General features: G+C 53.7%; 5 protein-coding genes and 1 pseudogene across 10 annotated transcripts; 4 read left to right on the top strand and 2 right to left on the bottom strand.

Moving 5' to 3' along the window:
* The first annotated feature begins 12,209 nt into the window (after positions 1–12,209).
* Positions 12,210–47,056, top strand: N4BP1 (NEDD4 binding protein 1). 2 transcript variants are annotated; one of them, XM_036231240.1, is made up of 7 exons: positions 12,210–12,616; positions 29,307–31,000; positions 37,558–37,688; positions 39,420–39,516; positions 41,709–41,816; positions 44,683–44,790; positions 46,332–47,056. In XM_036231240.1, exons 1-7 carry the CDS (start codon positions 12,419–12,421, stop codon positions 46,687–46,689), a joined length of 2,694 nt encoding a protein of 897 aa, XP_036087133.1. In that variant the 5' UTR covers positions 12,210–12,418; the 3' UTR covers positions 46,690–47,056. The 2 variants fall into 2 exon arrangements, with proteins under 2 accessions (XP_036087133.1, XP_036087134.1); XM_036231241.1 differs by lacking the exon at positions 41,709–41,816 and having other exon boundaries at positions 12,345–12,616.
* Positions 35,572–35,690, bottom strand: LOC118611874 (annotated as a pseudogene).
* Positions 47,057–51,091: 4,035 nt separating the features above from the next.
* Positions 51,092–52,080, top strand: LOC118600328 (wiskott-Aldrich syndrome protein family member 2-like). The gene is given in 2 exon segments (XM_036231239.1): positions 51,092–51,796; positions 51,798–52,080. Coding segments are annotated over 2 exon segments (897 nt in total). The 5' UTR covers positions 51,092–51,107; the 3' UTR covers positions 52,006–52,080.
* Positions 52,081–53,663: 1,583 nt separating this feature from the next.
* Positions 53,664–69,358, top strand: LOC107512257. The gene is made up of 4 exons (XM_036232098.1): positions 53,664–54,175; positions 62,637–62,840; positions 63,254–63,426; positions 69,087–69,358. The coding sequence occupies exons 1-4, from the start codon at positions 54,168–54,170 to the stop codon at positions 69,356–69,358; spliced, it is 657 nt and encodes a 218-aa protein (XP_036087991.1). The 5' UTR covers positions 53,664–54,167.
* A 7,642-nt stretch (positions 69,359–77,000) lies between these two features.
* On the top strand, positions 77,001–95,761 carry SIAH1 (siah E3 ubiquitin protein ligase 1). Of its 5 annotated transcripts, none has more exons than XM_016147627.2 (2): positions 77,001–77,156; positions 93,688–95,761. In XM_016147627.2, the coding sequence occupies exon 2, from the start codon at positions 93,690–93,692 to the stop codon at positions 94,536–94,538; it is 849 nt and encodes a 282-aa protein (XP_016003113.1). In that variant the 5' UTR covers positions 77,001–77,156; positions 93,688–93,689; the 3' UTR covers positions 94,539–95,761. The 5 variants fall into 5 exon arrangements, with proteins under 5 accessions (XP_016003113.1, XP_016003111.1, XP_036087131.1 ...); XM_016147625.2 differs by lacking the exon at positions 77,001–77,156 and adding an exon at positions 77,694–77,954; XM_036231238.1 differs by lacking the exon at positions 77,001–77,156 and adding an exon at positions 82,178–86,268.
* Positions 95,762–99,682: 3,921 nt separating this feature from the next.
* On the bottom strand, positions 99,683–137,381 carry LONP2 (lon peptidase 2, peroxisomal). Its single transcript, XM_036231237.1, has 15 exons — positions 137,149–137,381; positions 129,526–129,760; positions 126,366–126,497; positions 125,084–125,206; positions 123,778–123,941; positions 122,426–122,520; positions 119,038–119,296; positions 114,442–114,583; positions 112,257–112,407; positions 110,359–110,485; positions 106,877–107,013; positions 103,660–103,802; positions 101,989–102,196; positions 101,451–101,641; positions 99,683–100,081 (listed from the first exon to the last, which is right to left on the bottom strand). Exons 1-15 carry the CDS (start codon positions 137,379–137,381, stop codon positions 99,860–99,862), a joined length of 2,562 nt encoding a protein of 853 aa, XP_036087130.1. The 3' UTR covers positions 99,683–99,859.
* Between the last annotated feature and the right edge of the window lie 2,136 nt (positions 137,382–139,517).

Raw genomic sequence — 139,517 nt, 5'->3', positions numbered from 1 at the left:
GTGCCGGGACCCCAGACGACCTGGGGCAGGCACATTAAGTATCTGCCCCAAGGTTCTAACAGCTAACTGGTAGGAGAGCCAGGCCTCAGTTGTTACCCTTTTGCTCCACTGAGTGTTACTGTTTCATGTTAAAGTGCAGGAGATCCGGCCCTCCTCCCTAAGTGCCCAGAACCAGGGGAAAGGCCACTGAGGCCGCAGCAGAGCTGCGAAGGGGGTGCGTTTGCAGCCAGACCGACCCCCTGGATCCCCCGGTCAGCTCTGCTTCCGGGCGCCCTGTGACTTTGCTGGGCGCTTGACCTCTCCGTGCCTTACTTTCTTCATCTCACAACTGGGAATAAATAACAGTAGCACCCGCTTCAGGGATTGTCACCAGGATTAAGTGAGGTAGTTAATTGACTAAGGGGCTTAGCAGGCGCCCGGCATGTGGTAGGCACTGGGCACGTGGTAGGCGCTCAGGCATCGCCCAAGCCCAGGTTGTACTTCCAAGGCCGTGAGAAGGGCAGGGACCAATGAGTTTCCACTTTGGCCTTTAAGGAACTTAAAGTGTAATGAAGGAGAGAAGGAGAAAGGGAGGGCCATCGGAGCGAGCGCTCATGGGGGTTGGTCACCCCCATGCAGGACAGCAAGAGGCAGCCCCCCCGGCACCCCCACGGGTAAACCTATGTTAATTCATCTGTATGCACCCCCAAAAAAGTTTATTATCTCAAATGACTCCACCCGCCACCCCACCCAACAAGCCCAGAGAGGGCATGAGATGAGTCTGTAAATACGCTAGACCCTCTGTTTCAGGAGCCTCTCAAAGTGTGAGCTGGCCACAACGCGGGGGACTGCCACTAAGCCATGAAATGCACACTCTCAACTGCAAAACCGAAAAGAATGTGTTCAGGGGGAAAAAGAAGGGATTGCAAGCTGGTATGTGCAGAAAGGGCCGGCCTCGTGCACACACGGAACCACGTCAAGGCGGAGGAAGCGCCTCCTCCCGGTGGGGGGAGGAAGTCAGGGGAGGGCTGTGCGCCCGGCTCTGTTGCAAACAGTCATTTCCGTAGGGCTCTGGAGACCGGCACAGAGTGTGCCCCCTGCCCCCACCCCACTTACGGCCAGGATAAGGTCTCTGTCGTAAACTGTGCCAACGCCTGCTGCTATGTCATATGGCACTGTGACCCATTTCGAGGCTGAAGGGGAAAACATGGGATTTACTGAGACCGCCCAGACCAGGAGCCTGCCCACTGTCAAGGGTGAATCTAACACATGTAACTTTGCTGTTGTGGTTTAAACTCTGGGTACATGGAGCCTGCTCCTAAAAAATGCATCACCGGAAACAATGTTACCTGCCTCCCATCTGCAGGGGAGCGCGGAAATACCAGCTTCAAACGGGAATGAGGTGCCCTGTTACTTACAACAGCCAACAGGGAAACAACGGAAGTGCGGATGGATGGACTGATAGATAAAGAAGACGTGGCGTATATTTACAATAGAACACTACTTAGCCATAAAATAGAATGAAATCCTGCCATTTGTGACAACATGGATGGACTTTTGCTAAGTGAAATAAGTCAGAGAAAGACAAACACCATATGCTCTCACTTACGCGTGGAATCTAAAAACAAAACAAACCCATCAAAACCAGGCTCACAGATACAGGGAACAGATTGGTAGTTGCCAGAGGTGAGGGTAGAGGGCGGGCAAAATGGGAAAAGGTGATTGAAAGAGACAAACTTACGGATCTAAGTAGTCCTAGGGATGTAACGTACAGCGTGGTGACTACAGTTAACGATGCTGCACTGAAGATTTGAAAGTTGCTAAAAAGAGATTGTAAAACCCTCATCATAAGAAAAAAAGTGGGAAAAATTTTCTGTGAATATGAATGGTGACGGATGTTACTAGATTCATCGTGGTGGTCATGTCGCAAGGTACACAAATATTTCAATCACTGTGTTGTATACCTGAAACTAATACAATGTTCATGTCAATTTTACCTCAATAAAAAAATCTAATTTAATTTAAATAAAGTAAATTTTTAAAAGGATTGAGGGGCTCTCAAAATGATTTAGAAAGATCTCCAAGACGTAGCATCGCATCACAATAATAAGATGCAGACTGATATGGACACTTTGCTAGTCTTTGTGCAAAAAGGGCCATTGCAGGGGTAGTATGTATTTGTATTTACTTACGTGTATTTTAAAAAAGCGAAAGATCCTTGGTAGTTACAGCACAGGGAATATAGTCAGCAATATTGTACTAACTATATGGTGCCAAGTAGGTACTAGATTAATTGGGGGGATCACTTTATAAATTGTATAACTGTCTTATTTACTACGCTGTACACCTGAAACTAATATAGAATAATTGGATGTCAACTCTAATTGAAAAATAAATTTTTTCAATTAAAATAAAAAGTGAGAAACTCATAAAACTAATAGAGATGGTTTCCTATGGTGAGGGGGTCACTCGGCAGATGGGGGACAAAGGCAAGAGAGAACCCTTCCACTGAATGCCTTTTTCTCTTAAGGTTGTGATTTAAAAAAAAAAACAAAACCCGCATAGCATAAAATTCACCATCTCTACCGTTTTCAAGTGTACAGTTCAGTATGTGTATTCCCAGTGTCACGTGATGATACCAAATACACTCTAAGACTTCAAAAAGCTTAACCACTAACTGTACTGCCTATTTAAAAAAAATAACTTTAATATCATTATGCTAAAATCGTAGGAATAAAGAGAATAAAGAGAACCATTGTATTGGAAAGAGGAAAAAAATGCGCTTTGGAACGAGCCGAATTCAAATCCTGCGCCCCCGTTCACTAGCCGTGGGCAAGTCAGGTAACTTCCCTCAGCCCTCGCTTCCTCCTTGGTTGAAAGGCACAGGAAGGTGGTGCCAGTGGCGCCCTCAGAGTGCCTCGCCCGAAGCTCAAGTTCACAGGGCGTGTCATTTTTTTTAAACTGCACCAGACGCTGGGCAAAGGAGCGCCTGAAGCCAGTGCAGTGGTTTGTAGCCTTCAGGGGACCAGAATCACTTAGGGGATGCGGGGTGCTCCAAACGCGCTGTCCGGGACCCTACGGGGGCGGGGCCTGAGCACCTCACACCCCCACCCCTCACCCCGCCCCCTTCAATTCCGAGAACAGCGCAGGCAGAGCGGTCCCCTGCGCCCGGACCGCGCCGCCCGCGCCAGCTGCAAAACCTAGAAGGACTCTGAGCTATTCGCTCGCCGTTCCACCAGGTGGTGCAGTTGGGGCGCAGGTGGCCCAACCCCAGGCAAACTGGGGTGCAGAAGGCGTCCCGGACGCGGTGGAGGTCCAGCCTCGTCACTGGGGCCGCCAAGAAGGGGCGCTTTGGGGAGCGGTTTTCCGTCCCATGGGAGGGGTGGCCTTCGCCCTCCGCCGCTTAGCGCGGCAAAAAGAGAGCGCGGTGTCCCAATTCGGTGGTCACCGTCCCTTACGGAGCTTCCGGTGCCGCTCCGCCGCTGCCTCCCCGCGCCCGGCGAAGCGGTGGGGAGCGGGCCAGCCCCCCGTCTCTGTCTGGGGGTGCCGGCTGCGGGCCTTTGCCGGAGACGAGCTCTTTCCGTTCCCTCCGCGGTCCCCTCTTCCGTGGGAGGCGTTTCTGCCCGTCGCGCAGGTCGTTTCACTTTGCACGCCCATTCGTCCTCGCCACCTGCGCCCCAAAGCTCTGCGCCCCGGAGTTCCCCAGGGATTTCACTCTCCTCCCCCGCACCCCACGCAAGGGGCCGAGAACCCAGGCCGGAGGCCGCAGTGGCGCCGTCGGGACAGCAGGTGGCGCCGCGGGCTGCGGCGGCCGAGGCGCGGGGCCCGGAGTGACCGGCTTTCCTCGAGAGCGCGGGGGTGCCCCGGGCGCGGGGGGCCGCGGCTAGCATTCGGGCAGGGAGCGAGCGAGCGCGAGGAGCCCGACATCGTTTCCGCTGAGCTCTGTCTCCCAGTCTCAGCTCCAAAGCGAAGAAATGGGCCCCAGGTGGAGCCACGTGCCCCCGGCCGGCAGAGCACGACTCAGGGGCCACCTCCAGCAGTTCGGGGAGGTGACGATCTGAAACCTCGGGCTGAGCCCCGGCGTCTGTCGCCTGCACTGGGAGCCGAGCTGTCCAAGACAGTGTTTCTTTTCTTTGGCTAAAGCCTTCTTGCCCCACCCATCTGCCCCTAAAAACAGGGTTTGCACAAGCCCCGGAGAACCCCCTCCTGGTTTAGGGGCGATGCCGCCTGATGCAAGCACCGCTTAGCACACCACGTAGATCTTCACATTTACTCGCCCGAAGGCTGGGTTTTCACACTTTTTCAAAGTATAGTTATAAAGGAAACATTCCATCATTACAATAACTGGAAGCCCGGTACGATTTTATTTTTTGGTCAAAAACAGGGCTGTAAGACTATAGAACAATGGTGATTTCTCGAAAGTCTGGCTGTTTCCCATTGAGAATCCTCTGCGGCACCATCCGCGGCGTCGTCCACACTTCAGGAAAGGCGGGGACTCCGGCAGGTACGGAGCCGAGGCTGGTCGGGGTGACGCGAGGGAAGGGAGCAGCGAGCCGGGGAGAGAGGCGGCCTCGCTCTTTCCTCTCGCATTAGAACAGGGGGGCTCTGCCCAGTATTCTGGCCCTGCTGCGGGGCCCTCTCGCTTCCGGAACCTCGAGTTATGTTTTACCGTGGAAGCCGGCGGGGAAGGGCCTGGAGGCCGGGCTTCTAGGAGCCTGCCACGCCCCGTGTCTTCTGGAAAGCATGACAGCATCTGGGGGTGAGGAGGTCTGGGGGCTCCCCAGCCAGCTGCCCCCCCCCGCCCCCGCAGCAGAGCGCTGGGCCCTCCCACACCCTTGCTGGGGGGTCTTCTTGCCTTGCCCGGCTTACTGCCAGCGCAGGAGGCGGCCCCTACGGGCAGGGGGCAGGACCACCGTGTGAGCTGGGGATGGCCGAAGGAGGCCCCTTCTTTAGAGGAGGCCCCATGAGCCTGTCGTTAGTGGTTTGTCCACCCTGGCTTAGGACTAGGGGAAAGATAATCGCGAGGCCCTGGGCGAGCCACTTCCCCTTTTGTAGTCTTTATTTCCGTATGTGTAAAACAGGGAGGATTGGACGGCCTCGCCTCGCGGCAGGCCAGCGCAGCGCCTCTCTAGTCTGCACCTCGGGGCTGGGGGTTGGGGTGGGGGGAGGACGCCCCCTGGCCGACTGTTTCCTAGAATAAGCGTGACTTTCACAACAGGTCCCCGCTGGGCTCCTCCGCTTCTCGAGGACAGGACGACCTCGAGACTGTGGGCAAGGAGGAGACAGACCTTCCTCGGAGCCCGGGCCCACAGCCCTGGGACGTGGGAAGGTCGCGTGTGCCCTCTTGTCCTACAGACCCAGGTACTGGTCCCGGGAAGTCACTTGTTACCAGAGCCCCAGTGTTTTCTCCTCGCGTCCACCCGCCTGGCACACTGGCCCGAAGAAACACACAGGCACGAGTCGGCAGTGTGGGGAAAAAAATAGTTTAATATCGATCTGCCCAATGCAGAGACAAAGAGCTGATGATCTAAAAACCCCGACCCCCGACGGCGTGTAGGTTACAGGTTCTACGCGGCAAAGCCACAGACAGCGTGGGACGGGGTCGTGCTGGGAGCCGCGTGGCAGGAGGTGAGGCTAATAAATCACGTCTTCAGGGTTGGAGGACAGTCCTGAGGTCTTTCCCAGCGTAACCTCTGTCTGGTCTCAGGGGAAACTCGCCAGGGGATCAGCGCCACCTTAGGGCTCAGGAGCTGAAACATCACTTAGGTCAGGATGTCTGTCATCTGCAGCCAGCCTGTGCTCTGCTGCCTGGGGGTGTCGATCATCCTGGGGGAGGGAGGAAGTATGTATGTGTGTGTGTGTGTGTGTGTGTGTGTGTGTGTGTGTATGGGGGTGGGTAGAGAGAAAGAGAGAGAGAGGAAGGAGGAAGGGAGAGGGAAGTAGAGAAATGCAATTTCTAGAGCTAGGATTTAAAACTAAATTTAATCAAAGTCCTAGGGCCCTCGGTTCCACGCTGAACCGGCCCAGTCTGCGTTTGGGCGTGGGCGCGGTCCCGGGGCACCAGGGTACGCCTCCACCCTCGGGGCCTGCGGAGTCGAGCTCCTCGTTGCAGACCGGCTGTGCCAGCTCTGGCTCTGTCCCTTCCTAGTGACGGGGACTCCAGACAAGTCACCTAACCTCCATCGGTCTCAGCTTCCTCGTGTGTGAAATGGGTGTGATTCCTGCCGCACGAACTTGTGTGCGAGGCTGAGTAAGACTGTGTCGATTCAGCCAACCAGAGACTTCCAGAACACGCGCTGTCGTGAGGGCTGGTGCACAGCCCAGCTCCGCGGACAGGGTCGAGCACGCGAGGGGCACTCAGCACAGCAACACGGAGCACACACGCGTGTGTCTCTGCGGCCTGTCTTCCTCCCCCCGGTAGTTCCAACCAGTCCCCCTTCTTACGTGTGCTCTCTGCGTCTCCTGACTGCTCCTCAGCACTTGTGGCGGTGACCGCGGCCCATCTTTCATTATGGACACGTTATCTTCCGTTCTCTTCCGTCTTCCAGGAAGATGAGCAGAGACCACCTGAGTCATGGCCGCTCCTCCTGCCCGCTCTCCCTGTCCTGCCCCTGCCTGCAGAACGCCCTGACTGTCACAGGCACTCTCGTGAAGTTCGTTGTCTGGAATTGTACTGGTTCAGACCAGAGGTCCCGCAGAGCGGACGACTTTTGTTTGGCCATTTGTTCTGAAAGCATCTAACCGGCCAGGTGTTACCTGATTGCAGTACACACAGCTGAGCACCTGGAATCTCACGCCCAGCCTGGTGGCCTCACCCACGTACGGGCACCCGACAGCCCCTCCGCCAAGGCTCGCACGCTTCCCACAAACAGGAAGCCTGACAACAAGGGACAAAGACGCTGAAGCCCGTGCAGCTCTGTGATTTGGAAAACCTGTTTATCAAGGCGCATGGGTGATGTTCTAATGACTTCCCATCCCATGCGAAATAAAGCCCGGCATCCTTGTCAGGTCCATGAGGCCCCGAGGCCCCGGCCCTGACTGCTCCTCAGCACCTCGTCCCTTCTCGCCCTCTCCTCGCTCACCCAGCTCCAGGCACGCGGGTCTCTTCGCTTTTCTGCAAACACAGTAAGCTTCTCTCTGCCTGGACGCTCTCCTCCAGACAGCCCCGCGGCGCCTGACTCCCCGTCTCCCCTCGGCTGCCTGCTCAGACGTCAGCTCCTCAGAGGACTTCCTGTCCAGCAGGTCTTAAGTAGTGTAAACACATCCGCATTTCAGAATGCTCGTCACTGCTAAATCGCTCTTTTTCTCCATTCTTCATGTTTCCTTGTGCAGGGAGACCAGCCAGACCACCCTCCTGGCCTGCCGCACCCTTCTCTACGGGAGGGTCGAGTTGTCTGCTTGATGAGTCTGGGAGAAGACACTGAGCATGCTCAGCTCGGCCCCCTTCTCTTGGGGAGCCGGCCCACCAGCCTACCTACCTGTCCTCTCTGTCACACAGAAAGGAGCCTCCCAGCCTGCCCGAGACAGGAAGAAAGCCCGAGGGCGTGCAGCTGTTGGCCCTGTGGGGCTCATGAGCAAAGCATTGACTAGCCGCGTCCTCCATGCTCCGTTAGTATTAGTTATAAATTTAAATTCTGCCTGGCTCCTGTATTGGTCTGTCAATTGGTTATAAATTTAGATGTGTTTCTTTTATCTATTGCTGCATAGCAAATCGCCAAAAACTCAGAGCTTCAATTAATGATTCACTATTTCTCATGAGTCTGTGGGTTGACCAGATGGTTCTTTCACTTCACAGGCTGTTGGCCAGAATGTTGGACCAGCTGGAAAGCCCAACATGGTTTCGTTCACATGGCTGGAATCTAGTGCTGGCCGCTAACCAGGACCCTCTGGGGCTGTCAGCTGGGGGAGCAGGGACCTTGGCTCCCTTTGCTGGTGTCCGAGCTTCCTCTTGGCATGGTAACTAAGTTCCAAGTAGGCCTGATCCACAAGCAAGCTTTTCAAGAGGAAGGAATTAGGAGCTAACAGTCTTCTGAAGCATTGGTCTTGAAAGTTCTGGGTCTTAGAGCACAAACTCAAGGTACACTTGCTGCTGAAAGGCCCAAGAAGGCTTTCCCACTGCACGTAAGATGAGACACCTCCTCTGTAACTGGCTCGTCCTACCTGTGGGTGCACCCCTGCCTCAGCACGCACCAGCCACAGGAAGGTGCATGCTGGCCTGCTGTTCACTCCTGGACACTTCGAGCTCAATCCAGCCTCGGGGCACTGCCCCCATGCAGGTGATGGGGGCGGATGACATCTGGAGATGGACGTGAATCAATCGGGTCACACAAGCACGGGTAAAACTGGGCCGAACGCTGTGAGCAAAAACGCCACAGTGCCCACCAGGGGATCTGACTGAGGAATTCATGAGCGAGTTGCTCTTGAACTAGGATCGATGGCCGAACGAGAGCTAACGAAGTGAAGAGAGAGCAGGAGGCGGGAACGGCACGTGCAAACAGCGAGGCCAGGGCAGGTGGCGGGGGGAGTGGGGGCTGAGTAAGCGGGACACAGACCCTGCAAGGGCTGCGACCCAAGGTAAGGAGTGCGGATTTTATTCTGAGCACGAGGAGCAGCTCTCGGAGGGTCTTAAGCAAGAGACTGATTGATGAGATTTGCAGTTTGAGATGACTCTGGCTGTAGCATAAATTATTTCCCCCCAACCTCATAGCAGTTGTGGGTCCTGAAAGTTAGAGAGAGGCCAGGAAGAGTGTAGGGGAGACCCCGCGGTTAAAGGGAGAGATGGTGGTGGCATGGACTAGCGACAAGGGAGGTGAGAGAAACTGAATAGTTTGCAAGTCTATTAAAACTTGTGAGTGGCCGAAACACAGTCGTCTTCCTGTTTCTAACTCTAAAGCCCTAGATGTCATTTACCCCCAAAACAAAGAACTCAGGAAGACACACCACCCTGCAGACTGCTGGCGGGGGGCGTGTCGAGTGTGTTTATCAGGCCGGTTGGGTGTACTAAGCAACGTTACACGTGCGAGTCTGTCTGTTTTTGACAGCACCCCAAGGCAGACGGTGCGAGCACTGGGGGCTTGGTCCTGAGGACATGTGATCTCCTCTTGCTTACTTCTGCACGGGGGCAGGAAAGGGGGCGGGTCGGCTACCAGGCTTGCTGTCCTTAGGGCTTAGCGTGTAAGGGCACCCGGCACATTCCGATTCGAATGCGCATTCCTACCGCTTCACTTACTAGCTCTGCGGAACATTCCAGAACTTCTCTCTGCTTCTAGTTCCTCATCTTTATATGAAGAATAATAATAGCAACCACCGTTGGGGTTTTAGGAGGCCGAATACAAACACCGTGTGTCCCTCCTGCTTTCAGAACTGAGATCAAAAAAGTCACGCTTCCGACTGGACCGGAGGACGGCGCTGAGGTGGAGACGCTTCTTCACGCGGCCACTGACACAGCCGGCAACCACAGACCCGGCGCGACACGCCCTCCCTGGGGGGCGGGGTGGCACGACTCAGCACTGAGCCTGCTGGAAAGCCACCAGTCAGCAGGGCCACAGACAGCGGCTCCCTCCTGCCCCTGGGGAGGGAGTCGGAGGCCGCGGGGAGCTGGCCGTGCTCCTGTGTGCTCGGCCCTCCCTGCTGGAGCACTGAGAATCCAGCCCCGTCATGAAAGTACCAGGAGGGGAAACGAGTCATCCCCCCAACAGCTTCTCAGGGGGCGGGTCGCGGAGATTAGAGAAGACTAGTGAAGTCTTCCGGGACGGACTCCGCAGAGGTCTCGTCCCAGCCTCAGCATCCGGGCGGGTCGAGGCCGGCCCACTGGGCCGGGCCGCCAGTGGAGGGAAGCTGTGGTTCAGAGACTGCATGAGGCAAGGGGGTTTCTTAACCGGGGATTTCTGTCTCCCTCTCTCCCCGTGTTCCCTATCCTCAGGAAATCCTGAGAGTTTCCTAAAGGGAAACGCTGACCGGATAGGAACTGGCATGTCTTCTAAGCAGAGGAAAAAACCCCAGGCCACGCCTCTGGTGACACAGCGCCCAGCGACTTGTGAGTCTGGCACAGAGACCCAGCTGGCTTTCTGGGCGTGAGTGGCGCCCCGGCGCTGCGGCTGCTGCTGCTCTGGGATGGGTGTTCTAGGTGAGAGGGGAAGGAGCCCCTCCCCACTCCTTATACCGAACCCAGGGAGTGGCCGGGAGGACGGGAAGGCCCTGGGGAAAGCCCTGTCCAATCACCGAACATCTACAGTCCCATTTAAGGTGGGCGCCCGCTGCCCCCTCTACCCCCCGAGAAGACCGGAAATAACTTGTGTTGACTCCAGCTCTGGGTGTGATCCACCAGCAAAGTCACACTCACCACCTGACCCGCCTCAGCCAATCTCCGGTCATCTACCTCATGGAGGGCGGTGGCTGGTTGTGGACACTCACGGGAAAAGCCCAGCGGAGCAGGAACTTGGTCTTCGAGCCTAGTGCTTCTCTTCCTCATGCTTAGTCATCTCAGGGTGTGGCATCAGGGGAACACACCTGCCCGTTTCTGTGGAAAATCCCCGCAGCCGGGATCCCGGGGAGGTTTTACCTTGGGTAACCCCTCTTCCCAAGGCCATCGCCCCTTGGCATTTCCAGCTGTGACATCTTTAGATCCTCCCACTTTCACCCCAAGGCGGAACCTACGTAGATGGAGGGGGGTCCTGAGCCCACAAGTTCAGTGTGGTTGCATAGGCCACACACAGCTTTTCCATGAAAATGGAGCCTTAAGTATATTGTTAACGTAGCAATAATGACAGCTAATATCTAGAGACCGCCCACTGAGTCCAGGTACTGTTGACTGAGCGTAAACGGATCAAGAGGCTTCAGCTAGGAGTAAGTGAAGATTTATTCAAGGGTCTTGGGGTTTGCACACTGTAAACACAACTAGGCAATACCCCAAGTGTTCCCAAGAAGAAAAAACCGAGGATTCTTACAGTAAAAAGTACATTCTTGAGAAGAATTGGTCCTGTGTTTTAGCCTCTGGGTTGGTCTGAGATAGTCATCCCATGGAGGTGACCGCTGTGGTCTGGATAATGTACGTCAGGTGATCTGCACACATGATCGTTCTTTAACCCGTTTCTTCAGAGGGTAATCAGAGGGTTATCTGGAGGTTTCCAGGCATTGATGCAGGGCTGGAAAGTTCAAAGTTTAGGTTCCCAGGCAGTTAGACCAAGAATAGAACTGTTTCCTCAGGCCTCAACCTCCTCGCTTTCAGAAACTTATTCGACTGTATTGACTCCGTTTCTTCACTCTATTTCTCAGTACGATATTAATTTTCACAAGAAGTCCTCGTGAACCACATTTTACAAGTGAGTAATGAAGGCACAGAGAAGTAATATTCCCATGGTCCTTAACTATGTACTATACCCGCAAGATTTAGGCCAGAGCAAGTAAGCTAACTTTATCTTCCACAATGTTTTCAGGGACTCAAAGAATGTTAAGATCTGGAAAAAGATTTAGGGATAAGTGAGTGCAATCCTTGGTTTTACAGCAGGGAAAAGTGACCTGGAGAGGGGTCAGGGTGTATTTGCTCAAGTCCCACAGTGAAATCGTGGATGAGCCCCTAATCGTTTTTGTTTTTGTTTTTTTGTAACTCCTGTAACATACGCCGCTCCTTCCCTCCCAGAGGAAATCACTTTCCCACATTTTTAATCATTTCTTTGCTTTTCAATTCTCGATCCCTATTATTCCCATTTTCCCCTTCCTGGTACCATTTTTAGCGAAAAAATAAGGTAAAGAAAAGAGGAGGGGAAATGAAATGGAAGAGAGGGAGTGGGCACGGGGAAACAGAGAGAAAGGAGGGCGGGACGGACGGACAAAGGGCGGGAACCATCTGCCGAGCGATTACGGAGATGCTGGCTACGCCATCGCCAGGACCCCAGCTCGGGCTTCAAGATGTCTGAAGGCGAGCAAAGCCCCTAGTGTGACACGGGGTCGGCCCCGCCTCCTGACTCTCAGCCTCAGCTTCCCCATCGGTACAACCAGAAAGTCAACATGCAACAGGTCACTCGGAAGCCGTGCGCCCGGCGCGGGGACGGCCGCCCACGCCCGTCCCCGGAGCCAGCGCTTTGCCTCAACAAACATGGCACCCGCGAGCGACGTCATCTCCCGTCGCCCGCACCGCTCCCGCCCCTCCGGGGGGCGGCGCGCCTCGATGACGTCGGCGGGGCGGCGCGCATGCGCGGCGGCGGGGCCCGGCCCGCGGCGACGGCTGCGAAGGGGCGGAGGCGGTCTCTGCCCGCAGTTGCCCAGCCGCGGCGGCCGTGGCGGGATGGTGTAGCGGGGCCTGCGGGCGGCGGCGGGGCGCGGGCGGGGGCGAGGCGGCCCGGGGCCGACGCCGCCTGACGGACTCGGGCGCCGCGGCAGCACGCTGAGGGGGCGTCGCCGCCGCCGGCCCCCGGCGCCGCCGCGGGAGGCCGCGCCCGCCATGGCGGCCCGGGCGGTGCTGGACGAGTTCACGGCGCCCGCCGAGAAGGCGGCGCTGCTGGAGCGGAGCCGCGGCCGCATCGAGGGCCTGTTCGGCGTGAGCCTGGCGGTGCTGGGCGCGCTCGGGGCCGAGGAGCCGCTGCCCGCGCGCATCTGGCTGCAGCTCCGCGGGGCGCAGGAGGCGGTGCACAGCGCCAAGGTGAGTCCGGCCGCGCCCGCCGCCGGGGTCCCCGCGCGCCCCGCCCCCCCGCCCCGGGCCCCGTGCGGGGGCGCGGCGGAGCGCGGCGCGGCCCCGCCGCCGGCGGACCTGCGTTCTCGGCTCTCGAGCCATGTGACCTTGGGCTAGCGGTTCCATCCCGGGAGCCTCAGTTTCCCCGTTGGCGAAGGGGCGCTGACGGAGGCGCCCAGCCCGGAGGGCTGTCGCGAGCACCCGGGGCGGCGACGCGTGTAACTGCGCCGAGCCCCGCGGGCGGCCGGAGCGAGCGCGCCGCGAACGCGGGCTGTTGTGGTCTCGCGGGGCCGATGGCCGGGCCCGCAGCCTCCCGTCCACCCCCGCAGCCACTCGCTCGTCCCCGGCCCCCGCTACGGGGCTTCTGACCCTTTGCGGGGTGTCAGCCTCCTCTGCGAACCTGACAAAACCGTGGAAGCGAAATACTCGAAGAATACCAGGAAGAGATAAGGATGTTTAACAATAGTGTTAAAAATAGCATCGTTCCTTGTGCAGTATTCTGTACAGCGAACATTTCTTTAATGGTTATGGCACGTCAGACGTTATGCCGAATACTTCGGAAGGATTATCTAATGCAGCCCTTAAAAACCCAGTGGGGTAGACTTTATTATCCTCCCCGCTTTAAATTAACAGCTGGAGAAACTGAAACTCTTTGAGGACGTGACTCACCTCTGTAGGGCAGCCTTTTAGACTTATACCTACTGGAGGCCTTTAGGTACTCTCCTCCCTCCCCAAGCCAAAAGTAGCAACAAAATACCCGCCCCTCCCAACCTCCCCAAATCAAACTTCTCCAGGTTTTCCCATCCAGTACGTGCGGGGGCCAGGATCCAGACCTAGAGAGTTTCCAGAACCGTTCTTGCTACCTATCTCCCAGATGATGAGCCCCCTTCCCCCATCCCCGGGAAGACAGGAGGAATCCTTTTTTGACATCCTACTTCAGACATTTCACGTGCCCGTGAAGAACCTAATGAGCTGTAGCGTCTGACTTTCTTACATTAAAAAGTCTGGCTGCTCGCTTTTAACATCTGTAGAGGAAATAGGACACTTAAAACTGTATGATTATTCTCCACAGCTTAACTTAAAACACCGTAGGTGTTGAATCAAGTTTGCTTTGTTGTTAACTTTTTAAGAACTATTTGTCTGACTTCAGACAACCGATCTAACTTCCCAGGCCCCTCCTTCACTCCTCCCCAGCTACACAATTTCTTCCCACTCCCCTGGGCTAAAACGTTTGACTCGACTAAGCCCCATTATTCCTTCCGAAAGTCTCTTCATTTGCATTCACACCTCCCTTCCTTTACCTTTGCTGCAAATTAGACCTCCTTTCTTGGCGGCTGCCCCTCCCATGCATCTTTGCCTTCCAAGCATTCCTCCCGCCTCCCTCCCTCACTCCCTCCCTCCCGGGCCCACTTGCTTCAGGCTAATCCCCTCACAGAAAGTTATTCTGCTCTGGGAGCTGCTAGGGCCTCCTGTTACTTGTCTCATTCACTCTAAACTCGTCTGATTTACAGAACTTTACTGGCCCGGCCCCCCTTACTCTCCCTGAGCTCTGCTCTAGCTGCTCCCCTAGAGTCTGACCAGCCTCGGTTTTCCTGTGCGCTCTGCCACTCCCAGTTCAGCTTTGTTCAAGACCCACCCCAAGTGTGGAAAGTGCTGCTTTTGCCCGGCAGAGAAACCCTACCTGCCTCGACAGACCCTCTCCACTCCCTTGCTCCTGCCTGTCCCCGCCACACAGTGTAGCATAAGCTAATTGGAAAAGGTGTGTCTTACAGTATCTTGGAAGTATGTGTTACCTGCCCGTTTATCTTTGTGATTTGTGTTACTCATAAGCGAACCCTCCCACTTGTAAGAAATCCCTTCTCTCCCAGACTCAGGGGTAAGAGTTGAATGCTATACTCAAGGGCTTTTTGTTCCTTCGACTTGGAGTTGTACATTCTTTTGATGGAGAAAACATCACTAATGTGATTTTAAAAAGTAAGAACAGGAAAGCAAACTTCAGTAGCTACAGTATTCTAGGTTAAGTTGTGGAGGGGGAGATTTGGAAGAAGGAAGATTGAAGAACTTTTTAAACTAGCTGGTTGAGTCTGAATAAAACAACTGCGCTGGGTCCCATCAGTTGGTTTACTTTGTTTTCCTGCTTTCAAAATGTTAATTCACTATCTTTCAGCTAACGCTAGAGTAGAGGAGAATGAGGGGTTTAGTTAGGGCTCCGTTGGCTACAGAGCAGCAAGATGGGGCTCCTTGCAGAAAGCATAATGTCCTGAGAGATTATCAAAAGGCACGAGCTCTTCGAGAGTTACCACTTTCGTCAAAGGGGACGTTTGTTGGAAGAAGGAGGCGTCGAAGAGCCGGGACGATGCCTAGGCAGAGGTGGTTGTGAGCAGAAGGTACAGGCAGTGTCTCAGTTGAAGCCTTGAGGGGTCCGAATGCGGGGCAGAGGCCATGCGCCTCACCCAGTAGGGAGTGAGGATTTGGGGAGGGGGAGAATTTGTTTGAAACTCTGTATATGGAGGCAGGAAGACCCCCCTGTGGAAAGGACATTGTTCCAAGTGAGAGCTAGACATGGGCGGGTGACGAGGTTTTCACTGCAACCTGGATATAGAAATGGGGGGCGAGGTTTTTAAGCCTGGTGGCAGAAGGGATGGTGGGGACGTGGTTCACCTGCTGGTTGGTGGGGCCGGGTAGCAGACGTGTAAAGAAAGGTAACGTGTCGAGAAGTGGGCTGTTACCTCTTGGCCCCGAGGACCCCGCAGCCTCGTGCGGAAGGCACCACACCGAGAAACCAGCAGCGCAGTACGCAGTACGCCGCGTGCAACAGGTGGTGCGTGTGCAAGGCGTTGCCGTAGTAACAGGGAAGGGAGGCTTGTGTGCCCTGCTGGCTGCCAAAGGATGCGCAAGGGCTGAGAGGGAGGAGCAAGTGCAGGTGACAGCAGCGGGGCCCTTTGTGACGGGGTTCCTGGGGGGGAGGAGAGGGAGGGCATGGCAGAGGGGTAGGAGGCCGGCCACGAGGCGCCTGGCACCCGCGGACCAGGGATTCTACCGAGCAGGCAGGCGGTGGGGAGTCACGCAAGGGCTGTGAGGCGGGGCGGAGCGGGCCCCCACCCTCAGTTTACATCTCAAGGCAGGGTTGCCCCGTGGTCCCTGGGGGTTTAATGAGATAAGTCAGGGTCCAGAGCAACGGCGACATTGGTGACATTGGTGACATTAGCACGAGGGCGAGGGCTGGAGAGAGCCATCTGGGAGAGAGAGGAACCCGGAGGAGGGCCGAGTGCGGGGCGGGGGGGGGGGGGCGCTGCAGGTGCCGGTGAGATGCCGCCTCTTCACAGTGAGCCCCGAGATGCAGGCAGTGCCTGCAGGGGGAGGCGGACAGGAGCTCAGCGGTGGGGACCGGGAAGGGTTAGCACCCTTTCTTCAGACCAAGGGGCCACAGATTCAGGGGCCGCCTGGGGCCGGGCGGGCGGACTGCGGAGGGAAGCGGCTTGGGGTAGGAAGGAACTGGGGGGGACCTAGGCGCTCGTGCCCGTGGAGAGGGCTGATGCCCGTGCTCGGCGTTAGCCGGTCACAGTGTGGGCTCGGGATGTCCCACCTCCGCAGGGACCAGGAGACGCCTGGAGTCTGCACTTCATAACGTGAAATCGGGCTGTTCACAGGTGACTAATTTGTTGTAAAATCCGTGCGGCTGTCGATTACGTCAGGAAAAGTTGTGCGTTCGTGTATTTTTAAAGCACGTGTGTTCTATGAAAAAGAAGACACGAAAGCATGCATGCATGTGAAATGCGGCGGGGACAGGCCAGCTGCGGGGCGGCCTGTGCAGGGCCCCTGCCCGAGGCGGCGGCAGGCGGGGCGAGCGAGGACGTGCCTTTTCCACTTGGAGAAGAGGGCAGTGGGGGGCCACGGCGTGCCGCGCTGTCCCCGTGAAGGCGGGAGCCAGCCCACGCGTGGGCCGAGAGGGAGGCGCGCCTGCGGACGGGCGCACGTCAGATGCAGAGGGGCTGCGGGACGCACAGCAGCGTGGCCTCCACGGGACTGCGGCCGCGGGGAGGCCAGGGAGGGTTAGGTGGTGTGAATTCATAGGACGACTTGCTCCAGAAACTCAGCAGGCACCGGGTCTCCTGCTCTGGGCTTGGGGAAGCCATTGCCCAACGACGGGGGGGACCTGAGGCTGGATTGAGCACGGCAAAAAGGGGCCCTGGGAGGTCGCCGCAGGAGCAGCTTTACCTGGGCTGGGACGGTCCGGAAACACACAAGTCTTAGCTTCTGCTTTCAGGCTCGGCCTGGAGAGGAGGCTGGCGAAGGGACGCAAGGGGCATGATGGACTGAGTAGGGGGACAGGACCTCAGACTGTGCCCCTCCTGGGCGCAGGGAAGCGTGCCGGCAGGGGCACGTGCAGTGAGTGCCGCAGGGTGCTGGGGGTGTAGCTGGCGAGGCGTTTCAGAGGTCAGGATCTCGGATGTGGAAGGATTTTGAGGGTGATTCTGAGAGCCGAGGGGGAGGGCCCGCCGTGGTCCTGCCGGAAGTGGAAGCGTTCCTTTTCCCTTCAAGAAGTCAGGCGATGGGAGGGTGCGACATCTGGAGAGAATGCCACGCTGGGGTCACCGAGGTCCTTCGCAGGGAACTGGGTGCTGAAGTTAGTCGCTGAGCCAGGAGCCTGTCCTGGAGCTGAGCAAACGAGAAGGAACTGGGCGAGGGTGGCTGCGTGCCCAGTGTCTCCGTGAGCCGCACGGTGCCGAGTTTGCTAACCACAGCTGCCCATCGGCTGCTGGCGTCTGAGGCACTGAGCAGCCGCCGTGAGGCAGAGGCACCAGTCTGGAGGACTGGTCGGTCTCCGTCACCGAAATTTTAGCCTACCTGCGAAACCGCCGCGGTCGGTGATCATCCTTTACCAAACTCTGAGTCTTTCTGCCATGTTAGTAGAGCAAGAGAGAAAGATAAAGAATGCGAATCCAGTTAAAGGAGGCCTAACACTGCCCTGACTTCAGAAGGCTAAAATGGACCCTGGTCGTTTCATTTCCTTTTCTGCAAGAAGAGCTCAGTACCTGGTTTCGTGAATGAATTCCCGAGCAGTAGATGTGTTCGTGGAGGAAGTAATTCGCAGACGCAGTCCTGCGTGGTGACATGCAGGTTTTGTTTTGATCTTACCAGAAAGGAGGTCGGTGGCCTTTTTGCATTTCCTAGAATGATATTTTTTAACTCACTCCAGTTGTGAAAATCAACTTCTTAAGAAACAGTGGTTTGTTCAGTCTTTTTTTTATGGTTAACGTTTTGGGGTTGTACCAGGATGTTGAAATATGGGGTTCTCACTGATTGTGCTGGGAGGGAGGCTCTGCTGACCACTCCCTCCTCCCACTGTGACCAGCGAGGGGTGCGGGGCTTTAATCAAATCAGGGGCAGCGTGTTCTGTGGTGGCTTTTTACTAAATTAATGTAATTGTATAGTGAGCAATCTTGTATTTCCAAACAAAATTATAAGGAGAGTGTCCTTATAGTAATTAATTAAAGAACTATTTTTAAAAAAATAAGTTATGACACATGGAGACAACAGGAAAATCTTTTTGATTAAAGAAACCGAATCACTCCTTTTAATTGTTGTCTTAAGTTCCTTTCGACGCGGAGAAGGTTTTGTTCGGTCTCGGTGCGGACAGGTTGGTCCCCTTCAGCCGGTGAGCGGGAGCTGCGTGGATGCGCGTTGAGTGTTCCGCTGAGAGTCCGCTGTGGTCATGGCGTCCCTTGATCGAAGCTCCCTGCCCACCAGGCATGCGGGACCTTTATCCATTCTTGAACCTACACGTTCAGTTCACAGTATGTTCAGTGTTAATCCTGATGTTTTAAAATTAAGATAATGGAGTTATTTGTTACAACTGTCAGTCTGAGGCAGGTGATGGATCCCTAGCCGTCGGGCGATGGACTCGGCCACAGTAACGGAAACCCCTGCGAAGTAGTTTAGTTTCCTTTCACTTAACGAGAAGTCTAGACAGCAGGCCTGGGCTGAGGAGCGGGCGCCGTGGGGCGGAGGTCTGGGCCGTCCCCTCACGGGCACAGAGCGGCTCCTGCGGTTCCAGCCACCCGTGTCTGTTTCAGAAAGGAAGGAAGCAGCAGCGACACCTTTCTAGAAAACCCCGGCAGAGTTGTCCTTGCTCCCACTGGCCAGTACCAGTGCGAGAGGGCGCTGGGCGCTGGCCAGCTGTGGCGCGGCGCCGTGCCGCCCTGGACAGAAGCAGCAGGGAGGGGGCGTGGGGCGCGGGGGCGGGGGCAGGGCTGCCGGACCATGCTGTCCGCTTTCTAAGTCAGGTCTTGGATTCCCACCATTTTTTTGTAAATAAGAAACTTTAAAATGGGCATATCTTACTTTCACTGTTTTTTAAATTAAATTGTAATTCCCAAAGATATAAAGTGAGGACAACTAAGGTCTTAAAGTTAACTAAGGGTATTGGAAATTATACTTAAACTGGCAGCTAAGCAGTGTGATAACTCTGGTATTACTCTGGTATCAGAATGTTCATCAAGTGTTATAATTCAGTATATATTTGACTACATAAATTTGTGTTTTTAATAATTGTAGATACGATGTATGAGTAATAGTACTTTATCTGACCAGTAAATTGACAACATTTAGGAAGTTCATATTCATTCCTTCATGAATATACCCATTTTTTTAAAAAAAATAACATGTATGCATTATGCTCCTCCCATGAGGGAAAGAATATCTATTTTTAAATGAGCATTAAAATGACCAAATCTGATTGATTATTCTAAGGACTTTTTTTTTTTTTTTTTTTTGACTGCATGAATTTGGGTTCTGAAATAAAAAATGCTTTTGAATCAGTGTCTGTGACTGGGTTTTTTTTTGGGGGGGGGGTCCTTAAAAAGTTAATACATTATAAGTATCAAATGTTTATTTTCTGGGAATTCTAGGAATATAGATTCATGTAAAAGTATGTTATTCCCTATAAACCAATTAAAACAGGTTTTTAAAGAAGCATCGTAATCTAAATTACTAAGGTCTCTTGAGGTGGGAATATATTTCATCCTCACAGCACGAGAGATGAATTTTTTTCTCACTTATACACACAGATGTACAGAGAGCTTTCAGCTTTGGTTCCCCGCAATGGTATCCTCAGGTCAGAAGGAATCCAAGAACACAAAACTGCTCCAGATATCACAGAGTCCTCAGACATGTTCTTGCACAAACAGAAAAAAGCGAAAACCAGATTCTCTTGTAGTCCCTCATTTAACAGAAAATAAATCCCTGTTCTCTGCAGACTAGGTTCGTGCATGCTACAGTTGAGACCGACCTGGTTGTCCATAGCCCGCGGTCCCTGAGCCAGTGTGGGAAGGGTCACGTGGCCAAGAAACGTAAAGCAAAAATGCAAAATGAGAAGGAAGAAGAACAGGGCTGTGGTACTAGTGCATTCTTTTCCTGCTCGGGACTCACTCCGGGCACCGAAATGAAACGTGCCTGGGCTCACGTGGCCAGGGAGGTGGCTTTCTTGGGCCATTAGTTTAGTAGCTCCAAGCAGTCGAGTTGACATGAACATTTCCATGGGTCCCCTAAAAATGCCAAAGTGTAAAATTTTAAAAAGTTATAAATGTTGACTTTCAGTCAGGTAACTTATGAATGAGGGAGCCAACAGCATGTACGAGGTTCAGGGAACATTTGAGGATAAGTTTTTTATCAGCACCTTGAAAAAAAATGGTGGAATAAAATCGCTTGATTAGATATAAAGTGGATGTCTTGCAGAGCAGTGAAATCATAACCTTCGGGATATCGTTTATGCTGGACTGAGATAATTGGCATCTTTGCTGGACAAAAGTCTACATTTAATGTACAGCATCACAACCCAGGCCCTAAACAGACGTGAATGGCGAGTCGGACCAAGGTTGCTGCCCAGAGAACTCGTCCCTGGGCGGCCGAAGAGCACGCTGCCTTCTCATCTCGAGGCCAGCCCTTTGCCGTACTTACAAGTACTTGGTAGATTTTCCTAACTGTATGCAGACTATTAAAGCGGAGCACACATCCTTTTGGGGTCATTTTGGCTGCTTTCCCTCGTAGAGTGCTACCCACATCGATGATACTTTGGCTGTCAGCTGGTGTTCTCCGACTTCTAATTCTGGTTCTGCTGTGTATGTGTTAGTCATCTGTTAATTGGTTCAGGGTTTCCCAGCAGTGGCTCAATCCACATTTTGGTTAGCTAACACTTCGACAAAGCAGGGGCGCCACTGGCACAGACCGCGGTCTCTACCCCTGAGGTGCCAGCAGCACCCCCTCAAGTGCGACAGCCAGGAATGTCCCTTGACATCGCCAGTCCCCCCAGGAAGAGCAGAATCACCCCTGGTTGAGAACCAGTGTTAAGTGACCGGGGCTGGTCTCCACACTGTCTAGTAAAAGTTTTGGTAAATGCTGCAATTAAAAAAAAAAAAAAAAGATACTGTTGTGTGTAGAAAACACACTGTCTACCCTCCACCCCCCCTCTCCCCCCACACACACAGGCGACCTCCCTCCCAGTTTTTGGAATGTGTTTTTGGATAAGAGTGGAAGGGAGGAAAGGTTAAATTAGGCTGCAGAAATAAACGCGCTGAAGCCCAAACCACAGAGGCCTTTGAATGGTTCCCAGGACCCGGAGCGTTGGTGCCGTGCAGCCGCAGCTCTGCAGCTTTCCGAGTGAGGGAGGCGGCGGCTCTCCGAGCTGGTACAGTTGCAGGGGGGTGGGCACAGCTGCCTTCCAGGCAGAACTTCGCTACTCTTGCAAGGGAGTGGGAACGCGTTACTGTCAGGCACAACTTTGATACTGTCGTCCGGGGGTGGAGTGTGGCAAGCCTGGCAGCAGAGGAGCGGAGAGCTGGTTGCAGGGTCCGTGAAGGATCGCACATGCAGAAGGGAAGGGCGCTCCGAGTCCGGGGGACCGTGTTTCATTGGAAGGGAACCTGGACCAAAGATGGAGCTGGGGAGCGCCGTGAGCCCTGGGGCAGACCTTTTGCAGTTGGAGGCGCGTGTCAGAATGCCCGGGGAGTGTCTGCAGCCTTACAGGGTTGGAGGCCGGAAGGGAGATTTGGAGTCATCCCCAGAGAAGTAGCGGTCGGGGTCAGGACTGGAGAGTCCGTGGAGCGAGAGGACCCGAGCACGACTGCGGGCAGCTCTGCCTTCACGGTGCCGTGGGGGAAGGCCGCCAAGGGACCGGGGGTAGTCAGGGAAATAGGAAGTAAACGACAGCTAGTGGCAGCCCAGGAGGGCGGAGGGGAAAGGATGTGTCGAGAAGTTGGTCAACAGCGTCGGCTCCGGAGAGCCGAAGTCGGGGCGGGCAGCGCGGGGCCTGCCAGTTCGCACTCGTCATCATTCCCGGTGCTCGAGGAAGAGCTCGGGTTTGGATCTCCGGGGCTCGACAGTGCAACGGGAGCCGAGGCTACTTTTCAATGAGCGTGAAGGTGGCAAGACAGATGGGAATGGGCCGTGCGAAGGCGGTGGGGCTGCGGGAGGCGCCTCCGGGCTCGGGGACCCCACGCATGCGCGTGGGCGGAGCAGCGGGCGGTGGGGGGGGGGCGGGTAAGAGGGAGCGACCCCTCGAGGCTGGGAAGGGGCCATGTGACTTAGGAAAGGAAGCAAGGAGAAGGAATTCCTGAAAGGTGGCCTTTTTAGATGAAAACAGGCGGTCGAAGGGCGTCGTGGGTTGGCCTCGGGGCTCTGACGAAACCCCGTCTTTTACCGAGGGTGGGAAGAGGGACAGAAGAACTCGGGGCTCTGAGGCAGCGGCTGGCGAAGAGTGAGGAATAAACAGGGGTGCCGGCCGCTGCGGCAGGTGTGGGCTGAGTTCAGGCGCGGTGGGGAGGACGGTGGGGGCGGACGCGGCGCGGGCCCCTGGTCCTGCTCCTGCACTTCCTTTCCTGTGGCACAGTCAGGGCACACTCCTGGGAAGGACCTGGTCGACATTGTAGAAATGAGGCTGAAGAGGAAGAAAAGGAAGATTGAGGAAAAGAAAGCAAATGCTAGAAGTTTATTGGAAAAATGGCTCATATGGTTATTGTTAAATTTATAGCAGTGTTGTTAATGTAGATGGCCAGGTAGGAACCTAGAATGGACCTATCACAGATTCACAGATTAAGGATGTTTAAAAGTTTGATTTCTCTAAGGCTTACATGGTGCTTCTAATTTCTACCTGCCCTGTAGGACTCATGTGTCACTGTCTACAAGCCGTATTAAAACCTCTTTTTCTTTCGGAGATCATGTATGCCACCATTTACGCAGGAAGCTCCTTAATATACGCATCTTTAGCGTGCTGGATGCGCAGCCAGAGCCGCGAGCTGCCGGTCTGGACGTTTCAGAACTCTCTCTGTAGCATGTTCATCCCTTGCCAGCAGTGCTCCTCGGTGGTGCGTGGTCCCCTGAGTGTCTTGTCATACTGTGCCAGGGCGTGGCCGATGCTCCCGACAGCTGCCGGGGGTGTTAGATGGACTCTCGACCCTCGTGACAGCCGACTGGGAGCTGCTGCGGCTTCTAACCTTCACGTCCTCTTCGAATTCGGTTTTGCACCTGCGCCCTCGGTTGTCGTCTGCCGTCGGGTGCCTTGCAGGTAGCGCCCTGTGCGTTTCCTTCTTCGCGTTTCAGCCAGCCGCCTCAAGCCGCACACCGAGGCGGAGGCAGGCTGACAGGCCCCGAACGTGCGCCCGCAGCGGGAGGTGGTAGCTGGCGGGCCCGGGCGCTGAGGGGCCTGCGCCCCGGTCGCACCCGCACTGCCCAGTAGCCGCGCCAAGCCTTCTGGTTTAAGCTGTGTTCTCTCTGGATTTGCGAAAAGTGAGAGTGGAGAAGAGCTGGGGTTTTCAGGGTGGACTCACGGGAATTCATTCTGCCATATGCAAGGGAAGCTATTAGATACACGCTCCCCCTTTCTTCCCTTGGAAGCCTGAGTCAAGTAAAACAATGCGATTATTGTAGGACAGGGAGACAGGTTTTGACTGACGTTCAGTGTTCAGATAGCAGATACAGCAAAATACAAATGATGCCTCTTTAGATCCGCAGAGCCTTTCCCACCAGCACAACTGGTGGCCAGACGTCTCCTAGAAGGTGATAATACTGTAAACCTCTGAACTTGAGTATAAAAATCAATCATGGCTACCTAGTAATTCTCCAGAGAAAATCATTAATGGAAAAAAAAAAAAAAAGGCACTAAGACCGATATGGCTTTTTTCCTTTTCCTTTTTCTTTTCTTTTTCTAAAGCAAGAAACAGTTTATACAATTACAGCTTATTTAAATACTACTCCCTGCAAAGCCGTACACTATATCACATTATGTTTTCTTTCTGGTATGGCTTTTAATTTTTCCTGAAATTTTTATGTGCCCTGCTTCCAGCGACTTGTGAAATTCACTCTAAACCTGTCCCTAATATCTTACAAATGTTCCGTATGTTATCTGTTCACTGAGCCTCTTGTACGGGGAGAATGCCTCTGACAGGAGTCCCCAGCCTCTGGGCCATGGACACCGCCCGTGGCCTGTTATTTCATCTTCCATATTTTTGATGGCCTTCATCTTAAAATAGTTTCTCAGAAAAGAGTCCAAGGGACTAATTTTCTGAGCCGTTAGCATATATGGAAGTGCCTTCGTTCTGCCTGACAGTTGATGTGTAATATGGATGGGGTAGAATTATGGATGGAAAATCACTTTTCTTTGGATTTTTAATACATTGCTACCCTTTTCCCGTATCACCCGGAAGTGCTGTTGAGAATTTCTGGGGCACGTGGGACAGATACAGATAGCATTGCAGAGGCTTTCACGACGGAACTTATGTCGGAGTCACAGCTTATAGAAGACAGCTTCTAGCCTGAATCCAGGTCAGTGACCTGCTGGAACAAAAGTGTCAATATTCCTTAAAGGACTCAAGTAAGACCCTAGAGTCTCTTAATATTCAAATAGGTATAATACAGAATTATCTGGCATATGAAGAACCAGGAAAATGCCAACTCTCGTGACAAAAGACAGCAAACACCAGTAACAAGATGACACAGATGTCGAATTACCTAACAAAAACGCTAGAGCCTCCATCGTAGAAATTCTCCAACAGGCAGTCAAAAGCGCTCTAAGAACTAGTAGAAAAATAGATTTAGCAAAGAAATAGAAGATGTAAAGAAGAATCAGATGGAAAAGTTTGAACTGAAAAACACAACCTAAATAAGAACTCACTGAGTGGGCTCGATTTTAAAATGGAGGTGACACAGGAAAGAGTGAATTTGAAGATAGAACAAGAGAAGTTATCTAATGTGAGCAGAGGAGTGGAGGAAAGTGCGGTGGAAAATATTGGAAGAAATAATGGCTGAAGACTTCCCGCATTTGGCAGAAGGTGTAAACAACGATTCAGGAAGCTCCGTGGACACGCAGAGTAAACCCGCAGAGCTCTGCGCCCAGGCGCGTCCACGCCGCGGTGCTGGGCACTGAAGACAGCAACTCCACGCCGGCGTCCGGAGGGAACGCGCCGGTGGAGGAGCAGCAGCCGGGATGCGAAGAGACTTCCCGTGGGAAACCACGGAAGCCGAAGGAGGGGCACTGTATGTAAGTGGGGGAAGAAGCTGTTAACGGAGAGTGCTCTGTGCGGCGAAGTTATCTTTGGAGAACGAAAGTGAAATAAAGCAAGGCAGAGCGTTCCGGCTGAAGGACCGCAGCGAAATCGCTGCCCGTGGCCTGCTCAGCATCGCCGAAGGACGTTCCTCTTACGCAAATGATGAATGCCGGGGTAAAGGTGGTCCTTAACTTCCTCCTCTCGAGCTCTGTAGGATGAATTAATGGGTGAAAGCAAAATTTATAAGATCCGATGGGACATCAGGTGGGTGTTCCGGAAGTGCAAGGTCGCTGTAGCACGGGGGGGGGGGGGGGGGAGGAGAGACCAAGAGTCAAGGAGCCTTGCTAGTGGCCTCGTTCTTAAAATCGTCCCCATGGGGTTTTAGGTTATGGAGGTGACTGCACGATGGTGCCCAGGGGTCAGTGCCGTGGGAAGAAGATTTCGATTGCTTACATCTCCCCAGAGAAGGGCGTGCGCCTCGCCAGGCAGGGCTGCAGGTAAAGCGTCAGGTGCTGGCCAGGAGGCAGAAGTGGGCGCAAGGGGGAAGGCGGGGCCCGGCTGGGGAGGCGGCTTCGGGTGGCTGGTTTGGATGATCCTGTGGGCTCTGGGGCATCGGGCTGTCCTTAGTCGTCTGTTACCTGGCCCTGGCTCGGTAACGGGCAGGGGCAATACTGGCTTTGTGAGCGATGAGGAGGTGGCGGGGCCACAGCACGGAGTCCAGCAGCCTGCCGTGAAAGGCATGCTCCAAGCAAGCTGTGCCCCAGCCCCAGGAGTGGTGGCCCGGGGAGGGCGCGTCTCTCCCCAGGCCTCACAGGCCTCCCGGGATGTCGGAATACAGGATATTGAGAATAAAAGACGTGACTAGTACAGGCGGTGGGGTGTATACATTCTCTTAAAATGGTAGACTGTTGATAAGTGGACTGTGAAAGGTAGGCAGATTGTCGTTGATAGCATGACCATTTTTTAAAGTATGTAAATAGTTAAAATGCAATAAAAACAATACTAGAAAATTCTAATGCACAAGAAGGCCGGATGGGGAAAAAAGGAGTCAAAAATAGGGAGCAAGCAGAAAACAAACAAAATCGTAGACTTAAATCCAAACTTACTAGTAATGTTATTCAAAGTAAATAGTCCACACGTACCAATGACGTGACATCTTATCAATCAAGATGATTGATAGGAGGATTAATTCACCGAGAAGACATGACGCCAGGTGTGCGTATTCCTGACAGCGGAGCGGCAAAACAGATGCAGCAGAAACGGGTAGAACCGAAAGAAGCTGGCAGGTCCGCAGTTATGGTCTGAGACTTCAACACCTTTCTCTCCAGAATTAGTAGAACCATTAGACAGAATATTAGCAAGGAAATAGAACTCAACACCGTCAACCAGCCAGATTCTAATAGATATTTATAGACCATTCTACCCACTGAGAGCAGAATATACATTCTTTTCAAGTGCACAGAGAACATAAGACATACCATCTCCCGGGCTAGAAAACAAAGGATTTAGAAGAATCAAAATCCTAGAAGTGCGTTCTCTGACCAAAAGGAATCAAATTGGAAATCAATAACAGATAAGTAACACAATCTCCAAATACTTGGAAACTGGACAACACACTTTTGAATATTGAAAATTTCAAGAGAAGTTAATTTTAAGAATACATCGAACTGAACGAAAATGAAAATACAACATCAGCGTTTGTGGAACGTGGCCACAGCGGCGCTGACAGGGAGCCTTACAGCACACTGCAGTCAAAAGGAAGTCTCGTCGCCGACCTGCGGTTCCACCTCCGGGAAGTAGAAAGATGCACAACCAAGGCCAGAGCAAGCGAAGGGAAGTCAAGAGCAGAAATCAGTGGAGCCGAAAACACAGAAACAGTGGGGAAAGTCAGTTGAAAAAATGTCGATAAAATTGACAAACCCGGTAGCCACACCGAGGAAAGAAGACAGAAATTACTAATATTCCCCAGGAGATGGGTGGTTAAAAACTGTGTGCGGTTCGTGCAGACCGTGGACTGGTGCTCAGCGGTGCCAAGGAGTGAACCGTCGGCGCGTGCAGCAGCGTGGACGGATTTTGAGAGCAGCGTGTTGCGTTTGCAAAGCCAGTCTCGGAAGCCACATACCGTATAATCGATGTAACGTCCTTGAAGTCACAGGATTGTAGCGATGAAAACAGGTTAGTGGGTGGGGTGGGGGGAGGGGGTGGTAGGTGGAAGTAGGGGAACTATGACTACGAAGAGGTAGCGCAGAGGAAATCTTTGTGGTGACGGAATAATGCTGCGTCTTGATTGAAGTGGTATTTTGATGAATCCGCGCATGTGCTCACGGGGCGAACGAGCCGCATCCACCGTGGCCAGTGGCGCCTCCGGCCTCGCCGCGGTGCTGTAGTCACGGGAGACGTCGTGGCCGGCGGGAACGCCGAAGGGCACCCAGACCCGTGCGTGCTGTCTTCGCAGCTTCCCGTGCACCTGTGATTGCTTCAGAATAAAATGTTAAAAACTTCCACCACAGCTGTATGCAGCAGAAGTTCAAACGGCCGGTTTCGGAAGGTCCGTCTGGAGGTTTTCAGGGATGCTGACGGCAGTATTTAACACTCCGCTTGTATATCCAGCGTAAAGGGGTGATGGGGTACTGTGCTTTGTGCTTAATGCAGCTACCGTGTTACAAAACGGCAAACTGCTCGATGAAAAAGCAGGGCTCCTGTTCAGCGCCCGTCGCTGCGTTCTTTACCTCAAGTCCGCAGACAGTCCGGGTTTATCATGCAGAGGGGCATAAGGAGGCAAAGAAGGCCTGTGTGTAGGTCGAGCTTTCCCTCCGTGACGTCGTCCTCGGGTTGTTGGTGTCCTGTCTGCCCGGAGGGATGTCGTGGTTCTAAACGTGCGAACAAGGACGGCGTGCACGTGTGTATAACTTACTAGCTGAGGATGTTCGGCCGGTAGAATAGCGAGTGTGCGCAGCGCGTGCAGGTTTGCAGAGCCTCGTCGTGTGTGAGTGGTGCCGCACAGTCCCGCTTTTAGATAGCGTCGTTTTGGTAGCATCGATCTAACCCACAGATCGGGTATCAGGCCTGTCTCTTACAAATGTCTGTCCAGAACCTTTTCGCCGATTTAAGTAACAGCGTTCTTTATTAAGTGTTTGCTGTGTGCAAGACACCGTCGTCAGAACTTTACACCATCATCTCGTTGAATTCCCTCAGATACTGAAGATGACACTGTCCTCATGTCTTTCTTGCAGTTGAAGAAACGAGCTAGAGGGGACAGGTAACTCGAGCAGGTCACCAGCTGTATGTCTGGAATTCGAGCCTGGGAACTGACTCCATGTCACGTGAACAGACTATGTCCCACTGCTGATTGTGTGTGTGCACACGTGTTTGTTTGGTTCACACTTCTGTCTCCCATAGCAACCTAATTGCTAAAGAACCCAGTTCCCTTTCTGAATTCATTCAGTGGAAACCCCAGCGCGGTATTCGAGAAAGGCAGTACTTACTGTCCAGAATTCTTGGTTCTTTACATGTAGGTCCACATTGAACCAGTCTGGTCTTTCTTAGAAAACAGATGTCAAATTATATAGGGTACCCATTGTTCCAGCCAGCTGGAAAATACTTTTCGTTAAATTAACCTCAGTGGTTTTTTTGTTTTTGTTTTTTGTTTTTGTCTTCAAGAAATCAATTGTTGTATCTGGAAACAAGGGGCAGTAGTAGTGAAGCAAAGGTCAGGGTTCTGGAGTACATTGTTAGACGTGATTGTCTCATCTCTTAATTATGTCACAGTAGTAATAAGTGACTGGCAGCAAGCAGAGATGTTCGCTTTTTAAAGATGTAAATAAATCCAGTCTCGTGATTCTCTCCCGCAAAGCCGGGCAAACCCCTGCGATCACGTTGTAAGGTGCACTACCGAAAGCCGTAAATGCCTGCCTTGTAGACTTAGATGCTACGTTTTCAGTTCCTCTAAAAACAGTTAAGCAACTTTATATCTGTTACTTTAAATCCTGGCCTTTTTTCCAAAGCTATTAGCATGCTTTTGATTTTCACCCATCCCGACACGTGTAATTAATGTGTAACACGATACGTGTGTTGTAAAGAGCTTTCGTAGACTGATCTAGTTTCCTGTCTCCTCCCTACAGGAATATATTAAAGGAATCTGTGAACCTGAACTAGAGGAAAGGGAATGCTACCCCAAGGCCATGCACTGCATCTTCGTAGGGGCGCAGAGCCTGTTTCTGAAGAGCTTGATTCAGGACACGTCTGCGGACCTCTGCGTGCTGGACACCGGGCTGCTGGGCATCCGGGGGAGTGCGGAGGCCGTGGTCATGGCCAGGAGTCACATTCAGCAGTTTGTGAAGCTCTTCGAGAATAACGAGAACCTGCCCAACAGTCAGAAAGAATCAGAGGTGAAAAGGGAATTTAAACAGTTTGTGGAAGCCCGTGCAGACAATTATACAATGGACTTGTTGATTTTGCCCACTTCCTTGAAAAAAGAACTTTTGACACTCACCCAAGGTGAGGAGAATCCGTTTGATACAGGAGATGATGTGATTGAAGTCGGAGATTCTAAACAAACAGAGTTTACACAGGGTGCTGCCACAGGGCAGAGGATTTCCAGAGATGAGATCGTTTTGCAGGAAGATGGAAGAAATAAAGCTGGGACCCCTGTTTCTGAGCTTACGAAACAGATGGACACAGTCTTTTCAAGTTCACAGGATGTACTCTTTGTTCCAATAAACGGCCTCACCCCAGATGAAGAGGCGCTTTGCAAAGGCAGAGTTTGTCATAAACGGAGATTTTCCGATTCCGAGGAGAGGCATACCAAGAAACAGTTTTCCTTGGAAAATGTTCAGGAGGGGGAGCTTTTCCACGATGGAAAGACGTCGGCGGGGGGTGCAGTCATCGACCTGTCGGGTTCTGCTCCTGATCCTGAAAATTTAAGTCCAGATGTAAAAGACACTACCGAGGAAATGGAATACAACATCCTCGTAAACTTTTTTAAAACCATGGGCTATTCGCAGGAAATTGTCGAGAAGGTCATAAGGGAGTATGGGCCGTCTACCGAACCATTACTGCTTTTAGAGGAAATCGAGAAAGAAAACAAAAGGTTCCAAGAAGACAGAGAATTTTCACCTGGTAATGTGTATCCGGAGACCAGCAAAACCAAAAATAAGGGCGTGTGCAGCAGCATAAACGAGCTTACAGTGGATTCCACTCCAAAGAAAACACGAACTCACACACAGCAAAATATGGTAGCAAAGTGTCCTCAGCTACCATTCAAAGGAGAATCCAAACCATGTACCTCAAATTGCAAGATGAATTCTTTCAGAACAGGGCCAGCGGAACAGAAGCAAGACATCCGGGCCTCAGAGCAGACCCACGGCGGTAAAACAGACGTGGAAACCGACGGCCTCGCACCCTCCGTTGGCCCGTCAAGTCCCAAAGAAGTCGTCGGTTTTGTTTCAAGAGGAGCTTCAGGTCACCAGCCCAGAATTCCAGTTTTTCCCGAAAATGGTTTGCAGCAGCAAGGAGAACCCTTGCTTCCAAATAACATGAAGTCCGTCTGCGAAAACCGTCCGGGCAGCGGGGGCTCTGCCCAGGCGAAGCCGAACTGCCCGCCCCTTGCCCAGACGCCGGTGCCGCCGCCGCACCTCTTCCCCTCGGTTGCTGAGGCAAGGGGGGCGGGACCTTCTGATCCCATCGATTCCTCGGTGACGGGGGTTCAGCGGTTTCGCGATACTCTGAAAGTGCCCTACAAGCTGGAGCTGAAAAACGAGCCCGGGAGAACGGACCTGAAGCACATCGTCATAGACGGGAGCAACGTCGCAATCACGTAAGTCCCCTCTGCAGACGCTGCCGCAGTTCCGAGGGGGCCCTGAGCGGTGGCCCCGGCCGCCGAGCCTTCACGGGCCTTCACGGGGACCAGCCCCTGCGTCGAGTTGATCTCTGGCCTCGCCTGAGGGGGAGGGGGCACGGCTGGCTGGAAAAGCTTTGTTATTCTGTCTTCTAGATTGTAAGCTTTGCCTCACCTCTCCGAACCTGTGCTGCCAAGAGCAAGAGATGGTAGAAAGTTCATCTTTTCACACCACTTCGTGCAGTGCTAAGCGATGTGCAGACTTTAAATCATTAGGTTCTCAATTCAAGGTTCCGAGAACAAAGATAGAACTTAAGGTGAAGAAGGGATTTTTCTGTCGATGCTACAAAGTGCCAGGTGTCTGGCCAAGAGTGCGCAGTGATGACGGGCGTGGTGACGGGCGTAGTGTGCTTCTGTGTACTTTTGTTGACGGGACGACAGTTTCGTTCCTAAGGGACTTCGTCAGTTTAAGCTGCTTTTTCTTTCTTTCTCTTTTTCTTTTTCTTTTCTTTTTTTCAAGTTTAAGCTTCTTTATGAGCTTCGGCTCGTACCAAAAGTTTGCATTCATGTTTTTAGTAAAAGCAGTGCAGTGATCATTTCTGTTTGACTTGTCTTAGAACCCGTGTTAGGATTCTGGTCGTCTATCTCAGTACGACACTGCGTTTCTTCTCTGAGGGCGGCCCAGTGCGGAGGCGGGGCCAGCTCTTTGGCCCGGGGCAGGCTCCTGCCTGCTCAGGTCTCTCGCTGCAGTCCGCAGTCCCTTGCTTTTCGCCCTGTCCTAAAGCCCGTCTTTGTCATACCAGTTCAACCACTGCCAGGTCAAGTCTCCCTCCGGTTTTCAAAATCAGTCACTCCACTGACTTTGAGGAAGACCTGTGATTCAAGAAATGGGGCGCCCAAATGCGGAATGCAGGAGAGCAGTCGGAATGTTTTTCTGAATTGGTAAATGTTGATGTGACCTCTTTCCTAGGAGTTCTAAAAGATCAGTCGATGCCTTCATTTTATACTCGCCGAGATTGAAAAATAAGGATTATTACTGAAATGCGTGTTTACATAGTTATTTTAAATACACAAGGAGAGAAGAGAACATAATCCCGTAGGCCGTGCGCTCGGGATCACTGTGCTGTGCCCGTCAGCCAGCTTCGGCCTCCAGCAACTCAGGGCTGTCTGTAGCCCACCTGCTCACTGCCTGTCGCCTGTGTGATTTTAAAGGAAATCTCAGATCATGGCATTTCATCTAAATATTTTAGTATCTTTTTTAAAGTAAAGAACTCTTGATTTTTGTTTTCTGAGTGAATCACTGGTGCTGTGCTTTGCTGTCAAAAAGGAAGGAAAGAAAATGCCAGCATCACGTTAAAGTTTGCAGAGGGACAGTGAAAGTATGTACTATCCTTGTCCTCATTCCGGGTAATACTGTTCATTGTCGTTTCACCTTGTTTTCTGACAGTTCGCCGGGGGACCCCGCAGAGGGCAGCCAGCACTGGCGTAAGCAGTGTGAGCGCAGGGGCGGCCGCCCGCAGTCCGGCCCGGTGGCCCTCAGGCCACACGGCCATGTCATTTAGGTCTCGGGTGCGAGTAGTAGTAATCCTGTTGCATTTTTCTGTTTGTGGAAAGAGTTCCCGCATTGGTGTTCAAAGGATAGATACAAATTAACAGAGAGTGAGCGGCTGAGTGGCGGTAAGGATGCTTTTTTAAGAAGCCTCCGCCTTCCGGAGTAGTAGCCAGTGTGCTGCTCAGAGGGCTCACTGGTGGCATTAGAGTGGTCTGTCTGTCCGGGACAGGATGCTTTGCGTAACTGGTCCCTCCCAGTGTGGACACGGTCATTGTGACAGCCCCAGACACTCCCACATGTTTCCTCACACCCGTGGGTGCAGTACCATCTTTTGAAAACCTCTGAATCAGGGCACTAAGGGAAACCACAAGCTGACTTACATTAATTCTTTAAAAAACTGTTCATTTGGAGAGGGTTTCAGTTTTCTTTGAATTCACAGATGTCTCCATTAAAAACAACACTTTTGCAAGACAGACTTATACTTAATTTGATGTAGAGTGATTTGGAAATATCAGTAATTAAAATTAACGTTCATCCCGGGGAGAAACTGCTCAGTGGGTACCGGGTTTTCTTCCAGAGCGATGGAAGTGTTGTAGAACAAGCTAGAAGAGGCGGCTGTCCGGCATGGCTCACGTGCTGGACGCCACGGTGTCATTCATTCCAAAGGGATAGTTTTATGTCATGTGAATTTCATCTCAAAAACTTTTTTTTTTTTAAGTCAAAAAGAAAATAACTCTTATTCTAAATTAGTATAGAATGTAAATTGCAGACTGTAAATTCTGTGAAGAGTGTGATTCGCGTCTATTCTGTTCTGAGTAACCCTGCAGTCCCCGTGCCTGGCACATAGTAGGCACTCAGTGGCACTTTGTTAAGTGGATGAATTAAAATAAAGCTTAGGATGTCACATAGTAGGGCTTTTGTTTCATGACTTCTCACAGCTTGTTGATAGCTTGCAATTCCAGTTTCTGTTCCAGTGATCAATTTGGGTTAAATTTTAACTGAAGCCGTGTAGTTTAATTCAATAAATACTTGGAAACTTGGAATCTTAAAGCTGAAACACCTGTTATGTGTCAGATGCTGTACTTCATCTTTTAAAAATACACTTCACATTAGTTTTGCAAGGTAAATTTTTTTTTTTTTTTTGCAATTTACATAATTTGAAATGGCTTAAAAATCTTGGCAAGGATTACACAGAAGCGAGACCTGGGCCTGGACTGTCTCTTTCCAGAGCCACCGCGAGCCTTGCCTCTTCCCGCAGAAGGCGGGCGGGGGACGGTCTGGCCTCGCCGCCTCAGCTCCGCCATGCAGAGCACCCTCATTCCACCTGGCTAGTTGGGGAAGATGTGAAAAGGGAAATGTGAGTCCTTCAGCCAGAAGACCTGTTGGTGTGAACCCCACCCTAACGCAGCTCAGGCCCACCCTGCCCCGGGTTTCCGAGAAGCTTGTCGATTTGCCCGTCCGATGGAGTCCGCCGTTCACACACACCGTGAGAAATTCCAGAATGCCCTGCCGAGCGCTGCCGATCACACACACCTCTGGTTTTTCCCCTTTGTCACCGTGAATGAGTCAGATGATGAGTGAATGGAAATTGCGGTGTGTGGCTAGACAGACATCGCAGTGCGGCCAGATACCACTGGGCTCCGTCAGCCTGAAACTCGGCGTGCGAGCACCTGACTTACCTGGTAGACGATTTTCCATGTAGTTGAGGTTTGCCCCTTCGCTGGCCAGAACTGCACATTTCAACCATTTTTCATGCTGGTTTTTCTATGTCAGGGTTCTCTGGCTATTTTTATTAAGTGGGAGCTCTAGAAAGAAACCCCTCTTTCCCAGGTAACTCAGGAAGGTTTTCCCCTCTTGCCCACACTGCCCTGCCTGGTTCTCTGGCCACTGTCGGTTTTTATCTGCTGTCTCTGCTTGGAACACGCTTCCTTCTGGTTGACTGCTTACTATAACGTGGGGGACAACCAGCTGACATGTACCTCGTTTCCACCCATGTGAAAGCAGGAGCTTTGGTCTCCCTTGGGAGCCTGCACACCCAGCCTTTGGGGCCTCATGGCCGTGCATTCTGTGCGTGGAGATGCGCGCTCCTGGGCATCGGCCTTCACAGAAGGCAGAGGAGTGTCCCTGTGCGTACCCTTTGTCTCTTCATCAGAATCCACGGGTTCTGGGTTTACCTGTCAACAGGCTACGCTGGTTGGTTGGCAGAGAGAGGTTGGGGGACAGGTGACCAGTGCGTTTCTGTCCGGTCAGGACGCATGAGTGAAGTAGGAAGGTCAGGGGCCCTCTGGTCTTTTGAGGACAGTAATTTAGCTCCACTTGATTTTTTTGGTTTTTCCCCTGCAGTTTTATTTCCTAGGTAAATCCATGTGTTCTCCCTCAGGTCTTGAAACTGCTTTTTTTAATTCCCAAAACAGCTCTAGAGAGATTTTTGGGCATCAAAACTGATTTGATCTTATCACGGAGGATGGCATTCTGGACATCGGCTTGGAGCTGGGTAGTGCCTCTCGGAGCTCACTTCTTAGCCTCTGAGCTTGAGAGGGGTCTGGGGCAGCGGAGTTGCATCGACTTGCCTGACCCTCCTCTTGCCTCAGTCGCCCAGTGAAGTGAAAGCGGGCACCCCACCCCCAGTGGCCCCAGGGTCACGTAGGGGAAAGGGGTAGAGTTAGTCCTCGTTCACGTGTGGTGGGCAAGCTGAAGAGGTCTTCACAAACTGGAGTGCGTGTCTCTCAACGGCTGTTCTTTCCAGGACTTAGGTGTATCCTTTGCTTTTTCTAAGAACGTAAGTTGTGTTTTCTTTGGGCTGTGGTCAGCATGAGCTCTAGGACTGTCCTGGCTGTTGAGCAATTTGAATGGTTTATTCTTTTTTTTTTTTTAAGATGTGTTGTCTTTTTATTAATTTATTTATCTATCTATATTTATTTATTTATTTGGCAAGGCAACCTTTGGGTGACCTCACAGATTGCAAGGGCCTTGTCAGTTTACACTCCTTTATTTTTTACGCCTACGGCACTCGGTCTTCCTAGGCGGTCTCCCATCCAAGAACTGACCAGGCCCGACCCTGCTTAGCTTCTGAGATCAGACAGGATCGGGCTTGTTCAGGGTGTCAGGGCCATAGACTAGAATGATTTATTCTTTTTAAAGATTAAAAAAGGACCCCCCTCTTTACAAAAACTACCCCCAGCCTTTTTTCCACTAACAAATGTCATATTGCTACATTCTTGCCATATTTCGGATGCTTTTAAATAAATAAACCAGGGCTAAATTATTTTGTCAAGAATGGGCTTGTTTACTTTCCTCCGTGCTCTGGAGTGTGCCTCTTACCTGTGCTTTCCTGGGGACAGAGAGGGCGTTGGCCTCTAACGGGAGTGTCCGAGTCGCTCCTGTTGGCTGCGTCTCCAGCCCCTTCCTGCTTCGTGAGAACATAGGTTTCCTGGGGACAGTGCCGGTGTGGGGTCCTCGGAAGGGCACTGGCCCGGGAGGGAGGCAGCCGAGGCTTGTGCCAGCTCTTCCACCCTCCGGCAGTGCGACCTGGCCGCGTCCTGAGTCCTGCGGTGCGGGAGGGGAAGAGGGGCTGGGCTCGCTTGTCCCACAGGATTGAGGAAGGAGCAGGGAAGGTACGAGATTGCGCACGGAGAAAGCAGTGAGGAAAGCTCAGTGTGCTGAAGAGTAAGACCGAGAAGGCAAGACCACCTGGCCACAACCCAGCGTGACGACCCATGGCGGCGGCCAGACCCCTTCTGACTCACTGGGGGCAGAGGGGCCCTTGGAGCCAGACGTTGGCTGGTTTGGGGGGACAGTGCCGTTGCGGGCCGCGAGCAGGTCAGGGGTCCTGCGGCCACATTTCAGGCTCCGTGTGACTGGGGTTCACGGCTGGGCTGGGATGAGGAGGGGCTGCAGCTGACTTGGGGCGCGTCGTGCCTGAGGTGGCAGGACTGTCGAGAGAAGCAAGGACGCGCCCACCACGCGGCCTTGTCACGGAGAGAAGGCGGGGCCGCGGGCGCAGAGTGTGCGGTGGGCGGCCCGGAGGCCGTCCTGGAAGCGGCAGGGGCGGGCGGCGCTCGCCTCACCAGCCGCAGCCTCGCAGCGTGGGGTTTTGGCTTTTTTCCCTTCCTAATTCTCATGGGGAGGCGAACACATTACCGCTTGCAAAGCTTCAAACTTAAAAAACGCTTTTTGAACCCCCACTTTTACTTAACTACTAGAGAATAAAATTTTAATATTTTTTCTCACTTCTTTTGAAATTTGTAAACGAGATTTTTGGGTGGGGGGCAGTTTTTAATCTTCTTTACCAGGGGTTGTAAACCGTGGGCCAACACAGCCAGGCGCTCACTGGCGGCAGAGGCGGGCCTGGGCCGCCTTCCGGGCCCTTCCGCCTGTGCGTTCTCCCCCACCCCTCCTGGTTCCCCCAGCAGATCCCCTGCCACGCCCCCGGGCCTTGCCCCCTGACTCATTTCCTGGAGGCCGCCCGGAGTCTGCTCCGCAGTTCCCCAGACAGCGGGCGCGCTGGGGGCCGGAGGCGCCCCCCCTCTGGAGGCCGCGCTGGTGGGCGCCCCGTCCCCGAGCAGCCGTGATCACAGCTCCTCCTGCTTCCGCTGCAGATCAGCTCCTTCCTCAATTCGTGGAAGAGTCTCCGAGGCCAGAGAGCAGGCAGCAGGATTCTTTAGAAGGAGCTTATTCCTCTGAAAAGGACAGAAATAGAAAGTGCGGTAAACAAGTCCCACCGTGAAGCTCGAGCTGCCGCCTCCCACGACAGCACACGCGATCCAATCGTGAAGAAAACACTGTAAAGCTGTTAGAATCACGTCCCCTCCAGCAGGTTCTGTCTCGGCCTTGGAGCTTTTAATGCCCCAAACAGTGAAAGAGTATGAGAAAGGGTTTTGTGGTGATCGTTTCTGTTGTGAACGGACTTCGCCTTTTCACGGTGAAGCCGAACAGACTTAGGACACACGTTACACTGACGTGCGCTTTGCCGCTCTTCTTGCAGCCATGGCCTGAAGAAATTCTTCTCTTGTCGTGGAATCGCAATCGCAGTCGAGTATTTCTGGAAGCTCGGCAACCGAAACATCACCGTGTTCGTCCCGCAGTGGAGAACGAGGCGCGACCCTAACGTCACAGGTGAGGCAGACCTTTCTCCGGGTTTCCGATCAGGTGTCTGATGCGTCAGCTGAGGGTTGCGACACGCACCCCGCCGCGTGACGCAGGCAGAGGCTTTGAAAACGCAGCCACAAACGCTGCACCCCGTGCGAACAGGCGGAGCAGAGCCACGGCGTGACGCCCGGGCGGGCTGCGCACACAGCTCAGCCAGTGTCCTGGCCCTTCTCAAAAGTAGACTAAATATGCCTTTTTTTTTTTTTTTTTTTTTTTTTTAAGCTTTTTGACCATTTGTCTTTCCATCAGCCTGGGTTTCTGCCTCTTTAAATATTATTTCTGAAAGTGGTCACTCGGTAAATTGGGAACCCTCAAACAGAATGTCTTTTTAATGGACTGTTTAATAGCTTAACATAAACGTATCTCTGTTAATCATACAGTGCTGCGTGGCTGACCTGTGGGCCGCACGCAGAAGGCATGAGTCTGTTGTGAATCATGAAATATTCCAGAGAAACTTAGGGTTTGTGTCCCAGGTCACAGCAAGATAGTGGGCAAAGGGGCTGTTTCAGACCGCTTAACACAGCGCCCGAGGTCCCTAGAAACAGCAGATTGGGAGGGGGCGCGGGGGACAGGGTTTACGCCACACGTCCCACAGGAAGTAGAAGCCCGTCACTGCTGAAGTGGGGATGGTAAAAGCACGGTTCCCAACTCCCCCCGTTTTGGAGAGCGTATTTGTCCTAACAGAAAGAAGGTACTGGAGGAATGAGGCAGAGACACTCCTCATTTTGTAGTTAATTTGGCAGTAGGGTCCCTGGAAGTCCCTTAAGCCAGCGGTGCCTGACCTTTTTGGCACCAGGGACGGGTGCTCCTCTGAGACTTTAACGCCCGATGATCTGAGGCGGAGCCGAGGCGGCGATGCTGGCGCTGGGGGCGGCTGCAGGTGCAGATGGAGCTTTGCCCGCTCACCTCCTGCTGTGCGGCCGGGCTCCCAGCCAGCCGTGGACTGGTAGTTAGGGCCCCCGCTTTAACCCTTCTGTAAGCATGCACTTCTAGGACAGTAAAAACGCTGTGTCGGGGCGTTTCAGCTGCGCTCGGTCGGTAGCTGTTGTGACTGTCGTGGCGAATGCGGGTGGGGGTCTCGGGCTCGGAGCCTGAGCTCGGGCTTCCGTTTTGCCCATCACCGGGTTTCTGGAATGTGGCCCCCGCCCTTCGTCCGCCTCCTGTCATGACACACCCCATGAAAGTCAGTAAATATTTGTGCAGAAAACGGGGGCGGGGGGGTGCCGGGCAGGGTGCCAGCTGGTGGGAGTCGAACAGGCTCCGGACTGGGGACGGGGCAGGCCTTTCTTGGGATCAGGGCGGAGCAGCTCGTGCCACCCTGGGGCCCCTCCCACCCGGCCCTCTTGGGAGCCTTGGCCGTGCAGTGTGTCCTCTGCTGCAGGTGACGTGCTCATGCAAAGGTTCTGCATAGTTGGAATCTTGAAACGTAGATTTTTTCGTTTAAGAAGCAAATGTGTTGAACTTTTCTATGTTCAAAAAATTGCCAGTCAGTTTTTTCATTTCATTTGCTTTAGTATGTACCTTGCTTCGCCCCCCCCCCCCGCCCCAAGAGTTAGTCAAATTGAGTCTTCCCGAGTCAGTAGGAACAAAGGTTTTCCCACAACTCTCCCAGCGAGGTACTTGGGGTTCTTTCATGTACTTAAACGGCTGGGCAGAGAGCGTTTTTCTCAAGGTGTGTCGAACTTATTCCCTGAACAGAGCAGCACTTCCTGACCCAGCTGCAGGAGCTCGGAATATTGTCTTTAACTCCTGCTCGGATGGTCTTCGGAGAGAGAATTGCGTCTCATGACGACAGGTATGGAAGGTCGCTTTTCTTTCTCAGGTGGGTGTGGGGTGGAGCGAAGCCAGCCACCTGCCCTGGTAGACGGCCCTTCACGCATCTGCGCCCACATTCTGAAAGGACTACTCGATTCAGGGGGCGACAGTTTTGACATTTAGGGTCATTAAGGTTATACACGTAAATGGTCTTTGCTGTATGGCTTTACCTGTTGAGTTAGAAGTTTTTAAAAAATAAATCGTGCCTGGGAATCCGTAAGTGAAAACAGGTACCGAATTGTAGTCCTTTTCCGGTACATGCCAAAAGCCACGTTGTCTTAGTGTGACAGTCTCGCGTGGTCTTCAGACATCGTCTCCCCCTGGTTATTTTTGGCAGTGACGTGGTCTGTCGCTGCGGTGCCGGAGCCCTCGGCGTTCTTCCCCGATGACAGACGGCCCCCTCCACCCATGCTGCGACAGGAATGCCCTGCCGTTCTCTGGCCGGCACGTTGCTCAGCAGTCAGGTGCTGTGCGTCTGAGACGGCAGACCTCACTCTGCCCCTTCTGCATTCTTTCTAAAAGCTTCACTAAGCGCAAACCAGGTCCCGGGACTTGTGACTCAGACGCACTTCCTGCCCTGAGGACGCTGCGGTGTGGAGGACAAGGCACACGAATAGGTCACAGCGAGGGGGAGAGGGCTCGCCGTGGGTGGCTGCGCAGGTGGGGCCACGCGTTAGAACCGGCCCCCGGTCCCCCGCCCTCCGTGCCGTGCGCACAGGGGCCCGCGAGGTGGCTGCCGGCCAGGCCTTCCCCGCGCCGCGCTCACCCTCCCGGAGCTGCATTCGGCCTGAAGCGCTTGCAGCCCCCAGCGGTTCGGCCTCAGTGCTCCACGCTGAAGACACTGTTCAGCTTGTAACCCAAGCTAGGGAATGACAGCCAGATGCCGGGGAGAGGGAAAGCGGGTCCGGGCAGGGGCGAGGGGCCCGGGATGCCCGCGGACATTCATTCCGCAAAGCACCCGAAGCGCCTTTCCGTTGAGAGCCCCTCGCCCCTCACCAGAACACGGGAGAGGAAGCCGAGGGCGGCCGGCTCGTTGGGGCAGGGCCGCGGCGAGCAGCTGCTGGAGGCTGGGTTGGAGGGACCCTCCAATCCCGGGAAGAAAGCAGGAAACCCTCCAGGTCCCCAACACGCAGCCTCCTCGTGTGCCAGGTCTCGCGTGTGTGTGCACGTGCTCAGCCTCGGCGTGAGCGCCGCGCGCCTGGCTCCCGGGGCTGTGGGCGCAAGGCGGCCACGGCCTCATTGACAGCGCGTGCGCTCAGAGGCCTTGCTGCCTGTCTTCCTTGATTCCTCTGGGCAAACATCACCATTTACAGTTCATGCCACTTAGAAAATTTGTAAAATACTCACTAATAAATCGAAAATGCAAAACCGTATTTACTTCCCAAGGTTTTTCAAGATCTCAAACTTAAAAAACGAGGGCTTGTTTTCTTGTGTTTTTAATCCTCCTTTAAATACTCATAGTACTAAGAAAAGCAATTTGTTTGCCCCTTTAATTCCAGTGAGTCTCCTAATTTATTGTTTCATTGTCTCTGTCTGCATCGCCTGAGACAAAACGCAGTCATCCTAACTAAGGGGTACAAAGCGCGTGGGGGACCTCCAGCGCGGTTATCACCGTGTCTTGCCACGGCTTGCGTTTGAGTGAATCTGTGAGGCGGGCTGGACAGTGACGGTTCTAGACATCGTAAGTCAGTGGGAGATGTAAGCCTGCAAATTTTTCTTTAATTGCAATAAATAAATTTTTCAAAAGAAAAGGAAAGAAAAAAATTGCAAGACTGACTGCACCAAGCAGCTGATCTTGGAACCAGAGTCCTGTAGCTTAAGAACCGAAAACGGACAAGTGGTTTCACGGGCCTGCCCACTCTTAGTCTATAATTCATTCTCTGCTCTGGTCCTCGGGCATTGTCTTATTACCACTGGTGTCTGTAAAAATCTGTAACTGCGGTTGAGATCATTAAAGAAACAGAATTATATTGTATGAGAACCAGATCCTTGTTTATAATCACACTGATGATTTCAGAGGCACTCATCATTTCGGATTGGTCTTCAGTTGACAATGGCCTAACGTTCCTGTTCCCCAGCCTTGGTTAAATGCTTGGGAGGAGACCCCATCGTTCTCTTGTGTGAGCCAGGGACGTCTGCTTGCCCATTTTAACCTTTCTTATGTTGCCATAGGTTTCTGCTACACTTAGCGGACAAAACTGGTGGCATAATTGTTACAAATGATAACTTCAGAGAATTTGTGACTGAGTCAGTCTCTTGGAGAGAAATTATTACAAAAAGGTAACATTTTTTTCTTTGTCCTTGGTGAAAAATGTTTTCCGTTGTTTACTGTTTGGTTGTGTTTGCATTTTGTTTGTTTGGTGTTCACCTCGGCCCTGCAGAAGGCAACCCAGGGAAGCAGAGGATCGTCAGGCGCAGACCGCGGGAGGGCCCGGCACATGCCGGCCGCTGCCGTGCCCCGGGCACCCTCCGAGCGCTCAGCGAGCCATCAGGAGGCGAGGCGCGTCTCTGTGGGCAGTTAACTTTATGTCAGCTGTGCGAGGTAGCAGACGTGACCTCCCACCTCGGCCTTGCCCCTGCCCTGCTGCCGAGGGACGCTGTGGCAGGTCACCGGGCCTCCCTGCTTTACGCAGCTCTGCAGTATGAAGACTGTCGGTAAATTGGGTTCCCAGACCCAAGTCCCCATGCCAGCAAACAGTCCTCAGACACCAGCAGGGGTCCCGGACTTCAGCTCAGCTCTGACAACATCTGCCCAGAGGTAGCGTCCGGTTGCACAGGGTGAGGGCTCAGTCCTACAGGGCTGCAGGCTCCCTGCCCCATCCCCCCCCCCCACTCACACACGCCAGTCACAGTCGCCGGCTCTTCCCTGTACTTCTGACTAACCAGGTCCCAACGGCCCCCTCCAGCTCAGAATGCCAGTCGCCACTCCAGGGTCTCACCCGTACCTCTGACCAACTGGCCGATGGTCAGAACTTCCCACGGCCCCTCCGTGGGTTGGGTTAATTTGCTAGGATTGCTCACAAAACTCAGAGAAACGCGATGCTTATTAGGTTACTGGTTCATTGTACAAGGGCTTAACTCAGCGCAGCCATATGGAAGCGATGCCAAGGGCAAGGTGTGTGGAAAGGGCAGGAGCGTCCGTGCCCGCTCCAGGTGCCCCACGCTCCCCAAACCTCCAAGTGTCCACCACCCAGAAGCTCTGCAAACCCTACCCTCGTGGGGTTTACGGAGGCCCCATCACACAGGCTCGATAGGTCGTAGGTGATCATTTTAATCTCCAGCCTCTCTCGCCTTCCCTGAAGTGGGGGGCAGGTAGCACTGAGAGCCCCAGGCCCCGGAATCACAGGCTCGGTTCTCCTGGCAGCCGGCCCCCAATCTTTAGGTGCTTCCAGAGTCACCTCACTAACAGAAGACTCGTTTTTAATCACTCTCAACACTGAGGAAATCCAAGGGTTTGGGGAGCTCTGAGCCAAGAATTGTAGACGAAGACAATTTACATGAGAAATATATATTTGGGTCATCTGCAATATGCATATATTTCACATTATAAATCACAGTATTGCAGTTTGATTTAATGACAGCTGTGACTCAACAAGAGAACAGGACCAGGACCAAAGTCAGTATACCAACAGGAGTTTCACTTGGTAGGGGCAGAGCATTTTACTTGTGATGCTTATTTTGAGCATTTTACCGTCGTAGTTTAATCACTGGAAGCGTGTTTGAATGTCATCCAGAGCGCGAGGGCGTAGCGGTCACCGCCGTAAGGTCTTCGCTCGTGGCGGCGCGCTGCCCGCCGCCGGCCGCCTGAAGAGCAGCGAGCACCGAACTCGCGTTGGCAAGCGTCACATGGCCAGTTACGTTAACCAGAAGCAGTGGCCAGGGGCGGGCCAGCGCCGAGCGTGGCGTGAGCCTGAGCGGGCACGCGCCCCTCGACCTTCACCGCTGTCGGGGTTTCACAGCTGCCCCTCGCCCGAGCTGTATGTTGTGTTAAGGTCAGAGGAGTTTGCAAAAAGTGGTTTTGCTGTTAACGCCCAGGTAAGAGTTAATTGCTGTATGCATTTCGAACCCTACTTTGTTTGAAAGCCGCTGTCGATAGCGGAACTGAGAACTGGTCTTTGACCTTCTGGGCACAGTTTACAAGCCATTAATCTTCTCAGACCCGTTTCCATTGGATCTTTGCCCTGGGCTCCCAGTCAGAGCTTACTGCGTGCCTGTCTGTGTGCGCATGCAGGTCGAATGCAGTCAAGGCCGTGTTTGCACACCAGAAACCGAGGTCTGGACGGTAGACCCAGGCGCTTGGACCCCCCTACACACACACATACACACACACAACATTTTCCCCAGAATTGATGAATTATATTTGACCTCAGATTTTATTCATATATATATTTTTTTTAAGTTGTCTTTAATGAGTTTGCCAGTGGACGTGTTAAACAAGGCCCCTCCACAGCCCAAAGCTTCTCTCAGAGAAAGGGTTTACTGAGCCGCGTGTGAGCGGGAGAGGGTCGAGGGCCTGGGAGACGGTGGCCTCGCGTCCTGGGCTCGCTGCTGCTTTCCACCTGTGAGGGGGGAAAGGTGTGTCTGTTCTGAGAGAATTTACACTGGCGGTGGATGAGGGGGGCGGGAAAGGGCGAGGCGGGGGCAGTTCCCAGGCAGCTGCTCGGCCCGCGAGGAAGGACGTCCTGCCCCCTGCGCCGGTAGGTGTGGGCGGTCAGGAGCGGGCCCGCTGCGGACCGGCTAACACTGCCATCTCCCTCCAGCCGCTGTCATTTAATTTAGAACATCTCAGAATTGTCCTCTCACACACATTTCTTCAGAAATTAAACCTTTGTCGGGCACCTGTTGTGTCCTTTCTTGGTTTCAAAGTTAGATGGAGGTCAGGGTGAGAGAAGCTGCCCCCCCAGGCCTGACGGAAGCCTGAGAGTCCTCCTGGAGAGCGGGACAGCCAGCTGGTAACAGTGTCTTCCAAAAGGGATGTTAAAATGGTTTAACTTGGGTATGTTTTTTCCTTTAGGCAAGTAAGCAGTGCTATGATTTTATAGGCGACTGTCGCCTTGCAGTTGGATGGCCGCCCTGAGAGGCTTCGTCCTCAGCTGCTGAGCGGCCTCGAGCACTTTCTCCAGCTTGTCGTCATCCTCTGTTGTAGGTTGCTCCAGTACACCTTCGTGGGGGACATATTCATGGTCCCTGATGATCCCCTGGGAAGAAGTGGACCTCGATTAGAAGAATTTCTCCGGAAGGAAGTCTTTCTTAGGTATTTCCTTTCCAGATTGTCTTGTATTGCAAGTTTGTTTCAGTTACGTTTTTTCTGCTTTAATGCAAGCGCTTTCTCTGAAGACTAAAAACAGCTTTTTATTTTAAAAAACAAAAAAACAAACCCTTAGATCTAGTGTTAGTGTCACATACGTGGAAGCTAAGCAAGCACCCCAGAAGACCAAATCTTTATTTGCGGTTTGTTTGGTTTTAATCCTAGGAGGGGATGGGGAGCCAGACTTTTCCGTGGGTTTAAAAAGACAAAGCAGACTTTGCCGGCAGCCACGTCAGCAGATGCCGCTGAGGTCCATCGCGTGTGCATGAGTGTGTTTTATAGTCAGTCCCAAAGTCATTCGCTTCGACTACGTCATCCTTACCCTCCATTTATTCACTGTTCGGAAGTCACTGCGTGGGGCGCTCGTGCCCGGCGCGCTCTGCCCCGCAGGGTGGGGGGCCCGTTTCTGTTGGTCTGAACCTGCCTTGGCGCTGCGGGCTCCTCGCGGTCTGCGTTTCGTCCCACTCGTTAAAGACACGTTGCTCGCGTGCTCCGTTTCCGGAATGCGCAGGTAGTGGACTTCGGTAGCTCACGTGCTCAGTGTCCCCACGCGCGTGACCCGGCGGAGGCCCGTGCTCCTTTTAAAAACTGAAATGGGCCGCACTCCTGTGTCTCCCAGCAGACTGCAGTGCGGGGTGCCGTGGGGTCTGAACTGGGGGAAGGCGCACAGCTCCCCAGCTTTTTGGCAGGGAGATAGGCAGACCGCGTCCATTTCCGAGGAGACCCTTTGGGCTTCAGGTTTGGCTTCTGGTTTGGGGCTGGTTTCACGCAGAGGGTCTTCCGCAGAGCAGACCAGCCAAGTTCAGCTCCCTGGTCTTACGACTCAGTTCCCGAACGTCCTTCGTCTCCTCTGACCCCCGAGAATGGCAGCCACTTTACCACCCGCCGGATGCCAGTGCCTCTCATTCCTCTTCCAAACGCCTGAGCTTGAAGTCCACTGCCAGGCTTTACGCCCAGGCCCGTGCAGGCCCCCGGGGGCGGGGGTGGGGGAGAGGTCTCTGGCCCCCGCCTCAGCCTGAGCAGCGCGCCCGGCCCTCCCTGCTCACCCTCCCTGCTCGCCTGCCGGCCCCTTACAGAGGCGTTAACTGGTTCAGAGGTTGGAAGGACTCCTGACAGAGGGGCTGCTTTCGGGGGTGAAGTTTCTGTAGTCGGGGGAGCGTGGGGCCAGCCCCTTTGCTCTGCTGCCAGCCAGAGTGAGTGGGAGGCTTTGTGACCGTGTGCGCAGCTGGGGGCCCCTCGCAGGATCAGGCTCCCGAGGAGCAGGCCCCGTCCCCCATGCGCCTGGAGAGCCCCCGCCCCACGGTGCTTCGGGGACACTGGCCTAGAGCCAGGCGACCTGGCAGAGTGCGACGGCTCGTGGAGAGCTGGCGTTCCTGTCACGCCAGTCTGGAGATGGTGTCAGCGACGTCCCCGAGCCCCGCAGCAGGTACCCCCGAAGGGTTTCTTGTCCTTGCGTCCGGCTCACCAGGACTCGCTTCTGTCCGCAGAGACATGCAGCCCCTGCTCAACGCCCTGCCCAGCGTGGGCGTGTTCGACCCCGGCTTCAGAGGCCCCGGCCCCCAGGCCTCCGGCGGCAGCCACCAGCCGCCGGCCCGGGTGCAGGGCCCGCCGCCCAGCCACTGGCTCGCGCCGCCGCCCCGCTTCCCGCTGCTGCCGGGCCTGGCCGGCCTGCCGCAGGCCCTGCCCGCCCCGGCCCAGCGCTCCTGCGCCGAGACCAGCGAGCTGCGGGAGGCACTGCTCAAGATCTTCCCCGACTCCGAGCAGAGACTGAAAATCGACCAGATCCTGGTGGCGCACCCCTACATGAAGGACCTGAACGCGCTCTCCGCCATGGTGCTGGACTGAAGGCCGGGGCGCGCCCGGCCCCGCGGCTGCCGAAATGTGAAGAGACCGGTCTCCCAGCCGAGACACTGTCGTCGTGTATAGAAAAAACAAACAGGTGTTTTGTGTATAAAGATCTGGGTTTTCAAAGCCAGCTTTTTTCTATATAAATTATGCTGCTATTACAGATTTAACATTTTCTGTAAAAGGAAAGTACATTTTCTGCCTGTTCAGAATTGTTTAATAGCAGTTACTCTTGAGTGTATTAACATTTTTATGTTTTTTAAACTATTTTCCTTAAAGCTGAAAATATTGAAAATGGATATGATTAGCCTTTCTAAATAAAAAAAGAGTTGCTTTCTGAGGGAAAGCAAGACCTCATAAAGTATATTTTCTTGAGATGACTGTGTCACGTCCACTAACACGAAGTGTGTGCGTCCCCGGCCGCCGCCGGCCTCGCCCCTGGACTTAGCGCTGGCTTTGCTCCCAGGGGTCTTCGGAGCCGTTCGTGAGAGTGGACGAGCAGCGCCACCAGATGGCGCCTCGTGCCCGGCCACTTTTAAGACCAGGGCAGACTTAGGCTCCCAGGAGGCAGGGTGAGGGCGCCTGGGCCCTGGGGGCCGAGGCTCCGCGCACGCCCACGCCCACGACTCCTTGTCCCGAGCTCCGGCACGATCGCCTCGGCCTCGCCGTTTCCGACCTGACTGCAGCAGTCACGGCTCGGCCTCTGACGACATCGCGGGCTGAGGGGGTCCACGGCCAGCCCCGTCGTGGCGATTTCGTGCCCACGGCCGTGGGGGGCAGCCCGTGCGAGCGTGGTGCAGCTTCGCCAAAAAATGGTTTTCTGTTTTCGGAACGGCCAGCCAGCGCAGCGCAGCGGCGGCGGCCGCGAGCCCCGGGCCCGGCGTCTGTGTGCCCCGTGCGCGTCCCCGGAGCCCTCCCGGGCCGCCCGCCCGCGAGCCTCTCAGAACCCGTGTCTCGGTGTCGTGTTTTCGGTGTTGCCCGAAGTCTGTGTCCGTGACGTGCTCTTCCTGGGCAGTTAGTTCTCCACATCTTCGCTGTTCCCTGGATCTTCAAAGGGCTCTGCATTTTATATCTCCTTCCTCTGCTCACGGTCCGTTTCCTGTCCGCCCCCTGGATCTTGTCTCTCCCAGGCCCCAGGAGCCACCGCTCTTCCTAGCGAAGGGACTTTGTCGGCCCCGAGCAGAGCCGGGCGTCTCCCCGGACGCTCCCTCTAGGCAGCCTGGGCCCCTGCACCCCTGGGGGACGAGCCCAGAGGCCTCCCGGTGGCTAGACTTCTCCTTGTGTCACGTTCCCTCTTGGGCGCCTTCCAGATGCACCTGCACGCGGAACCAGTGCTCAGCTGTCGCCTTGGGCCGCGTCGCCCGAGTCACCGACCTGCGGTCCTGGAGGCGGAGGTCTCGAGGTGGGCCGGGAGCGACAGCAGTCACAGCCCTGCGCCTCCGCCTCAGCGCGGGCGGCCGCGTGAGCTCAGCAGACGTGCGGGGGCTCCGGCCCCGCGGCCGCGCCGACCAGCGCTTCTCTTCCCTTTCACAGACGGCCCCGGGCGCTGTGCCTCGATCGCCCAGGTCTTTCCGGAGGGGGCTGAGCCTCCCCCGACGCGGGGTGGAGCCGCTAGGCCAAGGGTACCGGAGCTCTCTAGGCTCTGCAAGTGACGTGACCTCTGACCTTCGGGTTATGGAAGCCTCTGTGCGCAGTGGTGTTTGTGCGGGCTCCACCTGTCCCTCCCGCTTGCTCGGGTGTGAGGAGGAAGAGTGCAGAAGGCCGAGGGGGAGGAGTACGGAAGGGCCTCATCGTCTTCACAACTCATAACGTGGAACAGGATTCTCGCTCGGGTCTTTCTGAAATCCATCGCGTTTCGTTGAGTTTACTGTTAGAGGTCTCTATTTTCATGCCACTGAATTCAGAGTCAGCCTCCTGTTAACCCTAGGCTCTGCCCACGCCACATCAGTATTTCTTGGGAGTCCGCCTCCCTGCAGCCGCGCCGCCCCGTCCTGTGGGCCTCGGCTTTCCACGTGGGGCGCAGCACCCCCGCGGTCCGTGGCCCCTGCGAAGTCGGCGAGGCCCGCCTCCTTCAGCACACGGCCCGCTCTCCGGCCAGCGGGGTTAGAGGGTGTGTTCCCGGGCTCCGATCCGCTCGTTCGGCCTTTGTGTCCAGTAGCCTGTGTTTGACCCCTGGTAGGATGTCCGCTGGAAGGACAGGAGGGCCCTCGGCCATCGTGGACGACAGGTCCGCATCTGGCAGGCTTGGCTGTAGCTCGGCTGTGTCACCGGGGACTCGGGCCTGGTGCAGCCGTTGATACCGGCGAGGGGAGGGATGGAGTCCTGCCTGCTCAGGCTGCGACCCACGCGTGGAAACCACCTCTCCACGGTGCTCTGCGCGCTCCCCGAGCCCTGCAAGGCCCTCTGCCCCTCGCCTCCGAGACGCGGCCCGCCTGCGGGGTCGCCCGCCCTCTGCCTGAGTCTCTGGGCTCCTCGCCTCCAACGGTACTGTGTTCGCTCGCTCGCTCCGAGTCCATTTCTGCATCATCTACCTCCTCATCCTCGGCGTATTTCAGATCCTTGAGGTTAAAATGACCCGCCTTCCTCTAAGTGTCGTGCCTGTTCACCCCTCACCTTCTCGTTCTTCACTTCCCGAGTCTGCAGGCTTGGCCTCCGCCCCTCGTGTGGAGGCGGTGCAGGATCGGCACCGCCTCGGCGCCCGCACCCCCGGGCCGCCACGTCGCTGGCCTCCTTTCCGTCCGGTCCGAGACTCCGCTCACTCCCCAGTGGCCTTCGTTCCTTTTTCTTCTTTTGCCTCACCGCCTCCCTCCACCTGGTGCCGCAGGGTGGGCAGGGGAGGCGGGAGCCTGGCAGTCTGCAGCTTCGGGAAGCTCCTGGCGGGCCCCAGGCAGGTGGTCGCTGGGCCGCATAGGAGAAGCGCCTCTGCCCCCGGCCCTGGCCCTCCGCGTGCGCGTCCGGCTCTGCCCGCAGCCCCGGGACACGCTCAGGCTCGCCCCAGACCCGCAGCCCGCATCTGCCCCTCGCTCGTTCCACGGCCGCCGCCGCAAGGCGCCCTCATCCGCCCCTGCCCCGTTCTTGCCGTCGGCCCCCCAGTCATGCTCCTTCACCTTCCCAAAGCACATTTCCGGGCGCCGTCTTGCTGTTCAGTGGTCCCCAGTGGCGCTCGACCAGAGCATCGATTTCCCCGAGCTTAGGCCTCGCGGCCCTGCCAGGTCGCCCGCTGTACAGCCTACCCACAGGGCGCTGCAGCCGCCCGGGGGCTCCCGCCTCTGTGCGCATCTGCTACGCGCAGTGCCCCCCCCCCCAAACGGCTCCCCGCTCCGAGGCCGAGCGCTGGTGCCCTGGCCCAGTGCTTGGGCCCGGAAGCAGCCCCGTGGCGTTCTGTGAGCCCCGCGGCGCTGTGTCTTGCTTCTGGCACCTGCCGCTCGGGCCGGTGTCACCGCGGCTGACTGTGCTGTGTCTCGCCTTCCTCTCTAGACTGTGAGCTCCTTGCGGGCAGGGACCATCTGTGTTCACTCTTTGTATTTGCCGTGGCACCTAGCACAGTGCCTTGCACTTAGGTGCTCAATAAACGTCTGCTCAACCGAACCGGAGGACAGCGTGTTCTTGAGCGCCGCACGTGGCAGGCCCGCGAGCCCGTGACCGGCCAGACCGCGGCAGCCGCTCCTGGGGACCCGCTGCTCTGTGGGGCGGGGGGAGGTGGGTAGCCCACGCGGGGTGTCTGCCCGGCTCACTTCCTTGGCCACCTGACAGGTGGAGCTGAGCAGCAGGATGTGACTTCCCCACCCACAAGTCGGCCAGGGGCAGACACCTGTCCCAAGGGAGGCCAACCGAGGCCGCTCCTTGGGCTCGTCCCCTCCAGTGTTGGGGGCCGGAGAATGTCACAGCCGGGCCCATTAGGTCACTTGCTGCCACGGGGCAGGCCAGTCTGTGGTAGGAGAGAAGCAGGCGCCTGTCCGCGAGATTCCTGGTGGCCAGTGGTGCCGGTTCCTGTCGCCATGGAAACCCGGGCACACTCATGCTGGTCCTGGGACCCTCGGATGTACCCCACCGTTCTCGCAAACTCCCCTTTTTGCTTTAGCTGGTTCAGGACGGGCTTACGGCCTTTGAAGTCAAGAGTGAGATCCAGTCACTGTCCCTCTGTGCACCACCAGAGTCAGAGATCTCGACCTCCAGATTCCGCACGCCCCCCCACTGTCCCTGCCGACTCGCCAGGACCCTCCTGGCCGGGAGGTCGTTCCGGGGACACGGGCGGTGCCCAGGAGAGCCTCGGGGTCATGGCTGGAGGGGACCAGTGGGGGACGCCGAGTCCGAGCGCTTACTGGCCCTCGCCACGCTCCTGGGAGGGCCGCGTCCAGGGCCGCGAGGAGTGCTCACGGCCAGCGTGGCCAGGACTCGGGGTTTGCGTTCCGAAGGCCATGCCACCGCTCCAAGAGTCAGGCACACTCCCCCAGAGGTCGCTTGACCCAGCGAGCAGACCAGGCAAAGGGGGTGGGGTGGAGGAAGCCGCCTTCACCCCCCACCCTCAACCTGGCACCACCACCCCCGCCACCACGCGCGAGTCCAGGGCTCACGTCCCGGTGGGAGGGCGCCGAGCGCGCCCTTGGAAGGAAGGAGCAGGTGGACGGGCCGGCGCTGCACAGCGCATGCGCGCGCAGGCCCCGCCTTTCACTTTAGGGGGGACACAGGTCGGTAAAATGACCTTTGATGGTTTTTCGAAACTGAGTCTTTTTCACAGCTCAGGTCTGGTTCCCTGCCACCCATGGTTCCAGGGCCGGTGGCAGCCACTGGGGAAACTGAGGCAGGAGAAGCCAGGATTTGCCCAGAAACAAGGCAGAAGCGCCCACAGCCCGTGCTGGAGCCGAAAGCCTCAGGCTCCTGGAGTCAGCGCCCCGCCCCCCACTAAGCTCCTCCCACAGGATGCCCAGCCCAGGCCTCAGGGGCTTTCCTGCCCACCCCCGCCAGTCCCCAGGGAGCCCTGCTGGGCCCCACAGCCTGAAACCCAGTCCGGGGTTGGGCCTGGGCAGGCCGTGTTCCCGCCCCCACTCTCAGAGAGAGGAGGCCTTCCCCTCCACCCCCTCCCCCCGCAAAAGAGCGCGCTGGTCCGCCTGCCCGTCTGGCTCCGGGATCAGGCTAAGGTTTCAGCCACCAAAAAAGGCCGCGGGAAGGAGAGGGCCGGGCAGCTGGCCCGTGTTCCAGGAACTGCAGGAAACAGCTCTCAGCCAGCAGGTCCCCCTGCCCTCCACACCCCTCCTGGGGGGTGAGGGGCACCCCTGCTCATCTGCACAGCTGAAGACCGTGAGGCCCTGCTGGTAAGCGGCAGGCCCGGGACCCCAAACCCCCACGTGTGTCTGCTTTCCAGCACCCCTGAGATCCCTCCATCTCCCCGTTCCCCGCCTCTCCTTGCAGGTGACAGTGCCGGGGGCCAGGGAAGTCAGAGCGGCCCTTTCTCACCCAGCCCTGGCCGAGAGGGCCCACCTGGCAGGCTCCACAAGGTTCCTCGACCCCTCTCGGTCTGTGTCCTCGTCCTTGAACGGAAGTGGGGACCCCGGCCCTCGCGCTGGTGGTGGCCAGTCCTGGCTGCACGTCAGCGTCGCCTGGCCCGTAGCTTTTAAAATGCTTGTTTCCCGGCCACACCCCAGGATCTCTAACCCCCCGGGGAGCCCAGCGTGCCCTCAGATTGAGACCAGCACCCTACTAGAGAGGGCTTGCAACCTGGAAAGTGGGCCTGTTCCCTCAAACAGTGTGGCCCTTTCCTGACTCCACCGTAAGGAATGCAATGCCCCTCCGGTCTCAGAGGCCTGGCGGTCCCTCACAGGGCACACAGGGCTCCTCCCCACAGGCTCTGAGCTGCCCGTCTGGAGGGACCCCCACCCCCCAGCTCCTGTTCCTCCTGCAGGCGGGCCTTGTCACTGCCCACCGCCGCCAGCCCAGTTGTGGGGCGTCACTTCCTGGCTGTTGCTGAATCTCATTGCACCTGGGGGCAGTTTCTGAGTGAGGACAGACGGAGGGGAGCCATTCCACGCCCCGCAGGCCCCAGCCGCTGTCCACGTGGCACGGATGGGGCACGGAGCCCAGAGGGTCCCCACGACCGTCGGCCACTAGGCGAGCACGTTGTGAATGCAGATCCTGTTCCAGTGCAGGCTCTTTCCACCACGACGCCGCCCCCCCAGACGCGGGGTCACTCCCCCGAGTCTGCGCCCCGTCGTCTAACCTCCGGGCTTTCCCCCAGGCCTGGCCCTTGGGACTAACGACCAGCCCGGGCGTCATACACAGGCGGAGGTGAGGACAGTGGACAGTGACTGCTGGAGCCACCTGGTTCCTCCCTCCCAGAACCCTGGCCCTGAGGGCGCCGGGGTGGCTGACGGGGAGAGACCCTCGTCCAGCACTGGGCCATGGCACCTGATCCACCCCGGGCCAGCGCGGGGACAGAGCTGGAGCCGGTGCAGCCTGAGGGGCACTGTGCAAGCCGCCCGGCCAGGCGGCCTCCCATAGGGAAGGCGTGTGTGGGCGTGGCCTTCCCCGGGCTCTGGGCTGGAGTCCTGTCCCTCAGCTCCCCGCAGGGCTGCCCAGGCACCTGGGCCTCCCAGCCAGACCTCAGCAGGAGAATAAGGACCAGAGAGGGCCGCCTTGATTGCCCCTCGCTGGACACCAGTCAGCCTCAGAAATGAAACACGCCTCCCGTCATTCATTCATTCAAAAGTACCGAGCCCCTGACATGTGCGGAGGGGCGGCGTCATCACCTTCATGGGGCTTATGTTCTGGTGAGGAAGGAAGGCAGACGTTAACGCCTTGAGATAATTCCTCTCGGCCACGAGAGCGCAGAAGGCAGTGGACATGGCCGACTCGGCTCGTCCTCAACCCTCTCCCCGGCGCCGGTCCCCTTTCCCAGGGGAGCCTCAGCCCCTCCACCCCCCGTCTTGTTGCTCACCCCCGGCCTGCCCCACCTCCAGCCCCGCGCTGGAGAAGTCTCTGAAAGCACGGCCCCCACTCCTGCCCCCCTCACTGTCCTGCGTCCCCCACCTCCGAGACCAGCAGCGTCCTCCCCACTGTCCCCCAGCTTGCTCCGCAGTGACCGCTGGGATCGCATTGACCCACGGCCCCTCCAAACCCGCCTTGGGCTGCAGCCTCGGGGCTGGGGTCCCCACAGTAGGAGCGACCAGCTGCCCCAGGACTGTGTTGGTCAGTGTCAGACTCCTGGGCCACAGCTGGATCCGATTTAGCTGGGAAGGTTGACAGCAAGGCCAGGCCACCAGCCGGCACGGCGCAGTAGGGCCTGAGCCTGCCATTTCCTTTTCCGTGGAGCTGCAGTTGCTGAGGACACCCCCAGGCCCACCCAGCCCACTGGGCCTTCCGAGCAGCCTGAGGAAGGAGGGGGAGGGACCAGCACTCGCTGGCAACCCGAGCTTTGTTCCCTGCAGACTGGTCTCCCTGCCTGCCGCTCGGGTTTTCCAGAACACGGGAGTGATGCCACCTGGATGTGGGGGTAAGTAACGTCTCCCCCCAGCTGGGCAAAGGGACACACATGTACTCATGCCCTCCTCCAAACACGTGCACGCACGCACATGCACACACACGTGCGAGTGTGCACAACACGCCACAGGGCTCTGCTGTCGGACTTCCGTCATGCCCTGGCTTGGGAATCCCAGGCTCTCAGAGCACGCAGCATATCCAGTCCAACCCTCATTGTCCAGAGCAGGGCAGGGACTTGGCAAAGGTCAGCCAGCAAAGCAGGCCCCAGATCCCAGCACACTCCACTGCGAATAAATAATATCTATTCATGATAACGTAACAGCATGTTTACTGGGTGCCTAATTTAAACCAGATCCCCTGATGGGTATTTGAAATACAATCATTCTTTTAAGTTAATTTGCAAAATAACTGGAGGGTTGGTGACGTCAAGCATTTTGCCAAAAGCCACATACTTAGTGGTGAAGCTGGGAGTGAAATCAGCCTGCCATCCAATGGCAGGATTTCCTCCCGCGCAGGCCTGCCGGAGGCCAGGAGTGGGGTCCATGCATGAACTCTCCCTGGGGCGGTTTGATCATTCTGGAGCTTTTCAAATGTGCTTAGTTTTTGCCCGTGTTATATACAGACATCCCAGCTGAGCTTAGAGCGCTGGATGCACAAAATGCTCAGTAAACCAGCAAAAAAGAGCAAGGTCCCAAGTGGTAGTAGAGACAAATCTGTCCAGGGCTCAGGAACGCCTTTAATGTTTTTCACGTCTGACCTGTCTTTCCTTCTTTTTGTTGTTGTTGTTGTTGTTTTTCTTCCAAAGCAGCCATCTACAGAGAAAGCCACTGTTCCTGTCTCTCTGACCTCCCTACCCCTCACTTTGAGAACTAAAACCCTGGCTTCCAATCTGTGTAATCCAGGCAGGGTGGGCATGTGACCTGGGGATGGCCAATCAGAATCCTCCCCCGTTGGCCACAGAGATTGGTGCAGAGCTGGACACGTGACTCAAAGCCAGCCAATGGGATTCAGTTCGGAGACTTTTGTTGGAGCCACCGGCCAATGGGATTCAGTTCAGAGACTTGTTGGAGCCAGTGGGAAAAGGCGCCCTTTTCACGATTGCCAGGGAGCTAGCAGGTGAGCCTGGCGCTCTCGGGGGCCATCCAGCCACCTGGCTCCCCGGTCGGGGTGCCCCCTCCCTCATTTGGGGGATGGCGTGTTAAGCGGGAGCGAAATTCCTCCTGACCCTGAACCGCGGCCTCTGAAGCTCCGCCATCATCGCTCCTTTGGCTCACGTGAGCCCGGCAGGCTCAAAGCGGCAAGCATAGCAGTGGGTTAAACACCACAGTGAATCGGAATCCTCCCGGCCCGCTGCTGTGGGGCTTGATGAAAACAACACCAGGGCAGGAACTAAGAATCCAGTAAGGTCAGCGAGATGAGGTCACAGGAAGCAGGGGTCAGCCTTCCGGCTCTGGCTGGGACATCAGGCGCCAACGGCCTTGGGCAGGACCCAAGTCCCGTCCATCCCCTGTAACGGCCTAAGCGCTGACCACACTCCCTCGGCAGGTGGGGGCGGCGAAGGCACAGGCGGGGCAGGAAGCTCTGAAAAGGTAGAGAGAAAATGTGAGCTCCTGGCCTGCGAGGCAGGTTGGAGGAGGACGACCTCGCTGGGCCCGCGGAACCTCGTGTGTGAGGATGGTCTTCTGAGGGGCCCTTGGCTGCGTTGGGACCCTCCAGTGTGCTCCTTCCTCACTCCGAGCAAGAAGTAGTTTGTGCAAAATAGCAGGGCTTTAGGAAGAACATTTTCTGGGTCGGGCGACCATCGTAAGTAGCCAAGAGAGGATGAACACGCTTCCGAATCCATTTGTTTCGAGTCTGCTGACGGGCCTGGCGGAAGTCACAGGGACACACAGGTTCCCGCCTCCCCCATGTCCACGCTCAGCCGTCAAACCCTCGTCCAGGTGCCGAGGTCATGGCACACCTAACGCAGTGTGTCTAAAGCTTTCTAAGTCGGAGTTGCATCCTGCGAGGAGCTGGGACTGAGGAGTCGTTAAGGATCAGTTGGTTACATGTTGGGGAACGTGACCTTTCTTTCGGGAACACGAACCTCTGTGTGGGTATCCGCAGGGTCCCGCGTTTAATGGCCACATGTGTTGGTCCCACTGGTCTGGAACTGAGATCTGGACAGACAGATGTGGGGGTTACTGCTGTTCGACAGGCCCCTTGCTTGTCGAAAAGCCCAGAAAGGGGTTTGGAATTGACTTCTGAGTTGGAACACTCCTCACTTTTTCTCCGTTTTGGTCCTGAGGAATTTAAAAGGTGTGATTTTTAAATAAGAATGTCCTTTTTTGTTGTTTTCAAAGAAGCTTTCTTGTTTCAGCGCTGGTTTTCAGCGTTGGACGCCATGTTGGCAGAGACCAGAGGGAAAGGAAGGGGATTCAAGTTGGCGGCCCGCTCAGAAATGAGTGCGGGCAGGTCCTTCCTTACCAGAGTTGCTCGCTTATCCAAGGCTGCAGAGCAAGACACATTCTTATGTCACTTTTTCTTTCTTTAAATTTTCTTTAAAAATGTTTTTACCAAAGTAATAGAAACGCATACTTTTTTTAATCAAGGGATAGAGACAGGCAAATAATGAAAAGCCCCCGCCCAAGTCCTTCTCTTGCTCTTTAGAGGGAATCACTTTCAACTTTGCCTTTTGGTGAATTAGCAGATTTGTAGCCAGTTCGTCAGAAGTACTGGTGACGACCTGGGACTTGCAGCTGGCATCTGAAGTTGGGCCATGGGCCGGAGCCCTTAACCTGTGGGATCCGATGCTGCCTCCAGGTAGGTGGTGTCAGCTTTGAATCGAACTGTAGGACACTCGGCGGGGGAGGTGGCGTCGGACAAGACGCATCTGGTGTCAGAAGTGGGAATGAAAACGGCTCGTCCACCACCAAGGCCCGGAGCGAGGACGGGAGAGGAGGAGCAAGGCGAGACTCGAGCAGGACCCGTGTCGTGGGCGGGGCGGAGTAACCGTTCAACAGGCAGTCTTTGGATTTCAGGTCATTTAAGGGACGGATGTTGACGACTACTAATTTTACTCTCTGCAAACGTATAAGAGGAAAGGCAAACCCATGCCTTCAGGAGGGGACAGAAGAAATTGGGCAAACGCGAAGGCTGGATCCAATCACCGAGCAGCCGGGCCTAGGACTGGGTCCGAAGCAGTGGTCATCTCGCCCATCTGGGGAGCGGGAGGAGGAAATGAGGTCGTGGATAGAGAACCCCTACTTCCGTGCCTGGGACACCGTGGATGCATCCGTCATCCTCACAGGCAGAGGGGAGAAACCCAGGCGTCTTGTCCCCCAACATTCCATTTTCCTTTCCCTTTGAGAACTTGTTTATTTAAGTGAAACTGTGGACCCTGAATCCGACAGACGGGGGAGGAGAAGCCTCTGGATCATGAGCCGCTGCTGGGGACATAGAAAATTGTAAAATTTCAGCCCACTCCTTGGAACCGCAAACACGTTTCATTTATTCCTGGTCACTGATGTCCTTGCTGAGGCCGGAACATCTCCCGCTTGTAAACGACACATCATTAGTCTCCATAATAGACACGGAACGAGCTCCCAGTGCACTAAGCAGCTGATCACATTGCAGAGGGTGTTCGGTGCTTTTCCACGGCGAACGCGGTCATTCGGTTGGTCCCCTGACGCCCGGCGCTAATGCGCACATGGACTGTCGTCCGCCCCAGCGCCTGCCAGTCTCGGGTGCGTCAGTATCCTCGTCACCACGGGCTGACCTTCTCCAGGTACCGGGCTCGGCGCCAGGCCCTTGGGGACTCAGACCTGATTCTAGGCTGCGAGAGATTACGAGGAGACTGAAGAGCGTTGGCTGACTTGTTTATTTGATTAAAAACAGAAAAAAAAATAAGTAAACCAGCTTCACTGTTATGAAATGAAGAGCAAAAGAGAGCCGCCCGGCTGGACCTGCTCCTGCCTCTGTCCTTGCACTTAACCGGTTTTATGATGTTCAGTCAGTGCGGACAATCGCACTGTCACTCAGCAACCAAAATTACAGACGATTAGGAAGCAGGAAAGGCAGAAAGAACAAAGGCGCAGGGTGACCCCCCTCCGAGCCCCCGCGTGGCCCCTGCCGGCAGCCACGGGGCCCTGGACGGAGCTTCGGGGGGAGGCGCCCCCCAAGGGGTCCACGTCGGTGATCTCCTCACCCCTCACGACTAGCCCGCAGGCAGGTGCAGCGGCCACACAGAGAGGCGAGTATCGTGGATGGGAAGAGGCAGGTCCGCAGTTTGAACTCCGGGCCCCGGCTCCTGGGCATCGCGCATGCTGACCCGCGGGGCCAGCGACTTGGGCCCAAAACATGCAGACAGCGCGGTTTATGGGAAAAGGTGCGATTCAGGGCTCAATAGTCCAGACAGTGAACTCGATTTTTTCCTTCCATGAGCGAAATGGAAGATGTTGGAGCGAAGACTAAGTCCCGTGTTTTTTCCTGTTATTTTTATAAAACGGATAAAGCATCATTGCTTTTCCTGATTATAAAATAAAACAAAATACATGTTGGATAGAAAATATAAAAAATGTAGAAAGTGAGAACCTCCCCACCACACAGCCATAGGTAACACCATTTGCTACAGGTGCCAGAGAAAATCGATCTCCATAATTTTCTCTAAACACACATATTTCTTAAAGATAAATGCAGCAGATTTGTTTCCAGCCTCAACAAACTAGTTTGTATTAAAACCGCCCCCCCAGGAGGTAGAGTGTAATTCTCCGCGCGTGGGCTGTCTTTAGCGACTCCCAGAGGATACAGCACAGAAAGAGAAAAATGGTCACTTCAGAGTGGAGGAATCTGACTGAGATTTATGATCTACTTTAAGGGATCAAGGTCTTCGTCACTAGTAATAAGTCTTACCTTTGGTCAGACGGCTACTGCGAAATCCCACAGACTGTGTGGCTGCAACAACAGACATTCATTTCTCACGAGGCAGACAGGACTGTATCCCCATTTGCAGATGGATAAGTAACTTGTCCCGGATCCCCAGAGCCGGTAGTGGACGGGCGGGCCTTGTCCGGAGGAGGCCTGGTCCCTCCGCGTCTGCTGACTGGGCTGCCCGGTCTCTCCCCGGGGGCTGCTGAGCCCCAGGCCCTTGGAAACACTGTCTCCAAAGGTGTGTGAACGCTCTCTCTCTCTCTCTCTCTCCCTTCGTGGCCCCCTCTGCAGAGTAAAGTTTTTTGGGGAAGAAACTGGGGCATTGAAGAAGGTGGGCATCGGGGCCGCCAGCCAGCACCCACTCAGCCTTGGGCACCCACGCATGGCCAGGGGGAAGGAAAGGGCGCCTTGGCTGACCCTCCCTGGGGGCCTGGCCCGGAGCAGGCGAGCCTGGCCAGGGACACTTGAGGCTCTGCTGTCATGGCCACCTGGGGTACCCGGAGCAGCTTCCTGCGCAGCCAGGCGGGGCCCCTGTGAGCGGCAGCTCCTGTGAGTGGCAGCTCCCTGCCGCCGCCCCCCCCCCCCCGTGCTGCTGGGCTCTGGGCCCTGCTTCCAGCGCCAGCCTCGGCCTGCAGGTGACAATGGGACACGAGTCCTGCTGCCTGACCGCATCCCTCGAGATGCCGAAGGGTCTTTGCAGCGTCCGAGCAGAGCTTCCGTCTCCCTCGTCCTCCTCCAGGAAGGCCTCCCGGACTCCCGCCCGCAGGCGGCTCCCCCGGAATGGGCTGGCTGTCCCCTCATGCGTCCCAGGGTCGCTCACACCTCAGGTCTGTGTTCAGGACCCGTCCTGTCTTCCTCCTTAACCCCCAAGTATGTCTTCTGAGCAGAGACGAGGGCGGCTTCACCCCAGAATCCCCCCCAGACCTCAGCCAAGAGCTGAGCTCACAGCAAACGTGGCGATGAATGAATGAGCACACATGTGACTTCGTGACAGCATTTAAAATGACGCAGCCGCCCCGTGACTCCTCCTAAGGGGACTGGCCGCTGCACAGCTCGACGCTCCGGGTCGTGGCGGAACCGTCTGGAAACCTGCATTTCAGGCCGAGCTCTGCCCTGACCTTCTGCCCTGGCCAGCTTGGCTCCAAGCTCTGGATGGGTCAGTAACAACCTTTCTGGCCCTGAGTTTCCTCCACCATAAAAAATAGGCCCGATGGAACCGTCGCACCCCTCACAGGGGATGGAAAAGGAAGGAGGCGCTGGCCCCCAAAATGCCCAGGCTGCTCCCGCCCACGCCGCCTGTCACCGGCAAGTCGGAAAGTGGCTCAGGGTGCCAAACGCCCACAAAAGGGGCTTTGGAATTCCGCGGCCTCACCCTGTGCTAGAAGCCTGTCTTCCCTCCGGGAGGTCTGAGGCAGCGGCAGGACCAGAGACGGCCCGGCTTGGGCGACAGGGCCTGCCGGGGGACATTTAAACCTGGGCAGTGGCCTGCCGGCCACATCCAAAGCTCTGAGGTCATTTCCCCTGATACTGGAGACGCGGCACCTGCTAGGATCCTTGGCGGATTCGAATGCTGGGCGTGCCCAGATCCGACGCCTCATGCCCTGGCGCCTGGCAGAGCGGTCTGGGAGGAGCAGACCGCCCGCCGCTGCCCAGTGCTGTGGCCCCCTGCGGGACAGGGTCCACCCAGGCCAGGAGAGCGGGGAGGGCCCTGAGCCGCTGAGCCCCTGCCCGCACCCTCTGAGGCTGACCTTGGGCTCAGGGCACTCAATTGGCAAGCGAAGGGGACCCCTCTGAAGCCCTACAAGGCCCTGAAACAGGATCCGGCCTCATTCTCGCAGCCCGTGCGGTGTTGACGCCACCGACAGTTGCTAAGCGATACGGGCATCGCAGGTACTGGCAGGGGGGGTTCCCCAGAGCCCTGGGCCGAGCCCGGCCACATTCTCGGCCCTCGGCAGGAGCCGGGGCTTTGCTGAGAAGGTGCTCGCTTGGAGGCAGCGTCTGAAGGCCGTCCTCAGGGTCCTGGCTGCCAGGCGGGCCGTGAGCTCACGGGCCACCAGGCTCTCGTTCTGGGACAGGAGGTCTCCAAGGTTGGTCCTCCCCCCTGTGGCCTGAGGACAAGGGAGAAACACAAAGCCGACGGACGTCCATAAAGGTAGAGGTTGTCAAGACTCGCATCTTCGAAGCCCCGCCCTTAATTCTGGGGTCGCGACCTCTCATTCCTTTTGGTATTAACACCTCCTGGCTTCTACGTAATAATAATGACGGTAGCGGGGCTGGGGAGTTTTCATGAACACCCTTTCACACGCCGACATCGACATTGGGGACATCAGTGACGGCTCCCTTGGTGGCTTCTCTGTCTCTTCCCCACCACTCCCTCTCTGCTCTCATCTCTCTCTCTCTCTCTCTCTCTCTCTCGTCCTAAAACCCAAAAGTCTTGGGATGAAAGGCAGGGGCCTGAAACCCGACGCGCTCCCTACGATGGTGCAGAGCCACAGCCATCTGTTCTTGGCACAGCGAGGTCACAAAGAAAGGGCGTGGCGAGCTGCCCTGGGGGAGCCCCGCAGAGGGGGTGGTGCTGGGGGTGAGGGCTGAGGGCAGAGACGTGGGGGGGGGGGGGCACGCGGGGAGCCACTTGTTTGAGATGTCCCGTCCGAGAGTCTCGTCCGAGAGGGCCCGGGTCAGGCCAGGCGGAGGCCAGGTTGCGGCAGGCCCCGGGGGGCCAGCGAGGGGCCGCGGACGCCGGCCTGTGAACCGGTGTCCTCAGCGCCAAACGTGTATTGTCCAGGACTCGAAATTCCAGACCGAACACGAGGTGAGCGGGAGGCTGCCGGCGGCGGGCAGGGCTCCGGCCTCCGTGTTCTGGGCGGGGGGCGGGCTCCGTCACCCTGTGGGCCGTTCCCCGGAGACCGCCGTGAGGCAGCAAAGGCAGTGCGTTTGCCGAGCCGGCCGGGGCCCCGTCGGTGGGGACCGTGGCCGCCTGGCGCGCGCTCAGGCTCCCGGCCCGCACGCTCGGGTCTGGGGCATTCCCTGCTGGAGGAAAGCGTGAATGATGCTTGTTTCCTATAACTCAGTCTGAGTTTTTTTCTGATCCCCTGATTTGCTCGGTGGCAGAAATGTCGTCTCAGACAGCTCGGGGGTGGTGCTGGCTGCATTCCTCAGGGCGCTTACGAAGGGCTCGTCACCAAGAGCCTACGGTGCCTTCTGTCCTCAAGCTTGCCCTCGGGGACACCCCCTCAATGCTCTAGGTGTAGGGTCCCCTCCGCGGTGGGGCTGGGACATGATTCCGCCACCCCCGGCCCTCGGGAGCTGCCCGCGGCCCCAGCCCTCCCTCCGTCTTGCTGCCCCCCAGAGTCCTTCCTGGAAAGTGGCGCTGGGGACTCTGGTCTTTGGCTCCCACCCGGCTGAGAGTTTTGCCACCAGCCCGAGGCTCATCAGGACACGGCCCTGTCGGCCCACCGGCGTCTGCTCCGGGGCCGCCCCTCGGCCCCTTGGGGAGAGGTGTAGGTCTTACGGAGCCCCGCCTCCATCTTGGAAGCATCAGATTTATCCTTTCTACTTGTCCAAAGGCATTGGCTTTGGAAACTCGAAAGCCAGGAAGAGAACTCCGTGGGGAGCGGGCTCGGGACGTCTGTGGACCCTGCAGGTGTCTCGGCCTTCGCCATTCCCCAGCACTGCTCCGTCCGGGCTCTGAGTCACCGCTGTGGTCAGAGCCGCCCAGGTCCTCGAGATGGTCGCACAGGAGACCAGTGGGGGCTTCAACTCAAGCGCAGGTGAGAAGCCAGGCGGCGAGGGGGTGGGGGGTGGAAATGTCACCAGCGGGGTGCAAAGTCGGGCCAGGCAGTCACCGCCATGACCCCGTGGCCCCCGGAGAGAAACAGGACACCCGGGGACAGGGGTTGCTCAGGGGACCCCGGGACGGATGGGAGGCAGGGCCCCTCTTTCCCACGGCCCTTTGAAATGTTGGAATTTTATTTATTGTTTTACTGTGGGCATGTACGGCCTCTTTTAAAATAATCGAAATGTTGATTTTTAAACCTGGAAGCGGTCAGCATATTCGCAGACTTCCTACATCACTCGGGGCTTCTGCCCTCTGAGCCTCAGAGGGGGTGGCCCTGGCCGGGAGCCTGAGCGAGCTCCAGCCAGGCCCTGCCCCTGACGCTGGGACCCCCGTTCCTCCTGGCAGTGTGGGGCCACCCCCACTCCGCCCACAGCGACTCAGGAGTGTGCCCTGGCGCCCGGCTGTGTGCCACCAGCCGCAGGTGTTGTTAGAGGACCTTCTCTCTACACGCAGCCGCAGGGGGGCCCAGACCGCCTGCACCTCTCCCCGGTCACCTGACGCCACTTCTGCCCCTCTCGGTCCCTCCGGACTGAGCGGCCAGCAGGCTCTCGCTCAGACACGAGTCGGATCCGGTCACGCCCTTGCTCCAACGCTCTCATGGCTCCCAGCTCACGTAAGATAGAACGGAAACTCTGCCGTGAGGCTCGCACGGCCGTCCGGCTTCGTCCCCAGGCTCAGCTCCCGCTCCCCACGTGGACGGTCACCGGCGGTCTCGCGGCACCGTCACACGCGCCCCTGGGGTCCGGACGGCGTCACGGACTCAGCTCCTTCCCTCTCCCGCCTGCTCCCCAAACTACATCCACACTATCTACACTTACTAGCGGGGAAATCGAAGTTTCAGTTCCTCGCCAAACCCTCCCCTACCCACTGACCCATTGATCAGGTCCACGTGAGCCCGACGAACCATCTGGTTGATTTAAAAAAAAAAAAAAAGAAAAAATTATATCAACAAGTTACATTCAGAATTCGCCAAAGTGGGGGCCGTGGTTTGGCAGGTCGTAAGTAGACCCAAGGAGCAGCGCCACGCAGGGCGGGGGGCTTGGCCGGCACCGACACACCCCCTGGGAAGGCGGCCTCTGCCTCCCCGACATCCAGCACCCCGCACCGCGACCACACAGCCCGCACCGTGACGGTCTGCGTGGAGTGGTGCGACAGCTCCTCCCCACCCCACCCCCCGAGTCGTGTGCTTGTCTCGCACGGAGCCCTCGGGGTCAGAGTGCGTGGGGCGAGCAAACGGCCATGGCGGCCACTACCGCGTCCGCCGTCCGCCCTCCCCGGCCAGCTCACCCCTTAGCCACGGAAACTGCCGAGCTGTTTATTCCCTGCCCCGACTCTTGCATAAGTTGTTTTCAACGAACACACGTGTCATTCCATTCCCACGAACCTGCCCGTGACAACTGCCGGCCGAGGCTGGGGTGGCGGATGGGCTTTGGGGCGCTCGGAGTGGGCCCTCTTCTGAGCGAGGCCACGTCGCTCCGGTCGCTAAGAGAAACACCTCGTCTTCAGTGGAAAACTTGGGCGAGGCGAGGGCGATGCGACCGCCTCCCTGCTGAGCTCAGGTGTTTCCACCGCCCGCAGAGGCTGTCGCGCATCTGGCCGCGGCGGTCACGTGTGCAGACACGTGTCTGTGGTCGGTGCTGAGGAGGTGCAGAGCGGAGTCGCAGGAGTCTCGTGGGAGTGCCAGGAAGGGGCAGGGCGAGCTGAGGAGCCTCCTGGCCTGCCCCGCGCGCTCAGAGGGTGGCGCCCCGTCCCCGAGCTTCGCGGGGCCCGGCGGAACCCCCTCACTGGTCATCCAGCCCCCGAGGCACGGGGACGGAGACGGCACGGGGCCGAGGGGAGCAGGACGCGCTCAGCTGCTCCTAGGCTGCTTGTGAGCATCTCTCAGGTGTGTGTGCCGTGACCCCTGGCCTACTTCCGACCTGTTGCTGCACGTTGGGCGACTCCCGTGGGTGGCAGCCGGGGTGGCTCCCAAAGCGCCCGACCGGCCCTCTCTGCGCGGGTAGGGGCTCCTTTGCGTCCGCTTCGGGGAGAATGGTGTGTGAAGTCAATTTAGAATATTTTGGGCCATCCGGAATGTCCCTCCTGACAAGGCCCGTCTGACACAGGTTTGTCTATTTCTTTGAATGAAAAAAAAAAAAGAAAGCTCTTGTTTTTTTCCTTCCGAGATTATAAGAATTATTGCCCAATCTTAAAGGGTCTCAAACCCAGGTTTTAAAAATTATCTGTCGCGTGAGCGTTCGCAGAGATTAGTTAGATACGACGGCCCCAGAACTTTCTCCAGCTCTGACGCGTTAAGATTCCGTGAACCTCAGAGATCCGTGTCAGTGAACACGTCTGGCGAAGCAGAATGAAGCCGGCGCGGGAAGTGTGGCGCAGGAAGCCACGGAGGGGCCTTGGTCGAGCGGACGGCCTGCCGTGGGGAGGGGGAGCGGGCTCCGGACGTCTGTGGACCCTGCGGGTGTCTCGGCCACTCCCTGAGCGGAGGGCCGGGCCGCGTTCCCAGGTGCAGCCGCGGACGCGGACCTGGCCTCCACGACGCCCGCCCTGCCCCTCTCTCCTGTTTTTGCCCTCCCCCCCTTCATCGCGACTTCCCCCGCCAACAGGTCCCCGTCCTTCCGTTTGTCACCCCTGTCGTGGCCTTTCTTCAGGTAGCGACTCGACTGCCCACGCGCACCAATAATCACGATTTCTTAGATGTTCAAACTCCATCTGACTCCAGCCCCCGGGCCCTGTGCCCAGAGCGAGAACGCGGAGCCCACGCTCCGTGCCCCTCCCAGCACCTGCGTCCAGGGCCAGGGGCGGGGGGACGCTGCCCTCCCCTTCGGGATGCGCCCCCTGTGCCAAATCCTTGCCCCTTCTGCAGCCTCACTGCTGGCTTTATTCAAGGTATTTGCGCACGAGGCGCCTCCCTCGGAAGATGGTAATGCCTCAAGGCTAGGGAATAAATTCACACATTTCTCTGGTCCCCACTGAACTTAGTACCGGTGGGAAAACTGTGCTTTTTTAAACGCGCGCATGGCTCTTTAAGAACTTCTCTGCTCCTTTTCAGTCCAATGATCGATCTTCCCCACCTCGCTTCCCCAACGAAACAAACAGATCTCTTCATAAAACAGGCGAGAAGGGGCTAATAACCAAATGGCGATCAGACCCTGAAATTTATCTTTCTTTCTTTCTTTTTGTTTTTTATACGGGAACTTGTTTTTGCCATTAGAATGAATTGTATTTATTTTTAGTGTTTAACATCTTTTTATTACAAAGTCATATAGTGAATGGTAAAAAAAAAAAAAATTACAGCAGTGCGCAAGTACGCGCCCAAGTGTAGAAGTCCCGCCCAGCCCCAGGTTGCTCCGCCAGGGTTATGAGCGGGAAGCCGCGAGGCGCTGCCCAGTGCCGTGGTCAGGGGACGGCGATGTCAGCCGACATGAATGCACAGAAAGATGAGCAGGGCACCCGATTAGCCTCACTCGTTCTCGTCTTTGTTTGGAGGATGATGCAGACGCAGCAACGTCTCAGTTCTGCAAAGCTTATAAACGAGGCGGTGGCGACGGGGTCCCTTGCCGTGTGTGACAGCTCCTACACAAGCTCCCCGCGGACTCCGTGCCCCAGAAACAGCACAGCTGTAGGGTCACCGTGACTCTGTGCTGGCACCGGAGGCTGGGAGCACGAGCAAAGGGGAGCCAGGCTGTGTCACCCGAAGCAAACGCAGCCGTGGGCGTCGAGAACTGTCAAGGTCCGGAACTTTCCTTCCCTGCACGCTCACTAGTCATCCAGGGAGGCAGAAGACATGGGTCTCCTGGGCCAGAGGCCGAGGACTGTATTACTCACAGCAATAGCGGTAGCAGAGGACCAGCCCCGGTTCCCACAGGGCCAGGTGACGCGCCCTCACAGGGGACCCCGTATGTATGTGGGAATCCATGTTTTACAACGAGCGTGAGTAAGCAGGCCTCCCCGTTGCTCCAGAGCTGGCCACGGTCCCCACCTCCGGAGGCTGCCAGCAGACCTGTGCCTCGCTCTGGAAGAAGGTGCTGTCTCGGCCTTCCAGGGCTGAGGTTGGATTTATTCAGTTGCGTGAAGATCAAGGGCAAGAGAGGTCGGCGAGGGCCGGGTCCCGCGGGTGGGAGGCCGGTTCAGTTCCAGGGCGGCGAGAAGCCACGGGCAGGGTCCAGCTGTGCGGCTTCTGCCGCGTTTCTTAACCTCTCTCTAGGTCTGTTCCGTCCTCCAGAAAGTGGGGTAACAATGGTGCCTATTTCCTAGGGGTTGAGTGGGGGTCTCAGGAGCACGCGACACGCTCAGCCGAGCGTGTGGCCCACGTGGGGGTCCGCCTGGCGAGAGGTCCGGCCTGAGAGCAGAGGCTACGCGGTCGACGTGTACGGGCCCACGCGACGCGAGGCCCCCCGCGAGGGCACGATGGCCCCTGCCGCCCCGGCGGGTTCGCCAGGGCCCGTGACTTGTGCTGAAAAGCGGTAAGGAAATAAAAGGGGACAGGGAGGCGGAGTGAGTGAAGAGGCGGGCTTTGGACCCAGCCGGACCCCGGCGCGAAGGCGGGCCACGCGCCCGCCTGTGGCCACGGCGTCTGGGCAGCTCACGTTCCCGCACCCCCACTTCCTCACTCATAAAATGGGGGAACAGCTGGCCGAGGCGGGAAGCCAGTGGGCACAAGGCGCGGACGCTCGGTGCAGACGCAGGCCGCGTGGACGGCGTGTGGTTCGTTCCCGTGGAATTAGTGTGTCTGGGCCTAAACCGTCACCCCACAGACGCAGACGCCCGGGGGGAAGGGGCAGACGGGCCCCAGCTCTCAGTGGGCCGGGCTGGGGGGTCTTGCCGGCTCCCTGGCCACTGCTCTGCCCCGTCCCCGTGGGGCCCCCTGACCCAGCTTCTCAGAGAGCGAGGAAGGGACATCCGAGGTCCCCCCCACTCACCCCGCTAGAGAGCCAGCGGGAGAAACGTGAGTCCTCTGGGAGTTTGGTCCGCGCCCCAGCAGGGCCTGGGGCAATGAGTTTAACGGACTCCTTCGTGAGGCCCAGAGCCAAGGAGCCGGAGGGGGCCGGGCCCGACTGTCTGCTTCTCCGGTTCCCTACCTGGGTTTCTCCAATGCGCATCCTTGGGTTGGCTCTGAGGCCTCCTGTAGGGAAGTCTGTGCCCGCCCACCACCGTTGCCATAGCAGCAACGTCTTGAAGGGTGCCCGATGCATAATGTACACCCTTGTTCCTTAGTACCCAGGGAAAGACTGTGGCCGCTCAGGTCTTATACTCTTTCCAAGAAAAAAAAAAAAAAACCCAACACCAGTTCACGTCGTTTAAAGAATCGCAGTAAGCGTCTGTGAGCCGCCGAAGGAGTTGCCCTGCCAGACCGGGGCCGACGCCTTAGGCCCAGGACTCGGTCATGGCTTCAGGCCTCTCGACACCTATCCAGCGGGTGAAGAACATCTAGAAAACCCGACGACCACCTCCCCTGCACTACACCCCCCACCAGTGCCAAATGTCCAGGTTCTGCGACCAGAACCGATTCTTTACTGTACGAATATCACATCTTCTCCGGCCAGAAATTTAGCAAGTTGCTGGAGACTGAACACCCCAAAACCATTGTCACATTAGTACCTGCCCCTTCCCTTTCTCTGGAAGGAAGATGATGAGGTGCGGGGGGCTTCGGGGGACTGGGGGTAACCAACGGACAGTGAGGACGCCTTGGGCTGCATCCAGGCTGCCTTGAAGCGGGGTCTGCATGTGGGGACGGGGCAGCTCAGGGCCTCCAAAGCCATATTCCGATGCCGACGGTCTGCGACCCGTCCGTGATTTCGCAGTGGGTCAGGCCTGCGGTTCGGTGCGTGTTACATCCTCCCGCGGCCCGATGGGGTGTGTCCTTCCCGGGACCTTTGCCCTCTGCCTGGAACGCATTTCCTCTGATCAGCTCTGTTCCGTAGAACTTTCTGGGATGATGGAAATGCCTGTTAACCGGTGCTGTCCCAGACAGCAGCCACCAGCGAGAGGTGGGCACGTCGCCCTTGAAATATGTCTCGCGTGACCGAGGAATACATTTTTTTTTTTTAATTCGAATGAATTTTCACTTAAACAGCCGCACGTGGCCTCCGTATTGAATGGCACGGCCCGAGACTGCCTCGTGGCTGCCGGCCCCTTTGCAGCGCGGGGGTCTCAGCTCTCAAAACCCTCCTCGGAGAAGCTGCCTCTCAGGACCGCTGCCTGCGGCAGGCAGAACGGCCACCTGGAGATGCCCACAATCTCCACCCCCAGACCCTGTGGCTGCGTCGCATTGCACGGCAAACGGGAACGCAGGCTGAGGGCGTCGGGCTGCTCACAGCTGGCCTTGACGGGGAAGGTCGCCCTGCGCCTTCTGCGCGGGCCCAGTTCAGTCCCGGGGTCCGTAAGAGAAAGCGCGTGCAGCGGCAGCCAGGGCTGGAGTCAGATGGCGCGGATGAAATGGGGGAGGTTTGAAAGGCGGGAAGAAATCAACCCACGTGGCTCGCTTCGAAGACGGAGGAAGGGCCCGCAAGCCACACACCGTGGGTGGCCTCTGGGAGGTAGGGACAGCCCGGCCCTTGGCCGACAGCCGTCATGCAGGTGGCGGCCTCTGTCCTATGACTGCAGTGGGGGCCTGGGTTCTGCCAACATCCTCCGGGAGGAGCCAGCGGAGGCCAGAGCCCAGCACTGTGGAGCCCCTCGAGGGGCAGGAGAGCAGGGCGGGGGAGGGGTGGGACAGAATTCAAACCTGGCAAAGCAGGTCTCTTTGAGGGCAGATGAGTCCACGTGGCGGAATAGAATGTATTTTCATTAGTCGTCTGTTAGCTCGGTTTATACGGTTTACACATTTAGGCCTGTGCCTGGGGCCCCCACGAGGGGGCCAGGCCCATGGCTACTCCCTCCCCCATCCGATCCGTCTCATCGGCTGGGTTTTTTTTCTCCAGACACCTGAGGCTGCCCGGAGCTCTCCGTGAGCTTGCTTACAGCGTCGTGCGTTTCCTCGTTAAAGTGGGAGCCCCGGAGAACGGGTCTGTGCCGCTCAGCGCTGCTTTGCCAGCCACTGGACGGTGCTGAGTTGAAGTTTCCTGGGCGAGCGGATGGGCATCGAGGAGGAAGGGCCTTCAGTTTCCTGGACGAGCAGATGGGCATCGAGGAGGAAGGGCCTTGCAGGGGCCGGACGTGGCTCACCGTACACGGGCGATTGGGAAGGTGAGTCTGCATAAGCGCTGCCACGAACCCCACTCTGGAGAGCTGGGGTACGACCCCCTGAGGTCTCTGGCTTTCTGATTTGTAGGATATTCTCGGAAAGGGGGGACCCTGGTGGTCCGTGGCTGGGAGGTTCCTATTGCCGGCTCTTTTTAGTTATCTATGGATGTAGATTAAATTATCCCAACAGGTTTGCAAACAGTTTCTGTGGGTTGGGCATTTGGGGGTAGCCGAGCTGGGGCGGGGGTGGCTTCTGCTCCCAGGTGTCTCGGGAGGCTGCTGTGGGCCAGGGTGGCGGCATCTGAAAGCGGGACTGCGGCCGGAGGGACTGACCCAGGACGCCTCATTCCCCGGGCCGCTTTTCAGAGGCTTCGGCTCCCCACTGGCTGTTGATGACAGGCCTCGGGGTCTGACATTACTCTGGCCGCCTTGTCGCTGATCTAAGAGAGTGGCAGAGATGAACCAGTGGAAATTGTAGTAAATGGAGCTGTCGGCGGGGTGGGGGTGCGCAGAAGGCGGTGGGGGTGGGGAGCTGTGGCGGGCAAAGGTCACGTGCATGGGGCTCAGCAGCCTGGAATCTGGGTTTGGTCTGCGAGGTCGAGGTCGCACGGCCGGACTGTCTTGGGGAAAACTTTGGCAGGAAGTGAGTCTGAACAGAGAGAGAAAAGTAGGGCCTCCTCGAGCTTCCCAGGCACCTGAGAGGCCACACGAAGAGCCCGGTGACATTCAGCTGCCAGCTCTCCCTGGGCCCCAGGAGAGCCGAGTTCTGAGAAGGGCCCCGCGATACGCATCGTGCCCTAGTTCCACCGAGGGGCCCGGGCTCCGACCCACCTGGCAGTGGCCTCAATCATGAGCCGCATCTCGCGGGTTTGGGACAGACGCGCCTTGTCATTTCTCCAACGCAATCACTGCCATTTCTCTTCCAGGCTCACAGCAGCTCCCCCCACCTCCCACCGCCCTCTAGCCCCGATGAGATGGCAACTCAAACCGCTCTGGTTACCGGGTTTCGTTAGGTAAGGAGGAGCCATTAAGCAATGGTGGCCCAAATAGCCCTAACTGGTATAGACACTTTTTCCAAGCCAGCGGAAGTCTTGCCAAGTCAAAGGTGCCAGGATGAGATGCTCTGAGTATCAGTTTCCTTCGCTCTGGCGTGGAGAGGATTAATTAAATGCTCGTGGAGTGCTTTGAAATTTTAAGCTGTTAGGAATTATTGTTCCGTGTAACAGGGGGGAAAAAAATAGAATTCTTGGCTCATTAAAGCTGTCATGTTGTAAGCCTGGGTGCTTTTTATTTCAAGATATTTCTGAGAGCTCCTCTTTTTTTATTGAAAGAAAGAAAGAATGAGAAAGAAAAGAAATGTGCGTGTGAATACACGCAGCACTCGCCAGAAAGTCGGCTGGGCTCGGAAGTGCCTCTGTCGATTAAGCAGCTAAGCAGCGGACGGCGAGAAGCTGCTCAGGCGTGAATTCCTGAGAGAGTCGCTGAGAATCCATCGTTCAAACGTGCAGGGACACTTCCGCTGGAATCTTAGTGGACGGGCGTTTGCTGTCTTTTAGCAGGATCGAGGGGCTGAACGGCTGAGAGGCTGAACACGGGTCAGCTCGGACCTCGCGGGGCTTCGCTGGCCCCTTCCGCCTCCACAGAGCTAAATGGGCAGATGTCTTTCTGCCTCCACTGAGTGGCAGAGTTGCCGAGGGACCTGTTTGCTTCGTTTCCGGATGTTCCGTGATACTCGAAAGGGCACTGTCCCCGGTGGACTCTCGCTTCTCCTTGCATCCGCGTGGACTGAGGATTACGCTTTCTTCTGTCTGTACCAGTCACCTGTGGCTGCTGTGACAAATTCCCACACATTTCATGGCTTAAAACCACACAGATGTCTACTGGGCATTTACCCCAAAGGCTTGAAATCTCGTATCCGAAAACGTATTTGCACACCGATGTTCAGAACAGCACTCTTCACAGTGGCCAGGACATGGCAGCAACCGAAGCGTCCTACGATAGATGACTGGCTAAAGAAGCTGTGGTACATGTATACAACGGAATATTACTCAGCCGTAAGAAGAGATAAAATACTGCCTGCCATTTGGGACAACATGGATGGACCGCGAGAGATAATCATGCTGAGTGAAATAAGCCAGACAGAAAAAGTTGAACACCACACGATATAACTCATATGTGGGATATAAATCTAAAAGCAACAAATAAATATGACACATGGAGAGACTCTTGGACATGGACAGTAGACTAGGGGTTATCGGAAGGTGGCGGGAAGGTCGACGGGGTAAAAGGGGTCGAATACGTAGTGACAGAAAGAAATCTAACTATGGGAGGTGAACACACAATGTAAGTGTATGTGTATGTGTGTGTGTGTGTGTGTGTGTGTGTGCGCGCCTGACTGTTAAAATGTACAGCTGAAACTTATCAGATTTTGTTAATCAATGTCACCATAAAAATTTTTTTATATAATAAATGAATGAATAAGTCAATAAATAGAGATCAGGTTAATATAAATTTATACAGGAGCCCAAAACACAGGCGCCATGGCCAGCCCTCGCTTCATTCATCGGCAGGGAAGAGGAGAATAAAGTCACTCGCCGTCGCCAGAGCGTTTATTGCAGGTCGGCTACAGGACTGGGGCTTTCGTGTTCTTTGGAGTCGATGAAATTGCCATTTGACGTAATTCGAAGGGACCGGGAAGGCTCCTTACCCTGAAATATGTCCCCCGTGTGGCCTAAAAATATTTGGCACTCATCCTGAAATCCTATCAATTAGAGCACTATTTGGGTTGGCTTTACCATTTAAGAAATGCTTTTCCATAGATTAACTGTCACTGACGCAGAGTGGCCCGCCGACTCAGAAGGTTTAAAATTTATGGTAGTGATGTGTGCGTCCCACCCTACCTCTCAGCCATCCATTCAGGAGGAATTAACTCAATGGGATTGAACTCCTCCTAAACCTAGTGAAGATTAGCGGAGGCATAATTAATGAGATTAGTTTTGTATGAAAGGCAGTGGGAGAAAGAAGGAGAAGTAATTTTGACTCTTCTGGAGAGCAGCCAGCAAACCCGGGAAAAGCAAGCGAGACAATTCCAGAGGCGGAAGTTGCTTCTGAGTGGCTGCCTTCAAAGCTCCAGCACTTCGAGACCGGTGGCATGTGGCATCTTCGGGGAACACTCTGTCCTGAGCACACCTGCAGCTTCAGAGCACCCGCCGGTTGACAAGGTGACTCCCCGACTGTTACCAGTGGACCAGACGAGATACTCTCCCTTTCGGATGGACAAAATGCTGTTGGGTAGGAGAAGGGATGGGAAAATGAGGGGCCCGCATTTGATTTTGGCAAAGTAGGGCGTTTGGAATTTTAATGGCCACATTGGCAAATTCTCTTTACTTGATATCTATTGTACTGTTCGCAGAGAGGACAAGAGGTTCTGGGAGCAGGTGACATTGGCATCTTACCCCAGAGCAGTTGTCTTCCTTAGGGCCAGAAAGTGACATCTGCATCCTTTACTACATGGTACAAGGCCACCTGGCTAGTCCTGGCATATTGCTGTGAAAATGGAAAATTGACCTCCAAATTGAGCAAAACTGAACTCCATTGGCCTTCCCGTAGGCGGAGGAGTTATATTGTCCCCCCAAAAAAAAAGTGAGAGGAAAATCTCAGTTTAAATAGTGCAATTAAGAATACCATATAATCATATTTTGTATAACTAAACTTTATCAGACGCTGGGCATCTGATATACAAACATCTGACATACAAACATACCCAGTATGGGATGGTGCGAATGGAACAAGGTATACTGTGATTTACGGGCGATTCAAAGGATTTTCAAGGTAACCTTGAAATAATCATTTTTCATAATTACTCTTGTTTGTTCTTTGTGGGAGGAGTTTACAGTCTGCTCCTGGTAAGATGTGATGCCATTATATGTTATCCGTCTAGACTTGTATGTACCATGACTTTGCTTCGTGCCTACCTTTTTCATCTGGTTGATCGAGATCTGTTTTATATCTTAAAACTATGTTCTCTATTTTATCTTGTAGAGCCCAGTTTTGCCTTAATTGGATTGAAATGGACAAACCTCAAATTGGCCACTCTACAAAGAACTCCTTTTTTTTTTCCTCGTCTACTTATTAGACCCCTATTCTCCGTGACTCCAGAGGCGGACTACACGGAAGGTACACACACCCTCACCCCCGAGCCCCCCGGCCTTGCCCCACCGCCGGCCCCTCCCTATCTACAGCTGTTTTCTCTCAAACGCCCGGTACTTCACACCTGACATCTCCAAGGCAAGAGTTTACCTTTCCTCCAGGCGGTCCCTGCCCATCACCGTTTGCCAAGCTGGAAACCTCAGGAACGACGAAGCTGGGCTCGGGTCTGAATCCTGGCCCCGCCACTGAGCAGCTGTGTCCCCTTAGCCGAGCTGTTTGACCTCTTTGTGCCTCAGTTGCCTCATATCCCAAATGGGGATAATAAGGGTTTTACTCTGTGGGTTTTTTGCAAGGGCCGATGAGGTGATGACGCCTGTGTCTGGCTCGGCGTAGACGCTTAAAAATGACAGTTATTGCTGTTCCCTGCGCCACTGTCGTCGGCCGCGGCCCTCACTCTCCTTCGCACCCTACGCTCCCTACGCCCATCCGATTCCCCGCAGGCCCTGCCGTCTCTCGGGGTCTCTCCAAGGCCCGCCTCTCCTCGTCTGCTGCCGCCTCTAGGTCCAGAGCTTCGTGTGCTGCTCAGGCAGAAGTGCTCTCCCCGGTCGGTCTTCACTCGCTCCGGCCGACCTCCGCAGCCAAGCCACCCCCACTCAGGTCGTCTCCCGTGATTGTCCCTTCCCGTGGCTCGCATCGGCTTGGAAAGCCTTCCGTCTCCCTCTGGAAATCTCCTGCCCTTTAGCCAAGGCTCAGCTCTGAGATTCATTCCTCAGTGAGTCTCTTCTTGGTCTTGCCAGCCTGAGAAGTGTCTCCCGTTACATACCTAGGGGACGCTGGCCCACAAAGCCTGTCTCAGATCCCCACCGACGTCATCAGCACGGCTGTCTACACCACACCCGTGTCCTGGGCCCTTCCACTCCCTTGTCCGACCCCTCCCCCCGAGGGGAATAACCCCGAGTGGATTTTTTTTTTTTCAGTTCCTGAAATTGGCCGGTCTGCTTACTATGCAAGGCTTTTCTCTGAAATGGTTTTGCCCTTGTTCAAGTTTTGACTCTATACTGCCCCTCGACCCGGTTAATTCCTTCTAATCCTTCGGTTCTTTACTCAGCCCCCGGTCCTATTACATACCCAGCCTGTTATATACATGCCTTGGCGTCAGACACCTTTTTTTTTTTTGGTAACATTTTTCACAGTTGTGATACATTTGTGAGACTGCCTAATGTTTGTGTCCCTCCACGAGACTGTGTATCTTGTGTGTGCAGGGCTAGTGGCCCTGCGCCCTCAGAACCTACCTAGCATGGTGCCTGGTATGAATGAATGCATGCCATTCTCACGAGGTGAGCTCCGTGACTAAGCTCAGTGTGTGACAGAACGTGTTAGAATCCCTCTGTCAACACCGATCGTTGAATGAATGAATGATAACACCGTCAATTACTGCAGGGAGGTAAATAACTCAAGTTCTTCAACTGACTTTTGGCTTTTGGGGACCAGCATATTAGTGGTATATAGCTTGTGGCTAACGACACTTTTTTTTCTTTTCTTCTCAACCTTAAGAAACACTGGATGCGTTAGGGGTCCCAGGGGAAGACGGCAGCCACTATGAGCCAACCGAAGCGGCAGTATTGACACACAGGGACAGTCTGTAACTAGGGGAAACTGGAAATTAGTGGCTTGCATTAGGACCTAAATAACTTTGATTTTGTGCCCTCAGCTTTCGAGCAGAAAACTATTGCGTGTGCCGAGGCGGGTGCTTGCATCAAAACTTCCCATTAAATCAGATTTCCTATTGGTAGGGAGGTTGGAGATGCTGGGGAGGAAATTCCCTGCATGGTTTCTAACATACAAAGTACCTTTTCTTGTCTTCACATGGAGCTCTAACCAGGGATTGCAAATGTCGCAGACTGGCGTTTGCTCAGGTATATTGGATATACACTGTATCCATCAAAGAACTATGAAATTAAAAAAAAAAATTTTAATTTAAAAAAAAGGAAGCGCGGAGTCCCATGTAGCTCGCAGAAGCGTGAGGACACGGGAAGAGGCGTGTTTTCCAGCTAAAAAAAGCCTTTGCAGCTCGTCCTGCTTTTGCAGAAGCGCAGCTCAAATCTAAGGGAGGGGCTTGGACCTCTCCTCCAGGGTGGGGTTCCCGGTCGGCGGCCAAAAAGGCAGCGGGTTTCTCTTCTTCGGGAAAGAGTGGAGCTGGGAAAGGCCCGAGGAGGCGCTTTTCGAAACCAGCGACCAGAACAGGCGGGGCCGTTAGCAGGGAGGCAGCGGCGAGCGCGGGGTCGCCCTCCCGGCGGGACGACCCCTCGGCCCCGGAACAAAGCCCCGCGGGCGGCGCGCGACCAGGGGAGTCCCCGACGACACAGGCAAGCGACGCCTCTCCCCCGGGCGGGGACGGTTGAGGGCAAGCGCGTGACGTGCGTTTGTCGGGCGCGAGGTGTCAGTCGCAGCAACCGCATCCGAGCAGTCGGAGCGCTGAGCGCCAGGCGCCGCGACGCGCACGCGGGCCGCCGCCGGCCGCGCCAGTGCGCCTGCGCGCGAGGCCCCGCCCCCGGCCGCCGCGTGCGCGGCCCCGCCCCGCGCGAAGCCCCGCCCCCCGGCCGCCGCGCGCGGGGCCGCGCCTCCTCATGGCGGCCGTCGCAGTGTGTGGTATTTAGCGGGCGCGCGCGGCGGGCTCGAGGACGCGCGGAGCGGCGGCGGCGGCGGCGGCGGCCAGGGGGGGAGCCGGGCGGCCGTTGCGGGGCGCGCGCTCGAGCGGCGGCGGCGGCGGCGGCGGCGGCGGCGGCGGCCCAGGGTGTCCCGTCGGTGCCGGCGCGGGGAAGAGGCGGTGGCGCTGCCCGCGGTGGCGGGGGCCGGCGGCGGCGACGGAGCGCGTGTGAGCCGGGACCGGGGTCCGAGGCGCGCTCTCCGCCCACAGGTAAGTGGGGCCCGGCCGGGAGGGAGGAGCCGGCGCGAGGGGCGCCCGGGAGGAGGACGCGCAGGCCTGCCATGGCGGCGGCGGGCAGGCCGGGCGCGGGCGGCCCCCGGCCCGGCGCCTTTGTCTGGGCCCGAGCGGGGCCGCCGGGCCGAGCGCCGCCCCCCGCCCCTCCCCGCCGGGCCCGGCCCTGCCCGCCGCCGCCGCCGGCCCGCCGGCCCCCGCCCCCGGGCCCGGGCGCAGCCGGAGCGCGGCCGCGCGGCGGGGAGGGCGTCTGGCCGCCCGGCCCGGCCCCCGCGCGCCCGGGGGGCGGGCCCGGCCGGGGGAGGCGCCCCGCGCCCCCGGCGCCCCGGCGCCGGCCTTTGTTGTGGAGGGTCCCGGGCTGTGCGGCCAACATGGCGGAGGTCAGCTGAGTGCGGGCAGCGGCCGGCCCTCCGCCCCGGCCCCTCCCCGCGCCGCCCCGGGCCCGGGGACCGGCCCCGGCCGCCCGCCGCCCTGGGCCGCCCCGCCGGCCCCGGCCCCGGCCCCGGGCCGCGTCCCCCGGGGCGCCGCGCGCTCCCCCGCTCCGGCCGCAGCCCGCATTGTGCGGTGGGGAGAGAGCAGCCTCCTCCCTTGTTTGTGTCGTTAGAGAGGAGATCGCGCCAGCCGCTTGCCGGGGAGGCTCCAGCTTCCGATCGCAAGCCCCAGTTTTCCTAGGCTCCATTAGTCGGGTCCTTTGGGCTCTCCAGATCTGTAACTTAGGGATGTGGATAACCTGGGCCGCAGAGTTGCGTAGATTTTTCGTTTCCCGTTCCTGGAAAGGTGAGGATTTGTTTGCTCTGACACCCAGAGACATGCAGTTTGTGCGTTCGGAAAATCCGATTGTATGGCCGATCTGTCAGAGTCGTCGCGGCCATGAGCATGGCCGTAGGACAGCCACCGGGCCGGGCCGCCGATTCCTGGCAGTTGCACATTTACCACTGCTTGATAAGCGGCTGTCAAGGGTAAATCGTTAACTCTTCTCAGCAGTTGGATGTTGGGAGCGCAGACTCTGTAGCCGGCTCTGGTGCCAACCCTGCCCCACCGGCTTGTGACCTTGGGCGAAATCCTTAAGCTTCTCTGCTTCATTTTCCGTATCTGCAAAATGGGTGTCGTGATGGTACCGACTTCATAGGATTGTTAGAGTCGATGAGCTAATAGGAGAAGGGTTTAGAGCTGTGACAGGCCCCTGGTAACCGCTCAGTCAGTGTTTGCTGCTAGGGCTGTTGTTATTTGGTTACCAAACTTAGGAGGTTATCTTGGCACGAAGGATACGTTGGAAGCGCATGGGCTAGGATTAGTGAAATCACATTACAAAATCGTTAGTGCTTGGGTTTTTCTTTTAGTGCATTTTGTTGTTACAAATGAAAATAAGAGGTTTAGATGATAAATTAGACAGGTGAGGATGGCATTTTGAGATGATGGCATTTGGAAGTTTTTCTAGTAAGGGATTTGGGTAGGTCTTATGTGGTCTGGAATTTAAAAAATCAAGTTGGTTAAAATGAGGTTTCCTTTCAGCACTTTGATGTTTATGGATCAGTTTGTTTCCGAGGACCTGAGTTGACTGACTTGGAAAGTGGGACAGTGAGTCCCTTTGAGTGTTAGGTGTCTCTGTTGTCACCATCTTTCAGACGTTACTGAAGAGCAGAGTGTAGTGATAATTGTAATGGTCTGGTAATTTTATCAGGGAGATACTGGCTCAAATTGTGGAGGAAGAGGGCGTAGGTTAGGTTAGCTGTCTGGAGAACTTCGCCATACGTAGATTTTGAGACTTAAAGTGGATTATACAAATTGTATAGTTTTTCATTCTGGAAATTGAAGATATAGACTTCATGATCAGGAATGGTTAGGTACCACCCTGAAGTCTGCTTTGCCAAATATTTCCTTTAGATATATTAGAGAATTGGTCTAAATGACCCCTCTTGGCACCTTTCCAGCATGATTTAGCAACGTTTAATATTTTAAACTGAAGTACAATGCATTAATAGAAATGGGACTTTTCAGAATAAGTATTCCACAAACAACAAATTCAGAAACAAATTTATTTCGATTTAGCTTTATATCTTTTCCTTCTAAGCTTTGGGAAATTCTTGTAAAACAGCTATAGAGCAGTACTTTTTAATATCTGTAATTAAGGAGACTGTTGTAATCAGGCTAAAATTAATTGGAGTTACAAAGGAGTGTCTAGCTAGGGCAGCGTAATTTGAAGGCTAGGACTTTGTTTTCAGAGTTTTGAGAGCAGGTCTTACATAATGAGGGTAACATGGTTTACTAACTTTGCAAAGTGACCACTTATATTTTAAAACACTTGATTTACTCAGTTTCTAAAGATTGGAAGTTTTTTCCTTTAAAGAGATCTGCTGTAGACTTTCGATTATAATGTATTTTCTGTACACCCCTGTAAAATGTTTAAATTCTGGATATTTTTGGTATAGACCTCACTACAAACACAACTGATATATGAAAACCTCAGGTTCCTTACCCTTCTTCCCCCTCCAGAAAACACAACTGGAGGTAGATTTTCCTGTTTATAATAAGTTTCCTTAATGGTTTCTTTTAAATAGAAACCATTTTTCTAATGCACTTTGAACTGGTTTTCAGTGGATATAGTTACTGGCGCATGTGCTGCGTACGGGCAGGGATCCTGGTTTTAATTCCTCTGCCATCAGCGCCCGATGCTCAATGCACACTCGTCTCCTGACCAGCTACTGTCTGTATGCTGACAGTACTCAGATCTCTTTGCTGAAGTTGAGACTTATGTAAGCCTCTTGCCTGCAGGTCATTTTTTCGAGCAGTTTTAGAGTCACAGCAAAATTGAAAGGAAGGCGCCGAGAGATCCTGTACTCGTGCATAGCCTTCCATTATCGGCAACCCCAGAGCCCGGCAGCGGTAGAACTGATGTACCCCCATGGACACGTGATCACCGAAGCCCGTGGTTTACATCAGGGCTGCTCTTGGTGTTGCATGTGATGAGTTTGGACAAACGTATGACGATATGTATCCGCTTTGATGTATCAGGGCGCTTCAGGCTCAGGGGTCCCGCCGAAACCGTCATCGTTTCTAACAGGGCGTCCGGGGCTTTCACCCTCCTCCTCCAGTTAGTCGTCAGGCCCCAGTGTCTGCTTCGCCCAAGTCTGGCGTCGCGTCTCCTTCGTTTTCACATTTCTAGTCGGTCTTTCCCTTCTGCCTCCTGAGTGGTCTGCCTGCTTTCGGTCTCTGTCCTCCCTTCAGTTCTTCCTGTTGCCATTTAGGGGAGCTCTCTAATGCGGGTGACGTGCAGGGCCCTCAGGGTGAAGTTCCTCGATGCGGGTAGCAAGCACACGGCCGCGCTCGAGCTGGCTCTGTAGTTACTTCCCTGCCGCTCTGCACCGCGTGCAGGTGCCTGTGCGCACCACGCTTTCCCCCGCTGAACTCCGATCCCAGCCTGACGTCACTTAGCCGAGATGCTCCTTCTGTACCCCTCCCCCCCCACCCCGGACCTTGAGCGTCCGCCTCTTGGGTTCCCGCAGCACTCTCCGCGTGGCCCCCCTGTACTGTGCATCCCCCGGGATTGCGACGTCTCTGCACCGCCGCCCCGCCCCGCCCCGCCCCCCGCCGTGGACTGCAGCCCCTGTGGCAGCTTTGCTTGGATCGCCTTTGTCTAGAGTTTAGCATTGTTCTGGTACAGTTCGGTGTTCAGGATATATGTTTATCGAATGACGGACATTGACACCCTCACACCCTCCTTAACGTGCTTCTCCGGCCTCGTCCTCCATTTCTAGTCAAACCGAATTCCTTGTGCTTCTTGAACTCTATCTGTACTTTAACGTCCTTTAACGTCTCTGTGCCTTTGCTCGTGACCTTTGCATCTCAGTGCCTTATCTGTGCTACTTCGGGCAGATGACTTACCTTCTCCAAGCCCCCCCGTTCCATTAGCATGTGCCCCATTGCTAGAGTGGCAGTATAGTTAGGAGGTCCAGGGGACAGGCTCGGAAGCGTTAAACCTGGATGTGTCTCTTGGCTCGCTCGCCTATTCGCTGTGTTTGTGACTCGAAGCTCCACGAGAGCTGGGCCGCTGCCTGCTTTTGCATCCGAATGCACGTCGCCTAACTCAGAGTGCTTAAATAACGAAATACGGCATTTCTCTAAATATTGCCACTTATATTCTAGTGAGGGAAATGAAAATAATTAAGAATTGTGATATGTTCTGTAGAGGAGTCAAAGCTGCGCAGTAAAGAATAGAGGGGGTAGCCGGGAGACCTGCCGTCGGCGTGGTGACAAGCTGTGATGAGAGGATCGGGAGCCTGGAACCGGGGGCGGGAGAGCAGCCCCCACTGTGGGAGCAGGTCGGGGCCCCGGGCATGAGCCTGGCCTGTGCTAGGAATTCAGGCGAGAGGGTCGCAGCAGCAGAGGGCTGAGGGGAGGGGGCAGGCAGGGGTCTGCCCTGCAGAGTCAAAGTCAGTTGTATTTTAAGGGCACTGAGAAGCCATCAGAAAGTTTTAATTAAAGGAGTAACGTAGTCCACTTTTAACTTTTAAGATTGCTTTAGCTGTTTGGAGAATTGATTGGTTTGAATTGATCTCTTTGACCAGGCAGGAAGTGGTCGGTGGTGACCTGCTTTAAGGCGGTGGCGGTGAGGATGAGGAGTGGTGGGTTGGAGGTGTGTCTGGAGACGGCGTCAGCAGGACTTGCTGGCGGGTTAGATTCAGGAGGCGAGGGGGGGAAGGAGTGCCGTGGTTTCGGGCCAGAGCAGCCGTGGCTGGCGTGGGACAGAGGCCAGATGGGACGTGGGACAGAGGGCGTGGGACAGAGGGGTCGTGGCAAAATTCAGAGTCCCGGTGTGTTGCATGCGAGGTGTCTTAAGGGACGTCCGAGCTGAGCCAGTGAGGCGGAAGGGGCGGCGGGGATCTGGTGTCACCGAAGCCGCGTGACGGGGAGCGACGCAGCGGGAAGGAGGGGGGAGTGGTGCAGGGGCGACGGGATCTCGGGGCGTGAGGGGGCGTGAGGGGACCCTGAGGACAGCGCCCGAGCGCAGGCCGCCGCCTCCATTCTGACAGGAGGGAAGGGGGTGGCCAGGCAGCGCTCGGTGGCTTCCGTTGTGTTTCAGAGGAAGCCGGGGCAAAGCCGCCAGTGGACAGGATTTATAGGCGGCGAACATGCTGCGGGGCAGGCTACAGATGCGGCGGGGAGGCACGCGGAACGCAGCCGAGGGAGCAGAGCCGGGGGTGCTAGCCGGCGATGCTCCATCCTGTTGCTCCCTGGAGAGTCTGGGAGGCTCTAGAACAATGGGATTATTATTTTTGCTAAGTATACTATTTTTGTCGACATATAGCATAAGTATGTGCAGAAAGGTGCTCGGATTATACGTGTACAGCTTACTGAATTTTCACAAAGAGAACAAACACATTATTCATAACAGCTCCAAGAACAAGAAACGAGACCCTCACCAGAACGAACCAGAACCCCCTTCTTTCTCCTTATAATTACCTCCCACCCACCACCTCTTGACTTCGACGCAGCAGATTGATTTGGCCTTGTTTTTGAGCGTACGGGAACGGAACAATATAGTAGGTCTCTCACTTCTCTTTGTGCCCCAGTACGTTTACTTTTTTTTGAACCTTCAGGAGCCCTAGGCTGAATGATAAAGGTAATCCATTTGGGGTCAGCTTAGTCTCTAGGCTTGAGCCACAGTGGCCAGAATGATATTGGCAAAGACCTTTCATTAGCTTTAAGGTCGCCCAGCCGAGTTGAACTTATTCCGTGGCTTCGTTTGTTTTTATTTGCTTTGTTTCAAACAACAAGGAAGGGGCTTTAGGGGCACAAGGAAAGAACTGGAAAGAGGAGGTTGGATGAGAAAGCTTTGGAGAACTAATCTATATAAAGCAGATATTGTCAATGAGAAATATTGTCTTAAAAAATAAGAATTTAATGCCAGCGTTGAATTTTATAGGAAGCACATTATGTACTATACTTGCTGTGGTTATTGTCATGTTGAAAAGCTTAGTAGCTAGTGGTGGTGAAATCGAGCGTACGTGTACTAGAGCTTTGCGAAGACTGTCTTGGTTTAGCCAATTGTTAAAAACTTCTTGCTTTTTACCCCTCCTTGGGTTTTACCTTTTACTCCTTTGCGTTCTGCTAAAGTTTAAGCTTTTGTTGTTGTGAAGGACCCTGGTTTAGTTTCATTAGGAACAATGTTGGATGGATGTCTTGTCAATACAGAGAGTTGTGAGTTAATTTCTACGGACTATATGTTCTTTTGATTTTGTTTGGAGAGGTGATCAGATAAATTTTATTCTATCTTATAATTAATATTTAAAGTGCTAAATTTGAGGGTTTTTAAATAAGTATAAATTAAAATGTGTGTATGTGTATATGAAATATGTGGGATTTTAAAATGTGAACAGGGTGTTTTAAAAATACTTTTTCCCTGTAAGTGTCCATTTATTTGAAGCATTTAAAGAAAAAAAGAATCAAAACAGCATACAAAAATAACTCGTGATTTCTCAGTGTTTCAATTTGTGTATTAAGTCACCAGCCGTTCAATAGAAGGAAAGTGTAGGGACACAAAATACGCACTGACATTTTAAAATTTATTTTTTTATTACCAAAGTAGTATATATGTCGTATGGGACACTTGAGAAATGCACACAGAAATGTGCCGTCGCCTCCCCACGCTCCCTCGTAATCTGATGGTCGGGCAGTAACTGCCGCAGACAGAGATGAGGGTCTAGTTCCTCGTCTCCATGTGTGTCACATGTTTTGAATCAGCGTAGATCTTACTGAGATGCTTGTTGGTAGCTCCCTTCAAATGACGACCACATCAGAACGGTGCCTGTGTGGGCCGCGCACCTGACGAGGTTCGTGGCGCCTGCCGGGCACCGGGACTCCGTGGCCGGCCGGCCTGCTTTCCCGTGATTCAGACCCGGCCGTTACTGTTCTTTAGACTTTAGACAGGAAAATAAAACATTTTAATTTTTGTCGAAAAATTCGGACCCCTCCCCCCGCTATAAGAATAGACTCCGAGGGAAGTTAGAGCGTGAGTTAACCCATGTGGTGTATCCTTCTTTGAAATAACTAAAATGGTTTGGTTAGAGTTTCAGATGTGATGTTCATGAAGACACAAATTATAGCTGTTTCAGTGGAATATGGTTTAATTTGTGAGAGTTTTACATCTTGAGAGAATGTGAAACAGGGTCATAAACAGCCGTGTTCACACTTGGACACACGTAACTGAGTGACTGGCGTTGGGCAGCTTCTGCTGGACGCTGGCGCGAGACTCGGTCACCCTGCGGAGTGATCGTGTTGTGATCTTGACGGACACGTCTTCAGTAACTGCAAGTGCGGTTTCTTCATCTGTTACTGACTGACGTGTGCTGTGAAATAAAATGGTTGAGAAAGCCTGTTTGACTCTCCTTTACTCTTATTTCTTTGTTCTTATCTCTTCGTGATCCTGCGACTTAATGTCTAATGGTTTAATGGCAAGCTGTCAGAGTCTACCACTTTGATACCAAAACAAAACAAAAAAACCCCCCAACTTCAAGCAACTGCTTGCTATGACTAAAGGTTTAATTTAAATAATTTAGGGAAATTTTAAGTATATTGGTCAATATTAACATTGAAAAGGTATGTTGGATGCCAAGTTAAACATTCTGTACCACACTGAGAAGGAGATGGTGCTTTACTGTCTTTTAGAGTTACTTGTGAGACATGGAGATTTAGAGACAAAGCAGACAGTCTTACTTTGCTCTTATTACTTCTTAAATGTTCCGATCTTTAATTTTCTCATCTGCAAAATGAAGATACAACTGACTTTATGAGACTTAAGTGTGTGTGTGAAAGGTGCTGGCATGTCGCCTTACAGGTTGGTAGGTGCCCAGTGTGGCTTTTCGCACAGCACACTGATTTTTTTTTTTATCAGATTTCAGACGCAATTCCAAATTGAGGTTATGAAAATAACACGGAAGGTTAAAACCTCAGTTTTCAGTACAATCCTGTGTAATCTGGGTCTTTTTCTCATTCAGCGGTTCCTTGCAGGGGTCCTAGTATGGCCCTGGAAACATAGCTAAGTGAGTTTGTTGTTTGTAACACGCGGAATGGTCCCACGTATTTATTTGACCTCACTTACTGTCCGAAACACCTGTTGTCAGTTTTCTTGTTTCACAGATGAGAAAGTTGAGCCTTGGGATATTGTAATTTTATACCGTATCAAAAATAATTAGTGTCAAAGTAGATTTGAACTTCTCATTCCAACCAAATTCACTGTTCTTTTTACTACATATAGGTGCTTGTCTCGAGGTTGTCAGTAACGTATTACTAAAAAATGAAATTACTGTCTGGGAATTGATGAGTTTATGAAATTCTGATGGCACAACCTTTTGAAAACTAGAGAACTGGTATAGAAATACAGATTTTTTAAGATTATGCTAATGTCTATAAAATGATGTATTTTACCACAGTGTTACTATTTTTTAAATGAGCTTTACTTTTTAGAGAAGTTATAGATCCACAGCAGAATTGACCAAAGGTACAGAGATTTCCCATATTCACTCTGCCCCACCCCCATTCATAGTCTCCCCATTATCAGCCTGCCCTCCCACCAGAGGGTACATTTATCATAATTGATGCACCTACCTTGATACATCACTATCAGCCAGAGTCCATGGCTTACACTGATAGTTCACTCTTGGTGTCGTATATTATGAATTTTGACCAATGTATGAAGATATGTATCCGCTGTTATAATATACAGAACAGTTTCACCACTCTAAGAATCCTTTGTGATCTACTTATCCTTCCTTCCCCCACTAACCTCCGGCAAACACTGATCCCACAGTTCCGCCTTTTCCAGAATGTCATATAATTGGAATCACACAGTGTGTATCCTTTTCAGATTGGCTTCTTTGAATTACTGATGTGGGTATAAGGTTCCTCCTTGTCTTTTCATGGCTTGATAGATTGATTCTTAACTCTGCTTAATAATCCATTGGATGGACCAGTTTATCCACTGACCTGCTAAAGGACATCTGGGTTGCTACCAGGTTTAAGCAGTCATGAATAAAGCTGCTGTAAACATCTGCGTGCAGGTGTTTGTGTGGACGTACGTTTTCCGCTCACTTGGGTAAGAACGGAGGAGCGTGTTGAGTTCTGTAAGAAACCGCCAGACTGCCTTCCACGGTGGCCGCGCCGGTTCGCATCCCGCCAGCAGGCACTGGGAGTTCCTGTGGCTCCACGTGCCCGCCAGCGACTGCCGGTGTCGGTGTTCCGGATGCTGGCCATTCGCGCGGGTGCGTTGTGGTACCCCGTTGCGGTTTCAGCTCACGTTTCCCGCTGCCATGTGACGTGGAGCAAGTGTGCATGTGCTCATTGGCACCTGTGTTTCTTCTCTGGCGAGGTGTCCGTTCAGGTCGTTGGTCCCATTTTTAAATCAGCTTTTCTTATTGTTGAGTTTTAAGAGTTCGTCGCACGTTTTGGATCATAGTCCTTTATCAGATATGTCTTTGGTAGATGTTTTTTCCCAAGCTGCAAGTTGTCTTCTCGCTCTCTTGACAATGTCTATTGCAGAACAGAAATTTTAAATTTTAATCAAGTCCAGCTTACCAGTTGTTATTTCCTGGTTCATGTCTTTGGTGTTGTTTCTAGAAGTCATTGCCAAACCCAAAGACATCTCGATTTTCTCCTGTGTTACCTTCTAGGAGTTTTATATTTTACCTTTCGGTCTACGATCCATTTTGAATTAATTTTTGTGAAAGCGTTGCGATCTGGGTCTTGATTCATTTAGCTTTTCTATTTGTCAAACCATGGCCTGACCTTACCTTACCTCTTAGCAGGTTCCACACGGTCAGCTGTCCCATTTTTTTACTACTTCCTTACCGTATGATTTTTAAATTATTTCATAATTATTTGCAGCTTATTAGGATTTATATTTACGTTCCCATATGTAATTGTAAAGCTGCCAGTGTAGTCTTAGTTCTGTATTTAAATGGAGTCACTCGTGACTAGCCTTAATCCTTTTACAACAGGATCATTTCCGAATATTTATTTTCATTCATTACTTGATTTGATCATCAAGTAATTTTCTTAAGGGTTCATAGATACTATATTCTTTGAGTTCTTGCATATTTAAACATGTTTGCCTCTTGCCTTTTAAAAAAATGTTTTTCTGATTGCAGAAATAATACAAGTTGCTTCTAAGACTATCATAAAGCATAGTTGATTCTAATATTGATGCATTGTGAGTTTTTGGATATCTTTTCAAATCCCCGTCTTCCCTTGACTTCTGAGATACGGCCCTTTCCCAGTTTTCTCTCACCTTTGCTTTGCTTCTCAGTTCTTTAGACTTTTGCTACTTAGCATGGGCCTCAGCCAGGAGCATCGGTCATACCTGGGAGCTGGTTAAACATGCAGAATCTCAAGAACAGCTTCAGACTAGTTCTGACTTTCAGTCTGATTCTGCATTTTAACAAGCTCTCTAGGTGATTAGTAAGCACAATAAAGTTTGAGAAGTGTCGCAGTGTAGGGGCGCCTGCCTGTTCCTTTAATGAACCCCTACGTCTTTAAGTGTTGAGATTTATCTCATTTTAGGCAAGCCCCCCTCCCCTTTTTTTTTTTTAACCAGAAGTGGAACCCTCAAAATACAGTGATGGAGGCATTAAACATAAAACAATAAATAAAAAAAGCGCATGTACTTTGCTTTCCGCGTTTGAGTCGGGGTTGCATTTTCCTCTCATTTATGTGGTGTCAGCTCGTGCAGACCAGACTCTGTCTGGATAGCCCTCCGCCCGGGGCTCCCCCCGCCCCCACACACACACTCAGTCCCACTAGCCCCGTGGCGACTCTTCTACAGCTACCAAGTTTTCAGAATTACCTTGAGGAAAAGGGTGATTTGAGGGAAATACACACAATTGAAAAACTTTTCTTATTATTTGCTACAGTTCTGGAAACTAAAAATAGATTGCTGAACTTTTTTCTTAGCATTGTTTTATAATGAGGTTTGATTTTTAACGTTTAATGTTTTAAGATGCCGAATATTTAATGAGACTGTCTAAATTTTAATTTTGTCTGTATAGAAAATAAATATTAAAATAGTAGCAATTTTTTTTTTTTTTTTACAAACTAACAAGCATTTTCTGCACAACACCCATCACAATGTCTCAAATGTAGAAAGTTCCTTTTTCTGCAAAAAGGAGTTGAGGAAAGGAGAAAGCCCTTAAAGTTTGGAATGAAGTAGTTCCATTTAACCTATTGATTTCTGGTACAGAGCAAATTTATAATCTGAGCCTATATTTTTTATTTTACAGTAAATAGTAATTTCCAAGAATAGTTTTTGGAGAAGTAAAAGGGGTGACAATATTTGCATCTTACCTTTTTTTTTTTTAAATTAAGAATGCAAATTTTATTATTTTGACTTGGCGTTTTGCATTCAGATTAATTTTTATAAAGCAGTTTCTTAATTGCCTCCCTTGAAGGATATATAGCTGAAAATCAGCATCCTACCCGCCAGATAAACTGGTCGTTTCCTGGTGCATACATAGTCTCCTGAGTTTCTCAGCCCACCCGGGTACTTCCCATGTATGTTCTGTTTATAACTTGCTCAGTGATAGTGTGGTCCATTTTCCCTGTCACTTTCTCCATTTTCAGCTGTCATTTTGTAAGTAGCTGTATTAGCCTGCTGCCATTGCTGTGAACCGCATCTTCACTGGTCCAGTGGCAGGGATTAGGACGGGGCATCTCTGAGGTGGGGCATGTATAATGGGGCCTGCCCCAGTGATGTTTGTAAACTGGAAGAAAATGGTAAGCACAGCATCGATATGTGTTAGAGGAGCCAGGCGTGTGATTATGACTGATCGGAGAGATTCTTCATCTGCCATTTAATAAAAGGAGACAGGTTCCCACCCGAAATTGAGTATAAAAGTTGAAGTCCACCTGCTTCTGTACGTTAGTGTGTCAAAACAGTGGTTGAGGGCTCTGAAATTATTAGTACAACATTAAAGGCTGACTCTGAAGTGTTTTTATTTAGATTAAAATCTCTTTAAACTTTATGTCAAACCCGGCTTGATGTAGTCTTTAGACAGTATAGATAATTAGTGCAGTCTTGGAAAATTTTGAGTGTTCACTTTACTTTGGATTCTGTGGGCTTGTTTTAGTGTAATGGAATTTGTCTGATATTTACAGCTCTTTGTAGAATCAGTGTAGATAAGTATTATACCTAGTTGAGAAATTCTGTTAAGGTTTATTGTACTAAAAGTTAGTTAAATGACAGTTGGTCTTTGGCAGACATGATTGGTCACCTTTACAAGCTACACTTAAATGCGTCTTAGAGTGTGTGTCTGGGACCCACTGGTCCTAGGTCTCTAAGGCTGATGATCCCAGGCAGGGAACTTTTGGAAGTCTCAGGTGAGCCCCCTTCCATGTTCAGGACTATGTGTCACCTATGATATATATAAGTTACCCCTCTCCCTTAATCTCAGCAAAAGCCATGTGAGGCTGGAAATGTCCCAGTTTCATAGCTGAGCAGGCCGCGAAGGCCGGGGTGGATCAGATGCAGACGGCTCCAGGACTCTTGGGCTTTTCCTGTTTTCTGTGGATCGGTGGTTTTCAGATGGTGCTGTAAGGCTCTCTGCAGGTCCTGCCGCAGTTTGGGGGAAAAATGATTTCCTTTTTTTGCGTGAGGAATCAGTAATCCCCTTGTTTTAAACATTTGGGTTCTGTCTTAATTCTGTTTGGAAAGAGTTTCTGTGCCTAAAACATTTGAAGAGCCTGCCCTGGAAACCTGAGACCTATTCAGAATGAATATGTGTTAGACTATTAAAAACACGGGTAGTAATAGTTTATTTATTTCTACTCCTAATGATGTTTTATGTTGCCAAATGGTAAAATAAGGTGAGGTGATTGAACACGCTATTAATAGAGTGAGAGAAAGTGAATCGAGTTAAAATTCGATGCCGAAAGTGGGTAATTTACAATTTCCGGCCCAGGGTTCACTCCCACTGTCGGCTCTAGCCGCGTTTACGGGCGGCCCTAAGCATGATGTAATGACAGGTTACACCTGAACGCACCAGCTGACGCAATGCAAATCTGAGGCCCGAACCTTTATTGGGGCAAGGGTAATGCTTGTTTAAGAACACAACAGGCTGCTCTGTTTAATGAGGGCGTTTAGGATGGCTTTCCCAGGGTGGGAAGAGAGTAAGCACAGTCTCAGTTTGGAGGTCGAAGTGGGAGCTTAATATGGCTACGCGTTGACTGCTCTCGCTGCGGCCTTTTCACGGGGGGCGGGGGCGCTGACAGGTCAAATGGGGGAGTAGTTAGATCTGCGGCAGTCCTGAAGTTGAGCCGGTGAAGTTATCGAATGCAGTGAGGAGAATGCTTTTACTCTGTAAACACGGAGTCGGGAGGGTTAACCGGGAGAGTGCTGGGTAGTGCAGATAAGGGCGCCTGTCTGGCCACGTACCTCCCGTGTACTCTGTGTAGCTCTGAGGCTGGAACCCCACGAAATCGCCGATATCCGAGTATTTTGGCCTACAAAAACGTCATGTTTCCACCTCAGTGTAAGCTGGTGGAAGTGCTGGGGGTTAAGGGGATTTGCCCTCCAGGGTCGGAGTTGCCGAGGAGGGGGTGGGGGGTGGGGAGGGGCCCTCGGGAGCCGCCCTGTGCCGGGCGGGGCGGGGCCTGGGCGGGCCCTGGGCGGGGCGGGGCCGGCGGGCACGCCCCCTCCCGCCCTGGCCGTGGGAGCCTGGGCAGGCCGCGCTCGCGGGCGGGGCCGGCGTTCCCAGCGGCGCCCGCCCCGCCGCCCTTGGCTTCAGATGGCTCTTCTCGGCGGAGCTCCGGAGCCAGCCCCGACAGCGCCTCCTTCTCCAGGTTCTCCGCCGCGCACCCTCCGCCCCGTCCTTTACCCGAGCTGGCCAGAGCCGAGCTCTTGAGTCTGGGGAAGGCGAACTGCTGAGACAGAGGAAGATTCCGGGCCCAGCGCAGGCCAGCCCAGCGATGGCGCCCATTTTCGGAGACGCAGTTGAATTTGAGCCCCGGGAGGTGTGGTCCACTCCACTTGGGACGGGAGAGGCCTCGTTTCGGTGCCTCCGGAGCCGGCGCTTCTGAAGGGCGAATGGAGTGATGCAGCAGGGCGCTCCCCTTCCCCTCTTGACAGCGTGACCCCTACCCCGACATGCTTAGGGACAGCCGCGGTCCGGGAGGGGCCTCTGCGACAAGCCGTGGTTGCGGCGGGGGGAAGGGCCGCGCGCCGCCCGCCCGCTCATGACCGGGAAGGCGGCGCTGGCTTCTCTGTGCTCCTGGAGGGGCGTCTTGCTCGCGTGCGTACCGGCCGCTTGGACAAGCAAGAGGAAAGGTACCGATCGGTATTTAAGAGACTGGGTCCCAGCGCCGCGAACAGGGGAAGTCGGAGCCGGTGCAATCCGGCTGGGTCAGGGGCCGGCTGCTGCGGAACTGGGCGCGCGGGCCCGTGTTGTGGGTCTGCTGTGCTTTGCTCAGTTTAAATCAAACTTCGTGTTACGCCACTTCTGCAGAGCGGTGTCTTGAGGTCTCGGTTCCTGCTCGGCTCCCAGGGGAGCCGCGTGGCGGCCTCGTGTGCGGAGGCGGGGCCGGGCTGCTCTCCTCCTCTGCAGCAGCGCTGGCCGGTGACACCTGCCGCGGTGCCCTTGCTCTTCACACTTCGAAGAGGAATTCAAATTGTGCTTTCTACAGTGTTCGGGAAAGTAGCAGAGATGTGTTATAACAGGAACCTGAAGTAGCGATAAATGTGTAACTTTTGCTCGATCAAGAAACGAAAGCGGTTTTCTTGCTCGGTGGTACGGTGAATGCAGACGGAGTGTACAGCCCCTCCGCGTGATTAGCCATTTTGGTTTGGCGATTTGAAAGACATCAATAGCTTCGACTGTTTTGTGCCTCAGGAACCACTTTCCAATGATTATTGCTCACTTAAATGAGCAGCATAAAAAGGACCCCGAAATAGGCAGACAGCAAATATGGGGGTTTTGGCAGTGCTGTGACCCCACTGTTTTACAAGTGCCCTGAAATGCATGGATCATCATTTGCAGAGTCTCCTCTGGGCAGCTGGATTACAGGAGAGTCCCTTTGTAGCTTTTTTGTTGGGCTGGAACACCTGGTTATACAGGTGTCGGATGGTAACTGATTCATGTTGTCCTAAATGTCTGTGATGAGCCACGTTATGATGGAATTCTGCTGTGCTTCTGTTTCCCCTTGAACTTTACAATTTTCCTTTAGTGACAGTGGAATTAATCTTTCAGCACCCTCAGCCCCTGTTTACGGTGTCTGTTCTTGAGTAATGGAGCCCAGATTGCATTTACACGGCAACCCACATTGTTTTTTCAAAGTTAAATTCTTTGCAGCAGAATAGTAATTATAATTGAAAATACAGTAAATTTGACGCATTAGCCTTTAATTTTGTGGAAATACGTCTTATGTAGTTGTTGGGAGCGCACCGTCTGGCCGCCAGGGGACCGATCTTGTGTCACCCAGACTCTTGAGGATAGGAACTTGTTTTCTTTATCTTTCGTTCAGCCTCTCAAGTTAGCGACAGTGTTGATCGTTTCTGCCAGATGACATTTATTTCTTAATGTTTAGGACTGTGCAGGTGAACGTCTGGGCAGCAGCGGTGAGCCCTCGGTACGAAGGAGTCTTTGCCCGCGGGCTCAGCCCCCACCCCGGTGCCCCGTGGGTCTCTCTGGTGCTTTTATCATTATTCTTTGTTTACCGTTTCCGGACTTTTCTTCCCCTTTGCAAATTAGATCTGATTTATATTGTGGAATGGAAGTAGACTAGAACGGCTTATTTTCTCTAAATACCAGCTTAAAGCTGAGGATGGCCCTCCGTTCGTCCTCTGTCCTCCCTCACTTTGGAGGGGGCACTGATCAGGAGGACGCAGGAGGAACGTGGAGCTGAGGTTCCCGTCCCGGGCAGAGACCGCGTGGACGGCGGTGGACAGTGGGCCGGCAGCAGGCCCTGTGGCCCTCCGTCCCACGCACGCCGAGGCCAGACAGCGGCTCTCACCAGGGCGACTTAGAGCCCACAGCTTGGTGATCCCTGGTCACTTGAAACTCCCTGTAGCTATCTGACTCGGAAGGGGAGCCACACAGACTGCGTAGGGGGAGCAGTAGGGAGCGCAGGGGCGGCGAAGGCAGGGAGGAGGCAGTCCAGGCGGCGCTCAGAGGACCCGCCTGACGGTGCTGAGCGTCGCCTGGTTGCTGTGGTCCGGTTTCTGTGTCAGCGTTTGCTCTGTGGAATCCACTCAGGGCTGATTTTTTGACTTTTTTTTTTTTTTAAGGGCATTCTAAAGTGTTCTGAAACATTTCGAAGAGAGATGTCAACCCGCGTGTAACCCCTAAGACTCAAAAGGCGTATTTTGTGTACTTTACGTAGCTGTGACTCTGTTTATTTTCCTTTCTTTTGCTCACACTGAAGTTTGCATAGGACGCGTATTTCTAGAACATAAACATTGGTAAAACAAGTCAAAGCTGCGTTACTTTTCCCTCGCCTCCTTTTATTCTTCTTTATGCTTTTATTGCAGAAATGAGCCGTCAGACCGCAACAGCTCTACCCACGGGAACCTCGAAGTGCACGCCGTCCCAGAGGGTGCCCGCCCTCACCGGCACAACCGCGTCCAACAATGACTTGGCGAGTCTTTTCGAGTGTCCGGTCTGCTTTGACTACGTGTTGCCGCCCATTCTGCAGTGTCAGAGTGGCCATCTTGTCTGCAGCAACTGTCGCCCGAAACTCACGTGCTGCCCAACATGCCGGGGCCCGCTGGGGTCCATCCGCAACCTGGCTATGGAGAAAGTGGCCAATTCAGTACTTTTCCCTTGTAAATACGCCTCTTCCGGATGTGAAATAACCCTGCCACACACAGAAAAAGCAGACCACGAAGAGCTCTGTGAGTTCAGGCCTTACTCCTGCCCGTGCCCCGGGGCTTCCTGCAAGTGGCAAGGCTCCTTGGATGCGGTCATGCCTCACCTGATGCATCAGCACAAGTCCATCACGACGCTGCAGGGGGAGGACATCGTGTTCCTCGCCACGGACATCAACCTCCCAGGCGCCGTGGACTGGGTGATGATGCAGTCGTGCTTCGGCTTCCACTTCATGCTCGTCTTGGAGAAGCAGGAGAAATACGACGGCCACCAGCAGTTCTTTGCGATTGTACAGCTGATAGGGACACGCAAGCAAGCCGAGAATTTCGCGTATCGACTTGAGCTAAACGGTCATAGGCGGCGATTGACTTGGGAAGCCACGCCTCGGTCCATTCACGAGGGCATCGCGACAGCCATTATGAATAGTGACTGTCTAGTCTTTGACACCAGCATTGCACAGCTTTTTGCAGAAAACGGCAATTTAGGCATCAATGTAACTATTTCCATGTGTTGAAATGGCAATCAGACATTTTCTGGCCAGTGTTTAGAACCGTTGCGTTCAGCCTCACAGAGCGTAGGCCCCGTCGCGCCCGCTCTGCTGGCGGGCGGAAGCCGGACACGCGAAGGTAACTAAAAGGAGAGGCTGTTAAATACAGGAGGCAGTTGCATGTAGTAACACTAATATATTTAAAAATAAGTCAGCAGTAAACCACTGAAAAAATATATATATACACCCAGGAGGGGCATCTTTTGTATTCAGAAAGGAAGCATTGTAAAATAATTCTGAATTTGTGTTTGTTATAGATTGAGTGTACTATTGAAAAATACTGGGTTTTTGTGTTTCGTTTTTGCTCTGTTTTTGTGTGTGCGTGTGCAGGCGTGTGCGTGTGTGTGTGCGTGTGTGTGTGCGTGTGTGTGTGCGTGTGTGTGTGCGTGCGTGTGCGTGCGTGTGCGTGTGGGTTTTTCCCTTTAACTGACAAGCCATGCGGGGTGGTCGTGGACCGCTGCTTTTCCCCTGTTGTGAGTCGATACATAGTGCTGCTCCGTGTGTATATTTTTTGTGTGTGTTTGCTAATTTTTATTAATTCTAGTTTTTCATTAAATAAATTTGACTTTCTTTTCTGTAATTCAGGCTTTTCCTCCCTTTTTTTGTACCTTTTAAAAGTTAGTGTCTTTTTGATATGCGTAATTGTTTATGGTGAAGCTTATCCATATGTGTCCCATACATATTTTCTTTTTCTCCCTATTAATCAGTTCATTAGAAATATTTTAAATTCAGCTATTTTGTGAAGGTGAGAGTTCCGGAAAGGAAAGGTGGCATTGGAAGACGTATCCGAAGCTATTTAAAGCCACCGTAAGGTGGTCGGTCTGTCTCTCTCGTGTGCTCATGGGCGCTTTCTCCCGGCCCCCAGCTCTGCCCCCCTCCCGAGCCTCCTCACCCCCTTCTCCAGTTGAGTCATACCTTCAGACTTATTCATTGAAAGGTTAGGGTATACTGATTTTTTTTTTTTAAATATTGAAAAAAAAATCAGGCTCTTTTTTCCCCCAGATATCTTGGACAAATCACATATGTTTAAAATTTGTTCTTGTATTTATTGGTTTTGCAAAAGAAGGCATCGTCTTACACGGTATTTGTAATTAAAAGGAAATCATTTGTTTAAAAAAGGCAGTTTGCAAAAAAAAAATGTTTTTGGTCTTTTATAATTCTCATTAAAAGAATATCTGGCAAATTAAAAACTCTTGTGTTTGCTTCAGCTCTAAGCTTGATTAACTTCCAGAGTTACTTTCCTGTCCCCGTGTGCACACGATGGCAGAAAGCAGCGTCCCGCATTTGGAAACGCAGTGTTTGCGGCGCGAGACCGGGCGCAGGCGTCGGGCTGCGCTGGGCGCCCCTCCCGCCTGCGCACACGTGGGCTCAGCAGCCGTTAGGAGGCCGGTGAGCTAAAATGCCGATCACTTTCTTCTCCTTTAAGAAAACAAGAACGAGTTAGTACTGCCGAGCCCAGCGATCCCGAGGCCGGGCTGTGTAGCTGGACTTCCAGGGGCCCAGCGCCAGTCCCGGCCCTCTCCCGCCTGCCAGCCGAGAGACTTTGGGCCCCCAGTTTCCTCTTGTGTAAAACGGGGTGGGTCACGGTAGCTCCCTCAAAGGGTTCAAGCGGGGTAGATGTCGCCTGAAACGGTGCTGTACGCATCACGAGCACCCAACGAACCGTAGCTGCCGCCACCGTGCTCTTGGCCAGCTCCGTGGCGTCCACCGTCCGCTCCGCCGCGGCCCCGGCAGCGTGTGGCCTTGCCTTCCGAATGGCAAGAGGTCGTTTGGTGTGGCTTTTAGGGGTTCCCTAGCTGTAGAAAGTCAGGTAACGTTACTTTGGGCTTCCCTGCTCTCCCAGCACCTCTAGCGCTTCTGGAGGACAGAACTTCTCACCGCTTTCAGATAAGACCGTGCAGTCTCTGCCTTATGGAAGTGTTACTGTTGGAACTGGTTATCTGAAGTGCTTATGGGACCATTTCTGGGGTGAAAGAGAACACGGGTCAGCCACCATTATCTGTCCAGGTCAGTTCCTGTTAGCATGCGTGTTTGAAAAAGCAGCCTTTCTCCTTTCTTATTAATACACAGCTCATCCCGGGACAGCACAGGTCCGAGCCGCACAGGTCCGCTTGCATGTGGGCCTTTTGCAATCAATACGGTACTGTAAATGTAACTTCCTCAACGATGTTGACATTTCCTTTTCTCTACCGTACTTTGTGGTAAGAATACAGTACATAGTACATGCAGCGTCCGGAATCCGTGTTAGTGGCCAGTTTACGTTACCGGGAGTCAGAAGTGACACGTGGCGTTGTGGCCGCGTGGGGGTCGGTGGCCCCGGCCCTTGCACTGTTCACGGATCAACTTACCTTTGTGGAGGTGTGTTGTTTTTTAAATGCGCTTCGTATATAGACTTTGGAAGTTAGAAAATGGCACGCACAATAGAGCTCTGTACGACTATATTTTTGTTTTTCTAGTCCTTTATATTTACATGTGCTTATTTACACATTTGTTTTGAAATTATGTAATGTTGGATCATGTGATTCTGTAACCTCCTCACATCCCCACACAGATGATCGTCCGCACTTTAACAATCTTGGAAAAACTTCATTTTGGGTTAATTTTGTGAGGATCAACTGTAATTTTAGCCGATTTCCTGATGTCGGATACTTGCTTCGTCTGTTTTGTTCAGGTAAAATTTTTGGCTGTTTATAAATAACTTGTGAATGTTTGTTTTCCGATGACATCCTTGGGATCGTTTTTATGTTACGGTCTCGGTACTTTCCTCGCTGCTCTCCGGAGGGGTTTGTGGACATGGTGACGGAGGAGGGATCTTCCATTTCCCTGTAACCTCACATTTTGCCGGTTCATGCGAATGAAGGTGGTAAATCTTGTGTTTGACTATCAATAAGGTCGATGTTTTAATAATTATATTTCTCCTAAGTTGTCTACGTATTCTCGGCTCACAGGGGTGACGAGACCTACAGCCATATTTCTTGGGCCATTTGAGACTGGGGTCTTGTTCCTTCTAAGTCCCTGTTAAGACCGGCACTCCACTTCCTCCCATTAATGCCCCGCCCCTTTTGTCGTCCGGGTGATTTCTCTCAGGGGCTGGAATCGGGTACTCTTTGACTGTGTTCTTTTGCTTTTATACTTTAAACTTGAACTCGTCCTGTTGACTTCAATCATGGGCCAGTTCAGTATGTTAATGGCTGTTGGAGAACAGTTTTTTCTTTCTGCTTTGAGCAATTTTAATTATAATGTGTGACATTTTTTTAAGGCCCACATTTCCGCAGACTTGAAACTTACATGAGTGGCCATAGCTGTTTCGGCTCACCAGAAATCCTAGTCCCCACCCCCCTCCCCGTGCCCCCAGGAGCTCAAGAGTTTTTTATGTCCAGGGACATGCGCAGTGACCCTGCTCCCGGAGTCTCATTTCATTCGGCTTCCTGGGTGGAAGAATTGGTAAGTGACCCAAATGAAAAACAAAACCCCGGGCCGGTCTGTGACTGTCGCACTGGAAGTGATGAGTAAGATGAGAGCGCGCTAGGGTGAGCTGAGTGCGAGCCGCCAGCCGGCACTGTGGCCGTCGGCGCAGGTTACACGAGGCGGGGACAGACGGGGCCGCGGTCACGGAAGCGGGCTGACGGCACCGGGCACCGCGAGACTCGCAGTCCCCTCCCCTCCCCTCCCCTCCCCTCCCCGGCGTGTGCGTTCAGACGGGCAAGGCACAGTGGGAAAAGCTCCGTGGGCAGCTCCGGGAACGGGGTTCGGGGGGAGGGAGGGATGGGGAGCTACCGCTCGTCAGTCTCAGGTTAACATGATGAAGTTCCGGATGCCGTGGTGATGGTCGCACGACACTGTGAGTGTTGTAACTGCTTCTGAACTGTCTACTTAAACGTGGCAAACATGGTCAGTTTTGTTATTTTGCCCCAGTGAAAAAGAAAAAGTGACTAGAAGAGCTCGGACTTAACAAAAGTGAAAGGCGATGCTGGAGAAACGAAGGTCAGGCTGTTCACGTCCCGCAGCGGGGCCTCCAGACAGCCCCTCCTGAGCGGAAGGCGGGCGTCCCCGCCGAGGGCAGCCCCAGGCCGCCTGGTCAGGGCCCCGCGGGGGGGGGGGGCGTCACCCCACTTTCAGAGTGCGCTCGGTGCCACCGCGGGCGGCACACGGCAGGGACGGTGTGGACTGGCTCCCTGTGGGTGCCGAGCTCTGACTAACGGGTCCTTTTCCTTCTCCGCAGGGCGACTGAACAGAGACGCCCGAATCGCGACGGTGACGTGTCGGCGTCTCCGCCGTCCCGGCGTTCCCTCCCCCGCCAGCCGGGACGTGTGCTCCCCGAACACGGCGGTCTCACCGGCGGGCCTGAGTGCGGCGTGCGGGGGACCCGAGGACCCCCTTCTCATCCAGGACACTCCGAAGCGTCCTCGCACAGCCTTATGGTTTGATTCCGAGGTCCGTCATTGGCTGGAGTCGTTAGAAATTGCTCGACGTCGTTTTACACTGCATTCTAACTTGATCTTCGTGGTCGCACTGACGAAGGTACTAGAATTGGCGTTTTACAGGTCGCGCAGCGAGCTCGCGGACAAGCCTTGCAGTCACAGGAGAGGCACGGCCAGGGGCTCCCAGATGCGGGAGCCCGCGTCGGCCAGCGGAGCAGGAGTCGGGATAAGTGTGAGGGCCATCGCTGGACGGTGGCTGCCTTCCCCTAGGGCCTGGACTTTTCCCAAGGTGACAGGCGTTGGGAGCCAGTGTGTTTCCGTGCTGTGTGCTCACACGTCATGTGAGTTACGATCCGAATGTTGCTCCCCCCGCCCCCTGTGCAGAGCCCACCAGAGCTCGCTCACCGCAGGCGACTGTCCCCGGAAAGACTTGCTGTTGGCGCTGTCCTCACCTGTGCCCAGGTCCCCTGCAGAGCGACTGTTTCTGGGATCCGGCGACAGCCGCAGGCGAAGCTGCTGCGGTAACGGCCCAGGCCAGTGGTTCTCGACCTGGACCGCGCACCTGCCTCGCCCTGAGAACGCGTCTGCGACCGGTCCCCAGGAGATGCAGACGCCTGTGTCCTGGCAGCGTGCCGACAGGCCTCTGCGCCTGCCGGGGCAGCGGTGACCCCACTACAGACGAGAGAAGTCTTTAATCGTTAATCTTTAATCTTTAATCAATTTATTAAAGGGACATTTCTGGAGTTCACACCAGCCACCACCGGAGTGAGGTTCATTAATTCTGGGGTCCCACTCGGCGTGAAGAGGCGCCCTTGCCGGCACCCCTGGTGCCCCGCGACGGGAGTCCGGAAAGGCCGCGGCCCGAGCCTACAGCTTGCTGTCCAGGGCGCCGGGCCTGGCCTGGACGGGGAAGCCGCCGTCGAAGGCCGCGTTGAGGACGTCGTCCAGGCGGCCCGCCCTGACGAAGCTCAGGTCCTGGCGCACGTGGCCCGGGATCTCCTCCAGGTCCTTCTCGTTCCTCTGCGGGATGACGATGCACTTGAGCCCTGCCCTGTGCGCCGCCAGCACTTTGTCTTTTATGCCGCCCACCTGGAGGGAGAGATGCGCGCGGGGCTGGTGACCACCAGGCCGTGACCGTCCTCGGGCTGCGGAGGGCCCCGGCCATCGGGTTATCTTGTTTTGTCCCGCCGCGAGCTAGGAGAGCCGCTGAGGAGCTTAAACTTCACTGTTTACATTTCGGTTCGTGTTCTGGTTAAACCCTCAGGCTGATAGGCCACTGCTCTGCCCACAAACGCCGGTATGCTGGGGGGTCCCCTCCACCCTGCTCTGGAACCCCGGCATCTGGTCTACAGGCTGGCTGGGCAGAGCCCCCCCTGAACTGTCCACACCCGCCCCAGAGCCCGGCTGCCGTGCCCCGGGGGAGGGCGGGCACCCCGGCGAGACCTGGCTCTCGAGGCTTTAAACGTGCCCAGGCTGGTCCCTCGGAAAGGTGCGGCCCAGCTCCCTGTCCCGGACACAGCCCGGTGGGCGGCACGGTGCCCGGCTCCCGCCTGGCTCGGCCCCCGATGCGATGCCCTGGAGGCCAGCCGCCAGCCTGGGGTCACCCGAGTGGCCTCTGGACAAGCCCTGAGGCGGGAGACGGGGCGTCCTGCCAACCGGACCCATTTGCTCATCACGTGAGGAACTGAGAGCATTTTATATATTAAAAATGTCTTTTCTAATTTTTTCTGAGAACGTTTTTAGTGTCCCTAATTGGAGATTCTGTGACCTATTTTCATCACTATCATAAAGATGTTCTCAGAATAACATTCCTTTTTTTTCCTCATTTTCTTATGCACCTGCCAAAGTTTTGTAGACTGGTACAGGTAACTAATGACCTACAGCCCCCGGCTCTCTGTATTTTATCAGTGTTTTTATAAGTATTTAGGCTACAGACCGTGGTGTCCCAAGGCCCCGTATGTATAGCATTTTTTCAAAATTTAGCAAAGACATGGTTAGTCTTCATTAGCTTCCATTTCATACTACCCCCCCCCCCCATTAATCTATCAACTATCGTAATCTAAGTTTTCGCTAGGACAGGTCTTCCAGGAACTTCAGGTGAGGAACTGGGCTTAATGTATAAAAATAGCTGGTCTACTTTTTACCTATACTATATATATAACAATTTGCTTATGAGAACAAAGCCTCCAATCTTCACCTGAGCACATTCTGATGACCAGCCTGACACTTTTTTCCCTTAGCAAGCCTTCATTCTTAGTAGAAGGGAGGATGTGGAAAAACTGTGTTTTCCTTTTATCTGATCAAAATTTAAAAATATGATTAGATACAGGTATAAAAATTTAATATGTACTTAAAACTAAGGTATTGATAGGAAGAAGGCAAGCGCGGTAAAATTAATGGTATAGTTAACTGAAATTTAAAATTTAAAATTAAAAAGCCACCTGAAGAGTTTCCTTACCGGAAGGACAAGCCCTCTCAGTGTGATTTCGCCGGTCATGGCTACGTCCGAACGCACCAGCCGCCCACTGAAGAGCGAGGCGAGGCAGGTCACGATGGTGACGCCCGCGGACGGCCCGTCTTTTGTGACAGCGCCCGCCGGGAAGTGCAGATGGATGTCTGTGTTGTCAAGAAGGTCGAAACTCCCGGAAGCTAAAGAGAGAAAATTTTAATGTAGAAAAATCAAACCTATTTTCCTTTTCTCCGAAAAAAACAAAATCAGAGAGATAAAAACGAACGTTTTGGGTAAGTGGCGCCTTCAGAATGTTAACCCGTAGTCCGGTCGTGTGTGCGTGCGCTTTGTGTCTGAAAAGCAGCTTCGCTCTCTCCCAAGCAGGCCCGGGCCTCGCCAGGCCGCCTGCAGTGCGGACTGGACCTGCCAAGGCTTCAGGGTCCGGAGGTGCTGCTGGCCGCTCGAAGCTCGCCTGACCCGTGGCCACCCGACTGCGCGGCGCAGAGGCCCCCGGCCCACGGCCACCTCGCCTCGGCCGGCCACTCACCGTTGGTCAGGTGGTACTTCTTCGCGTTGCTGCGGAGCCAGCTGATGGCCAGGTGGGCAGACTCCTTCATGACGTCGCCTAGCTGGCCGGTCAGCGTGAGCTGGCCTTCGCCGTCCATGCGACTTGCCTCCACGAACATGATTTCCCCGCCCAAGGGTGTCCAGGCCAAGCCTATCGCCACTCCTGGCTGACTCAAGCGCTCAGACACCTTGGGGAGGAGAAGGAAGATGGTCAAGGGCCAAGCGAGGGCCAGACCGCGTGGAGGCCGGTGGGCCCGACCGCACCACGCCGCAAGGGCCCCCTGCCCTGCAGGCCTGAGCTTAAGCCAACCCCATGGGACTCGGGGCCTCGCGTGACCTAGAGTCACACCGCCTCCTACAGATGGCTTTCTGCCAGAGGAAGCTGAACTTCCTCCTCTAGCACTGACCTGAAGCAATGTTACCTTAAAACACGTGCGAATAAAATAACTTCGATTCTAAAAAGCCGCACCTAATTTCACATCTCCTAATTTCCAAGGAACAGACCCAACCGTTCTACCCATGTTAACGTCTTTGCCAGGCTGCATGTGTACACGTGCTCCGGGCCCTCGCTGCACGTCAGTAACCGCAGGCCTGTGTCGCAGCTTTAACGCACTCGGAAGTGGCAGCTCCGGAGGCCAGGGCGGGGGCGGCCGCCGCCGCTCACCTTCGCCCCTTGCTGCTCCGGCCTCCACGTGCAAGGTCCTTCCCCGCGGGCCCGAGGCCCAGCGTGCGGCCTGCCAGTTTCAGACCGGACGTGTCGCTTGCCTGAGGCCACGGGCCTAGGCGAGGGGCCAGGCGCGTGAACACACCCGCGTTGCAAAAACACGCAGAGCAACAGGCGAGGGACGGCCGTGCTGAGGGACGGTGGCCGCACCCCTGGGGCCGCGACGTGCCCGGAAGCCGTCACCGGAGGGACTGCGCACGGGGCACATTCCCCTAGCACGCCCCCAGGTGTGGGGCCCCGTGGGCGGGCCGAGGGCCTGGCTTCTGGTCACAAGGCCACGTGGCTGATGCCCCTTTTCCATGGGCCTTGGGCGGTGACAGTCCTGATTTTAGCAGGGGCTCCGAAGCCACGGTGGCAGCCACCGAAGGTGCTGGGCACTTGTTTTTGGTAGTGAACGTAAAAGCCTCTGTTTAAGGTCGGTTCTGTATTTTTAAAGTCCAATTCTAAGTAACTTCCTATGACAGTCACAGAGCCTTGAAAGGCACAGCGCGGCCTGGCCGAGCGGACCCCCAGGCCTCTGACCTCGCTCCCCGCAGCTCTGGCCCAGGACGAGCCCCCAGGGCGATGCCGCCCAGCGCAGGCGGCTCGCGCCTCCCATGCCCACGCCCTCCGCCACGCCCCCGGGAGCACAGCCTATGGGGACGCAGACTTGCTGCGGGGTCGTCGGGGACGGTCAGCGGCCCGGCTCTTACACTGGGACTGGGTGGCAGAGTGTCAGGCCAGAGCGGCTTTCTAAGAGAGGACGGGCTGGGTCTGGCTCTGTGACAGCCAGGTTGTCACACTAAGCACTGCGTTCCATACCAGAGAGGGGGAGTCTCCGATCTTGAGACAAAGTTCAGCGGCCCCAAACTCCCACGCCAACTGCTGCGCCCGGCCACCCGGCCATCCAGCCACACGCTGTGGCCACCGACAGAACAGGACGCTCACCTCCATGTCATACATCGGCGGCCCAAGGATGTCCTTGAGCGCGTGGAAGTCGATCAAGATGGGCATTTCGGGCGGGAGGGCCAGGTCGGGGCTGTCGCTGATGGACTCGGGCTCTGTGTCCTTGAAGACGTGTTCTCTGCCACCTGAGAGACACAACGTTATTTGGGCCTGAGGATCCCCCCGCCGGAGACGCCAAACCGGGGCGCGGTGGGGCCCGGGGCCCAGGTGCCGCCTGGCGTGGTGTGTGTGGCTCCACCTGCCGTCTGTCCCCCGTCAGCGCGTGGGCCCCCGGAGGCCGGCGCCCTCGCCTGTCCTTCTGACCTTGACATTCCTTAGCCAGGGCCAGTACCGAGTGCAGTGGTCCCCTCGGACGGTTCCGCTGGACCGGCAGGACCCAGGCCTAAGCGCCCTCTTCAGGGCGGCCCCTCGGGTGTCCTGTGTCCTGACGGGCGACGTGAGCTGGGAAATGACAGAACCATCGGGCGATGCCTCTCGGGAACACACAGCTCAGCTCCGCGAGGCGTCCCCAGTGGGGACGGACGGGCGGGACGGCGGTGCCGGGGGAGAAGGTGCAGCCGCCCGGAGGCCCCGCGGGGACTGCTGTTCCCATACAGCCCAGGGCCGAGCCCCCGACACCGGGCAGAGCCACCTGCCGGGCCCCCTCCCTGAGGGTCTGATTCCTGCCTGAGAGGAGGAGAAGGTTCCTCGAGGCCAGAAGCCTAAGATGAGTAGAGGTTTAAAACCTAAAGGGACCGTTCGGCTCTATCATCCTCATTCCTAGCTCTTCTCATTTTGCCATAATTCTCGTTCTCGTACTGTCTCATGAAGCGTTTGAAATGACTTCCCCTCACAGCCCTTTTCTGCATAACCCGCCCTCTGGAAGTGGTTCCTGTGTGGGTTCTTGCTCAGTGTCAGTATGAAGCCGCCTGACACTGCGCATCTGCACCTGTTTGTCTCGTTGCGCTGAGTCCCCCATCGGGGCCTCGCGAGGCTGTGAGAACTGGTTTTCACCGACTCCTTCTGAGACCACTGACTGTGCTGAACAACACCAGACCCTAATTCCCCTACTTACAGGCAAGCGGCTGACCATAAATATTCTTCCTCGAACAACGATCCACTATAATCTTTCTATTATCCCACCTGCCTTTTAAACCCTGTTGCTTTTGTTCTGTTTAATGCCAGTGAAGACCCCACAAATACAAAGACAAACTGCTCACACAGACCTGTGTTTCTGGGCCTCCTCCAGAGGCTCCTTGGGCATGCTGGAGGCTTCCGCCTCCTTTGAAGCTTGTGGCCTGAAGTTACTTTTTTCCCCGGCAGTAACTCTCAGTCCAGCAATATTTTTATAACATTCAAAATAATTAGCTCGCTGAATTACTTGAAACTTCTAAAACGACTTTTATCTTATACTCTAATTTTAAAAAATTCATCACTTAATGAGAAACTTGCAGTTACTTAGCCAGCTCCATCTGAACTTTGCGGCATGAAACCCTAATGCAGGCGTTTTTGTAGAAATTTTTCTCTTGGCTTGGTTGAGGCCGTAAATACTGATTCGGGATACCTTATAATTATCTTACGAAAATCTGGAGGAAGGTCATTTACAGTAACTCAAGGGCATCTTATAATATTACAAACAGCTTGGAGTCCATGAGCCTCTGATACAAACTATGACCAAAATCATCCTTGAGAAAAAAGTATTTATCCTAATTATTTATTCATCTGGATGTCGTAGGTAATATCTTAACTACCCAAGTATGCTTAACTATGTTATTACTTAGGATTTTTTCTGTGAATCATGGATTAAAAAAACAAATAAATGTCACTATGAAAAACTGTATGTGCTGTCACAGTCCACGAGCTGTTTGAACAAGCTCTGGACTGTTTCTGGGCTACCTTGAAACGGCTCCTCTGCTCGCGGACGTTGAAACGCGCAGACACCAGGCGCTGTGTCACGACGGTTTCCGCTGCCCGCAAACCCCTCCGAACGTAAGATCCTACCTGACACAGCCTCTCAGTCCTAAACACGCATTTCAAACTGTGTTAACTGGATGAACCCATTTCACTCTCGGCCCTTCTGTCACATCACAGACAAGGACAGAGAGACGTTCGCTCCGTTGCTTGAGGCCACAGCACAGAGGGAGTGTTCCAAAAATAAAAAAGGGAGATTTAGGAGGATGTGGGCTTCGCATGCGGAAAGGGCAAAAAGACAGACTCATGGAACGACCCCTTTGTAAGGTGCCGTATGCCTGGAATCAGTGCCACGTTGCATGTCAACTGTAATTAAAGTTTAAAAAAACAGTTAACACGTGTTTTGTAGATGTATCAGACCCCGTATTCTCACAATAAAGTAAGCCAGAGAAAAGAGAATGTTAAGAAAAATCATTAAAAAAAAGGGAAAAATAGGTTCTCTACTGTCACTGTCGGCTACACAAGGATTCTTTTTTTCTCGGACATTTTCTTAGATGTCTTTCTAACGACAGCTGACAGGCAGCGCTGTCAGCTTCAGTGACGACCTGACCACATTCCCCGCCGCCCTGAACGTCCTTCCGGCGACCGACCTCACGGCCGGAAGCTGGGACTTCCGAACCCCCCGCCCCCAGCGGTTCAATTCTTGACGGCTTATCACCCACCTAGGGCGCTTTTTAAAAATTCAGATTTTTTTAAGTGGTGGTCTGAACATGTGTTTATCTTTAAAGTTCCTCTCCAAATCCTATTGAAATGACAAAAATTTTTAAAAAGGAAAAAACCCCAAGAACAAAAAGAATGAGAAAGACGCGGGAAAGAGCGGGCGGGACACGCCGGCACCGCTCCGGAAAACAGGACGGGCGAGGCGTCGGGGGGCTCCGCCGCCTGGCGGAAGTGGGGCCCGCTGTTGGGGGGGGGAGGCTGCCCCCAAGACCGTACAAGGAACGATCGCCTGACCCCACACGCGCTGCACAGCGCGGGGCGAGCACGGGAGAAGCGTGGGGGCCGCCGCCCGTCTCCCCCCCCAACGCCTCTGAAGCCGGAGAGACCCGCGTGGCCAGCCGGCGACGCTGCAGCCTGGAGGACGCGGCCCGAAGCCGCACTAGCGACAGCGGCCGCGGGACCCTGCGCGGCCGGGCGGGGCGCTCCTGCCCGCGGGCGGCGTCCGCGTCCACTTCCCCGTCCACCGGTGCCATGCTCCCCCGGCCCCCGCGCGTCCCCAGCCCCGACGGCGCGCGACCAGGGCACAGACCTTCCCCCTCGGGGGCCGTGTCGGGACACTCCAGCTTGGCCTCCTTGCGCTGACCCTCTGCCACCTTCACAGCCACCGCGCGGCAAATGGCCCCGAGCTTCCGGTCCAGGGAGCGGACCCCCGCCTCCCTGGTGTACCTGTGGTCGAGGAAACGCGTTTTACTTTTGGCCAAACGCCACCTGTACAAACAGAAGTAACGTGCGTACCATTGATACCAAACGGCACGCGTTGAAAAGTTCATCATTTTCTTGAGTACTAACTCCTTCACATTTGACATTTCCTTATTAAAGTTTGTTAGTTCTTAAATATTCAGAAGTATTTTCAGCCACAACTTCCTCTTTCCACAGATGATCTTTATTTCCTAGACTCGAAAGTGAACCCTTGGTTCTTCAACTTATATTGCCAGAGTTAAAACTGCCAACAAAACGCCGTTTGCTCCGTGTGAAGAGCTTTCCTAAATAAGCTGTCAGCCTAAGAAACTTCTGGATAAATCACGTGAGACGAAGTCTGGTTTCTACTAGGAACTGCGCTAGTCGCCTCTGGTCAGTACATTTTCACTGGCGGGACGTCTAAGGCGCAAGCATTGTGATTCTGTGTCAGACACTGAAAGTGACCGAGCAGAGCGGCCTTAAAAACCCCGGTCGGTAGCCGCGGACCCCATGCGCCACTCCACAAACCCTTCCAGGACGGGCGCCACCATTTCTGGTCACCGGCTTCGCAGCGCCCTGCACAGGCGGCGTAAGGTAGGGAGGACGCGGTTTGGTCTGAAAAACTGGATCTGCTCGGGCAGCTGTCACGTTCGCATTCGAGACCTCGAGGAAGCAATGCTTTAAGTTACACTTGACGTTCGAGGCCACGCAGTCTTGGGTGCCCAGCGAAGGGGTTCCACACCGCGTAACGTGGGGGGCGGCGCCCTGCTGAGTCTGGTGCCCAGCGGACCCTGGACGCCCCAGGCTGTGTCGCACCTGGGACGACGTCCTCGCTGCCGGCCTGTGCCCCGCCCCTCCCCCCTCCCCCCCCCACGGCCCTCCTGTCTGGCACCATCTCTGGACCTGCGACTGCTTCTGTTTGCTTGGTGGTGGTGGGTGGATTTTGTTCCTCAGATGCCACGCGGAAGTGAGGTCCCGTGGCATCTGTCTTTCTGGCTGACTTATTTCCCGCAGCACAGCTCCCGCCAGGCCCGCCCGTGCCGTCGCGAACGGGAAGACCTCGCTCTCTTCAAGGCCGCGCGACATCCCGTCGCAGGGATGCGCCCGCCTTCCTCACCCGCCTGTCACAGACGGACTCGCTGCCGGGGCTGCAGGCTTTTGAAGGCCTGGCCAAGCACCACGGAGTGGGGCCCTCCCCCCGAGGGCGAGGCGGCTGCGGGGCGCGGCCCTGCGTGCTCTGGGGGGGTGGGGGTGGACGACGACGACAAAGGTACGGCTGAGGGCCAGGGCGCACACCGGCCCCGCTTGGTGTTTTAAGCTGGAGAGCGAAGCGTCACCAGCATCGAGCGAGGGCTGCGCAATGTCACTCAGCGGTGACTTGAACGTGAAGATGGTACTGGTGCCGCTTCTCAGTGGACACAGAACTCAGGCTCTCAATGACGGTCTCGATGAAAAAAGGTCAGCTTGCTGCAGCGGTAGCTGAGACGAGCCACGCAACACTCACAACTGCGGACTTCTTTAAAAATTTCATCTGGGCTTTGAAATATTCAACCCCATCAGCGCAGAACGGAACAGAGCACGATTCGCAGAAACGCACATGCAAAAGCTAGAAGTCCCAGGTGAGGGCCCAGGTGAGGGCCCAGGTGAGGGCACGTGCGGCAGGCAGCAGAGTGGCAGTGACGGCCCCGAGGGAGAAGGGCAGGGTCCCTCTCACAGCCCAGGCTGTTTAGTGACGCCCGCGAGGCTGAGTCCCGTGCTGGGTGTTTAATTTTAAAAGGGACACAGGCATCACAGGAGTCATTCAACAGAAGGCTGGTCGGGGAGGGCGAGGTCTTGAAGGGGGCTCGAGACGACCGGCGGGGAGAGCAGGCATGTTCAGTCCGCAGGTGACAGCGTTCACGGATGTGGCCGGTGTGAGGGAGGCGTGAGCCTTGCGTTCCGGGGGCTCCCCTAGGGCGGGACTGGAGGGTGCGGGGAGGGGCGCGTGGAGACGAGCTCTGTCACGGCTGTTCACCCGCCAGGGAGCAGGGTGCTCGGGCGCCGGGAGCCCAGGCAGGCTGGCTACCCTGGAGGCAAGTGTGACGGGGCGACTTCCAGGCCCCCTGCCCACCTCCTGAACCTTATGGGTCTATGACCATGACATGGGAAAGGATGGAAAATCCATCAAAAGATGAAAACCATGTCCTAAGTCTGGTGACTTACTAAATACCTAAATCTTGCCTGGACTAGCAAATACCTGAGCTGTGTTTAAAAATATTAAAACTGCTCAGAGGAACGTCCTGTCACAGCTTTTAATGGTGATGGTTGGAGCTTGCAGGTATGTATCTTAAACAGTTCTCCAGGCGACGACTGGGAAACACAAATAACGGTCACTCTTCGGAGCGACTATTACGTAGACCAGATGAGCTATGGGTGTCTTACTCGCTCGCTCATGTTTTACAGAGGGGGGAGCTATCAGAAAGGCTACGTGACTTCTTGAGAACTCCCCAAAGGCGTCAGGGGTGTTATCTGGAATGATGATCTCGCTGGAAGACGGTGGCCTATAAATCCCCTAATTTATTTCTCCTACCTTCGCCCATAAGGTAAGTCACCAGTCAGGAAAAGGGACTCCCAGCTCAGACTTAGTCTTTCTGTTTGGCGCATAAATTTAAACCGATTTTCAAAGAAGGCTGGCTTAGATCAGAAGGCAATCGGACCGGCCGAACTAAGCCGAAGTTCAAGGCGAGAAGAAGCTTTGCTCCTCTGAAAGCAGCTGGGCCGGGCCGCCCGAGGGGCGCTCGGCGGGGACGCAGCGCCGCGGTGGGCCAGATGCGGCGACCCCGCCCGCCCGCCGAACTCCCTTCTGTAGATCAGACTGCGCAGTAACCGCGAGCCGTTCGTGTGCCGCCTGCCACGGGCGTAGGCGCTCAGTAGCTCACCCGGGGAAGAACCTTCTCGACTGCTCCTGCGATAACTCTGGAGGTGAAAGCTCTAAGGGTTTTCAAACTCTTGGAGAGATGAAAAGGAAAACTGAGTAACTTAAAACAGACGTCTGCAAGCAGCGTCTCGCTTAAGAGAACTCGACTTTTAAGATGCTGGGCCATAAACCGTGCCTCAATATTTTCTCTGTTTTTCGTTCTTAACATTATCAATTAGCTATTGTGGAAAAGGTGAAATTCTGGCTCGACTAAAGTCCTCGGCTGTGAAGAAGCTCTAGACGCTGTCTGTGAGGTTCTGCCGGACGGCCCTGTGCAGACCCAGAGCCATGGAAACGCGGGCTGGGCCTCCGCCGACGGAGAGGGACGGAGGCCGGGAGCCGCCTCGCGGGACAGGAGCCTCGGGGCGCTGACTGACCTGGTGATGATGTCCAGGGTCGTGGGCTGAGGGATCTGGATCTGCAGAGGGGTGAGCCCGTGGTGCTCCAGCTGCTTAGGGATCAGGTGCCGGTGGGCGATCTCGATCTTCTCCTCCTGCGTGTACCCTGGAAAGCAATGGCCTGGCATCGCAGCCACTCCCCCGGCTCCCGCGGCGCCAAGGCTCTGCTGACGGGTCGAACGCAGAGCCAGTGGGTCTTGGGTTTAGAATGAATTTAAACCTCACGTCCATCAGAATAAAGAAACTGAACGTCCAGTCAGCAACGGTTAAAATTTCCACGCTTTTCACAAATGAAATGAGATGAGAAACAAAACCTCAGTCTAACCTTAGAGGTAACTATCTCGTTAACTCCAGTCTGGGTTTTTATTATTTACTAGGAAAATAACACCTCTCTCTCTTTCACATAATGTGATACATAACTGAAAAAACTTACAAATACAACAACAGCAAGACTTCCACCACACGAGCAGCGGCCTCCAAGGGGACAGCTGTGTGAGAGACATTTCCAGAACTCTGACGTGGATTTTGGCACCGAACCGAACCAAAAACTAAGATGTCCCTATGAAAGGTTTTTCCCTCTACGTCTTGGAATTATACACATGTGAAATTTATACATTTAAAAGTCTAAATAGTTCTGATTTATTTAAAAGCCTCGAGGAGTACAGATGTACTGTCTTTAAACCTGTAAGACAAAATTCCCCCTACACTAATTGCCCTTTTCCAATTTAACAAGCAACATTTAAAAGATGAATTGATGAGGCACCGTTTGAGTAGAAAAAGGAAATAAAAAATGCAGGGAAGGTAAGTGACCAAACCTGCAGGAAGAAGGGGCCACGCGCCCGCCTCTCACGCAGCTGTCCCGATGGACTCACTTCGCATTAGCGCTGCTTATGCATTTTCTGCCTTAATTTGGAGTTTCCAGCAACTGGGTCTCGTGACTTCTTTGTTTGTGGCATAAATATGTACAAAGCAATATTTTACTCTGCTGTATTTTAAAGCTAAGTATGGGAATTGCTGGGCTCGCAGATAACTAAGAAATCCAACTATCATTCACTTAACAGTAAAGATATATTTCAGAATAATATGAAATATATGCTTAGATTATATATAGAATCTCGATCTATTTAGATTCTATTCTATTTGCATTTTAACAAATAGCCACTGATAATAGATGTCTTCTAAGGAAAAATGACTCCGAGCAATTAAAATAAGGTGAGAACACTGGGATTTACTTCGTGTTGGTACCTAAAGGATGTTTTTGCACACTTTGCACACAGTAAAAATATATATGCAGAGGTATTTGACAGACCTAACTAAAAAGAGGAAGAATTTAAAAGCATCCTGCACTACTATTTAAAGCGAGGCCAGAGGCAATACAGCGAAAGTTTGGCAACTTTGACCCGTCTCTTACTGAATGAGAGCGAATGTCACACTTTCCTAGAGACGCCAAAAACTTCAAAATCTGATAAACAGGAAGCTCAAATGACCATGTGGAGATCTCTTTTTAGTTTTTAGAGATTTACTTTGAAAAAAAAAATTATTTTTATAATTTTAGAAATTGCTTTGAAGATGAATACCTTCTTTTTTATTAAAAAAAAGAAAAAATCATTCCTTAATGCTAAATTCAATCTGAAATTGCTATGCAAAATTTATTCTTGCTACGCTGTCATGGTCAAAGTCAGCAAACAAATAAACAAGTTCTGCTGGTCCAGACTCTGAATCTACGTAAAAGCTGGTTTATGCACCAGACTCGGGATTTCTGAAGGTCACGCACTGGCAAAACAACTTTTTACTCAAACTTCACAGCCTGACCAGTTCCAGAGGGTGCGGCTCGGAGAGGCACAAACACAGTGACGGGTTCAGCCCCGACGCGGTACCTGGCACCGGAATGACCTCCATTCGGTCCAGCAGGGCGGCGGGGATGGTGGCGGTGGTGTTGGCGGTGGCTATGAAGAGAACTTGGGAAAGGTCGAAGGCCACGTTTAGGTAATGATCTGTGAAGTTATGGTTTTGTTCCGGGTCCAGCACCTATGGGAGAAGAGTAAACATTAACCCAGTTCGACGGTTCCAACCGAGAGCTGTCTGAACGCACACGCACACGGAACGGCCACGGAACGGCCACGGGGCTGCTGTTCTGGCCCGATGCAGCGGGTCGGGGCGGCCGGGGACGCCAGGAGCACCCCAGCATCGTTCTTCACACCCCCCCCCTTCTAGACGCTGCGCTTTAAAATACGAAAATGGTCAAAATCAACTTTTTTAGAATTCTAGAAGTTGAATGGCAACAGTCTGAAAGCGTTTAAGAACAAATGGATGACCACGGCGGGCTCCGTGGTGCTTTAACTTGCTCTATTCCCACCCTTTCTCTTGTCCCAAGTGCGCGGTGGCCGTGAAAGCCAGTGGCCTCGCAGCCACAGGGAGCACGTCGGACCAGAGTGCTCCCACAGCCCCATCTCCCGAGAGCGGCCAGCACTTGCCCTGTCTGGGTGTTCCCTGTAATCGTCACTCTCAGGGATTTGGGTTTATTTGTCCCAGCTCGGAGGACACGCTGCGTGGACAGCCCCGTCGCTGGGGGACTTGGCAAAGACGAGCAGCAGCTGCCCAAGGCGGGGACACCGGTTAGCCCAGACCAACGAGAGGCTGGTCACAAAACTAATGAGGAAAAACCGAGGAATGAGATACTTGGGGGGGGGGGGTGCTTTATAAAGCTCTGAAACGCTCCCGGGATCGAGAAGGTCACGGGCTGGACTGCAGCGTGACCAGGAGAGCTCTGGGGAGCCCCCCCCCCCCACTTCCCCTCTGCTGACAGCGGGGCTGAGGCGGAGCTGCACGTCACCGGCCCGCGCTCCGGCCCGGCACACGCAGCGTGCGAGGGCTGCTGACACCTGTGCTCACTTCACTACTGAACCCAGTGGCGGGTCCTCGTAGAGACAAACAGGGCAAAGGCCAGGCCTGGGGCCTGATGGAGCATCTCTGAGGATGGGCGGCCGGTGGGGGAAGCCTTGGAGATGAAGAGTCACAAACTCCTAACGATGTTTCCCCCAACCCACTCCAAGCTTAATTTTCATGTAAATTATAACAATCAAACTACCAATCAAATATGAAGAGAACAAAGACATTTTCGGATATGCAGAACTGAAAGACATTTGCCACCCAAGCCGCTTTCTCAGGAAACTACTAGGGGATCAATGGCACGAAAACAACAGAATAAGCCAAGACAGAGGAAGACGTGAAGTACAGGAAACGGGGATCCGGGCGGGAGGTGAAGGGAGAACCCGGGGGCCCGAGGCCTGGAGCTAAGCCTGGCAGAACGCCCGGGGGGCCGAGAGTCTCGCAAGGAGAATTAGACAACAGGTAAAGGAAACAAAGAAACGAGACAGTTACTACCTCTAAGAAGATTTTTAAAAACAGGTACAGAGAAACAAAACGGAAAACAAAACAAAACAAAAAACAAAACCACCACATTTGACCACCCAGCTCAGCTGTGAAAAGCACTTATATAATAATTATAATGTTGCAAATACTCAATAATGACTTGACAAAAGACAGATGACGTTCACACCAGGAGACCGGGGCACAAATGAGGTGGAGGAGGGGCGGAGGGAAAGAAAGCCAGCGAAACCTTTGCCTCCCACAACGTCCCAGGCCGCAGACTCCGGGCAGCAGTCTGGCCTTGCTCGCTCGAGCGGGTTAATCAGCTACAAGTTAGAGGTCAAAGAAATGAGAAATGGCAGCCCGGGGACGAGGCTCGCTTGCTATTTTTTGTGGTAACCTTGTAGAATTACAGGTCTCTAACAACGAGCATGTGGAAATTCTGTTAAACTGATAAAAATAAAGGAAAAGAAAAAACTTGAGGGATCTGTGAGACATTTTAATTTAAACATCAAATTGCTTCGGATTTCAGTCTCAGACTGTTCTTTCCGTGACTGAGCCCACACGGCGGGGGCGGTACCCGAACGAGATGCTCTCGTCGACTGAGACCTGACTGGGGTGCTCGGGGCGACGTCACCTAAGATGCTCTGGTCCTACTCGTGCCGCAGCTGGGGACAGGGGGCTGAGTCTCACCTCGAGCAGAGCCGCCGCCGGGTCCCCCTGCAGGCTTTTGCCCAGTTTGTCGACCTCGTCCAGCAGGAACACCGGATTGTTCACCCCCACGGTCTTCAGGCCGTTGATGATGCGACCGGGCATGCTGCCGACGTAGGTGCGCCTGCAAGGGGCGAGCGGCACGTCACCCGCAGGCTCGCGGCGGGCGGGCGCGGCCCCACCAGAAGGGACAACTCAGGGCTGGGAAGAGCCACTGAGCTCTCGCAGTGATTCACAAAGAGGCGCCACACGCGTACGAAGCCCCACGACACAGCGAAGCGTTACGAGACTCAGTTCTCCCCTCGTTTTCCATTTAAGTCTGGCTAAGTTACCCCCGATATTGGAAGAACTGGATGTAGTAGGTGCCATTCGGTGAGACTGAAAACCACGACACTGAAGTCACGTAGTTATGATTCTCCTCGAGATTTCAAAACGTCCACAGGACCCTGCGCATCTAATTCCCAAGCCACTCACGGTTTTCGGGGTGCCCCCGGCACCCCCGCCTCCGACATGACCGCCTTCCTACGCAACGAAGCGGCGGCCCCAGGGCTGGCTAAGGCACGTCGTCTTCGTGAGGGAAATCGGACTGGTTCGAAGGCCACTCAAAACGTAGACACCCTCCCACCCCCCGAGAAAAATTCCGAACCGTAACTTCCAGAGGGAATGATGTTATTAATGGTAGCAAGAGGCGCTGCTGCGAACAGCATTTATGTCGGAATTCCGTGAACTCCGGCCTTTCGAAAGCGGCTGCGCTCACCGGCCACTCACTGGCACAGCCGAGTCCGGCCAGGTCTTTTGTTGGGCATTAAAACGTCAGAGGCGGCTTTGTCGCAGTTGATGGAGAATCATCTACATGATCGCGACCGAGTGGGGTGCGGCGTTAAACAAAAGCAGAGACGTCAGACTGAAAAGAGCTCCTCTCCGACAAGGCCCGCGACGCTCCGCGGCAACGCACGCCCTTAGTCCCTTAGTCACAGCCGCGCTGCCCGAGCCCCAGGCGCAGCACGTGCTGCCGGCGGCGGCGGCCGTCTCGAATGGAGTAACCTCCGATGGCGCGGGAATGCCTTCGGTCCCGGAAGGGTGACCGAGCCCCCGGGACCAGAGGCACCACAGCAAACGTCCTGTTTCAGGAGTAAGCGCACTCGAGGCTGCAGAATGGGGCACAGGAAGGACAGCCCTCGAGCTGGTAAATGCTCTGAAACTGCATTTCTTGAGAGAATTTACAGGTATAATTTTATTATCCAACAGCTGGTAAATGACTCCTGAAGAGTTAATATCATCAACATGAATTGTAGCACAACTGGCATGTTTCACCAAGGAACTAACGAAAAACAGATTATTACATAAACATGATTTCAGAAAACTTCATCCTTAAGGAAGTTATTTTATATTTAATGTCTACGAACTGCTTTAAAGTACTTAAATGTAACATTTAAATATAAAAATACAAGTTTTAAAAACTGATTCATAAAGTGGACAGAAAAATCCCAACGGAGATAAACCTCAACAAGGAATACCGACAAGACGGACAAGCTGCAGGAGTGGATACGGAGCGGAACGGAGGCCGGTGAGATTCTTCATCCTTTGAAGCCGCTCGAAATAATAGGAACGGAGACAATGGGCCACTGTTCAGTCGGACCGCTGTTACTATCCCAGTTTGAGATCCAAATGCAAATCGAATCCTTCTTTTTCTTCTCCACCTCCTACGTCATTATCATTTAACTCGCAAAGACAAAGCTTTGGTTACTTTTAAAATCACCTCCCAACGTGTTAGCACCTTCCTTCACATAAAGAGGTACTTCTAGCAAAAGGCTGAAGTCCCCGGACGGGAAAACAGGGAAAGTGAGTTTCAAAAATCAAGAGAACCAGCAAGGAAGATAGCATAAAGCAGCTCTTTCAGCGGCTATTTTAGAACCGCAGAACAGTGGTGCCCACTCAGACGCAGAGGAAAAACAAAACTGCATGGACTCTCATTGCGACCACGTGACCAACACTTGCATGCCAAGCCCTGGGCGTCTCCGAAATGCCCGGACTCTCCCCTGGAGCCCCTTGTTCCCACGCGCTCCAGCCCGCGGCCACGCTGGGGTCCTCGGCTGCTCCTCCTCCCCTCCCGTTCCCCTCCTGCCCATCACCCCGACAGAAGCTTGCCCGCGGCTCACCGGCCCTGCCAACCTCCCTCCGCCCCAGCAGCCACACCCACTCTCGCCTGCTTCCCACAGGCTCCGGAAGGCTGGGGGGTAGGTAGGAAGTCAGTCCCCAATGGCACAGGGCAGGCTGCTGTCACGTTGAAGCGAACCTCTCTCTGGTACAGTGACAGCTAGGGCACTTACCAGCAAGGTGCCCCCAAAATCAGGCTTAACAGATTTGTCTGATTCACAGACAAACCCACACACCCTCCACGGGGCAGTGATCACAGCTGCTACGCATGCCACCGTAGCTAAAAATCTTATGTTTAACACGTTTGAGGCAAATACACAGCCTTCTTTTACAAATCCTTAGAGTCGATTTTCTTAACGATACTCACACGCATGAAAGTATATGCACTTGAAAAAGTGAACAAGTTTTACACTTACCAGAATCAGTAAAGGTTTAAAGAAGAGATCAGTGTAAACCCTGCCATGTTCACAGGTGGAGAGACTATGGCCCTACACTGCCCACCATCGGGCACCATGAAAATACACTTTCCCACGGTTTTGCCACAAATTAAATAATTATGCCAAGAACAAGACATTTTTGGTACAATTTAAAAATCGGATTGAATTTTATAAAAAGTCATATTGAAACATGTAAATCTCAACTGATCCTCCTGGGAATTTAGAATTAAAATGATCGCAAAAGCTACACTTTACTGACTGCTCGCTGCGGGCCCGGCGCCGAGAAAGCACCTCCCACGTCTTCCCGAGGGATCCACGTCAACACGGAAAGCAGTGAAGACAAATCGCCTCCGGGTCATGTGCCCATGACATTAATTTCACAAACTCCTTCTGTAAATCTCATCCACTACTTAAATACTATGCTACTGGGAACAAAAGGGACAAACTGAAACACCTCTGAGTCCGCGAATCGGGTCACTGGGTGCGGAACACCTCCCCGAAGCTAAAACGAGGAGAGCTAGGCCCTAGATTCAGCTTCTTCAAGACTGGTGCAAGATGCCAACTTCTTTACAAAAGCAAACTACAGCCTCTAGTGGCACAAGTTGAGAATAAAGCCCAGGTAATAAAAATATCGTTTGAAACTGCCAGAAAGAATAGCAATCAGGCGGATCGTTTCATAAACTATATAAATGTCTAACCAATGTACTGGGTACTTGAAACTAATAATAACATAAAAATACTAAAAAAAAGGTGAAATACTAATTATAAAATAAAATCTTGATAACAACAACAAGAAGAATGACCCGACTCAATTAATTCCTTGACTGAACCTACAGCCCTCATTGCTTCTTCCTTCAGTTCTGGGAAGGATTTTTCTTTCCTGCATGAGAACTGTGAATAAGCAACTAAAAGGGAATAAAAAGAACCATTTGTTCGTGGAGAAGTCCCTGAAGGCTCCTATCCCTGCCTGAGGCCAGCGAGCCTGTGAATGAGGCCAGGGGAACACACGACGTCGTGAACTCATCGCATTCTCCCAGCGATGTAAGTTCGGTCGCACGCAGCTCACTGCGACCACGCGTTTGCGTCACCCTTGGGTGCCACCGCTTGGCAAAGCCTGCCCGGGGCCCTGGGCTGAGGGGACGGTCTGAGGACAGGAGTGCCGCCCTGTGTCATTACTTCCTACCACAGGGGAAGCAGTTTCTCTTGGAAGGGTTTTCGGGTCGGGATTTAATGGACACAGAGCGTGTTAGCTTCGGGGCGCACCGTGTTCTCTCATGAGCAGCTCGCGATCTCTGCGTTCTAACTGTTCCTCAACACACTGCGGCTCGTCGCCCCACAACTGTGGGGCAGAGGCTCGCGCCTTCCCGAAGCCCCTTCCGATCTGAGCGACGGACCACAGGGAACAAAACGGCGAGCGTCACATGCAGATCTGACTCCAACGTCGGTTAGTCAGATGTGGTTCTTACAGTTTAATGTATTTTTACAGAAAAAGTGTCAAAAATGCAAGAACGAGCCCTAATAATTATCCTAACCTTTCTCCTTAATACTCATACTGGAAACCAGCCTTCTGAAAAGGAAGTTTAGACCGCGAACCTAACAAATTTGTTCTCAAAGATCCCCTCCCACCTGCCCCGGCCCAACGGCACTTACCTTTTAAGCCCTAAGAGTCATGGGTCGCTACTTATGAAATGCTACTGGCCGAAATGCACGTGAAGGCATTACGGTGTCTAATCGTAACTTGTTTATCAGTGCACGCCAGTGAGATTGCAGGGGAGCCGAGGCCCCGACCAGCCACCCGCCGTCATACAAAAGGCCTGGCTCTCCTGGGTGTGCCACTGCGGAGGGCCCCAGGCTAGCTGGGAAGTTCCCTAAATGTCCCGTCTGCCCGGCATCACAGACGGCCCCCCAGAGGAAGAGGCACACTGCGCTTGGCTGTCGAGGGGGCTCTGCCCCGCCGAAAGGTAAGGAGAGAGAGAGGCCCCACCTGTGTCCCCGGATGTCCGACTGGTCGCACACGCCCCCCAGCGCGATCCTGTGGAACTCTCGGCCCAGGGTCTTGGCCACGGATCTGCCCACGCTCGTTTTGCCGACCCCGGGGGGGCCCACGAAGCACAGGATGGGGCCCTTCAGGCTGCTCTTCAGCTGCCGCACGGCCAGGTACTCCAGCACCCTCTTCTTCAGCTTTTCCATGGCGTAGTGGTCGTTGTCCAGGAGAACCCGGGCTGCTCGGATGTCCAGCCGGTCTGTCAAACAAGCCGACAGCGACAAGCTGAGCACGTGGCACTTGCAAGAGGAAGAACTGCTTACAAGGCTGGCAAGGCGCGAAAGGTTTTATTTTTAGAAAAAAAAGATGTGGCAAGGACAGACTTGGACCCTTCTGAACGCGTCTTTAGGGAGCCCCAGGCTTGGGATTTTTACTTTAGAAGATTTAGTAGCTACAGAAATGACAGGCACTACACACTGAAAAACTCGGACTTGCTCCTCATCTCATCTAGATGGCTTCCCAGACACACGCTGTGTCCACGGACACTGATCTCTACACATCCGCTTCTGCTGAAGCTGTTCCTCTTGCGGTGTTTTTTCTCATTACTTCCACGACCTGCGCTCATTCCAGAAAACCTGATGATATCAAAGACGAAGACGCCCCAGTCACCCATAACCTCCCGCCCCCCGGAGCACCCGCACCTCCACTCCAGCAGGTGTCATTCGGGTTCTGCGCGCGCGCGCGCGTGTGTGCGTGTGCAAGCCCGTGTGCTGCCTACATGCCTGTTTTTCGAAATGGCGATTATGTGAAGCCTTCAGGTTTGTAAAATGTCTTTTCGCTTCCTATATTGTGGCCGCCTTTCCGCGTCAAAGGTACTTTTCACTAACATATTAGTGGCTGCACAAGATTCCATCGTTTCCTCATCCACTCTCATTTAACTAATTCCGCGCTGCAGAGCGTTCGGGCTGCCGATAAATCTCCAGTTACAAAGCATTCTTTACTGTGCATCCTCTGAACTAAATTGCCACATATATCCATGATTCTTTCCTTCAGCTAATCTTCTAAAAACAAAAGCGCTGGGTCAAAAAACATGAAGACATGAAGAGCTGCCTGAGTTCTGTTGATTAAAGTCGCGCCAGAAGTGTATGACTTAGGCTCTGTCTGTAAGCCGAGCTTTCATCAGAGGTACTGATGTGCTTCGGTACTTAGCATGTTCATAGATTAAATGCTAGGCCGTGGAGGCAGAATAAATTCACCAGCTGGTGGCGGCTGGGGGATAATGCCTGGCCACAGAACCACGTGACTGTGGAGGAAGAGGAGGGCAGTGATGGATGCACACAGGCCGCTCTTTCAATCAGGTTTTTGCTCATTCTAGAAAACCTGACGTTTTCCTGTGGTTTTCCTACAGGAAGAAAAGTGGCCTTAAATAACAGTTTGGTTCTCAAGCTGGCCAAAAGCCTGGCTAAGCAGCAGTATATATAATCTAACTGACCGCATCGAGAGTCGCAGCTGAGCCATCAGGAAAGGGGAGAAGGGAACCCAACGAGTAAATGTACATGCGCAAACAAAGGACCAAGCTCCCCGCCTGTACGTAACGCTAACCCCGACGCCAAGGCCTAGCACAGTCCACACAGAGCCGCAGATCGATCCATTCTGTATATCTAAATATTAAACTGTCCGGTGGGGTTCATTTACTCACACAGAGATGGATCGGTATTAGGCCATCGATTTGTTTATTATATCACCGTTTCCCAGGTGAAAATACTTCCATCGAAATGTCATTCTGTACCTAAAAGGCAGTTGTTACAACCCAACATCCATTCCTGATTAACATTTAGTAAATGAAGAAAAGAATTCAATGTAATTCAGAAAACAGAGGAAAACTCCATGAAGGGCTTTCTTCTAAGAATATAGGCCAAGTTAAGATAATTTTAAAAGTAAGTTCTTTCAAACTTTTAAGGAAAGATAATTCCATGCTATATAAATTATTGTTTTGTATCTTTTCTATACAGGATGTTTTTTCTGATTATTCTTTTTAATGATTCAGACTTCGTGCTTCCTATTTTGAATAATTCTTGGGGTTACATGTAAAACATTTAAAACTCACTTCTATTTACACCTGGAAGTTTGAAGTGCTATCTACTGGCTCCTTCTAGTCAAGATGGGAAAATGAGAGGAATTCTCTTGGTTTTATACGCACGCTCACAGCGTCTACTCAGACCCAGTTCTATGCGGTACTGGCTTAGGGGCTCGACAAGGCTGCTACTGGACCACGTGCACCGTCCGGTCCGCTGCCGACATGCTGCAGCGAGCGGCCCTCCCGTGACGGGCACACGGGGGCTACGCTCTGCAGTGCAGACAACGCCCCGCAGAAACGCCCGTGGCCGTTGGCACGTGGACGGGCTCCTTCCCTAGGTGGAAAAATAACAATCTCGGAAGCTAAGCAGGGTCGGGCCTGGTGAGTACTTGGATGGGAGACCACCTAGGCTTAAAAAACAAACAAACAAACAAACAAACCTAACAATTTCTTGGCCCTATTTTTGCATGTTCTTGATTATTTTTGTAAAGAATGGGAGTCAGCTCTCTCTTCAAATAAACGGTTTGCCCCCAAATCTCTACAATTACATTGCATAGGCCTGGTAAAAATCCCTAGTTAGAAATTAACTTCACTATGTGTGTAGGACGAGTGGGGAGGAGAGGAGCCTGAGAGCAACTTAGTAAAGGCGAATAATCGAACCTGTCATTCTTACATCCTCAGCTCTTTACACGACATACACCCGGCATCTCTCTTATTAGTTAAAACCTTGTGACACAGAAAAATATCGCTGAGAAAAATCCCCAGATGTCTAAGACTCCCGTTGCCGCTGAGTGACCCCGCTGTCCCTCACATTGTGCACTGATTCCACTGTCAAAGGAGAAGGCAACGGGGCTGAAACTGTCCGAACCCACTGAAGACGCGAACACCCTCCGACGCCCTCAAACATACACCGACGTGGGTGGAGCGGGAAGCCTTCTCTCCCAGGGCCAAGGTCGCGGGGCGGGGCCCGCGCGGACCCCACGGCCTAGGACCCCTGTACTCCGCAGGCGCGCGCTGCAGGGCCGCAACCTACGAGAAGACTGTCGGAGCCCGAGTGGTGCTGAGAAACACACAGTTCACCAATGCGGAAAATCCTTCTTTTTCTAAAATCAGACCAAAGAGACTTCCATGCAGCACCTTCTTGACCTGTGTGATCGCGAGACCTCGGTGATATAAGTTCAGTCTCTAAATAATTTACAACAGGAACTCATGTAACAGTAAGATAATCAATGGTGAGTATCTCAACGGAATGTGCATGAGTTTTCCAAGTGATAACGAGACTGAACAAAAGGTGTCATTTTGTTGGCTCACCAGTTGTACTTTTGTTCCACGGAAGTTCCACCATAAGTTCTAAATAATTTCTAGTCAGAGCATATTCTGGCATTGACTGAGGCATTTTTTTGAGTCTGTAGGGAAAGAACACATAACAAACATGTTCAAGAATGAAGAAGTCCATAAAAACAGAAAAAGCAAGCTTATCTCCATTTCTTGGCCAGATATACATATTTGGTTAATCAAATCTAAGACCGTTTTTAAAAATCTACTGAATAAAACATTTTTTTTGTTTGCAAGGATGTTACAATAAAACAAAATATACTTGCAAAACAAATATAGATAGATATCTACAAACCGGGACGGGTGGGGAACACTATGCCCGCATCTACCCTGGAAATGCGGCCTGATCAGTGTGTCTCACAGGGAGAGTCCCGAGTCGCGTTACCACTGATTTACCTGTAACAGTAAGGGTTAAGTGCCTAACCATGCATAAAACAGTAATTATACATACATTTTTACATCAGAGTAAAGCCAGCTCGTAAAGGCAAGCTAACGTCAGATGTTTAATAAGAAGCGCAACTTCCCAGATACACGCAGTGATCAAAGTCTTCTGTGCACCCCGGACGCGCCACACTCGTGAACGAAGGTCAGAGTCAATGTGCAACATCCCTTAACTACACTTACTCACTCTTACCCGGGAACCTCGGAAAGTCAAATCTTTAGTTAATTCCTAATAAAAGGAAATGTGATATCACGATAATGTTACAAGTATGTGAAGAAAAAACTGGTTTTCCAGTGAACTCTGAGATTACCCAGAAAATGCAATCAACGCAAACACTATTCTGCCATCGAGGTTTCCCTGTCGTTGGTCTTGCACGAAGAGACACCGACGGTCCCTGCCCTCTAGAGTGTGTGACCTGCAGGAGGACCCAGGGGCCCGGGCGTGCAGGACGTGCAGGGCGAACGTGCCCAGACGCGGGGGGGCCTCTCGTTCAGACAGCGAAAGGTGGCTGCGACGGGGGTCGTCGCCTGTGAGGCGCACCGCACGCTCCGCGTCCCAGAGGCAGGTTCGGGGCAGCGCGTCAGCTCAGGAGGAACGAGAACCCGTTAAGGGTCAGGTTCTGGGGGAGGGAGGGAGAGGGAGAGGCGCCCCCGGGCCGCCGCTCTGACCCGAGAATTCGGAAGCCGCAGAGGGCCGAGTCGACAATGCGGAGATGGGCCATCAGCGCACGGCGCCCCGGCCGCATCGAACACAAGAATCGGGGACAGACCCGCGTGTCGGACACAGACCGGTCTGTGGTCCTCAGCGGCCGACGTGTGGCCACGAGCGACAGCGTAGCCTTCACGAGCAAAGAGCAAACCCCACGGGACGGGCGGCTCCGAGTCACCGTTTCATCTCCTTGACGCAGACTCTGTGGGCCTGCTCCGGCATGCTGGACGCGCGGATCTTTTTCTCCAGCATGACGATGTCGTCGTTGTCTTCATCCTCATCCTCGTCCTCCAGCGTGCCGGGGGTGTGTGTGACCCTCCTCAGGGGGCGGATCGCTATGACCTGCGGCAGACAGCACGGACGTAAGAGCATGTCAGCGTGAGCTGGAAACGGAGTCTGAAACTGCACGGAAGGCTGCAGCCGGCGGCCAGAGTCTAAATCTCTGGGACCGCAGTCCGGAATGATGACTGACGGGCACGGCCACACGTGACGGCGGCGGGCTGTACGAAGCAGCGCAGAGGCCGGGGCCACGACGCGGCAGCACGTGCCGACCCGCCGCGCGAGAGAAGACAGTCAAGCAGCCGGCCACCGGAACGGGGGGCCCAGCGAGGGTCGCCTTCCCCTGAGCCGCGACGGCAGCCGCTGTCGCCCTGACACGCGCCGGCACCCCGGCACCCCCCGTCCGGCAGCTGGGCGCCCCTCGGTCTCCGTCCCACGCCGCCGGCCCCGTCCTCCTGCCTCGCGCGCTGCAGCCGCCCTTCCGGAGGCCCTGCTCCCGCCGCCGGCCCCTCCCACAGCTGCGCGCCCTCCACGCCCTCTCTTCCCCTCTGCCAGGTTCCGCGTCCCCACTAAGGGGCTTCAACCACGGCGCCCCCCGCCCCGCCCCTGTTCCCCACCAATCACTCTGGTGATGTGGGCTTTGTGCTCTGGCTTTTGACTCTAAGCTTAGAAGACAGGAAAAGACGAACAGTTGGACTAAATGAAAATGGAAATTTTTATAAATTAACAACAAAAAAGCCAAATTATGGCACAGCATATGGATACAGCCCTTGCAGGAAACAATTTTGCAGTATGTTAGTATTAAGTCTCCTTAAAAAAAAGCTATGCTCAGAGACACTCGTGGTGGTTATTTGCTAATTTTTAAAATACAGAAAACACCGGAAACAACACAGAGTGTTTGGCAGAGAGAGAAATGGCCTGGTAATGATCTCGTCTGATGATTACCGAAACAAGGCCAGAAGATGAGAAAATGTTTACATGCTTCGAAAAAACACAAGATCCAGGACCAAAGGGAAACGGGCCAAAATTCAAAATCTGATCAGTAACCTGAGAGGTAAGAGACAATGAACTATTTTTGTTCTTCGTTCCTTTCTTTATTCCATTTTTTTCTTCAAAAAAAAGGAAAAAAAAAAGAAAAAAAATTGAATCTCACATCACTAACAACAACTGGGAACCTGAACAAATAGGTTAGAAGAACTATTTACCCGCTTATCGTCATCTTGCTTGTGTTTTCTGGTTTTCTGAAGCAACTTCAGGCCTTCGATTTGCCTGACGAGCAGTGGTATGGTCATCTTGAACCGTTCCTCCAGGCTCACAGCATCGAGAATCTACGGAAGCGAACCAGTCAGCGGTCTCCTCTCAGAAGCGCACGCTCCAAAATCAGGGCAGCGAGAGCCAGCAATCGTTAGGTAGGCAGACGACCCCCTCGGCGTGCACAGCTACACTGACGCTAACGCGCCCGATCGGTTACAGTGAGTAAGTGAGGTTGCCTGACACGGAGCGCGGAGGCCGCGAAAAGCCAAGGACAGAACGTGCCTTGAGTTTTCACTGAAAAGTGAAGCCATGTGTACTGTCCCAAGAGCAAGAACAAAATACATTTTAGGTCAACTCGTTGTTGACGTAGAAGAATTATTCTCTTAAAGCCCAAAATGTGTCTATATATTAGGCCTAAACAAATTCTAGGTTTAAAATATTGAATTTTACATAGAGACTAGAAGCACTTTTACGCCCACCACCAGCATGTCTGAGTCGCTGACATGCCCCGCCCCCTCGTGTGACAGGCCGCGGGTGCCCACGGCCAGCATGCCTGGAGCTTGCTCCTGCCAGGCCAACCGAGTTGTTTATACACAACCTGTCTGTATTAGCCGCACTTGCTGTTGTAACTGTTGGATTTAAGTGTCAGATAAACTGATACAGCAAGGAGGGCTGTTTCAACGAAAACTAACGTACATCTTCTAGGAAGATTCAATAAAGCAGAGGGCTTAACAGCGCTATCAAAATAAGCGTGCGAGAACTTTTATGGTTTGGGGAAAATATGCAAATCTAAGATTTTGTACTTGGATTATTTTTTAAGTGTCTTTAAAACTCCTTTCACTTTAAACTGAAAATCACAGATAACGCGTCACAGGTGTGGTTTACATAAGACACACCAGGAATTCTAAGAAAGTGGTCAGTATGCACGGGAAAGGTCACGGCTCCACGTGTCTGGAAAAGTGTGATGACATTTATCTAGGTATTTAGGCTAACTTAAATATCTACCTTTTAAAAATGATTCTCTGCTTTAACTTCTTCCATAAATTGACAAACTACTGGTACTGATCATGTGAGCAAAGTAAACAAAAATGTAAAGGCGCCCCCTTCGAAAGTCACCTCGAGTGCCGAGGCAGCGGAGCTACGGGGGGGGGGGGGTGTCCCCGGTGCCTCTTACCTGACAGCCCAAATGCGCTCAGGCTCCGGGCCGCTGGGGGTGGGGGCGGGGGGCTGTACCTGCAGCTTCTCCTTGTCGCTCGTGCGGATGATGGCTGTCAGGATGTCCGGCAGAGCCTCCCTCGGGAGGTTGTCTAAGAGGCGTCTCAGCTTAGCGACCGCCGGGATGGACATGTCCAACATGTCCACCAGCTACAAGGGACAAGCACACGCTTCTGAGATCTAGCACTGTTTCGCACTTAAAAAGTTAGACTGTCACATGAATTCCATGTCTGGGCCCCACAGTCTGTTTCTGAAAGATCACTAATTATAACAGTTCAGACATTCTACACGCCTCAAATGAAAGAAGTATTTTCCAATGTCAATTAGAGTGAAAAGCAAAATTGGCTCGAAAACAGATAATACTAATGTTCATAAGAGGCTTTGTAAATTTGTGGTTTTATTTTTAATTTTATTTTGAAAAAATATTAAAATTTATAGAGAAGTTGCAAAACTACAATAAACTGCTATATAGGTTTCCCCTGAATTCACCAATTCTTAACATTTTGCCACATTTGCTCTCTTTTTACACATGCGCACAACACATACACACACACACACACAACATACACACTATTATTGCTGAACGTTTCCGAGTAAGGTGCATTCTCTTTCATGATCGCAGTATAATTATCAAATTCTGGAAATTTAACGCAGTTGATGCTTCGATGTTAACCAATCGGTAGCTGAAATCCTGTTTTTAGATGCGTGGATTAACTAGACTCTGGGCACCGACTGTGAGCGGTGTTTAGAGGAGCTGAATCAAGGGACCGTGCTACCTGGGGTGGAGGGGGGTGCGATGCTAAGAGGGGCGAGTGCGAGGCACGCTTTCCGCACGGACGGTCCTGGGGGCCACCGGCAGGGGGCGCCTTCCCTGGGGCCCGCGGCAGGACCGCTTTCTCGCACCCCTGAGTCGAGGGGAGTGACAGTGCCGCCTGAGGGCAGCGCTAGAAGCCGGGGCCTGGCCACGCCTCCTTTGCCTGCGGCTGCGATAATGAAAGCAGGCCGGGTCGGTCTCTAAGGCCGGGTCGGTCTCTAAGGCCGGGTGGTCTCTAAGGCTGAGTGGGTCTCTAGCCCGCCTGGTCCCTACGCCACGCTGGCCGGTAGATCCCCACAGCCATCAGCGTGAGGCAGGAAGGGTGAGCGACTGAGGTTTGGGAGCACACTCAGCACAGCGAACCTGAGCCCTTGCCGAGTACTTCACAAATGGCGGACCAAATCTGCATGGAGCCCTTCTAATAATGCGCTAGGAACGACCAAACCTCCCCCAAAACACCGTGACTCAGGAACCTGCCCATCGCCTGGCCAAGGCCAAAGGCCCTGACACGCAATTATGACGAGCAGGTGGGAGAAGCAGACGGTGACGTTTGCAGACTTCCTGGGGACTCACCCTAAGACACTGGACAGTTAAAACTCACCCCCCGCGCACTGGCTGGTACAAACCACTTGCTGGACGCACGCTGATGCGCAGTACGGGACGGCTAGACGGGCGACTCCGAGTGTGGCGGGGGACACAGACCTATGGGGCAGGGCGCTGGGGTGCGCGTCACGACACAGGGATAAACAGAGGGGCCATGGCAGCGCCAGCGGCCCACGGGCACTGGGGGCGCAGAAGTCGAATGCGCACGTTCCGAGGGAAGCACTCCCGGCGGCAAGGACACGGGGCGCGAAGCTCACTGAGGCACGTGTGGCTGGAGCCACGGGGGCCGACGGCCAGGACCAGGGCTGGGAAGGCCGTGCCGCCCCGCTGAGCAGGCTGGACTCTGCCCGCAGCCAGGGAGGCCCCCTGCTCAGGGCGGACACGTGGCCGGCACCGAGAAAGGCTCGGCGCGCCGGGCGGGTCAGGGACGGGAGAAGCTAGAGACCAGCTGGGGAGCTCCTGAGAAAGTCTGCGGACGGGGGGCTGTCCGAGCAGATGTGGCGGGGAGGGAAGAACAGCAGTGATCGAAAACGAGGAACGATGGCGTCGGGGTACTCCGACCCGCGGATTCCTGCGACAGTTACACGGGGACGTGAAAACATCAGACTGACTACGACCCAAGGCCGGGAGAAACGCCGAAACTCGGTTAGATAAATGGCGGCAGGAAAATCCGCGGTGGATGTTCCTCTCTGAAAATTCCTTTACTGTCTCTACGAAATCTTTACATGTTTAAAAATGTGTTGATTCAAAGTGGGGAGAAGTAAAAAACAGGACGCAGGAAGCTGCGAAGCCGCGTCCGGCAGGGGAAGCACGACCCGGGGCCGCCGCCCAGGACAGGGGCGCGGGGCTCTGCGTCTCCGTCCGCGCCCTCTGCTCCCCGGAGCGCGCCGCGTGATGCGGTTCCCAGGCTGAAGTTCCTCTCCTCAGCGTAAGTCCTCCCTTTCAGCCCTCACAGAGGCTACGGCTCCCAATTTTCTACTTTTCTTCTGTCGTCCACCACACTAGCAGTGTCACTTCGAACGCCCCATCGGGCACGACAGCCATGTCTGGGAAGGGGCCCCACACGCGTTTTGGGGACCGGTGGTGTTTACCATCAGGACCTGGAGGCGCTCGGCCCCCACGGGTGCAGCCGTCGTCACCAGGTTAGGACGTCGGCAGAAAGTAAAGACCATGTTTTATCATCTATTTCAATAAGGTTTGACACCACATGGGGCGACGGGAGCTTTTTCTGTCCGATCTAGAGCTAGCCCGAAAAGCCTAGAATTAAGAAGTCGAATATGCCTAACGTGCGCCTCCCACCCAGCATCCTACTCGCCCGAGGCTGAGACGACGCTCAAGCTCAAACTCCCTCGGGCTTCCTCTTCCACAGTGACTGCCAGGTACCACGTGGCCTTGACTCCTGAACCAACATAACTCATACAATTTGGTGCCTACAGAGTCTAGTGGCAAACAGCTTCTGCGTGGCATTCTAATTTTTCAAATTATTTAGGTTCAATAACAATCTGTTTTGGAGATGCTGGATGTTACGGGGAAAGCTCCAGAAATAACCTTTGTAAAAATATTAGAATGAGCTGGCTCACGTGTCCTAGAACAATATAGGTACAATCCCGGGTAAAAGCAAGCTGAAATGAATATATCATATTCTATCATTAAACCGTTTAAACACGCTGCCCTAAAACTTCACCACTCAACAAGTTTCGCACTTAGGGCAGCAAAGGCACCGAGGGCAAAGTCTCATGGAAAGAAAGGAAGGCGGCTCACTTGCACTGCATACTTGTAGAACTGCTCGGACAGCTCGCCCAGCTCCGCCCTCGGCTTGTAGGTGCTGGGGAACTCCTCCAGCCGGTCCAGCTGCTCCACGTGGGCCACGGGGTACGGCTTCTCCTTCAGCACCTGCACGATCTGGAAGCGGCACAGGCCCGTGACCAGCAAGGTGTAGTGCGGCTTCGGCCAGTTACTGCCCACGACCTGCACCGCGAGCGCGGCCGTCCCGATCCTGCAACACAGACGCGCACACACACGCTTGGAGTCGGCATCGCGAGGGTTCCGTCCGGCAGCACAGAAACGCGGCCTTCCCTGGGGTGCTAGTTAAAAAGCAGAGAACGTTACCGCTCTCGCTCATTCGGCATCAAACACGTGGTCTGTTAAGTCACGGCCACCAGCCGTGGGGCAAAGTGAGCCGTCTTATTCTAATTAGCAACCCTTTTAAGAATTAGGTAGACATTCCTAAACATTTGCGTTATTTAAGCATAAAAGACATAAAAGCAGTCGACGATTATATAGCTTAAATTAATTCTGCCGACGAGGAAGGAGACAATCTTATACCGGAATAAACATTAGCATTGTCAACAGATTTAAACGTAAACAGCACGACATAAATCAACCCAGGAAATCTCCGTTCCAGTATCAGTTTGCAACTACCATCAAGCCTGGATTTTTCCACAATCTATGAAACTGCTACATATCCACCTTACCACAGATGGACATACAATCTGTGAATTACACACGTGCCCTTGAATCCTGGATTTATAAACGTGAGTTTAGATATCAGGGGCCACACGTTGTCACAGACTGAGGCGAGTTAAAGACCCACATACATCTCGAGCAGGTAGGGCCCAACTAACCCTGCTCAAAGTGGTAAGCGCCTGACCTGATGCCAGTTGAAAAAGTTATATGTTATTTAAATCTTAGCTTCTTATCACAACACACAATCCTGACCAAGTCAGGATTAATTCACAGAAGGGACGTCTCATCCAAACTAAGCCAAACTCACACAAAACAGAAAGATCAACATTCGGAAGACACTTCCAGGTCCCAACATGAAACTGCATTTTCTCCCTTGGGTCATAGAAAAGGTTACAATTTCGGGGAAGAAACTAGAATGAAAGTGACTGGCGCTCTTGACGGCTGGGAGGAAGGTGAGACCAGAACCCCGCCCACCCCGAACGTGCGGACTCGCACGCAGGCAGCGCGTGGCACCTCCGTGAGCTCGCCTGCTTCCGTGCGCACCTAATGCGTGGCCGCTTCCTCCTAAGTCACCTGTGGCACCCTCTGCGCGGAGCTCTAGTTCCTCCTTCACCTCCTTCCCGGTCCTATCACGTGTACAGGGGATAAAAACTGATTTAAACAGTAACTTGAACCAAAAGTGAAGAAGATAATTTTCTGGGGAAGAAGATCTTATGCTTTAAAAACCTGAGATGACTTGGCAATGATCTATTATCGAGTAATTTGTGTTGTGGCTGGTTTTCTTCACTCATTAATCAATAGTAGATTACATCTCCCATTTCCTGAAAACAAACTCAGATTGCGAGAAATGATTAGAGACCAATTAAAGGCCGTGTTCGTTGCAGACGGCATTCGCCAATGCTTACACAGCTCTGTCTACAAGTGTCAGCAGAAACCGGATCCCTCACCTGTGGGGTTTGCAAACAGGAAGCCAAGGAGAAGCCAGAGGGGGAGGGACCAGGCCAAACCCCCAGAGCTGGGGGTTTAATGATGTGGCTACATCGCTGATGTAAAATAAGACTAAAAATGAGTTTCTTAATAAATCAATTAACTTTTGCTAACTGTGAAAGGAAGATGTTTCAAACGGCAGAGATGGTTGGATTTCCATGACGCGTCTCTGAAGGAGACAAAATATAGAGGGGTTTTAAACGTATTAATTGGTTCTTCCTTGAAATCATTTATACCCCTTGCAGAGACGCACACGCGCTAGGAAATGCGAGGCTGTTTCTAGCCAGGATAGGAACAGAGCCTGACGGAGGACGCTCTGGTGAACGGCTCTGCGAAGAAAAGCCGCGTTTAATGTTATTTCACGCAAATTCTTTGCACACTGGGCTTTTGGTTTCACCCCGGAGATGCTGCAGGTTCAGTTCAAGTTCACGACAAAGCGATCACCGCAGTAAAGCGAGTCGTGCGTCGTTCGGTCGCCTGTGACCTGTGACAGTCACGTTCACACTATGCTGCAGCTGACTGAGTGTGCAGCAGCGTCAGAACAACCCCACGTGCACACCCTAACTTGAAAGTATTTTCTCGCCAGAAGACGCCACCCATTGCCGGGGCCTCAGGGAGCCGCGGCCTTCCCGGTGGCGCGGGTCCGGCCCTGCAGCCGCCGCTGCCGTCTGGCCGGGGCAGTTCGGGCTGAGGCCAGGGCGACGGCGGCAGGTCCCTGAAACGCGGCAGCGAGGTCGGCCTCACTGTGACCCTTCCCGCCTCCAGCGACCGCTCTGCAGCGCGCGGCGCGGTCCCACAGCACTTTGCCCGCAGAACTTTCAGAACCGGGGACAGCGCCCCCAGGCCCGGCCGCCTCGGCACCTGCCGCTGCGCGGCATCCTGAGCCCCTCGCGGGCGCCGCCGCGGTCTTCGCCGGAGACCACGTTCCCGGCGGCTCCTCGCGCTCAGGCGCCGTGGCGAGGTCGCCGCAGAGCGGTCGCACCGCCGGGCCCACTTCCTGTTCCGGGTCCCCCGCGGCTTCCACGTCCACGGTGACATCCTGCGCTGACGTCCGGGGCCCTCGAGGTCGCCCACGAGGGCTGGAATCCCGTCTTCCGCGCTTGGGCGAGTGCTGACCTCTGACCTCCTCCCGGGAACCGCGCGCGCTCTGAAAGGCCTCTGGCGTGGGGGTCCTTGCTGGGCTTCCGACTGACTTCACCCGTCTTCTGTCTGGGCCACTGGAAACTTCCCTCATCAGCAGTCGGCCGATTCGCGTCCTCGTCAGTTGTGCGATCACCGAGGAGCACTTGTCATTTCCTCCGGGAGCTTCTCTGTGTCACCGCGTGGCTATGGGCAGGCAAGGCCCGCTGCTGGCCTGTCTTGGCTTTCCACCGCTGCACTGAGCTTGGCCGCACCTGGCTTCTGAGTCCAGGTGAAAGATGGCGACTCTTCCTGTCACTTGAACACCTGGAGGCTACCGTAGTGTTATTCTCTGGCCTGATTCAGTACTGTCATTGTCCCAGGCACCAGGGAGGCCCCAGGAGAGGAAGAGACGGGGACCAGCCAGTCGGTGGAGCGGTGAGAACACACAGCATTTTTTAACTTCGCTGTTATATGGGCAAGGTTTGAGGTGCCTCAAAATAATTACAGCACTGATATCACAGATCAATGTTACAAGTATACCAATAATGAAAACTTTTTAAATACTGTAATAATTACCAAAACATGGCGCAAAAAAGGAGAAGTGAGCAAATGCCGTTGGAGAAATGGCGCCAACAGATCCACCTGATGCAGGGCTGCCACTAACCCTTAATTTGTAAAAAACACAGTGTCTGTGAAGCGTAATAAAGCAAGTATGCCTGTACATAAAAACAGAAATTAAACAAGACATTAGATTAATCTAACACTCTTTCTCATTGTGATACATAAAAGACTTTGTATCAAGTTAGTCATCTTTCCAAATGTTCTAGTTCTTCTCTTAACTTGCGCTTTATTAGGCATGACCAAAAAGCAACATTTTGATTTTGCAACGGATACAAATGTATACGTCCAAATGAGTGCTGCCCCTTTCTTCTAGACGTAGCCCTGGATATGCACACCTTAATTACGTTGATATTTTATTTTATGGTTCAAAGAAGTTTTGAAACTCCTAGCTGGGATCCACCTGCGGAGTTTTAAAATCCTACTGTAATCCAGACAAAGTCTTACATCAACAGGTATGATATGCGCAGTTTGGGAACTGACTTAGATGAGTTCCAAGAATACCCGAGAACCACCAACCGCAGTGGCACCAAAAAGCAGCGCAACTGGAAAAAGCAGTTTTCCAAGAAGAGGATATTACGGAAATATGTAGTTTATATGCCAAACGAACGCTTGCTTTTAAAAAAAAAAAAAAAATTTAAATCCCTCCATTTTTCTTAGCCTCCTCAATCAATCTTCTGAGTCCTCTCGGACACGTTGCTGGTTTAGCTCTGCTCATCTCGAAAGCATATGGGGCCTCCCCACCCTCCCCCCAACCTCCACTTGTGAAATCTACATTTAAAACCACTGGTCTGTGGACTGATCACACCACAGACATGTCGATGCAGGGCTCTGCAGTTCACGCAAGGCTTTCATAAGTATTATTGCACTGTATTCCGCCTTTCACCCCTGAGGATAGTAGTGCTATCTTCTTACATGAGTGAGAGCCTGAGATTCAAAAAGGGTAAACGAGTTAGTTATCCAACAAGTTAGTCACAAGGATGTTAAACAGCAACGGGGGACCTGCATTAGGTTTTACGACAGATTTTACTCTTCCCATCAAAATGGACAATATGAATTTGTACCTGTAAGAAGTGTAAACTTATCAACATAGCCTCTAAACAGCCGAGCTACTGGAAAACACTTAATACTTAATAGCTAGTGTTCACATTTCAATAACTATGTTCCGCCTTTCTGAGAAATAACCACTAAAACATCCTTTTAGTTTTGCCTTATCTTATTGACTATTTGATGATTTCTGGCAAAATTTAATGTCATGATTCATAACGATTTAGAAAAAAGGAAAGCGTCTATCAGGACAGCCTCGAGTTCTACAGTAAGCAAGGCTTCTGTTGCTATTGGATTTCTGACCCTCACTCCTTTCTTAAAACTTCATTTCTGAATATTAGAAATGCCACTTGTAGATAACCTCCCTTAACAAGAATAAATGCAGATTTCAGAAAACCTACGGAGAGCTAATCGTTACATACTTGCTAATATCAAAGACTAAGTTTTTAAATCTTGCTATTATTATCTGGTAAAATTTCTTTAATACCTAAGAATCCTAATAGAAAAAGGAGTAATGCCAGGACAAAGAGTTGATTCAAATTATGAAACTGTACATCTGCTACATATAAAACATTCATTTTTTGTTAGACCAATGTCAATGAAGGTGATTTGGGATCTCGGAGGCAAAGCAGCAGCCAAAAAAAGAGGGATTGTGAAATCAGCACTATGAGGAAATGAAGCCCTGTACCCTGAGGACAGGAGGTTGGAAGAAGACAGGATGACCATGTGACATGCATACAAAGAGTTCACAGCTAGTGCTAAATTATTATACATTTTCACTAAGAAAACAATGGGTCATTCAGGAGCCATTAAAAACACAGTCCAATTAAGAAGGGTGTCCTAAGGTGCCAAGTTCTGCCCTGCAGGGGTAGTCAACAGCTCTTCCTTTAAAAAAGGCTCCTGGTCAGAAAGCATGCCTACGCCCTAACCCACAAGAAGGGACTGCTGTTTCAAACAGCGGGGGAAGGGGTTCAAGTAAGTCCGCCTCCGGCCCTGCTCCTTAGTGCGGCCAGGAACAAGGGGGACCAAATTAGAGACGGAGGCAGTGTCACCTGGATGGCATAAAGGAAACAGGGCCCCTCACCTTCCCTCTGACCTCTCACCTTCCCTCTGGCCAGCGACTCCCAGCAGGAATAGGTAACTGGGGAAGGAAACATTTATGTATCAAACAGAATAATGTTACGAATAACTCAATGTCTGTACTATTTAAAGTTTTAGCAAATTTTTTGAAGAGCGTTTAAAGGTCAGATTAGAGGAAAAAGACATTGGAACCTAATACTAACGACGCGCAGCACGATCTTTCCGCACAGACTTCTCAAGTCAAATGTTATTTCTAGGAAACCTGGATGGTCTGGTGGGTCCTTTTAATGCTGGAATTCTATGAATTTTCAAAGTATGTTTTCTAACTTAAATGATTAAATTTACATCGCAATTCCTTTAAAACACAGGCAACGACATGAACATCAAAGATCATCCGAATATTAGTGATTGCTTCGAGGCAGCAGAATTTAGAATTTAGTTATTATTTCAGAGGAATTTACATAAATAAAAACCCCTCCAAAACCTGGCCAAAATAATACCTACAAATGGCCACTCAAACCTAAAATGACTAAAATTATTAATTTTTTTTTTAATTGACACTCTACCCATGGGTCATCGCCACACACTTACGCACAGTAGAAAGAAAAAATCTAATGATGGTCACCCCTAACAGACAACCAAGTCGCTGGGCACAAACAATGAAAAATTATGGGAGGAATAAGGCTCACGGAGTGGGGTCACAGGGAAACCAGAGTCCAATACAGTTTGTCAGAGTTTACTGAAACTTGAGAAGTATCCAATTCCATGTACGCAATAACCAAAAGTCTCTCCACGTTTGAGAAAAGCAAGGACTAAGAACGGGCTGTTATGGTTTGTTTGTTTTTGTTTTAGGAGGGGAGGGGAGAGGTACCAGTCTCCACTGACAATTTGAAGAAAGCCATGGACGCTCCTTTAAATAAATGTATATAGTCACAGGTTTGGGGTAAAAAGAAGGCTTTCTGAACCTTCCTGAAATCCATTTGGGGTCAGGAATTCCTAATTGGAAAAAAGGCCAATTACAGGTGAATGAGGAGCTCTAAGTTGAAAACACCTCCAGTAGGGTTAAGGGCAGGAGGTGGGGCTCGCCAGGTGAGTCTGAGGATAAGGACAGCTTTCGCTGAGAGCATGCTATATATACCAGCACTGTCCAAAAGAAATAAACCATAAGCCACATAGGTAACTTTGGTAGTCATATTGTGAAGTAAAAAGAAACAGGTGAAACACTAATATTTTATTCGACTCCAAAGAGCCAAAATAGTGCGTTCCCACATTTACTCTATATAAAATGTATTAATTAATCAGCATTCTTCATACTAAGTTTTCAAAACCTAGTGTGTATCATACACTTACACAGCACGTTTAGGGTGATCACCCCCCCCCCCCCACACACACACACACACACCGGGATTTGCCTGGGACTAGGGGTACATAGGGCTTTCACTGAGGAAAACCGGGGCAGTCCCCAGCAAACGGGGACAGCTGGGCACTGTAGGATCTCACTTTGGACCAGCCACTTGTGCTTAAGCCTACGGTACGGGGCGGCCCGGCGTCCATCCAACAGGGCACAAAGCGGATCACACGCATTATTTCCCTGCGTCCTCACAGCCCACCTAAGAGATGGATGCCGTTAGTTTCCAGATCGCAGATGACAACGGACAGGCGCAGGCTGGGTCTCTCTCACCCAAAGTCACACGACTCGGGCCGTGTGTAGGGCGATCTATTGGTCAGCATGGGGCCTACGGAGAGAAATGTTAGGATACGGAGAAGGAGCCGGGATGAGAAGCTAGGAAAGTTCCAGAAAGTTGACATGGCAGGGGGAGGGCAAGAAGGGCACCTAAAAGTTAATGGACACGGGAAGGAAAAGCGTCGGGGAGGGAGGGGAGAAGGGCCGGCGGGAAGGGGGGCCCGGCGACGGCAGGAGGCGCAGGGTGCGAAGACCGGAGAGGGGGGAAACCGAGGGGCGTTCGGAGCCAATGGCTCGGAGCGGCGGTTAATCGCGGCCTTTCACCGCCTCGTGAGCCGGCGCCCCGGCGGTCGCGAGGAGCCTGAGCGGGGCGCCCCTACCTGTGCAGCGGCGGCAGGTCCTGCGCGTCGCTGGCCGGGTCGGGCGTGTTGGGGATGACGCCGAGGATGGTGCTCTGCAGCGACGTGCCCTTGAGCAGGCGACTCCGCACCAGCTGCAGGTTGCGCGCCGAGTCCACGCTCGTGCGCATGGTGGAGCCCGGCAGCAGCACGCCCTCGTGGGTCAGCAGCAGCGGCAGGCGGCTGGGGATCTGGATGGGGCTCGCCGACGACATGGCGACGGCCGTCCGCGTCCGCGCGTCGTCAGCGGCGGCGGCGCTGACAGCTCTGCGCGCAGGCCTTGCTCGCGGCCGCCGGCACTTCCGGCCCGCGCTACGGCTCGCCCGCAGGCCCACACTTCGCCGCTTCGCGCCGCCGCCCCGCCGCGCCGCAGGGTGAGGCGCGCCGTAATTACGCGAAGAGGAGCGCACGCGCCCCACTCCGCGACCGGCGCCTCGCGGGTCCCGCTGCTCTGCTCTCTCGTGAGGCTCGCTCGGAGATCTCCCCTGCGCTGCGTTCGGAAGGATGACCGTGTGTAATCATAACTACTCGAAAGGTTTTGAACTCTGAATTCGAATTGATTTTCGATGCACAGAAGCGTTGCAAAAATGCGGTAGAGTTCCCATACGCCTTCCACCCTGCTTCCCCTGCAATCGTCTCACATAATCAAAGTTCAAGGGTAACTACCTTGACACAGCGTTACTCTTATCTGCAACACCGACCTTACTCCGCTTTTGCCAGTTTTATCTCGAATGCCTTTTTTTTTTTTTCCTTCTGGTCCAAGGGTCCCCTCTCCATTCACCTGTGATGTCGCTTCGATCTTTATTTTTCTTTTAAAACATTGGTGCTTAAAAGTGTTTCGGTCTGTTATTTCGTGGAATGCCCTTCAATCTGGGTTTATTGGATGTTTATCGGTTAGAGCCGCGATACATATTTTGTGCAGGAAAACCACAGAAGCGATGTGGTCTCCTCGGCGACACGTTATGGTGAAGTGTCTTACCGCGATTGCGATCTAGTTTACGTGGTGAACGTGGTAGCTAGGTTTCTCCTCTGTAAGTTACTGGCTTTTTCTTTGTAAGCAATCTCTCGCGGGAGTTCTCTATTAATTGGAATTCTACTCCAGGGTAAAGGTGCCCCATCTCTCTCATTTATTTACTTATTTAGTTATTCATTTATGTTTATATGAACTCGTGGATTTTTTTTTTTTTTTTAAGAGTTATAGCCTTATCATAGCATGTGTTTCGTTGCTTGACTCATTTCCCATTTGGCTACTGGGAGCTCCCGCACACTGAGATTTGACTCAGGTTTAACTGTAGGCGGCAGGGGGGACAATTTCACCAAATATGAAGTGCTCTCAGAATCCAGAGGAGAATGGAAGGTTCGTTCAGGTCGGTGGGCCTTTGTTGAGGGACCACTACGTGCCAGGCCCTGAAGCTGATTATAGAGGGGCAGAGAGGGTGACATAAAGCAAGATCCTACCCTCGAGCATCTCTTGGCCGAGGCTGCAGTCCCGCGGACGGCCGCGTCTGACGCGGGGCAGACGGAACCGTGTGTTTCTGTGTGTGCAACAGAGAAGGGAGAACGATGGCAGGTAGACCAGGAGCTCTGGGGGGGCACGTGCGGGGGCTTCTGCCGAAAGCTCTTCCCCTGACGCGACCGCAGCTTCTTTCATTCATTCACTCGACAAATGCCTTTTGACCACCTGCCGCGTGCCGGGTATCACTTCAGATGCCGGACACATCAGCGAACAAGACAGACGAGGTTCCTGCTTTCACGGAGCTGACCTTCTCGCGGGGAAAACACCAGAAGCAGGGCTCATAATTGCGAATAGTGATGAGCCCTTCAGACGGACGGAGAAGACCTCGCTGAAGGGATGGCGTCCGAACCGAGCTTTGTACCATGAGGAGGCAGCAACGCACAGACGCGGGGCAGGGGCAGGAGGGGCGCGAATCTAGGCAGAGTCGGCGATGAGTGCAGAGGCCCTGTGGCGGGAATGAATTTAGGACGTTTAAGGAGCCTGTTTCTAGCAGTCGCTGAGCTTTTCGCAGTGCCGAGAAAAGCGATCCCATGCAGTGAGGTCGTGGAGCGGCTGGTTGGGAAGGAGTCGGAGTCTTACTCTAAGCCCAACGCAAGCCGCCGGAGGCTGCGAGTTGCACAATGACATCACCTGGCTTACGTTTCGGAAGATCATGTTGGCTGCTGTGTGGAGAACAGAGTGCAAGGGCTTGAGATCAGAAGCAGGGCAGTCAGCGAGGAGGCGGCTGCGACTGTCCAGGCCGGAGGTGACGAGGGCATAGGCCAGGAGCTGTGCAGTCAAGCTGTGTTTGAATGTAGCTTTACCAGAACATGCTGATGGCTCGGACGTGACGTGT

Source organism: Rousettus aegyptiacus, unplaced genomic scaffold (assembly GCF_014176215.1).
Source record: "Rousettus aegyptiacus isolate mRouAeg1 unplaced genomic scaffold, mRouAeg1.p scaffold_m13_p_14, whole genome shotgun sequence".
In the NCBI taxonomy this organism is placed as follows: domain Eukaryota; kingdom Metazoa; phylum Chordata; class Mammalia; order Chiroptera; family Pteropodidae; genus Rousettus; species Rousettus aegyptiacus.
Note: the sequence above shows the minus strand (reverse complement) of the source record. Positions and strands in the feature narration are given on the sequence as shown.

Bases quoted from the DNA above. Each gene is read 5' to 3' on its own strand.
- LOC107512257 (XM_036232098.1), top strand. The intron at 62,841-63,253 runs GTGAGAAGCCAG...TCCTCCTGGCAG, and splicing joins GGGCTTCAACTCAAGCGCAG to TGTGGGGCCACCCCCACTCC. The intron at 63,427-69,086 runs GTCCCTCCGGAC...TCCTCGGAGAAG, and splicing joins CGCCACTTCTGCCCCTCTCG to CTGCCTCTCAGGACCGCTGC.
- SIAH1 (XM_016147623.2), top strand. From the start codon at position 91,398: ATGACCGGGAAGGCGGCGCTGGCTTCTCTGTGCTCCTGGAGGGGCGTC. The intron at 91,489-93,687 runs GTACCGATCGGT...CTTTTATTGCAG, and splicing joins TTGGACAAGCAAGAGGAAAG to AAATGAGCCGTCAGACCGCA.
- N4BP1 (XM_036231240.1), top strand. From the start codon at position 12,419: ATGGCGGCCCGGGCGGTGCTGGACGAGTTCACGGCGCCCGCCGAGAAG. The intron at 31,001-37,557 runs GTAAGTCCCCTC...CTCTTCTTGCAG, and splicing joins GGGAGCAACGTCGCAATCAC to CCATGGCCTGAAGAAATTCT. The intron at 39,517-41,708 runs GTATGGAAGGTC...ATGTTGCCATAG, and splicing joins ATTGCGTCTCATGACGACAG to GTTTCTGCTACACTTAGCGG.
- LONP2 (XM_036231237.1), bottom strand. From the start codon at position 137,381: ATGTCGTCGGCGAGCCCCATCCAGATCCCCAGCCGCCTGCCGCTGCTG. The intron at 122,521-123,777 runs GTGACTCGGAGC...CTTTCCCTACAG, and splicing joins TGCGTCAAGGAGATGAAACG to ACTCAAAAAAATGCCTCAGT. The intron at 114,584-119,037 runs GTGGGGCCTCTC...CGCCCCTTGCAG, and splicing joins TCGGACATCCGGGGACACAG to GCGCACCTACGTCGGCAGCA.